Genomic DNA, 144,179 nt, shown 5'->3' on the forward strand with positions numbered 1-144,179 from the left:
CCAAGCTGTTTGCAAAGGCTGTTAAATTCGCCTGCAGCAGGCTAAGGGTTAAGGAAACGATTGATACCACCATACTTTTGGAGACGCCCTAGAATGTATAAATTTATTGAACTTGTAAATTCAGAAAATCCACGCATTGTAAAGAATTTATCTAATTATATCGAAAAAGCATTTACAACAAGATCAAATCTTTTGTATAGCCGATAAATATCCATATAGAAAAGGTCATCAAACGTTTTGGTACAATTATTGTGTAGTTATAAAATTGACAAGTTAAAGCAAAATGTAAGTGACCATTTTTATTTCTGAAATGTAGGAATGATGCAAGTGCTTGTCACTTATAGTTGTCGCTGTTATTACTACATTGTATTAATATCATTATTTGAATCAAAATTTTTTTACAAATGTGTTATTACAACGGTTTTGCCAATTTCGGCGAAGATTCCAAAAGCCGATTCTTGTAAGGCCCTTTCGCTTTCTTGCTTACAAGAACGGTCATCCGTGGAATACAAATATATCTTTAATCATGTATTCATTCATATTATAAATTATGTAGTGTATTGAAAGGAAAATGATCTTGATATTTCGTTTTCTTTTTGTTTTCAATCAAGATCATTTTACTGTTATATATATCTCAATCTAGTATAGTTACTATTAGATAGCCTTTATACGTTAATACGGAAACATTTAAATCTTTGATGAATCTCTTTGACTTGTCACATTGAAGCATAAATATACATGAACTGTTGAAGATGTTGGAATTGTTATACGAATCATTTGTTTATTGTGTTATGAATTAAATGTTCACTGCTGTCATGTATATATAGCGTACCATGTACCACATGGGTCTATGACCTTCTGGTTTAATGAAAATAAAAACTTTGAAACTTTGAAAAACTTTATTATATACGAAACCTTCAGTTTTGATAATGAATTCTGACCATAAAACATGAAAACTAAGTAAATGAAACTTTAAACGAATTGTAAGTATGGGTTTTATTGAAAACTTGACGATCCGATAAATTACATGCTGAATAATTGTTCTTTGATAAAAAAAACACAAAACAAAAAACAACTAATACTTTTCAAATCTATTTTTTAGTTTGCGGGAATAAAAAGCCTGATCGAAAGATATCGGTCAGTTTGTTTTATGAACTAGGGTCATTAGTTATTTATTACTCCTGGGTATCATGTGAAAAGTCATCTAGTGATACGGTGCTTAATAATGTTAATAGATGATTTATACGTTCGGGTACATTAAACATGGTATTTTTTGCCTCTAGCGATCTATAGCTAGTCCCCCGCATACTTCTTTATCTTTTTATCATTTTTGTTGTTGTTTTATCATTTGGGCCGCGCCATGGGAAAACCAACATAGTGGGTTTGCGACCAGCATGGATCCAGACCAGCCTGCGCATCCATGCTGTTCGCTTACGGTTTCTCTAATTGCTATAGGCTTTGAATGCGAACAGCATGGACCCTGATCAGACTGTTGATGCACAGGCTGGTCTGGATCCATGCTGGTTGCAAAGCCACTTTGTTGGTTTTCTCATGGCACAGCTCATTTAAATCCTATCGTTGTAGATTAAACACTAAACATTCCATGCTTCAATAAATACATGTGTTAACCAACATCATTGCCATTTTACAAGATTACACTTATTATGTCAATAGCCAAAGAATTAAATGTTTCGTATTGAAAAGACCGGTTCACTAACAATAGGCCGGCTGTTTATAGAAGATTATTTAACAACGGTGCCTTTTTAAATTGCAACCATCAAATAAAACTGAAATTTTATTTATGAGTTTAGATGATATTCTTTTATTACACGTTATTATTACTGTTATTATCATTATTATTACTGAGAATAGACAGTCTGGTTCTTTAACATGCGTTAACTTTCCCTACAGATGTATAGAGACAGTCATCTCTATTCCCGTGTACGTATATGTAGTCAGCTCAGTGTGTAACAAAGAACTATCTGTCTTTAAAATCACCAGATGGGAATGTGAATTTCTCCACTAGAATTGGAGTCCTTTTTAGCTTTTATGTTAGAATGCACTTAACTAATTTTTAATTTTCGTTGAAATCACTGATATTTGTAAACGCATGAGTTTGAGGAACCTAGGTAACCCATCTCTAACGTGCTGCGGCAGTCTTTGTAACATTCTTTTTTTTTCCAGCGTAATTCCATGGACCATTTATGTAGCAGTCTGAAATATATGTACACTTTGCATATAATAGTTGATACGCGTTTTATGAAACAGATGAATAGGTTTTATAGAAATTCAAACAAGCAAAAGTATAGCAAACTCTGTGTTATTATGTCTTAACTACTGTGACATAAATTTAATTTAATGTGTATGATATTTCGATGTGTATTCAAGTGTATACAAGAAAACATTAACTGCGCGAAGTCGCAAAGGGATGAGCAGAGTGTTCAAGCATTGCACTTGAACATATATATTAATTTATACTATTTATAAGTTTCTAAATGAATGGATGCAGTTTATACAATATCGACGATTTGCCTCTTATAGTTATGCAATTTGACATTGTTCTTAATTGATAAGCAAAATTACTTCAAAGTCATCCGTGGAAAAAGAGTAAAGGTCGACAGCTTTGAATCACAAAAAGATAAACACTGTGTTTGAGTTAGCCACGGTGTCGAATCCAGATCTACATTTCCGTAGTGTAGAAGTTGTGTCTCCGCAACCTGAAAGATGAAATGCAAAACAATACAACTGGAACAACATTTCACAGCCGACAAAAATAGAACAACGGCATCAATAATAATGTGAATGATGATGACGATAACATTTATAATCATTATAACTATTGACATGAAAGCCTTTCAATACGTGCTAAATTAAATGTTATCAAAAATAAGTTTTCAGATTTTTAGTTCTTAAAGGACCATCAAAATTTAGCATTACCCCCGAAGGACATTTATTATTTAATTTTTTTCACGTATTCATACGTTACTTTATGGCCGTCAGTAAAGGAAAACCTTAAACACATATTCTAAACACATGACGAAACAAAGCGCTGACAGCACAGAAAGGTTGTAACCCGCATTTGATGTGCATAAAACCACTCTTCTGTAACAGTTCAAGTCGCTTCCATGAAACAGTATAACATTCAAACCATTTGCCTTCATATTACATTATATACTAGAAATTCTGATCTGACTAAAACCATCAAGTGTCTTGAAACACACTGACGAGTCGGATAAGGCAACCCTACATCGGCTTAATTAACCCTTACCATGCTAAATTTCTATAATGGACTGGTCCATCTTTCAATTTGGGCAGTACCATTTATCATTTGAAGGGGAGTTTACTGAAAATTTACTGACTGAATAGCGAACAGTGCAGACCATGATCAGACTGCACGGATGTGCAGGCTGATCTTGGTCTGCACTGGTCGCAAAGGCAGAATCTTCTGCCGCCGGCAGGCTAAGGGTTAAAATTTACTATAATGGTACCAATGAGAAATACAGTGTCTATTTCATTAAAAACGCAAGTATTCACAAAGAGAATATAGATAGTAGAAATATTAGATATTCGAATTTAACAGTCAAAGGCACGCCCCTCCAGATCGTTCGAAAATTTTTTTAAAAAAATGCTAAAGCTATAGCTAAAAAATACTTCGATAAAAAACTGAAACATCAGATGGTTTGCAAGAAATTATTGAGCGTAGATGAAAGTCAGACTTGCATGAAATGGTGTTTAAAAGCAGCAATAATCGTTTCAACATCTACCAATATATGAATTATTGATGCGGTATGTAGCGATGTTGAAATACAAAATACTTGTGATTTAGTTGTGATCAAATGACATAAATTCTTTTAAGACGACATGGAAGAAAACATCAAAAATGAACAATATAAGCAGGTTGTTTTATTGTGATCGCATCATTTTGAACTTAATAAAAGCTAGGTCACTGTACCATCAGCTTTCAAATTCGTTAAAGGTCTGAATATAAAGTAGAAGCTTGCCATTTAAGTAAATTCCTAATTCAAATGCATTTTCATAATTTTGTTCCATACAATACATATCTTATGAAAGTTCAAATATCGTAGAATTGTGTCTAAATATTAACTACACATGTTATAGACGGCAAAAGTGAAACAAACAAAACTCCATTAAACTCAATAATTAAAAAAAAAATCTGCTTAAAATACGGATAACGCCAGGGTCATCCATTTATAAATATGCTTTAGAGTTAACTTCTTTTATAATAATTAAGAACGGTCATGCCATTGTACACTTGCAATCTTTACAGCAAGTAAATAATGAAAATATATCAAGTTACCCAGGCAATTTAACCTTTAGCCTGCTTTTGGCAAGTGATTTTGCCTTTGCGACTAGTGCAGACCAGCCGTGCAGGCTGATCATGGTCAGTGCAGACCAGCCGTGCAGGCTGATCATGGTCTGCACTGTTTGCTATTCAGTCAATAAACTTTCAGTGAACATCCCTTTCAATAAGAAGTGGTACTGTCCAAACTGAAGGACCAATCCATCTAGAAATTTAGCAGGGTAAAGGTTAACATTGTAACGACTTGATGATTGCCAAATACTATATAATTATATAAATTTTCGTATTTTTTGTTTTTATTTTAAAAGCAATTCATCATTAATTGATCTTCAAGTTTAGATTTTACATTAACATTGACATATGCTTTTGTCGCAAGATTGATAGAAACGTGCATACAGCACGCTTTACTTTAATATGTTTGTACAGCAGTAACTTTCGTATAAATGTCTTACCTGTATGCTATTGATAGGCCTATCTTCATTGTACAGAAAATGTTGTGCTAAAAGACAATATTTGTATCTACATTCTTACACGATGTATTTGTACAACGAAAAGCATTGTCTTCGGAAAAGTTGCTATGAAATTTGCAGTGGTGCGAGGTCAGGAAATATTATGCATGCATACACTGCCTGTTTATCCAGAAAATGTATGTACCATATTTTGCCGGACCATAAACATTATCTCAAAACAGCATGCCTCTTATGAATATCTTAATGTCATTTTCTAATACCCATTCTAACACAATCCGAATAATTTTCCTATTAAACATAGAAGGCTGAAAACTGTGTAATTTTACAAAAATACATTTTTCTGACGTCACGGTGATTACGTCATATCGTTAAAACGGCATGGCGGGGCGCCGGAAAAGAAATCAACAAAACATGCACTTTTTGATGGATGTCGTCAAACACGTACTTAAAAATCCTTGGTAATGTGTTAGAATCTGCGCCCTCGTGATATAATTCACTGGAATATCATGCTTGTAGATACATGTATGATACCCCACCCAGTCACATTATACTGACACCGGGCTGACCAGTCCTAGTACTATCCTCTTAATGCTAAGCGCCAAGCGAGGAAGCTACTGGTTTTACGTCTTTGGTATGACGCGGCTAGGGATCAAACCCACGACCTCCCGCACTCGAAGCGGACGTTCTACCACTAGGCTACCGAGGCGGTTAAAAAGTATTTAAATTAGCAAGAATGTGAGTATTCATGCAAAAATGTCGAATCCACCACACTGTAGTAATTGTGGGCAATACAAATCATATATAGAAGAGACGATAAAGAATTCGTCCAATTAGTGTCGTAATTATCTTTTTTATTTCATTTTATTATAAAAACTGATATTACACCCAGCTCAGATTGAAAATAAGTGTAACCATTAGTGATGAAGATACGAAAATAATGCTGGAAGTAGGAAATATAAAGTAGTTGTATTGTGAACATAAATTATGTTCTTTAGCATGTCAAAGAGTTTTGCATAAAATCAACAGAAAAAAAAAACAGCCATATAATATTTGCGTGAAAAAAATGGCATTCAGCATGGTGTCGATTTTTCTAACAAATTTTATCTAAGGTGTTCATAAAAAGAGCAGGTACATGAAAATAAAAATGTATAAATGTTTTGTGTTTCGAATGTTAAAATTTCCAGATAAAATAAAAATTCATAAAATACATAGAATTAACCAGAAAATTATATAGAGAAACAATCTGCTGGAGTTACTTCAACTGTTTAATGAGCCCGCCCGCTTAGCTCAATAGGTAGAGCGTTGGTCTACGGATCGCGGGGTCGTTCCTCGGGCGGGCGGGGCGTATGTTCTGCATGACTATTTCATGAACGACATTGTGTCTGAAATCATTAGTTCTCCACTTCTGATTCATGTAGGGGAGTTGACAGTTACTTGTGGAGAACAGGTTTGTACTGATACAGAATCCAAGAATACTGGCTAAGTTAACTGCCCGCCCTAAAAAAAACGGCGTTAAGCCAAAATAAACAAAAATCAACTGTTGATGAAGAAAGTTTATATATGAGAAATATGTCAGTCTAAAATAAGGGGAAATCCAGAATTACGCGGAAAAGGCTTGAGACTTCTCATAATTCTATCTTTATTCTGTACAATTTCCTGAAATTTTGGTAAAATATTCTTCCATTTAGTGGAGATATGCAAACTATCTAGCGGAATAAAATAGCAATTATGAAAATAGTGTTGCCATGTTGTACTCAAGTCAAAACTTAGAAATTTTGAGCAAATAAACCATTATAATGATGTCGACGATTTACCAATACGCTAGTCATAACATGCGGTACGCGATTACAAATTAGTTTTAGTTAAAATATTGACAGAAAAAATGAAAACGAAGCTACTGATACGTTTGTTGAATACGAGTAAAATATTAATCTTATGATATATTTGAGCCGCGCCATGGGAAAACCAACATAGTGGCTTTGCGACCAGCATGAATCAAGACCAGCCTGCACATCCGCGCAGTCTGGTCAGGATCCATGTTGTTCGCTTTCAAAGCCTATTGCAATTAAAGAAACCGTTAGCGAACAGCATGGATGCAGACCAGCCTGTCGCAAAGCCACTATGTTGCTTTTCCCATCGCACGGCTCATTTAATGATTTTAGTGTGAAATGCAACTGACACTGGTTTGTTGTGAAGGGATCACATGGCGACGTCGCGGACAACAAAAGAGTTCAGAAAACTGACCACAATATATCGTTGTTATACTGTTAGTGCCCGACGACACATAACTGAAACACAGTTGAAAACGGCGTTAAACCCAAAACAAAAAAAAAAAATAATTCTAAATTGAATTGGTGTAATGGCAATGCGCTCCACATACTGAAAGAAAACCTGAACATGCAAAATGGTGCAGCATGGTCGATTCCGACGCTCCAAGTCGGTTAACGTATCAATAGTTCTTTAAACAGTATCGTAACCGGTGTTACCATTTCCTAAATAACACCGTGATAGATAAGAGTATTTAATCTGAAACCTTAACATATTTTTTTATGTACAATCCGCTCTTGCATTCTGTATTATGATATTACAAACGTGTACTTTACATTTTTATGATTGTCGCGTTTAAAGTTGAAAACCAAATATAATGTCACACAGTGAAATTTGACGTGAGCCAACCTCCGTGTTACCATGGTTAAACAAATGTCATTAGATTTTAATATAATTGTACTGTAGAAGCTGTTTTTTTCTAGTTTTCGTATTGTTACATCACATAGTTACATAATTACGGAAATAAAATTTCTTACTGCAATGTTAGACGTCATTAAATTAATAATTCCGATAGCGGTATCTGTTTTCTGCTTTGTTCACCTAACTAAGTATGCCTCACTACGCGCCTGGCAGACAAACAGGCATATAGGTAATGGTATGGGTGTTGTTTTTTTTTGTCTTGTTTTGTAAAATGAATAAACTTCTGCGAGAATGCAGCAGATGTGTCTATTTTTAGCACAGATGCAGTTGTGCTAGAGTAGTACGTATAGTGTCATAATGATGGCGGAAGGTTGATGAGAATTTCAAGGTAGGCTTTCTTTTAAGAGGTATCTTTATTTATAAATAGATGTAGGAATTCTTTATGTTTAAATACAACATAAAGTCTTGATATCTGGTAAGCCGGCCGGTTACTCTGTGATTTCTTCGATATGTTTAGACACGTATATGTGTATACAATTTGATCAGACATAGGAAATGAATTTTGTATATAAACACCTACATTTGTTTTTCTTATGTGGAAGAGATTTTGTAGGATTTGAAGATTTATGTACATGATTTCGATTGTAAACATATGTATGATATACATCTAAAAATAAACCAGATGCCGGAGTCATTACAGAGGCAAGAGTGTTTGCCAACTACGTTAGTAATTTTTTTGGCTATTGCGTTCTTATTGACGTGTGTGTGTGTGTGTGTGTGTGTGGCGAGTGGGAGCGTCCTGACGAAGCACACAAATCATTTAAAACACTTCTTGTAAATTATATCGCACAAATCTGTTACGAAAAGAAATAACTTAAGTAGAAGAATATGAATATACCTTTTTGTTGTTTCTGAGCTGTAATTTGTAATACTTTTTTGTGCCTTGCTGTAAATTGTTAAAAAATGTATTTCAGTATGTAGTAATTGTCAGTAAACGGACTGTCGTTTAAGCAGTTCCAAAAATAGATATATATATCGCACAAATCACATTTTTTTTCTGTTTTGGAAGCCCGAAGCACCAGGCTTATTGCCAAATGCTAAATGACAAATAATTTAAGAACAAATGCCATTTACTTAATGCTAAATGTTAAATATCTAATGTTTTATGCCACATTCTTAATGCTTATTGCTAATTACCAAATACTATATGCGATATACTTAGTGCTAATACAAAATGATAAATGTCAAATAGCTAGTAAATTAAATGCTTTTTACCAAATGATAACCCGAACTAGTACACTTTTATAACTTTAAAGAGATTCCATAAAAAATATCGCTAATAACACATTTAAAAACATTATGGAGTAAGGTTTGCAGGCGTATTATCTTCGTTTTGTTTGTTAAACGTCGCACCGACACAATTTAAGGTTATAAGAAGTGCATTACTTCAGGCACGATCGGGCAGCTGGGTGGAACCACTGACACCAGATCAAAAGGAAATGCCATTGCTCTTCTTATAACCTTATATAATTTTGCTTAATAAATATTATACCTCAGCCAGTGATTTTCGTTCGATAAACTAATTATTTGAAGTGAAGATACGAAGAAATTTTATCTAGGGTATATAGTAATTATACGCTTCTGAACGACAAACGAAGATTTTGCTCAAAACGAAATAGCTTGAGATATAACATTTTGATTCTAACAATTTATCAAGGACTATTATCTACATCTTTTAAGATATTCACTAAATATTTGGCTGTTAAATAAATTTTTCCTTCGAGCATGCCGATATGACAATTGATCAAGATCTGCAGTTAGTATGTTTTGGTACGCACCCCTTTTAACAGTTAATGGTACTGTTAAAACTGAAAGACGGACAAGTTCATGTCAGAAAATTAGCATGATAAGGGTTAACTGTGACCTTGACATTGATTGCGCTGGCTCCACGTGCAATATTAACATCGTTAATTAGGTTAGCTTTCTTTGACCCAAGTAGCATCCCGGAAGACCCCCAGGAAGCTCACAAGCGAAATATAAAGATATGTTTTGTAGTATATGAAAAGATCTACAGATAGATACATGTATATATATTTTGAAAAGTTTGGTTTTTACTTGAGAAGAAGCAAACAAACGATTTATGTAAATGGTACGCCAATGATGACTCGAAGCTGAAGTAGCGATATCACGACAGTAAGATGGTAATGTTACAACAGCGTATTAGCTTGATGATGAAATCGAACGACAAGACAGTGATTGGGCGATAACACAAAAACGAAGTAATATCGCGAATTTGTCATTACGCTGGCGTAGCATCGCACAATCACCATTTTCCGCTATTGTGAAGTGGCGTTTACAAAAACACAAAGCCATAACAGTCATGATTGTCCTTACGGAACATTTATATTGATGTATTGGACGTTTACATATTGTTTCATTCTCAAGTAAAACCTATCATTTACATTCGCAATTACGGGACACCTGTAATATGAAACTGAAAATTGAAACTTATCTATATTTCTTGTTGCAGTTTCTGTAATGTAAAAACAGATTTTCAATCATGGCAGAAAGGTTGTCGGGCGACGAGCATGATGAATCTGGTGAGTATAAGCGAACTTGTTAAATAATAGATACTGTAAGAAAATTAATGTCGTTTTCTGTAATAAATGAAAGCTTTGGATCGCAACATTTTGTCAGCTGAAACACGAGTTTGTTGACAGGGAAAAATGCAACTCCCGTCTCTGAGACCCTGAAAGAGATAGTTCTCGTTCAGGAAAAAAAGGTTAAATACCAAATGCTGATATGATTAAAATATTTTTTACTTTAATGTAGGTCTTCATCCCTATAATGATTTTACTACTAGTCAAATGTTTTCAAAGTTTTACTTTATATATTAAGTTTTCTTAGAATATTTAATCACAACTATTGCTGATGTATCTTTCGTAGAATTTAATCGATTAATGCACAAAATCAACATTGATGACCGCACTGATATAATTACGCTATAAAGCTATGATATCGGTTTACATGGAACAACTTCTAAAGAAAACTTTGACAGAAGCGACAACTTAAACAGTAACATTGGCAACCTCTCGTTCTAAGACGGGAACACGTTTAATGAAAACAATAAAGGGGAACATAATATTTAAAGTTGATTTTACAGATCTTTTTATATGGAAACCTTTTTACTAAATCAAATGTTTTGAAGAACAGAAATTTTGTGACATTATACAATTAGTGAAAGAGTTGTTGTTTATTCGAATGTTTTCGTATGTCAACCCATGCTTTTTTAATTCTCTGAATTAGGGATATTTTGCCAAAAAATTCCATCTTCAGTTTTTCATTGTACATATTACATATACATGTTCCTGAGATACATTCAATTTACATAATCGTCAACATCGACCATGTACACATACTGATCAGATATTGAACCGTGGTATTTTATCTCTTTTGTTTCTAAAACCTTTTTTAAGGAAGAATGGTAAAATCCAGTGACATTTGCTTCGTATTGTCGTCACTTACATGCGAAAACCTTATTTAAAGGAGGCTTATGCTTCAACCTAAATAAACTCAATATAAATATTAAGATATTAATTTTTATTTCAATATTGAAATACTTTGTGACAATTTTTGGCTTATTGTGTTTCTAATCCTTTTCTTTTGCAGCACAAAGAGTGAAACAAATGGTATCCACTGGCAGTAAGTTTACATTTGTTTTATTATTAGAGATGTCAAGAAATACTTTATTCTTTTTAAATGATAGTATTGATATATGTAATTCATAATGTTAAAAAATATGGAATAAGCGGTTCGAACTCATTTGTTCTTAGACTGTTTTCAATTTTAATGTGTCATACATATGAAGATTTTAATCATTTCGTTATACGTTTTCATGCAATATACCTATTACTTATTACGCGTTATACATTCTTTAATAAATACATTTTCACAAAAATATTATTGTTAGAAGGACAAAGGGAGGGAGTGTACAATGTTTTTATTAATGTGCTCTGACAATTGTATAATCAGAACTAATATTTATTGTCTTAGCTTGAATCTTATGTGCCTTAAAGTAGCATCATGTGTTTGTTATCTTTAGTTTCAGAGAGAATAGAAGAGAAAAAAGTTAATACATTCAATACTTTAGGCTTCTTTAGCATCACTTATTCATGCCTCTCGTTGGTTAAATGTTCATATTTTGTTCAACATCCACATCACTTTGCCTAATGCTGATACGCATATATGTGCAAACAGTTTTTTTGGATGTTGTTTTTTTTTTTTACAATTACTGTTAATTGTTACATAGTTATTCAACATGCGTTCGTAAAATACAAAAGAACTAAACTTATTTTCAGGACGTGTATCTACTGTTCTCGAATTCCAAGGATCCGTTTTTACTTCGGCATAACTTAAATTCGACATTCAGATTTGACTTAATTCAGGTGTTTCTACAAAATGTTTAGCTGCAGCTATATTAACATATTAAGTGTAGACATAACATTTACATCTTATATCATAAGAGAGAACCTAAGCAATTTGTAAGACAATGTGTTTGCTAAAAGACTATTTGAAGTAAAATTTGCGCAATGCTCGAAACCAAGATAAAGCTGGGTAGTTATCACGATAATATTCAACACTTTCCAACTTAGGTTTGCATTTTTCTCAAATTATTATAGCAATGAATTAAATGCATTATCCAGGAAACTTCATTATAATAATTTTTGTAATAATCGCAGTAATATTGTCAGGAAACATTCGACTTTTTAGATAACCTTTGCTTTATCAAGATAAAATGCGGAGGTACTGTGTTAACTATCTAGCTACGGCAGAAGTACGCCTTCTTAAATGTGTCTATTGTCGTCATTTACCCTGCACACTTTTAAGATCTTTTTCTAAGTCGACAGTTATTATCGACATACTAGGATTAAAAGTCATATACGTTCGATTCTACGATATGCCCCATAACATTCCGGATCACATTAACGAACCATTTCGTAACTTGTAATATGGTATTGTGCTGAGTTTATATTTTGAAAATAAACTTAACGTTTTATTTTTAGGTGAGCTTTTGTGATCGCCCTGTGTCCGTCGTCGTCTGTGTCAACAATTTGACTCTTGGCATTCTAGAGGTCACAATTTTGGCCAAATCATATTGAAACTTGGTGAAATATTAAACTCAATAAAATCTTGGACGAGTTTGATATTTGGTCATCTGGGGTAAAACAACTAGGTCAACAGGTCAAATCAAAAGAAAAGGTGGTTAACACTCTAGAGGCCACATTTATAATAATACCTCTATGAAATTTGGTTAGAAATTTAATCATTCGGTAATTTATGATAAAACTGTCATGAAAAATACGTTTAGGAAAAAATCATGTTCTATAAAGATACGTAAATACGACCTGAACTGGTCGTTATTAACATGAAACAAAGAAGGATTTGAATTACTGACTTTCAGCCACATTTATAACTGTATCTTCATGAAACTTTGTCAGAATATTACTCTTGGTGATCTTTATGTCAAAAGATAATAGGTAAGGGTAGATTTCTCGGAAGCACAGAGCACAAAAGACACAGCCCCAGAGCCGCGCATTTACATGGTAGGCCCACAACAAAAAGAAGATGTAATGGGAAAATATTTCAGACGGGTTGCTTCAAACATCCAGCAAGTACATATTAATTTAAGCTAAATATAAATAAAGGGGAAGGAAATGGTAAGGGGCGAAATGGAATCGTGGGTGGGGGTGGAATCCGAAGGGGAAAGTTGAACAAGGAAGAATATACAAGGGAATGCCATGTTCTTTAAAACAGTCAAACTACAACGCAAACCACAATAGCGCAGACACTCGTGTACCAAAGATAAGCATACAGCGACGATCAACTTAATAAATAAGAAAAACGAACATCCAACACAAGGAAACAGTAGGGCACCGTTATAGACTCACAAGCATACAAACGCACCCACACAAGTAGGAAAAAACAATCAAGTACCGTCTAGGGATTCGGCTGCCAAAACAAAGGGGATTCACGAAAACTTACTAAAAGTAAAGAGGGAGGGGATGCAATAAGTAGCGTAAATGCAAGTTTTAATCGGGTTCATGTGGGGTCGAAAACTAGGTCACTAGGTCAAATCACAGGAAAAGATTATTAACACTAGTGACCAGATTTATGACTGTACTTCAAGAAACTTGATCAGAATATTAATCTTAATAATCTCATGGTCAAATTCATATCTGGGTCAGGTGGGGCCTAAACCTAGGTCATCTGGTCAAATCGAAGGGAAAGCTTTTTTACACTGTAGAAGCCACGTTTATGACAATATCTCTATAAAACTTAGTCAGGAAGTTAATCTTGATGATAATTAGGCAAGTTCAAATCTGGGTAAGGTAGGGCCAAAAACAAGGTCACCAGGTCAAATCAAAAGAAAAACTTGTTAACACTGTAAAGGGCACAGTTCTGACTGTATCTTTATGAAACTTGGTGAGAATATTTATTTTGATAATATGTATGTCATGTATGAATCTTAGTAATGTGTGGTCAAAAACTATGTCACCATGAAAATCAAGGAATTGATAGTTTACACTGAAGGGGCTACATTTATGACCATATCTTAATGACCATATCTTTGTCAGAATATTAATCTTGATGATCTCTAGGTCATGTTCAAATATGGGTCAGATGGGGTGAAAAACTAGGTCACCAGGTCAAATCAAAGGAAAATGTTCTTAACACTCTAGAGGTCACATTTATAGTTGTATGTTCTTTGAAATTGATCAGAATGTTAACCTTAATGATCTTTAGGTCAAACAAGAATCTGGGTCATGTGGAATGTGACCTATTGGCCTAATTACTTGCTTTTCTAAGATACAGCATTGAAACTTGCGTTAAAATATTAAAATAAAATTTCAGTGACCATGAATGTGACCTACTGACCTATTTTTTTTCTTTTTGTTAAGATACAGTCTTGAAATTTGGATGACATGTACAGTTTTGCAGGCCGATATTCTGACTTTCAGTGACCATGAATATGATCTACTGACCTACTTTCTTTTTTAAGATCATGTAGATAAGGCTTTGAAATTTGGATGACAAGTACAGTTTTGCAGACTGATCTTTAAGGTAGTTCTGCACGTTTGGATTGAAAAATTTTCTACAATGTAGAATTTGATTAAACCCTGATTTTTCAAAACTTCAGAATATACTTAGAAAACTCAGCAAATAAAAATGATAGGGTCGTGTGCTTGAATTTTTGCTAGACTGATTTGAAATATTTGGACCTCACGCATTTTTTCATAATGGGAGGCTATGGGAAGATTATATCATTCATATCATTTTCGTCAATAGAAATTTTTCTACAATGTGGATTTTAATAAAACTTCTCATAGTCGTGAATTAATATATGGTCTATAATATGGTAAAATAAAATTTATAGGTCCATGTGCTTATTTTTGAGCTATTTGACCAAACTTGAAGTGAACCGCATATTTCAAGACAATTTAAGACATTATTTTAAATTATTTAAACGTCACAGATGTTTTGATATCATATATTAACTTTAGAGAGATAGTAACAATGCCATTGAAATACATTTACTCACGGGTTGCCATTAATTCATAAAATGATTTTCATTTCCGTACGCCGAATCCTGGCTTTATTCTACGTTTTCCGGAAAAATGACGTTACGCCATCACTTCCGATTTATCAAACGTGCAGAACTACCTTAAGCTGAATTTCAGAGACCATAAATTTGACCTATTGACCTACTTTCGATGCAGCCCTGAGATATGGATGACATGTACAGTTTTGTAGACTGATCTTAAAGCTGAATTTCATTTTCAAAAATGACCTACGTATTTTATTTCAAGATACAGTCTTGATATGTGGATTACATAACGATCTTAAAACTGACTTTCAGTGTCCATGAATGTGACCTACTGAACTACTTTCTTGTTTTATTAACAACCTTTTAACTGACTTTCAGTAACCATGAATGTGATATAATGACCTACCTTTTTGTTTTTTCTAGATACAGCCATTAAATTTGGATGACTTGTGCAGTTTTGCAGATTGATTTTAAAACTGAATTTCAGTGACCATAAGTGGGACCTACTGACTTACTTTCTTAATATTTAAGTATCAGTTCGACATTTAAACTTGTAGGTGATATAACTCAGGTGAGTGATCCATGGTCATAATGACCCTCTTGTTTATACGATCGTTTTGAGAAAATGGGACGTTTAAAGTTTTCACACGTTTCGAGGTGGCAAGGTGGGGATGGGGAGGGGATGTATGTTTCTTGTGTTTCTGGCATGATCCTCATTAAAAAATTAGTCAGTTAAATGATTTGGTATGTGGCATCATCTAAAAGTCCTCTACCAAGTCTATTTAAATTATCCCATTCAGGTCAAGTATGGTCTATCCTGGGGGTCACATAGATTAATATAGAAAAAAAAAGCTTTGAAAAAATCTTTTTGTTAAAAACCACAAGGCATAGGGCTTTGATCTCATCTAGTGGTCCTCTGCTAAGATTGTTTAAATTATGCCTCTGGGGTGAAAAAAAGGCCCCGTCCCGGGGATTTTAACTTTTATATAGACATGTACAGGAAAAACACTTCCCCTACTTAGATTGTTCAAATTATCAACTAGGGTGAAAAGAGGCCCCGCCCCGGGAGTCCCAGTTTCATATTGACTTATATAGAAAAAAAAACCTTTAAAAATCTTCTTGTCTGACACCAAAAAAATATAGGCCTTTGACATTTTGTATGTATCATTGCCTTATTGTCCTCTACCAAAAATTGTTTCAATTAAAACCTTAGGATGAAAAGAAAAGGCCCCATCCAGAGGGTCCCTAGTTTTACATAGACTTTGGTAGGAACAAACTTTAAAAATGTTCTTACTTGAAACCACAAGACCTAGGCCTTTGATATTTGGTATGTAGCATTGCCTTGTAGTCCTCTACTAAGTTTGCTCATTTTTTTTTCCGTGGGTTTAAAAGACAACTCGACCCGGGGAAGCTAAGTTTTACATAGACTTTTATAGGAAAAAGCTTTTAAAAAATCATTCTTTCTGAAATTCCAAGGCCTTAACTTTTGATGCTTGGTATGTAGCATTGCCGAATGGTCCACAATAATAATTATTCAAATTATGCCCCTGAAGCGAAAACAGGCCCAGCCCAGAGGGCTCCAAGTTTTTCATAGACTTAATTAGGAAAAAATGAAAATTAAACTCTACTTGTCTGAAAGTTTAGGGCTTAATCCTTTGATATTTGGTATGTAGCATAGCCTAGTGGACTGTTCAAATTATGCCTCTGGGACGAAAAGAGGCCCTGCCCTTGGGTCACTTGTATATGAGTTACATAGGAAAATTACTTAGAAATTGTCTGATTATATTTCCTAGATTGTTTAATTATAAATGCCTTGACCCCAAGAAATTAGCTGTCACTTAACTTTGGCCTCGACCTACCGACTTAGTTTTGTATTTCTAAGATATAGCCGTGAAATTTGAATGACATGTACGGTTTTGCACACCGATCTTAATACTGACATTCAGTTACCTTGAATGTGACCTACTGACCTACATTCTGTTTTTTTTTAAGATACAGTCTTGAAATGTGGATGAAATGTACAGTATAGCACACCAATCCTAAAACTGACTTTCGGTGTCCATGAATGTGAACTACTGACCTACTTTCTTGTTTGTTTTTTAAGGTATTAGATCACAAATAGAGAACCTCCTTTTTTAAGAGTATTCAGTTCCTACCATAAACCTACCTTTACTGCAATTCTTAGGGGGTCGTAGGTTCAAGCCCTACTGGGACCAAATTTTTTCCTTATTTTCCTTTTTTTCTAATAAGTTTTTGCTTCTTTCAAGACTTATTATTGATTTCTTGTACAAAAATGGAAACAGATGACTCTTATAAGCAATTTCTTGGTGTTCAAAGTGAATTTACTACTTAAACAGAAGGGGTACAGTTACACATCTTTAAAAATATTGAGTTACACGCGGTGAAAGTTCTCTATTTTGCTTTCACTCTTAGATTATATATTGTGGAAGAAACATAGGTAGGTTTTACGTCTGTCCTAAGGTCATTTTTAAGTGGAGTAAGCCATATTCAAAACAGAATCGCAGCATTCGACCTTATTTTTTAAATGTTGAAATATGAATTCTGTCTCATTAAATCCGTTTGCTTGAGGCACCATAGAAAAAATGATATTGACATTTTTATTTTGTGTTTTATAATTGTTTACCAATAGTTTGATATTTCTTTTATTAAAATTAATGGTAAATGAGTTCTCTGCCAACGTTTTGAATAGTGGCTATCACTTTGAAATTTGTCTCTACTTGAGCTTTAGGAGATACCATAAGTTATACAAAATTTATAAACAAGAGGGCCAAGATGTCCGTAGGTCGCTTACCTGAGAAACACACCATAATAGTGTAAACATTTTTGAACTAGACTGATTTCATGGAAACAAATATTTTGGCCAATTTTCATTAATATTGGACTAAAAACGTGGTCTCTTGAGTTTAAATAAGTATTTTCTTAGATTTTACCTAGTTTTTGACCCCAGATGACCCATATTCGAACTTAACCTAGATTTTATCATGGAAACCTTTCTGACAAAATTTCATGAAGATCAATTGAAAAATACAGCATCTATCTCATACAAAAGGTTTTTCTTTGATTTGACCCAGTGACCTAGTTTTTGACCCCAGATGACCCATATTTGAACTTGATCTAGATTCTATCAAGGCAATCATTCTGACTAAATTGCATGAAGATCAATTGAAACATACAGCCTCTATCGCATATACAAGGTTTTTCTTTGATTTGACCTTGTGACCTACTTTTCGACCCCAGATGACCCATATTCAAATTGACATAGATTTTATTAAGGCAGTCATTTTGACAAAATTTTATGAAAATCAATTGAAAAATACAGTCTCTATCGCATACACAAGGTTTTTCTATAATTTGACCTAGTGACCTAGTTTTTGACCTCAGATAACCCATTTCAAACTTGACCTAGATTTCATCAAGGCATTCATTCAGACCAAATTTCATAAAGATCAATTAAAATATACAACCTCTATCGCATACACAATGTTTTTCTTTGCTTTGACCTAGTGACCTAGTTTTTTACTCCAGATAAACCATTTTGAACTTTACCTCGATATTATCAAGATAATTATTCTAACAAAATGTCATGAAGATCAGTTGAAACATACAGCCTCTAATGCATACACAAAGATTTTCTTTGCTCTAACCTAGTGACCTGGTTTTTTACTCCAGATAAACCATTTTCAGACTTGGCCTATATTTCATCAAGGCAATTATTCTGACCAAAATTCATGAAGATCAATTGAAGAATACAGCCTATATCGCATACACAAGGTTTTTCTTTGATTTGACCTAGTGACCTAGTTTTTGATCCTAGATAACCCATTTTCGAACTTGGCCTAGACTTTATCAAGGTAATCATTCTTACCAAATTTCAGGAAGATTAGTTGAAAATTACAGACTCTATCGCATACACAAGCTAAATGTTAGACAGACGACAGACAGACGACGGACGCCGGACATCAAGCGATCACAAAAACTCACGTGAGCTGAAAACGGCACGGTAAAAGTTGTTTATAAATTGCAAAATAGTGCAAAACACAGTTACCTTTCAGAATATACCAAGCAAAGGCCATTTTGTAAACATTACTATTAGTGATCTAATACCATAAGAGACAACCTTGAAATTTTGGTGACATGTGCAGTTTTGCAGACAGATCTTAAAACTGACTTTCAGTGACCATGATTATAACTTTTTTGCCTACTTTCTTGGTTTTAATGATACAGCCTTGACATTTTGATGGCATGTACGGTTTTACAAACTGATTTTAAAACTTAATTTCAATGACCATGAATATGACCTACTGACCTACCTTCTTTGTTTTTTAAGATACAGCCTTGAATTTTGTGTGATATATAAGTTTTGCATAACGATCTTAAAACTGACTTTCAGTAACCATAAATGTGATCTACTGACGTTATTTTTTCAGCATCACTTTAACCTTTGAAACATGTAGCTCATATAACTCTGGTGAGCGATCCAGGATTATCATGATCCTCTTGTATATCACTGGCCGTAGGAAAAAAAATCGTAATCATTTTCTGTGGTACAACATGCATGTTACATTCAGTTTTTAGGTGTATCTTGACCTACGACTACTTGGGAAAGATTTTAGTGTGAACTTTTTAGCTTCATGATTAAGGTTTCGATGGAGGCATTGAGAAACAAAAATCAAACAACACCAAATCATAGAAAGAAAGAGTTGTTTGACATGAAAATTGAACAGCATGTAAAACATGTATATTACTTTACGAAACAAGTGTCAGTATACTGATATAAACATTGAATTTCGGAAAAGGGCTGCCTAAAGGGGCTCCACTTCCGGACAGTTAAACGCCTTTAAAAACTCACCATTTTCAAAGAACTGTTACACATGTTCGTTTTGATGCATTTGCAATAGCGTGCGAGTGGTGAAATTTCGAATAACAAGGTGGAACACAGTTTTCAGCAATTGTTTATCTTTATTTCTTTACAAATGGCATTCATTTTCAAAGGGAGACAACTGTTCCCGATTATTTTAAGTACAAATGGCATTCATTTTCAAAGGGAAACAACTTTTTCCGATTATTTTAAGTAATCTTTGAGAAAAAGTTGTCTCCCTTTGAAAATGAATGCCATTTGTAAAGAAAAAAAGATAAACAATTGCTGAAAACTATGTTCCACCTTGTTACGTGAAATTTCACCACTCGCACGCTATTGCAAATGCATCAAAACAAACATGTGTAACAGTTCTTTGAAAATGGTGAGTTTTTAAAGGCGTTTAACTGTCCGGAAGTGGAGCCCCTTTAGGCAGCCCTTTTCCGGAATTCAATGTTTATATCAGTATACTGACACTTGTTTCGTAAAGTAATATACATGTTTTACATGCTGTTCAATTTTCATGTCAAACAACTCTTTCTTTCTATGATTTGGTGTTGTTTGATTTTTGTTTCTCAAGTCCTCCATCGAAACCTTAATTTCTCTTTATTGTTACTGTAAATAACTTATATTGCAACTTATGTTTGGCCGTATGGAAAACGAAGGACTACTTTTCTTTGGTACAACATATATGTTACTTCCAATTTTAAGTGTATTTCTAGGTATCTATACATAGTAAGGTGATTTTTTGTGGATTTTGAAATCGAAAAATAAATTTCTTGTGGACTTTTTTCCATTAGCTACTACTATTAATAGATTATTCTTGAAACTTTTTAACCTGGTTTTCTAGAACTGTATATGTCCTTGTTTGGGCTTACTGTCTACCAGACGTATACAGAATAAGTTTTACTATAGCATCTACGTCAACTTTAGTAAGTATAGTAACTTTGGGCTGGTTTTTTAACAGTTATGGCTCTTGAATTATTTAAAATTGCCCAAGTCGTAATCACATGATAGTAATTTATTTCCAAATCATGGTCTTCAAGAATTACAACACAGCCATAGAATTAAAATTCCTTTTGCAAATACAGGTGAAGTTGTACAGATGGCGTTAACCGTTGTGGCGGGGGCGGGCATATTGTATGGTATTACTGAATATCACCGAAGGTTATGCGGTAAGTTGGCTTTTACTTAAACACTCGTTTTCGCCATTAAAGTTTGTTCTAAGCCAAAAGAAAAGAAAAACAATTAAGACTTCTGGAGTTATTTTCATGAATTACCCCATTCATTCTCAATTTGTCAAATTCCACGATACGGCCATGGATTCTGCTGATATGAAAATAGGAAATAACAGATTGGTGACGATTGATGTGTTAAAAGAGCATGCAGTAGCGTTGAGGATTTCAATAAACGTAACCAATATATTACAATTAAGATTCCTCAACAGGGCTACTATCGTAAATCAATTTGGTTTTAAAATACAATAGAAATTTAAAGACACGTTTGCGAGAAGGTATATCTAAACCCGTTTTATACTGGGATGTGATTTGCAAACTTCGTAATACGTTAGGTCATGGTAATTTTCCCCTTGTATTTGGTAAAATTATTAAACGTTTAATTAAAAGGTTATTACCCAACTGTTTTGAGACACACCGCATGTTTAGTGTTCAATCCGTTTATAGTTGGACACTACGCATTCTTTGAATGTGTCTGACGAAAGAGAGAGAGAGAGGAGTCTGTGATAAGCAGTTTTTTTTAAATCCCACCAAGACTGAACTGTTTTTATTTCTGTCTTCTGGCATGTTTCGTCGGGATCTTAAGGGTTGTTTCTTTTGATGTTCTGTGTTATGCAAAGGCATCGATTACATCCAATTTAAGTTCCCAACTGCTTTCCCACTGACAGTTCTAAGGTGGTGCCCCACTGTGTTCCTTTGTTTGTTCTTTTTGTCCTAGCGTGTTTGCTTTGTATGCGAGTGTGTGTGCTGGTAGTGTGAGTTTAGTTTTTGGGAGGCTGCGGTTTTAAAACTTGGTATTCCCTGTTTGATATTTATTCTTGCTGCTTAGATTTGCGCTTAATAATACAATTGTGTCTTATTTCATGAGATATAGATTTACGTTTTCTAATGTTTAAAATAGAAAATATATCAATAATAGGGTTTTTTAAGAGATATTACCTTCTTGGTATATATTATCGTTTAATTCCAACGGAAACGGTGACTGTACTTTTTATCCATTTTAATTCTGCTATATGCTTCGAAACTAGAGGTAGAAATTTGTTGTACTGGCTTAATTGTTACCTGGTCAAAAGTGTGGTTTGAATACATCTGCGGATGTCTCTAAGTTGCTTTTTGTACTTTTAGCATGTGTAAATGTTGAGTTCTGCTCAATCCGGCTAGAGGGCGTGGAAGGTAGCATGCATTTCCACGACCGTCCATGAACAGGCTCAGTCAAACCGAGCCTGCAACGTTTTCGTTTTTGTCGTGTTGAGCGATCTATGAAGTTTCCACTTTTTCTATTTATTTTTTTTTATCTACGAAAGTGTTGGTACGTATAAAAAGGTATTAAACTAGTTCCGACTATGTATTTTGTACGAATGTTCACCGAAACGAATTTTCAGAGACTGCTCTGTTTGACCAACACACTGAATACCATAATTGGCGCGTGTCGCGTCAGTACCTTAATCATGTGGATGTCTTTTAATCAATGTCAGAATTTAGTTTTTACGTTAAAAGTTATGCCATTTAAAATGATAGTAAACCTGTGCGATATATGATTGCAACAACCACACCTCTTTTGAATTGCATTATTTTCTTGTTAATGAAACGGTACCCTCTACATCCCTATGGATAAATTATATGTTTTATTTAGCAAAATGAAGCTTTAATGGAAAAAGGCTGACAGAAGGTGTATGTCTTAATAGCGTATTATTGTCTTTAGGCAAATGTACATAAGATGCAGGGTGAAACCGAATAGGTGAAATAATTGATTTCGGAACTCAATTTATGTACTGATGTAATAATATAATGTATGTACAGTTTGTGAAAAGTGGTGTTCGGGTAGAAAAAAGTCATCAAGCTCAAATAAGTTAGTGAAAGTGTTATGGGACAATTCAACACAAAAGAAATTATGGCAAGGTTTGAAACTGTTTTATCTAAAGACAAAAACAAGGTCAAATCTTGGTAACCCTCAGAAAGTTACATCTGTATCAGATCCTTATGAAATTTTGCTTGTGTCAAAGCTTAGAATAAGTATCTTAACACCTCAGGTCTAAAACTGAGTCAGAAGGTTAAGTCTTAAAACACTTTTCAGTAATTAAGTTGCCATATTTTCAACTTAACACAGCCATAGAACTATGCATCGCAATGTATGACCACAACAGAAAAGAAGGGAGCTGTAACGGAAAATTTTATAGACGGATTGCTTAACAACATAATCACATGCAAAATACACAAAGCCGAGGGGTGGGGGTGTAATGTTTGGACAAAAGGGGCGGGTGTTGGGGAGAAGTGATAAAAAAGCAAAGATAAATATTCAACAGGGAAATCCACTTTCATTAAACACAATTAATAGCTCACAATAACTCATAATTCACTCATAGTAAAGTTCAACGGTGGATTGGGATAAAGGAGAAAAAGGAAAGAAACGCCAACAACAAATTGGACAACACAAAATACGAGACAGACGGAAACAAGTTGAAAATAGTGCCACCGCCTTCGAACGGTCAGTAACCTATATAAAGGAAACTGGGGGTTTATGCGGTGTGTCTCAAAACAGTTAGGTCATAACCTCTTTAAATAAACGTTTAATTACTTTACAAAATACAACTGGAAAATTACCTTGGCCCAAAATCGTACAAGTTTGGAAACCACATCCCTATAAAAACGGGTTTTGATATACCTTCTCTCAGAAATGTTAATAAATTGCTAAAGTATTTTAAAACCAAATAGAATTTCGCAAAGTATTTACGCATTTCATAATAACGTAGCCCTGTAGAGGACGCTAATTTGTAATATTCTGATTAGTAAACATGACATAGCTGTTCGGTGTATGTGCGTGCGTCCGTCCGGATTTGTTTGTCCGGACCATAACTTTGACATGCATGCAGCAATCTCATTCATACTTGGCATGAATGTTAACCTCAGTGAGACGGAGTGTCTTGTGCAAACCGCAGGTTCCTATCTCAAAGGTCAAAGTCACACTTGGAGGTCAAAGGTTAAATTTAATAATGACTTTGTCCGGAGCATTTCTTCTTCATGCAGGAAGGATTTTGATGTATCTTGGCACAAATATTCACAAATATGTGACGGAGTGTCATGCGCAAGAACCAGGACCCTAGGTCTAAAGTCAAGGTCACACTTAGAGGTCAAAGGTCAGATACAAGAATGACTTTGTCCGGAGCATTTCTTTTTCATGCATGGGGGATTTTGATGTGACTTGGCACAATTGTTCACCGTCCTGAGACTAAGTGTCATGTTCAAGAATCTAGAATTACTTCCTTTTGTTGTTACTATAAATAGCTTATATTGTAACTTTTTTATTATTGGTCGTAGGGAATAATTAAGACCACATTTCTGTAGTACAATATGCATGTTACATCCAATTTTGAGGTGTATATTGACCTATCTCTACTGGTAATGATTTTTGTGTGGATTTAGATTTTTTAAAGCTTTACTTCCCTTTGTTGTTAATATGAATAACTTATATTGTAACTTTTTGCAATCATTTTTATTTGGTATAAATGTCTGCCTCAATGACACAGGGTGCCATGTGCAACTCCTAGTCCTTTTGACAGCTGGCGGGCTCGACATGTTGCCCGTGGGCATTTTTTCAAACCTATCATGGCGACCAGCTATGGAAATTGGGTGCTTCAAAACAACTCTGTTAATCATTAGGACTTAGCGGAAATAGCCATGTGGACCTGTGACGTAGTTTGTAAAGTCCTTCCCTTTTTAATAAATAATATTGGCGTATGGTATGGGAATGCAGTTTCAGACAAGTGATAGATATTCCACTGGAAGAAACTGTGCAGCCCTGTCGCAGATTTATTTTTATATTGTTATGAAAGAGATTTTATGTTGGACCTTTCTCCAGATACGCACATTATTACTGCATTTAATAGAGCATCGCCCAATCTTGATGATAAACTTAATATAGACAATCCGTTTATGTTATATTATATATTTAATGTTAAATTCAGTTTCCGAATGAGTTTGTACTTTTCCTTTCAGGAATAGATCCATATGCTGCGTCTCTATTCCTGAAGGCATTACGAGACGGCACTGAACAAGATAATTACATTCGTGTGAATGTTGTTGGAAATTTTGGGCAAGGTAAAACGTCATTGGTGCGTAGATTGATTGGGGAAAAATATAACTGCGATATTATGAGTACTAATGGAATTGATGTAGTACGATATATATGCCAGAAAACAACCAGTGGTGAGATATCGTACACAGAACAAAGAGGAATAGATTCATATGAATTTGTGCGGCGAGTCGTGGGGGCAAAGATAGATGCAGACACACATAAAAGTCCAAAGGCAACACAGCATCATGTCTCCTCAATGACTGCTGAGAAGCAACGAAAAAAGAATACAGTTAAGTCAGATCTGATTCCAAAAGGACTCTCAATAAAGGACTTTGAGGTTCTGACTAAAGTAACCAGAAGTAATTTACGAAAGCAGCGTTTTGTTTCGGATTCTGAAGCAGTACATTTCGACTTGTGGGACTTTGGAGGCCAGCATATATTCTATGCGACTCATACATTATTCCACAGTAGCAGAGCTGTCTATCTTCTTGTTTTTAACCTATCTTTACCTCTTCGTGAATGCGTCCAAGATGCTCCCGAGGAAGGTTGTCTAAACACTGATGAGCATACAATGGAATACTTTCTGCGGTTTTGGGTAAACTCAATTCATTCCTTTGTGGGACATGAAGATGGGTTGAAACCACCGATTATACTAGTTGGAACACATAAGGACAAATTAGGACAAGACGAAACAGAAATAAAGAAGAAATCTGAAAAGACATTTGACAAAGTTAGAAAATTGTTTAAAGGCAAACAGTGTCTCTGTCACATCATACCTGAGGAGTTTGCAGTTGATAACACAGATCCAAAAGCTGATACTTTTTCTGAACTTCTGACAACTATCCTACGGCTAGGCCATGAGAGCACATCAGAATCTATACCAACAAAGTGGATTCAGCTAGAAAAAGCCTTGAAAGCAAGTCAGAAAAAAGGCATTGTTACACTGAGAGAAGTAAAAAAAGCCAATCAAGGAATTACATATCCTTTAGAAAATCTAGAGCAAATAAAGCTGTTTCTTAAATATCACCATGACAGGGGTACACTGTTTTATTTTGATGAAACTCCGATATCAGAATACGTGGTACTTGATCCTCAGTATTTGATAGATGCTTTCAAATGCATAATAACAGCTCCCAGATTGCGACGTAACGCTCCAGATCTTCAAACATACTGGCAACGTCTCGAAGAGGAAGCAAAACTTGAAATGGAACTGATCAACAGCCTTTGGAGCACCGAGAAGACGAAAGATTTTATGCAACACAAATTTGTCCTACTTTCATTTCTGAACAAGAATCTTATCATTTCAGAAGCTTTGGAGTACAATGAAGATACAGAAACTTCCGCAGGCCTCGGCTGGTACATCGTTCCAAGTATGCTGAGAGATCACATTTCGGCGACAGAAATAAGCAGCTTCCTCAGTGAGAAAAGTCAAACAAAAATTCGATTCATTCTGACGTTCGACAACTCCTCCATAGTTCCAGTTATTTACCATCGATTGATTGCAGCATGTGTTGGGAAATGGTCAGTTGCTTCATATAAGAACAAAAAACTTCTGTACGAAAACCTTGCAGTCGTCAGGCTGGATAAAATATATGCAGGCCTTCTAGAAATGGATGACATTATGATAGAGCTTTCTGTCATTGCACCTACCTATGGTCATCAAATAAAAAGAGAGATTGCAGACTGTTTTCGTAGATTTGTTGAATCAGTCGTTGTGCACGAATTCAGAAAACATCAAACTGCGGCAGTGCAAAAGCCTAAACCTTACACTGTGTGGTATAGATGTACTCATCCAAGTCACAAACTTCGAAAAAGCGATGTTGGCAAACCAATGTCTTATCTTGATGATGAAGATGAGGTTCTTTGTCCTGATTCAGAGTCTCATTTAATAAACGTTAAATGCGCTAAATCCGAGTGGTTTCAGGGCGACAGAGTACTGGACATTCCAGACGTAGAGCTGTCAATGCAACATCTAAGCACACTGTCTACTTGCATTGGAAGGAATTGGGAATGTATTGCACCAGATCTTCAGTTGACACAGGTGAATATTGATCATATCAAAGAAGACAACAAAGGGAATACGCATATGCAGATATACGTTATGTTACAGAATTGGAAAATGCAACAGCTAGAGGCTGCAACCATGAAAAAACTGATTCTTATACTTCGAAATCGTCCTGTTGTGAATGTTGACTGGGATAAAATCAGAACTGTTGTGGAAGAAATAAATAACAATAAATAATAATTACTATGTCAGATTGTACCATATATGATAACCTACTGGAAAAATATTTAATTGATAATAGACAGAAATGTGTAGTAACAAAAGAAACTTGTGCAATCTATAAAAAGGCGGATGCAAAATGAAATAAAAATAATGCATTATATGTGTGATTGAGCTATGCGGGCGGGCAAATGAATGTGTGATTGTTTATTTGCAGCAATAACTTTAATTACATCCTTACTTTTCTCTAACTAATTGACAATCGAAGTAGGTATTTACTTATTTACAAATATAAGACGACTTAAAACACTTAATGCTGATATATTGTGCATAAATGACACCTAAAATCTACAACTTGAATTAGAATGATTAATTTGAACTACACCAGTTGATTGTCCACATTACTTAAAACGAAGTAAAGACGCAAAAATCAATCAAACACCAGTGTAGGTAAGATGCACACTCAGCGTTTTCACAACTAGAATGAACCACGTGTACCTTAGGGTCTGAGCCATGCCAACCATATCGATTCCAGCAATTGGATTTTGGATCTTAATTCATCTTAACAGTATGTGTTTGTCTGTATTGCCAATGTTTAATAATAGTTGATAGAGATCTGGTAGAAAAAGTGGAAAAAAGAAGTGATTTAACTTAGTCGGCCTGGCTTTTCAAAGCTTCTTGAAAGATGACAAACGACAGAAATGGAATGATCCCTTCGTTTTTTTGAAAAAAGTAACAAAATAAAGTCAAGTTGTTTTTTTGACAGTTCGTCGTTGTGCTAAAAATTTGCCGTTAACTTAGTGCGGTCGTCCTTGTTAATTGCGGTTAATATGCATATTAAGAAAGAAGAACTTGTTTAAAACATGCAGTAAAATTGATGAGGAACATGCTGGAATAACTGAAGTAAATAAAGACATATCATTTATGTGTACGAAATCGATGCCCTTCGCAAACTGTCGAAAGGTGATTTAAAGCGCTTTTGGGTGCTTTACAAAATTGTCCGTAATATATTTATTTAGAAAATACCCTGGGGTAGTAGGTCACAAGGACTTGCCGTGTGAAAATTGCTTGTTATCACGAGAGTCACAATACATCCTACTGCAAAGCCGTTGAAGTGATCTCCCACCTTAAAAGATCAATAATACAATGTCTGGAAGTACTGGTATGTGATATTGATTCTATATTTGTTGTTGCGAAGGCAGAATTATTTAAAAGCGAGGTTAATTTAAACATACAAGAAAATATAACACATGTAGTACATGTCACTGGTTTTAAACCAGAAAAAAATGCCATTATATATTATACTTTATCTCTAGTATAAGAAACACTGTACTCAATGGTAAAACGTGCAAGCCCATTCCAAATACTCATTTCTCACGTAAAACACGAGGTTGGGCTAATGTGTTCTATGCATATAGAAAAATTGTTAAATTTTGTTCCATCGTAAACTTCTCACAACTTCACGATTTCTTCTTGCAAAGAAACTCCACACAGTTTTCGTCAGCGTTGGGTACTGAAAAACGTTTATTACTTTCCCTTCTGATCGTCAGGTCATCATTGCATGTATTATATAAATCTCCACATAAGGCTTTTCAGTCATCAAACCGACCAAAATATCCGAGTCAATTAACTATAGGATGAATTTAATTGAAAATTTGCTATTTTCCCGACTTTTTTCGCATTTGTTAGCTGCAGTCGAATAACATGGTTTAGCTACTTAAGAATTTGCAAATTAAGGCCCTTGTTCATATTAGAAGCTGTCAAATAGTGGAAAACGCATTCATATGATATTTTTTAAATCTAGACTTTATGGTGAATTTACTTTCTGCATACTTAAATTGGTTTAAATGAGTGTTGGAAGAATAAAATAACAAAGGCGTATAGTTTGTATACATGTAGTTTCATAGCCGCTTTCAAGAACACAGCCGTCGTCCCAACACTTGGGCAACATTTAGAAATAATTTGTTATTAAATAATAGAATTTTTACTAAGATGAAAAAATAGCAGAATATATTTGCTTTAGTCCGTTCATGAAAAAAAATGAAATGCTCAAAGCCCATCCAAGCCCCCTAGCTGATGCTTCATTGAAGACATTTTGTTCTAAAGGTTGCAGGAATTTCATAAATGTACGCATATTATGAAAACTGTTACCAAAATATGTGCGTTAGCAGTTTTGATTAGTTTATATAGTGCCATTTCCGAAAGTGGAAATCTTCAAAACTGACAAAGATATGTTTTGTTACTTTTTGACTAAACAGCTGAAATTTAGAAAAAGAAAAAAGTCAAAGAATGATTATTTATTTAAACCTTTAACGCTTCCGCTTTGTTAAACGTAATAATAGTTAAATAATTATATGGTTTATTTTTTGATGAGACAATGTTTATTTCTTCTGTTACATTGCTCAACCCCACGTCCTCACTCGAGCTTGTGGAGCAAATGTTTGCCACAGGTTTAAGAAACTTTAGAAACAGATGATCAGCTCGAAATTTAGATGAGCATTACATATTTCTTCTGGAACAGGCAGAGATCACCAGTTAGCCTTTCACTTTCAAGTTCTTCCTCATAGTTTCCAGTTGATTCAAATGAAACTTCATACAAATAATCATTATGAAATGGAGAAGTGCATTCCTTATCCACTTCTAGGAAAGCAAATGTGGAGGCATTCGACTTCCTCCCACCCCACCGAAGGGCAAAGGTCCTGCGCATTTAAGATTCTGGCTAAAATTCATTCATACTATGCGTAAAGGAGAAGAATAGAAGAATAGAGTTTGCCAGTTTGCAGTCGTTTACATGTCAATCACTTCAAACACCTGTTTGCCCTCCGTGACCTCGGTACATGTCTTTGAAGCTTACCGAAAAGTCATCGGGAATTTGTGCTTGTAAATTTCGCTATGGGCGGAGTTTATCGATAGGCATGTTACAACACTCTGGTTAGGCCTAAATCAGATTTTCTGCCGCTTAATTTGTTTTTATTTCAGTTCATTAGATATTTTTGTCTCGTATCATCCTGTCGATTTGTCTTGTTATCGCTTTAAAATTCATAAAGAGTGCCCTTAGTCTGCAAACGTTTTACGAGAAGACTGTTTCCTCAGTACAGTTTCGTAAATAATAGATGTAATAGAATCGTTTCATCGGTTGATTTTACTATTTTATGCACTAATGTATTATCATTCGCAGTCCGTTTGAGTTTGTTGGTTTCGCATACTGTAATCGTGTGTATGTCATGTATAGGAGAGATCGTGTTTGTAAACAAATTCTATTTTTAGAACTGATAAGACAGTGATCGGGTGGGCAGAAGCCGACCGTCCATGTTTTTTGTAAACAGTGATGTTTTTCTAACGGTCTAAACTTTCTTAAAACACAAATTACATAAATAATTTTTTGATCAATGGAAAGGTTATAAAACAAGCAATTTATTGATTACTTTTAATTGTTATTTCGAAATAAAATGGATTAATTATGAACGCTTAACTTAGACTGTTTTTCTAAAGGTTGTGAAAATCACTACGCCGCTTTTAAAATTATATGTCATTTAAAACGGTTATTCATTGAAAAAAGATATTTGGATACAAAAATATGAAGATTGTTAGTATTTCAAATCTTTTTGAATTTTGAAAATCCATAAATGAGCAAAAAAGTTATTAAAAATTAAAAATTCTGATTCAATACGCAAACGGTGTTAAAATCATTTGTTTTGCCAACCACCAGATAAACAGATGTTAACGCGTGACGTCACGGCGATCTCTCCTATAGGAGAGCACTTTATCGGAAACATTCGTCTTATTTTTACAATTTTACTATGTAAACGAGGAAAACATAATATGCTTTTTATATGTGTTATCGGTAATATGTCATATTTGTCCGTTTGAGTTTGTTGGTTTAGCGTCGCACCGACAAATGCATCATTCAAGCTATGTCATCACCGACAGACACCTGTGTAGAACCACCGACCTTCATGAAGTCAGCTGGATGGCTTCCTAACACGAAGATTTCAAAGCTCCGAATGAGGCTCGAGCCTATATCAGTAAATGGCTAGTGATTCGAAGTCAGGGACTTAACATTACTCGGTCACGGAGGCCCCGTAAATTTGAATGGAACAATGCGCTCTCACATACTGTAATCGTGTGTATGTCATATATAGGAGAGCACTTTATCGGAAACATTCGTCTTATAAAAGAATACTATAAATGAAGAACTTACTTCTTTTGATTATTTCATTATATCCAGCAACAGACAAAAGCTAAATTTTAATCAATAATTATTATGATCTAAATCAGGTATGTCATTTTGTGCTGTCTTGAAAAGACGACGTTAGTTGTTTTGTTTGATGATATCAGGAACAAGATATACAGCAGACAAATCGAGAGAAAAGACACTCTTAGAAATACCGACAATTTTAATCTGAGAAAATTTTACAATTTTACTATTCTACCACAAACAAGGAAAACATAATATGCTTTTTATACATGTATTTGTTATCGGTAATATGTCATTTGTTAAGGCATTGACAGAAAGGGCATCAGCATCAGATTCTTGCAAGCGTCACATACGTAGCGAAACATGTGTTATGACTGTGTTGGCTCAAAAATATATATGTGATACATTGTCTGCAATTTTTACAGTCGATTGTTTTCTTTGTAAAGGCCTTACGCACAAATATGATGTACATTAAAACTGTTGTGCACTGTCAATCGAATCGTCTCGTTCTCAAAGCCAGTTTGCATCTCGAAGTGCTTTTAAATTTGCTTAACATGTAATTAAAACTAATGCTGGGTAAACGATTGCAGAGATAAATATTGTACATAATCCGTTTTTCCGCATTCGAAATACTTGTGACAAGATTAACGCAAAGAAGGCTGACTATTGTCGAAGATTCGATTTATCATTTAATTAAACAAAAGACTACTTTTAGACTTGCGGAATATTTCATGCTTTTCCAAACAGTTTCTGCCTTATTCTTATTATTCATAAAATCATCAATATAATAAACTGTGTATTCAAAATATATCACAAAGTGGTAATTTCCACGTCGTACCCATTTAATTAGTCTGTTATATAACATATTAACAATGTATATATACCATTTCGTTATATCACATAATTCATAAAGAAGTTTTCTTTTCTTTTTATATTTTTATAAATCATTTTCAAAATGTTTTTTCTTTATAAATTTTTTAACTACTTTGGGGTCAAATACTAGGTCAGATAATAGTATAATCGTGTTAAATTTCAGAGCCCCAGTTTTCAACTTGTTCCGTCATGGTCAGTGTGTTAGTCTTTAAAAACTTAAAGTCAACTTTTAAGCTGAATTTCCAGAGTTAAGAAACCACACGGACTAATCATAGAAAACATTGTTAACACTCTAAGAGGATGTAGATCCTACTTTTTTTCATGAAACTTGGACGTTGTCAAACAGTGTGTCTTCATAAAACTATATTCAGTTTAAAACTGCCTTTTCGGAATAAAAAAAAGTATGTCATTAAGTCAAATCATAGAACAAGAGTTTAGGACTAAAGAGGTTATATTTTTTACTTGATTCAAACGAAACATTGTCAGAATTGTTTGTATACATTCTTGTGGAGGTTTTGGACAAATCTTCCGGGGTTAAAAGTCAAATCACCACGTCAAATCTATAAAAAAAAAAAAACAACAGTTAAGTCTCATTGGGCTTAATCTATTATTTGACCGATATGAAATTGTGATATTCAATTTTTATTTTGAAAACAGGTTAACAGGTCTAATAATTGAATACCATCGTAAACACCTTGATACCAGAGTTCTTTGTTAACACTTCAGAGGCCTTAATTACTATTTTTAACAACCTGTAAATGTCTCAGTGCTTAAATCCAGAACGAGCATGTTAATACCAGAGACACATAATTCTCGTATTAACCTACATGGTTAGAATGCCAATCTTTATGAGATAAAGGTAAGTTTGAATTCGTCTGGAACAAAGGAGTCCTTGATAATCCTTTTGAGTCTTATTGACTCCATATGTTCTACCTTACAGGCATCAAAACCTGGTGAGAATGTTTGTGTTTACTGATACTACGGTTAGGGTTAGAATTAGGTTTGTCACTGAATCATATGCGGTCAGCTTGGAAATAAAAATTATGTCTGTAGTTCAAATCAGAAAAAAAGCCGAATGAACACTCCAGAGGTCACACTTTCTATATAATCTTCATGAATATGACCAATTTAAAACGTCTGTCTGTTTAATATATTAGCGATTTTGGAGCGGTGTTGCCTTTGTCAAGAAACAAAACCACTTGGTTAATTCATAAAATTACATGATAAGCACATCAGAAAACACATTTGGTTGGATTTTCATGCAACATTTCATGTCCGTTCTCTCAGATGAGCGAATTAGGGTCATTCTGGTTATCTTTTGTTTTCTGTGACTCCACTATATATCAAACCTTTCAGATGACTTGAATTCATTCTGTGATAGGTGGAAATTGAAGCATTCGTATCCTCTTATACATTTAATTTATAATTTGGTTCAGGAATATAATCGCCATTAAAAGATATTTTCAGCGATGTACAAAAGATGTTTGTGACAGTTGTACATGGGAAACTCTAATGTGGTTTGGTTCAGGTAACCATGCACCCTATTATTATTTTCTCCTTCATTTTCATAACAATATATCCGTTATTTTTGTTAAAGGTTATGGTCACTTTGGCCTTTCTGAAAATGTTTTAGTTTCTTCCGAGAAAGCAATTTTTGGAGGATCTAGTTACATTAGATATTAGCTCTTGTTTTGATAGATTTAAGGTGTCTGATCCACAAATGAGCAAGTTTTGTATAACAGTGCTCCATGTATTAGAATATATCAAATATTGGTGCCTGGTTAGCTAATATAATTTTTGGTATCATTTGAAACTAATGTTTACTGAATGCATTACAAAAATATTTTTAGATTTTTTAATTGTTCTACTTTATAGTCTTCAATACTTCTTCAACAGAAATCCAGTTATTACAGTGTAAGGTTTATCATTTTGTAGTAAAAATAATGACTAGTGATTTTGCACATTATTTATGGCCATCTTATTTACTAATTGTTGTTCAGCAGACAAAACTCTTTCAAATGATACCAAATAAATATGGGGTTACCAAGCATCGAAATTTTACCTATTTGTGGATCGGATACTGTATGAAAGTTTATGTTTCATTAGCAAGTGCATGTTACTGTCTGACAAACTGGGTTCAGAACGATTATTTTAGAAAAAACTCGGTATACTTTAAAATGTACGAGCATTCAGACAAAGTAGGAATGCTTTTATAATAATTCCGCTTTTTTCCATGAAATTTTTCCACGAAAATATATTAATTAATTTTCTACTTTTATCTGTGCTTTTGCAAGATGGAACAAGGGTACCTGCAATAAATATAAAAAATAAATTATATCATATGACAAACCTATAATATATTTTGCAATCCCAGAAAAAATAAACAAATGTCTATATCCTTAGGAGGGCCGGCATGTTTTTATACAATCTCGCCAGGCATCCGTATGTTTTTAACAACACAGAAAATACCGTCAGGTCGACCTTCAGCTTTTCCCCGAAGTAAAGAAAATGAAAGTATATATAGACTAAGCTTGAAAACGAAAGTCGCATTTATATTTGTCTATAGTCAGGGTTCACGTGCAGGGGTTATCCCGTTTAAATGTATGCGAATGGTCTTTTTTTTCTTTGCTAATGGGGAGTAAATTTTCAGCATTTTCTAACAATTTGAAAATACCTGGACTTTAGCACGACATGTCAGCTTTTTATCTATGAAAACAATTTGCACTCGGAAAAAAAATACGAACCCCACAGGCTCAGTAACGGAGCAAGGGTAAATGGAGATTTTTGAAACTCAGTCTAATCGTTCAAAAGGTCCTTTTTGTTTGATGGTGTCTAAAAGTGTCAGTATATGCCTTGGAATTTAGATATTTTCGTATTTGAGAGCTGCTGACCTAAACAGTTCAGAAATATTTTCAAAATGAATTTTGTTTATTAAATGATGATTCTACGGAAGCGTGAAAGGACCATCAGAAGCTTATACGTTTTATTAAGCTACGGCTAAGGACAGGATATGAATTATTTATAGCAAAAACCTAAAACACAATTGCAATCAAAATTATTTAAAATGTATACAAATTCAGAAACATAGAGGTCGTGGTATTATCAAAAGTGGAATGGTTCAGAAAACATGTTAATTTTAACACATATAACATGTAGAAAGTAAATTTAATACTTTAATTCCAAATGTATCTTTAAAAAAATAAATGGTTGAAGGCAAATTGATTTATATTGCTTTTATATACATGAAAAGCAAACCATTCGTTTTACATGAAATTGATTATATGTAATTATTCGTTAAAAGATATGTTTGTAAAACGTTTGCTTAAGGGGTTGAGATGATAACCTAGAGCCAAGAAGTGTTGTAAATTTACGTGACATATCTAAACCCTTTTTTGCTCATACATAATGTAGTGGCCTCCGTGGACAAATGGTTACGGTCGCTGACTTCGGACCACTTGCCCCTCACCGATGTGGGTTCAAGCTCAGCCCATGACATTAAATTCTTCATGTGAGGAAGCCGTCCAGTTGGCTTAGAAAGGTTGGTAGTTCTACCTTGGTGCACGCCCGTGATGAAACAATGTACGGAGAAGCAAATGGTGTCTTCCTGCATAAGCAAATCCTGGAAATTGCCACACGACATATAATTGTGTCACAATAATTATGACGTTAAACCCCATAAATACAAAACAAAACGTAATGTAATTTTTATCTAACATTCTCGTGTAAAAAAATGAATTCTCTTGAGCTAGTACACAGCAGTGCGGTGCTTTCAAATTTTAATAAGCAAACATTGCACAGAAATTCTCTTATTCAAATAACTGTGTTTGTTGTCTTTTGCAGGAAACATTTGTCTGAAATGCGTGGCATTTTTGTCATCTTATCTCTTCTAAAGCGATATAATTTTAAATACTATATTCAATTCAACATTAACATCAAAGTCACTTTTTGTAGAATCTGTCAAAGAATGATTTCAGTTGTTCTTTCGCAATAGTGTTCATCTGACACTGATACAATTTTGACTCCATCGTAAAAGCAATATCGATAAATTCCGTGTTCCGGTATTTCTCCTTATCCGCAAGTCGAGTAGCTGTAGGCAATCTCGGTAAGGAACTTTCTGTACTGGAATGCAAAACCAGAGAAACGAACGGCGACTTCCCTAAAACAGATATTTGAACAATTTTAGATTGTATTATAGCTTTACATTTACCTCTCGTAAAGAGCACAATACAAGTCATTGGACGAAAAGGTTTCCGTATGAATCTAAATTTCAACAAACATTTGTCCTATGCTTATTTCTGAGAACATTTTATTAACATTTTTTTTCGATCACCTGGAATACAGACAGTAATGACATCAACCAGACCTTCCTTTTATTTACAAAACAATGAAAGAGCAACAGATTATTAAACATTTTCCAGTACAATACGGATACAAGTGAGGACAATATGTTTAATTTTCGGACGGGAACGTCTCCAGATACGTCCAAATATGTGTCAGTATTGAACATAAGGATAACTTAGCATTTGAAGCATTGCCCCTACTGGATAAAAGGCAAGATTTAAAACATGCATCAGCTGGACAGTCCCCATTGAGCTAAACTATGCCATCGTTTAGTTTAACTTAAGGTACAGTTACACAGTAAATATGTACATTTTCTGCTTATCGGACCCTAAAAAGTTGCCTCTAACATGAATTGTCAGTATGAATGACCTACTGCCAAAACCTTTTACTCTTATTTATAGAAAGTAAGTAGCTTAACCCTTAGATATACATATAGATCTAGCAATTTGTTTCCGATAATCTTATTTGATATAGGCCTTTCGAAAGCTGTCTTGATTTTAATGTTTATTTAATACTGTATTGGTTTTAAATTGTTTTCAGGTTTCTAAAATCTTCATGCGAATCAGAATGTAAATGAGCTAGTCATGCATGTATGATATAACACTTCTCGAATTCCTTAGACCCATTTATAAATTTTGTGTTCATTTTTAGGCTGAATTATATCCCCTTTTAAGCAGATTCTTAAGTCAATTGATAAGCAGTAAGATTTAAGTTTATTTTGTACGCATGGATATATACTGATCCGTCCAATAGGTCTAATAACTATGAAGAAGCAATGCTATTTCTATGTGATTGCACGTTAACGAGAATGCCTGTGCAAGATTCTCAAGAAAATATGACTGAAGAAATACATAGTTGTTAATTGCTTTCACATATTAATATCTGAAAAATTCAAACAAAGTTTGAGATTAAAAACAAAAAACAAGAGGGCCAAGACGGCCCTAGGTCGCTCACCTAAACACACCATAACAGTGTTAACATGTTTGACATAGTGATTTCATGGAAACAAATATTCTGATCAATTTTCATTAAGATTGGACCAAAAATGTAGTCTCTTGGAGTGTAAACAAGTATTTTCTTCAATTTAACATAATGACCTAGTTTTTAAGCCAAGGTAACCTACATTCAAACTTGGCCTAGATTTGATCAAGGCAATCATTCTGACTAAATTTCATGAACCTCAATTGAAAAATACAGCCTCTATCGCATACAAAACCTTTTTCTTTGATTTGTCCTAGCGACCTAGTTTTTGATCCCAGATGACCCGTATTCAAAATTGACCTTAATTTCATCAAGGCTATCATTCTGACCAAATTTCATGAAGATCAATTGAAAAATACAGTCTCTATCGCATACACAAGGGTTTTATTTTATTTGAACTAGTGACCTAGTTTTTAACCACACGTGACCCATATTCTAACTTGACCTAGATTTCATTAAGGCAATCATTCTGACTAAATTTTATGTATATCCAGTGTAAAATGCAGCCCCTATTGCGTACACAAGGTTTTTCTTTAATTTGACCGGGTGACCTAGTTTTTGACCCTAGATGACCCATATTCTAATTCAGTCTAGATTTCATCCAGACAAACATTCTGATCAAATTTCATGAAGATCTGGTGTAAAATGCAGCCCCTACTGCATACACAAGGTTTTTCTTTGATTTGACCTTGTGTCCTAGTTTTTGATCCCAGATGACCCATATTCGTAACTGGCCTAGATTTCATCAAGGCAATCATTCCGACCAAATTTCATGAAGATCAATTGAAAAATACAGCATCCATTGCAGACACAAGGTTTTTCTTTGATTTGACCTTGTGTCCTAGTTTTTGATCCCAGATGACCCATTTTCAAACTCAGCCTAGATTTCATCAAGGTAATCATTCTGACAAAATGTCATGAAGATCAATTGAAAAATACAGCCTCTATCGCATACACAAGGTTTTTCTTTGATTTGACCTAGTGACCTAGTTTCTGATCCCAGATGACCCATTTTCGAACTTGGCCTAGATTTCATCAAGGTAATCATTTTGATCAAAATTCATGAACCTCAATTGAAAAATACAGCTTCTATCGCATACACAAGGTTTTTCTTTGATTTGACTTAGTGACCTAGTTTTTGACCCCAGATGACCCATTTTCAAACTTGGCCTAGATTTTATCAAGGTTATCGTTCTGACCAAATTTTATGAAGATCAATTGAAAAATACAGCCTCTATCGCATACACAAGGTTTTTCTTTGATTTAACCTAGTGACCTAGTTTTTGACCCTAGATAACCCATTTTCGAACTCGGCCTAGATTTCATCAGAGTAATCATTCTGACAAAAATTCATGAACCTCAACTGAAAAATACAGCCTCTATCACATACACAAGATCTTTCTTTGATTTGACCTAGTGACCTAGTTTTTGACCCCAGATGACCCATTTTCAAACTCGGCCTAGATTTCATCAAGGTAATCATTCTGACTAAACTTCATGAAGATCAGTTGAAAAATACAGCCTCTATCGCATACACAAGCTAAATGTTGACAGACGACAGACAACAGACAGACGACGGACGCCGGACATCGAGCGATCAGAAAATCTCACCTGAGCATTGCTCAGGTGAGCTAATAAACTTTATGCGATAAACTGTATTATGAATGTGTATGTAAAGTATTTCTTGGGGAATACTGAGTAATGAAATATTTCATCATATTAAAGGTAAATATTTTTAAAGTAATGAATACTGCATATTTTTATCACATTAACCTTTTCTCTGCTAAAATTCTATAAGAGCCTTGATTGTCTATCTTTAAAATAAGACAGGACCATAAACTGCAGATCTTGATCAGGCTGCACACATGATCAACACTGGCCGCAAAGGCAGAACCAGTCCTGTCAAGCATGATAAGTGTTAACTGCATCATTATGCTAACGTAACTTGTTTATAGCCCTACCCTGTTATTTTAAAATACATTATGATACAAAATGTTTACATTAATATCAAAATTGTATTTGACACTCCAGTGTTATCTTGATTTTTTTAACGTATTGAATGTAATAAAAATGAAGCATCACAATTTTAGATGTGAGCCGCGCCATGTGAAAACCAACATAGTGGGTTTGCGACCAGCACGGATCCAGACCAGCCTGCGCATCCGCGCAGTCTGGTCAGGTTTCATGCTGTTCGCTTTCAAAGTCTGTTGCAATTAGAGAAACTGTTAGCGAACAGCATGGATCCTGACCAGACTGCGCGGATGCGCAGGCTGGTCTGGATCCATGCTGGTCGCAAAGCCACTATGCTGGTTTTCTCATGGCGCGGCTCATATACGCTTAAGTTTATAAAGATATTTTTAAATAACAGTCAACAGGGTTACAAATATATAGCTAATGCCGTTATTTACATTCTTAAATGTTGTAATACAATACAATATACAATAATTTTATTTAGCTTTAAACAATGTTACAATGTTTCTAGCTACAAAGTCGAAGAGACCATGGAATTTCCAAAAAGTAATTAGGAAACAGCAACGGAATATTGCCTTAATTGAAATTCCAGAATCAGCATAAATTGTAAATCATAAATGTAAACCGCAGTTTGGAATTAGTCACAGCTGTGGCCTTTAATGATCTCTAGGTCAAGTTTAAAACTGGGTCATGTGGGGTCAAAGACTAGATCAGTAGGCAAGGTCATAGGAGAAACTGGTGAACACTCTAGAGGCCACAGTTGTGACTCTGTCTTTATGAAACTAAGTTAGAATGTTTGTCTTAATTATCTCTAGGTCATGTTTGGATCTGTGTTATTTGGAGTAAAAAGCTAGGTCACCAAGTCAAGTCAAAGGAAACGCTAGTGAACAATCTAGAGGTCGTTGTTGTGTCTCAATCTTTATGAAACTTTGTCAGAATGTTTGTCTTGATAATTTCTAGACCAAATTTGAAACTGGGTCATATTGAGTTAAAAACTAAACCAAGCCCTATCAAAGGAAAATATTACGAACACTCTAGAGACCACGATTTAAGTCGTAAATGCATGGTTTTGATTACATCTAGGTCAAATTTTAATCTAAGTAATATAGTGTTAAAAACTAGGTCACCCGGTCAAATGAAAGGAAACGCTTGTAAATTCTCTCTAGAGGCCGCAGTTGTAACTCAATCTATATGAACCTTGGTGAGAATATTTGTGCTAATAATTTCTAGGTCAAGTTTGAAACTTGAACATATTGGGTCACAAACAAGGTCTCTATGCTAGATCAACGTGAAAATCGTGTTAACAGTCTAGAGACCACATTTAAAATTAGAAACTCATGAAAATTAGTCAGAATGCTTTTCTTGATGACTTCTAGGTTTAAATCGGCTTTATATAGGTTCAAAAACTAGGTCACCCGGTCAATTCAAAGGAAAAGCTTGTGGACCCTCCAGAGGCCATGTTTATGTCCCTATGCTCATGATCCTTCGTCAAAATGATGATCTTTAGCTAAAGTTTGAATCTGGATCATTTGGGGTCTAAAACCTAGGTCACCTGTCAAAATGAAAGAAAAACCTTGTGAAAGCAATAGAGGCCACCTGGTCAGAATGTTTGTTATTATGAAGTCTTAAATGACTTTATATATGTATTAAGTGGGGTAAAAAACTTACTATGTGACTAGGGCAAATCAAAGGAAAAGCTTGTATACACTCTGAAGGCTGCTTTTTTCTCCAATCTTTCCGAAGCTGTGTTAAAATGTTTGTTTTCATGAAATTTGTGACAAGCTAGAATCTAGGTTATGTGAAGTAAAACATTAGGGTTACTAGGTCAAATCAAAGAAAATGATTGTTTACATTCTAGAGGCCACGTTTTTGAAAATTGGTCGGATTATTTGTCTCCACGCAATCACTAGGTAAAACATGTCTACACTGTTATGGTGTGTTACGCAGGTGAGCTACCTATGACCAATTTGGCCCTCTTGTTTTATTTTTGTGTTTATCAAAGTTATTTGAGTATCCTTAATGAAGGTAAAGTTATTACATATATAGGACTGGCAGACAGACACACGGACGAGGTGCAAACCTCGAGTCACTAAAACGGGTATTCAATCGATCTTGTTATATCATGTTTCGTCAAGAACTAATCTTCAATGTTTTTCATATACCCGCAAAGTACAAAGTGCTATATTCAATTTAAAAAGAAAATCTCTTGACTGGTATCAGTTTTATGTTTTGTAATAACTTCATGCCTTATATGCAATTAAAGAAAATATCAAATTAATTGAAAGTACAGGTTTTCATTAATATTCCATCTAAAAAGGATGCAGTGAAACATTCTTTTTCTGATGAATTACTATTTAACCTTTAGCCTGCTGGTGGCAAGTGATTATGCCTTTGTGACCAGTACAGACACTGTTCGCTATTCAGTCAGATAATTTTCATTGAACACCCTTCGAATAATAAATGGTATGGCCCAAATTCAATGATGGACCTGAACATTTTTGAAATTTAGCAGGGTAAAGGTTAAACAATGCGCACGCTTCATTTTACGCCTGGCTTTATATAAACAGACTTTGAAAAACCAATAAGATACTGAACCATTCTGCTGAAATCATTTCAAACACAAACAACCATCAGACAAGCGGTCAGTGATACCTATTCGTTTGCAAGTAGAAATGCTTTTGCTTTTCATATTCAAAATGTAAAACAAACAAATAAGATAACACTTACAACTAATACCGTTCAGTGCATAATCAATGTCCGGCTCAAATCTTGAAGAAATTGGGCATACAACTACAAGTGGCAAATCTCCCCGCAGTTTTTCTAATTGGTCGCTTATTTCGCATTTGAAGGAAAGAGTCTTGCAAAGTTTGGTCAAAGCTGTCGCAAAATCGTGTGTAGTTGAGGTCTGTATTGGTAGAAATACTTGAACCTTCTTTGAACTCCAAGGAAACTCAATCCCTGAAATCGCCAGAAAATTAATGTCAATGCAAAGGCACCGGTTTTCAAGGTACAATAGACAAATGAAACCAGGTACTTTTACGTATTGCTTTATAATATAAATGCGAAACAAAATAAAGGAAGTTATGTACTATTATAACTTTTTTTTGCATGATTATAAAACCTGATTTTAAAAAGAAACTAGAATGTGTCTGTAGGACAAAGGGTGTGCCACCACTGGTACGTTTTTCACAAATAAGGGGCAATAATTCAAATGTTTGCAGTTTTAAGGGAGTATAGCCTCAACAAACATTTTATGTAAAGGATTCATTATTCTAGGCCATATATATGTTTTGAGCTATAAGCATCACAAACAAACAATTCACTATTTTGGCTATTTCGAGACCAATCTTTATGCCCCCACCACTCATGCTGGGTACAAAAAACGCATGATATAGCGGCCATTGATCTGGAAGCGAATCATTATTTCATAGGTCACAAATCGTTCCAAAGATTTCAAACTAGCATAAACTATCGTTCCAAAGATTTCAGAATAGCATAAACTATCATTCAAAAGATTTTAAACTAGCATAAACTATCGTTCCAAAGATTTCAAACTAGCAAAAACTATCGTTCTTAAGATTGCAAACTAGTTCTAAAGATTTCAAACTAGCATAAACTATTGTTCCTAAGATTTCAAACTAGCATAAACTATCGTTCAAAAGATTTCAAACTGGCATAAAATATCGTTCCAAAGAGTTCAAACAAGCATAAACTATCGTTCCAAAGGTTTATAACTAGCAAAAGTAATTGTTCTAAAGATTTCAAACTAGTTCCAAAAATTTCAAACTAGCATGAACTGTCGGTCCAAAGATTTTCAACTAGCATAAACTATCGTTCCAATGATTTCAAACTAGCGTAGACTATTGTTCCAAAACTATAAACGTGTGCATAAATTGTCTTAACAAGAAGCTGTTATGTTTAAAAATGTATTTCATGCATAGGTATAATGTCTCTCAAGTAGTTGAAGGTAGATATCAATTATTTTACTGATACTCTTTTGCTCTCCTTAGCAATTGAACAGCTTTGCAAATGACCTAGATGCAGATAAATATTCTTGCAAATGACGTAGATACAGATAAATATTCTGATACAACTACTTACAGTCCGCCCGCTTAGCTCAGTAGGTAGAGCGTCAGTCTATGGAACGCGGGGTCGTGAGTTCGATCCTCGGGTGGGGCGTGTGTTCTCCGTGACTATTTGATAAACGACATTGTGTCTGAAATCATTTGTCCTCAACCTCTGATTCATGTCGGGAAATTGGCAGTTACTTGCGGAGAACAGGTTTGTACTGAATACAAAATCCAGGAACACTGGTTAGGTTAACTGCCCGCCTTTACATGACTGAAATACTGTTGAAAAACCAACCAAACAAACAAACAAACAAATACTTACCACTGAACATGCCTGTGTCTGTTGGCTGCTTCGCATTGATTTTGATAGTGTCTAAATCCATTTTCATGTCCTGAAAGTCGTAAACAGAACGCCATAGGTTTGCTTAAATGAACTGTATCGAAACTACTTGCATTAACTTATCAACTGTACGTGTTTTTATGTTCGGATATATCGTCTTTTACAGCAATTTTTCAATCATATTTACGACAATGTTTACTTGTAACAGTGCGCACAATGCCTAACTTTATAGTGCTACCTCACTGGAATATTACGCCGTAGACATGTGACATGATAACCCATCCTATCACATAATACTGGCAACAGTCTGAGCTGTCCTAGCACTTTCCTCTTAATGCTGAGCGCCAAGCGAGGAAGCCAACTAGTACATTTTTCATGTCTGGTGTGACGCGGCCAGGGATCGAAACAACAACATCTCGCACTCGAAGCGGGCGCTTTACCACTAGGCTATCGAGGCGGTCTTTTCAACTATAGGAATATTTCATAAGTATGCACCATGCTTCTGTTACGTCAGAAATTGTATTTGGAATTGTTGCATAAAATACAAAGCTTCTTGTAACATTTTTTTTCTCCGGTTAAAGCCTAAATATCGTGTTTAAAATGTTCAGTTTACTTATTGTGAACATTTGTAAATTCTCTAAACTAATTTCTACCCAATACCGTTAGAAATCGACAATTGTATAAAAAAAAGTACATACGTATACAAGAGCAGCAAGTCTAGATCTGGCGTCGTCATTCACCACTCCATTTTCGTTCACAAGGCACAGCGTTTCAGTTCCCTTTAAAATTTATTCTTAAGCTTATTATTTTTTATACATGTACATTATTCATTATATATATATTTAATTATGTATCCGTAATCTAATCACAGGATAGTTCATCCATGTTTGGTTAATAGTTATCTGATATTTCATGCTCTCATGCTTTGCTTAATCATTTGATAGAACATTCTGCATATGTAATTTCATTCTCTAACGGATTATTTAATAAAAATTCGTTACTTAATTATCTGATATTTCAGTCTTAGCTTCGTATTATAATATTTCATACTTTTTTTGATAGTCTGCTTTTTCCTACGTTACCTTAATATCTAATTTATTAGCATTCATTACATGCTGTCAATATATATTTCAATATTTACCTGATTATTTCTAATTTGCAATGTTATACACATTTCATGGCTGTCTACAATCGGGTTATTATAACAGTAGCTTGATCTGGGATGCAGTATTCGGCTCGAGTGGATTTTGCCAGATCGGATCTCACGAGGCGCGCAAGCGCCGAGTGTGATCTGACCTTGCAAAATCCATGACAGCCGAAAACAAAGTCCCAGATCCAGCTGCTGTTATAATGATCCTTTTATTATACACCTTTACCATTTTGATTCTTGTTTTGTTCTTGAACGAAATCTTCAATGTTTATCGATATTAAATGGAACTTAGTGAAGTTTTTATGTGCGCTATTTATAGAAATGTGCCGGGTCATGCATATTAATGAAAATAGTCCGACAGCATACAATACGGAAGGTACAATACGGAATTTAAAAGGTACAATACGGAATTTTTGTCTGTCTAGTCATATTTAATTGTAAAATACAAGCCGATTTTTTTTACAGACTTTATATAGGTATATAAAAAAACTAATTATTTATTACCTGGTCATTTTCATTGCCTTGAATAATCTGAAGCATTTGATCTAAAGACGATTGCATTTTTTCGTGGACCTAAAATGACATGGAACATAAGAATTAGATGACAAATGCAATGCTTAATCTTATTTTAAAGAGCTTACCAGTTATCGAGAACATTATAATACAAAAATGTTTAAGATATAAGGTTACTAATTACGCATTTAGATGTTTATTTTTTAAAATATCTAGAAAATCTTTAAAAGCCTATACAATTTCAGACAAAAATCTGATGAGCAACTTTTAAATCTTATTATCTGGCCAAAAAGCTCAATGAATAGTAATATGTGTAACTAATCTTTATCATGTTAAATTTCTTTAATGAAATTAAAACATTTTCAATTTGGAGAGTACCATTAACTGTTAAAAGGGGTGCATTTCAAAAACATACTGACTGAATGGCAGTTTATTATCAAACTGCATGGATGTGCAAGCTGATCTAACCGCCACTGGTCGCAGAATCAATCTTGCCAAGCATGGTAAGGGTTAATCTGTCGAAAACGATTTTTAAAATTCGATGTTGACTTTAATAAGCTGCACATTTGATTATAATAAAGAATGTAGTTCACTGTTACCTTGTCAGACATGTTTCTACTGGACTTGTTTTGACTATGTAATGAGAGCACCGATGTAAGAAAATATTTCTAGCACTGAAATGGACAAAATATTTTTTTCAGTTAGAATGCTACAGATACAAGTATGGTAAAATTACTTTGCAATAGTACATTTTACTTTTATATTGCCAAGAGCCTTCTGTCATTTCCCAAGGAGGACAGTTCCAGTAAATAAAGGCAACAAAAAGTAAAGTGTATACAGCTGTGATGCAATTTTGATTTTCCCAAGAATTAAAAACACCAATAATGACGGTTTCCACAGTTTCATTTATTCGTCAGGCGGTCAGTATGCCAATATCGCTGGCCCCAGTGCATGTCTGCTGATATGGCACTCCCGGGCTAGGCGATTTGCAAAATGCAAACTTTATTATGGCATCCATGTTCAAGCACATTCTAGCCTATACTAGAATCAATTCATATCGTCGTTTCTTAATAAAATCTGAAAAGTAGATCCCTCGGAAGCACCGAAAACAGGGCAAACAGTGAAAATTGCAGACTCGGTTTGATTGAGTCTGTTCATGAGCAGTAATGCAACACTGCCCACGTCCCCTAGCGCCGGTGTAATGAAGTATTTCGACCCCCATAGAATAACGACCCCCCGGTCATTATTCTATAGAAAACGTGACTCCTTTCCTGTAAAATATTGACTCCCCTTATAAAAAACTGACTCCCTTTGAAAACTCTATAGAATAACGACCCCCCGGTCATTATTCTATAGAAAAACTGACCCCTCCAAGTAAAATACTGACTCCCTAAAGATGGCTCCCTTCGAATCTCATAGAATAACGACCCCGGCTATTATTCTATAGAAAAAGTGACTCCTTCCATGTAAAATACTCATTGCCGAAATTACTACATTCGAACTCTCATACAATATCGATTCCCGGACATTATTCTATTTAAAAAAGTTACTCATTCCGTGTAAAACACCGGCTCCTAAAAAGACTTTCGACGATAATATCTATTAAAAAGTGATCCCCACCAAACCTAACGGACAATTTTACTAGATCTACAACTCTAATACCCTCCATTGAAAATAGTGAACATTTTGATTGTACTACTGTTACTGGTGCCGCTACTTCTATTGCTATTACTACATGTACTTCTTCTTCTTCTACTACTACTACTACTACTACTACTTCTACTACAGTACTACTACTACAACTGCTACTACTGATACTGCTATACCTGCTTCCACTAATACGTCTTGTACATCTACCTCTTCTTCTCCTGCTGCTGTTGTTGCTGTCACTTATTCCTCTGCTGCTGCTGCTGCTGCTGCTACTGCAACTGCAACTGCCACTACTACTACTTTCTATTGTTGCCGCTATCGTACTTTACTGCCACTGCTAAGTATTGCAACTTCTATTAATACTAAGTTCTATGCTAGCAGTTTCTTGTGCAGTTTTCTTCTGAAGAATTACTTCATACCGAAGTTTGCACGGATGTTTGGTGTGTTTTGTGAACGTATTGTGAATTGTTATTCTCCTGAAAAAAATGTATACACCAAGATACAGCGTCTAGAAATAGAATCCCTTTTTCCGTTGCGGAATGCTCTGATTTCTGTGTCAAGTGATGGTATCTGGGGCTAATGGTCAAACGGAAGGACGGACGGACGGACAAGGGCAAATCTTTATGCCCCCCTCCCCCGAATGGGGGCATAAAATGCAGCAATTAGGCCTTAGATACATGAGTTATCACTAAATTTGACCTTGCAACGAAGCTACAGACCACCTTAGATGATGATCCATCAAATGGTTCATGAGAAAAAATCGCGTAAAGTTTTTTTTTCTATTTAAGTCTCTTGTGATCCCTAAAATCAGTCGAACGGAACTATTTGATAAAAATTATTAGGGAAATCTTGATAATCCATCGATCGGTTCATGAGAAGGAGTGGTTTTAAGTTTGTTTAATCTATACTAAGCACTCGGCCCCTCGCCGTTAATCAGGCAAGCAGAACCATTTGTAAAATCTTGTGAAAAGATCGCATAAAGATGCTAAAGCAAACGTTGACGAAGATCCATTCAGCGTTCTATAAGCAGGAATATCAAAAGACAAAATGCCCGGTGACGGTCGACGGACGATAGACAGCGTACAAAGGCCCATCGCAATAACTCAACCTGAACTCTCGGTTCAGGTGAACAGATAAAATATTTGGAATAACCATGAAACTAAAATAGAGGCTACAGATATACAAAATGTTGAAGTTTCCTATTTTCCATATAAAAGTAAACTTACCTAAAATACGTAATAACAGCACATTTTGAAGAGTCAAACGCGTTATAATTACGCGAAAAACGTTGCACTTGTCTAAGAAATAGTTCCAAGTCGTAGTAGGAATCATATTAATGTTCATAAATTTTTGTTCTCTTGTATAGAATGAAAATTTTATATATTTTCTGAAAATGTATACATAAAGTAGCTGTAAAGTAATACGTTACATCAACAATTTTTATTCTCCATGCTTCAATAATTTATGGAAAAAATATACAAAAAGCATTACATATATAATTTAAAAGGTAAACGAATATTTTCCTTTGTCGCGAAAAAAAAAAAACAAACAAAAACAAAAGGTTCATGATGACACTGGATCGCTCACCAGAGTGATATGAGCTACATGTTTCAAATGTCAAACTGATGATTTTTAGAATTTTTTTGGAAGATTTTCTGATGTACAATCAAGTAACCCCTGGGGCGGGGCCAAGTTTACCCCGGGGGTCATGAATGGAATAAAGTTTGTAGAAGTCTACTAGGCAATGTAACATATCAAATACCTAAGATCTAGGCCTACTGGTTTATTTTTAGCAAATTTATAAAGATTTCCCTATATACAATCAAGTAGTCCCTGGGGCTGGGTCAGTTTGACCTGGGGGGACAAGATTTGAACAACTTTTGTAGAGGTCCACTAGGCAATGCTACATGTCAAATATCTAAGCTATAGGCCGTCAGGTTTATATTTAGGAAATTTTGAAGATTTTTCTATGTACAATCAAGTAACCCCATGGGGCAGGGCCAATTTGACCCCGGGTGTCACGATTTTAACAAATTTTGTAGAAGTCTACTAGGCAATGCTACATGTCAAATATCTAAGATCTAGGCTTTCTGGTTTATTTTAGATTTTTTTTGAAGATTTTCCTATGTAAAATCAAGTGACCACTGGGGCGGCGTCAATTTTGATCCCGGAGGTCAAAATTTGAACAAATTTTGTAGAGGTCCACTAGGCAATGCTAAACGTGAAATATCTAAGCTGTAGGCCTTCTGGTTTATTTTTAGAAATTTTTTGAAGATTTTCCTATGTAAAATCATCCTGGGGGTCATGATTTGAACACATTTTGTAGAAGTCTACTAGGCAATGGTACATGTCAAAAATCTAAGATCTAGGCCTTCTGATTTATTTTCAGAGTTTTTTTTGAAGATTTTCCTATGTAAAATCAAGTGACCCCTAGGGCGGGGTCAATTTTTACCCCGGGTGTTATGATTTGAATAATTTTTGTAGAGGTCTACTAGGCAATGATACATGTCAAATATCTAAGCTCTAGACCTTCTGGTTTATTTTTAGAAAATGTTTGAAGATTTTCCTATGTAAAATCAAGTGACCCCTGGGGCGGGGTCATGATTTGAACAATTTTAGTAGAGGTCCTCTAGGCAATGCTACATGTCAAATATCTAAGCTCTTGGGCCTCTGGTTTTTGAGAAGAAGATGTTTTAAGATTTACCTATGTAAAATAAATTGACCCCGGGATCATGATTTGAACAAACTTGGTAGAGATCTACTATGCTTCACACCAAATATCTAAGCTCTAGAGCTTCTGGTGTTTGAGAAGAAGATTTTAAAAGTTTTTCCTTTCTGTTGCCATAGCAAACAGAGTTCTGCATGGAATTCAATTTAAAAAAAAAAATTGTAGAGCTTCACCCAAGGAACATTTCTGTGAAGTTTGGATGAAATTGGCGGTTTATGAGGAGATGTCTTTAGAAAGAAATTATCTTTACCTTGCAAATGTCCAATCTATGTATAAATACAAAATCCAGCTTTCTCTGAATTACGTTTTCACTTTCGGTTTTCGTTTGCTGTTTCCAGAAAATCTTCTAGACTCTTACATTTTTGTACTTTCCATATTCCTGGAAAATACTATGTTACAACTTTCAGTTTCGTATGTCTAGGCAACAAGCCAGTGCTTAAAACGTATTCCACACTCAAACCAGAAAATATGTGTTTGGTGTCTCTCTGTGACAAACGAATTCATGTAGGTAGGTAACAGGGTTCTTTTCTTTTTTTTTTTTGCTTGGAAGAAAGGGTAGTAGTCAGTTGTTTGATTAAATTTATGTTTTATTTTCTAAGCTGTGGTTTATCAGTGATACTGTACATGAAGTAAATGTAATATAACATGATTCAATACCCGAAGGAAACCATTTTGAAAACTCTATGAATGCATCCTTCGTTTAAGTTTACGGCAGTTTTTGTTTGTTTAATATGGCTGTTATCACAAAATTGTTAAGATCTGTTTCCGGTAAGTTGGAACAGGAAGCTAAAGCACTGTTCATTGGTGTTGAACATGTTCTATGTCCTTTTTGCTGAAATGCTTTTCTTGAGCCGCCTCATGAGAAAACCAACATAGTGGGTTTGCGACCAGCATGGATCCAGACCAGCCTGCGCATCCGCGCAGTCTGGTCAGGATCCATGCTGTTCGCTTTTAAAGCCTATTGCAATTAGGGAAACCGTTAGCGAACAGCATGGATCCTGACCAGACTGCGCGGATGCGCAGGCTGGTCTGGATCCATGCTGGTCGCAAACCCACTATGTTGGTTTTCTCATGGCACGGCTTATATGTCGTTAAAGACCTTAAGATATTCATTGAAAGTGACTTTTCCCATTCGCTTTAATAGATATTTTATGTTCAGCCCAATTTTAAGTTTCCTACCATTTTATTCTTTAGAAAGTCATGTTACACGTTTTACAGATTTTAAAAGTAGAGTAATATGCTCAGTACATCTAGAAACGCAACGCTTTATCCGCTCGGTTTGTTATGCTTTCCTTGTACATGTATATTTGAAGTTTGAGTAGTAGTATTGTAAGTAGTATAAGAAATACCGCTTTTGAGACACTTTTTTCAATTTTAATTAGCCGCCCTCTTTTTAGAAATCCAAAGCTAGCCAATTAAAAAAACCAGATTTTAACAAATTATTGTTAAAGCATTTAGTAAAATATGATTAAACGTTTATAAATTATTTTTATTGATAAAATGTACAAAGCCTCTGGTCTTTGATCTTATTTTGAATTAGTAAGTATATTATCAGGGTACACATAGTAATTAAAACTTTAATTAAGCTTTTAATTCAAAAGTTTGCTTATATCGGCACGTCCATCCGGTATAGATTCATCCGATATGTAGAATCTAATGTAACTATCCCTCATAAGTGAAAATGTTACTTCTGTAGATGTTGAATCGTTATAAGGATGAATGTCAAACATTGTCCCTTGTGTTAAATAAATTTTAATTTTTTTCTTATACATGGGATTAACATGATCAGTGTCAAAGTCCTCAGCTGCCTCAGCTGCTATTTTTAAATTATATTACTGCTAAATTTTTACCAAAAAAATTTAGATCTTTCAATACCATCCCGAAACCTTCCCATTCCACCACCAAAAATTAAAATGTGATATTGGGCTTTTAATCGGTTTATCTGGTTACCTATGGGCCTGGCCCCCGTTAATAAAATATTAATATCTATTATATAAATTCCAGTTTTTTCGGCTATAAACCCCACCCTTCAAAGTCACATTAGTCATTATTTTATATTCTTGGTTTGTGTTTTATAAATCTTTATAATCTACGATAATTCAGGTCTTAATTGAAATATATTTAAATAGCCCAGACCGCCAGATTTTATATGTTGAATATATCCAGGCCCCATGACGGTTTAAAATACTTTTTCATTTTTACATAATCAAAAAATTTTTTATTATAGTATTCAAAGAGAAACACTTCATGTTTTACTTTTTCTAGTTTTTCTTCTATTTCCTGTTTTTCTTTTTAAGTTTAAGAATTATTTCAGCTAAATATAAACTCGTTTTGTTGTGGCAACTTCAGAAGCAGATAAATTGTCAACAACACCTTTTGTTCTAGCTAATTGTGTTTCTTGTTTTAAGAAAACATTTTTTACTTTTGTAATTTTTTGGGTATTAGGGGTTTAATTTCTTCGACTTTAGCGGTTATTGTTTTAGTTTAGCAGTAATTACTTGGTATTAGCAGTGATTGATTCTCCTTGTTTTAGCTGTTTTATTTCAACTACAGAGTCCAAATCATTTGTTATTTTTTAATTTTTTCATTAATTTGATCATTAAATTTAAATTTTAATTGCTTCTTCTTGTTTAGCTGATTTTTCAATACAGAGTCCAGATCATTTATTATTTTTTTAATTTTATCATTAAATTCATTAATATCTTCTTGTAATTTTTTTGTAATATTACTTAATTCTGCTTATTTTAAATTGTGCGGTTGTCAACAATACTAACCCAAATTTTCGAATTTGTTTTTTAAAGTCATCTATTTTAGAATTAATTTCTTTTTTAAGGTTACCAAATGCTGTATCATGATCATCACCTCTTTGTGAAGCTGCTTTTCCAGTTCAGATTTATATTCTGCAAATTTATTTGAAAATGTATCGAGTAAATCTTGTTTCCCCTTTTGTCATTTCAGTATTTAGTTTATTTATTTCTGTTTGATTTCTAACTGATACATATTTTGTAACTTTTTCTCAGCTTAAAATAATCTTGTCTTTTATTTCTTCATGTTTAATCATACTATTTTTTAATTCTTAAAACTTGAGTGAATAAAATGTTTAAATTAACTCGAAATACTTTTTTTATGTTGTATCTGTCAAATAGATTTCTCTTCAAGTTCTTTATAGTTTCAGTCATAGCTTTCATTTCTTCTTAAATTTTTACCTTGTAATTGATTAATTAATAATGAATTCTGTTTAAAATCTTTTTTTAAATTCTTCAATATTCTTTACTTCTACTTAGTGTTTTTTTTATACTTTTGATGTCTTCAAGTTTATAGTCATCTATTACACTTTGAATTTTTTTATACACAAACCGTCTTGGAACTGCATCGTTGGGTTTATCTGGATTTCCTAGGTTGTTTTATTTCATTACCTCCCATATCTAATGCTCTGTTCATTGTGTTATCAAGTTCCTTTTTTCTGTGAAAGATACGATTCCTTTTCCCTTTTTAAGCTTTTTGAATTGCTTTTTAGTAGCATAATCCTTAAATCAATATCAAATTTAACTTTACTTATACTGTCAGGTTGTTTTAATTTGTTTACATCATTAAAAAACTCCCTTTATATAATTATTATATATTACCAGTCAAGTTTTTCTTAAAAACTTCCTTGGTTTTTCAAATTTTAAGAAATCATATTTTTGATTTGTTGCATTAGCAAAATTATCACGAATTATTTTTGTTCATCACAAACCCTTTTATTTTCCTTTTTACCTGGACTTTCAAGTAAAATTAATGTGAACAGTTAATTCGAATTTTTTCTTTTGGTGTTTTATAGTAAGACTGACTTAAATAAATAACACAACAGTTTTTGTGACGCCCTTGAATAAAGTATTTTGTTATTTCATTTTGAACTTTTTTATCTTCACATACAAAATCATCAAATATTACTACTTTTTGTTTTCTGATTCAAGATTCTCACAAGGTTCATTTTGGTCGGGATCGCTAAATATTCAAGTATTTCATTTGGATCTACTTTAATTTTTTTTTTGCAATTTGATTTAAGTGATTTATTAAATTTTGATATTTAGATTGTTCTAAGTTTTTAGCAACAAGTATAATTATCATAATATATAAGAGGTTTTCGAAGTATATGCATTAGTGTATTTGTTTTTCCAGATCCTGACGATCCACATATTAACATTCTAAAAACATGAATCTGGCATAAAAGGATAAAATTTTTTTAAAGTTATTGGATTTATCATTTTTTTTTTCATAATTTGGAATTTCCATTTATATAATATTACATTATTTTACAATATCTTACATTATCTTCCCTTATTTTAAAATTATTTTACATTATCTTACATTATTATATAATTGCAATCAAAACTTAATGAAATGAAAATAAGAAAAAAAAATAGTCGGACAAAAGATGAGAAATCTTAGAGAAGAAATAATGAGAGAAAAAATAAAAAAAAAGCTACAAATCGAGATATGTACACTAAAATTTTATAACCCAAATTACTGAAAAAATAGAAAGTCAAAAAGAACATTACAAGTCAGTTAAAAGCTTACCTGGAATAGAACAACAATTAGCGTTACTTCCAAAAAGTTTTGTTGATAAAATACAAGAAGTAGAACGACAACAAAAATTGACAGGGATAATGGAAGAACCACCACCTCCGGAACTACAACAACCATTACAACCATTACAACCATTACCACAAAAACTAGACGAAAAAGAGGTTGATAAAATACTGAAAGATTATAACGGAGAAAAAAAATTTCCTGAAGATCATATGGGTTTGGATGATGAAGATGATGTGTTTGAAGAATTAGAAGAAGAATTGGGAGCAAGACCGAAAGAATTTACAGTTAATTTTAATAAAGATATTGATTTAGATCTTTTAGATAAAAAAAATATAAAAACACCGCAAGAAGTGTTTAAAAAATTTTCACAGCAAATCTGAAAACCCTGTTGAAAAAATGACTAGGAAAGAAGTAGAGGATATCATAAAAAATGTATCAGATGAAATAAAAAAAATGGGTAATGAATCTGGTGCAATATCCAGAATGAAAAATCCACAGATCTTGATTAAAGCAACAGAAAACAATTAAAGCCAAGTCGGATAATTATAAACAATTATAGAAACGTAATCAAATATATTCTAGAAACAAAAATATACAGGAAAAGGAATAAAACATCATAACCATATAAATTTTCACCAAATGGAAAAATATGGTAATTTTTAATTTTTTAATTTTAAATAAACTTTATGGCAAAATAAGTTAATTGCTAAGGATGGGATAACTGGAAAAGAAGTAATTAAACACTAAAGTAGATGATGATTTAATTGATTTGATTATAAAAGATATAACAAATAAGAAAAAGCATTCAATTCATTCAATAAAATATTTAAAGAATTAACAGAAAAGTCAGGTTTCCCTATCAATAAAAGATCTATAAAATTTTAAAAAAATTTTAATTAGGGGACAAGGTTATGCGTTTGTCCATGTAATCCAAAAAAAAAAATTGGTTAATGACTTTAGAGTTAATTTGTGGTTCAATTAATGCTGGAAATAATAATGAAGAACTAAAAAAATGAAGGTATTAGAATAATTGATGAACTATTAAAAATGAATTCTTTTTTAAACCAGAACAACATAAAATGTTATATAAAAATTATTTTTCTTAAATTTTAAATTTTAATTAAAAAGTATGTTTGATAATTATATAATGGAACAAAAAATAGTATTAAGTTCTGAACAGTTAAAGATAAATTTAAAAAATTACTCCGAGTGATTTTACAATTAGATTTAGTCGTTCTTTAATTTTAGATAAAAAAAAAAACTTATGTTGTCGGTTTGGTAGTATTAACACTATGACTTATTTTTGGCATAATATTAGTGATGAATATGACAATAAAAGAATTCGTTATCATAATGGTAAGGTTTGGGGAAAAATATTATATTTACAAATGGTTCTTACAGTTACACAGATATTAATATTATATTAGGGAAAATTAATAAATAATGGGGGATTATGAATTTGATAAATCAAAAATTTTGCTCCAGCTCCAATAAGTTTGGAATTTGATTTAAGTAGTTTTAAGATTTTGATTTCAATTACAGATAATTTTAAGTTGGATTTGGAAATATCAAATTTTCATACATTGCTTGGATTTGAGAAAAAAAATTGGAAAATACTGAATGGGGAATAAAACACCAAATTTAACTAACTCTGTGGATACAATTTACATTCTTTTTGATCTTATTGATTTAATTCACTTGTTGATGGTAATTTCAGTGATATTATCTATGCTTTAAGTACTGCAGATTTAACAAGGGGCTTATCCATTTTACAAAAGAACCACAAAGAGTTGGATATTCTGAAATTAATAAATATTTTATAAATTCAATTAGAATATATATTACAGATGTATTTGGTAGATAATAATTTAATTTTAATGAGGGTTGAAACAAGTTTTACACTAATTTTAAAAGAAATTTGAAATTATAAATTTTAGTTTTATATAATGTACAAAAAAGTTTATGACAAAAATAAAGGAATTATTTATTTATGTTGATGCTCAAACGGGAGAAGAAATCATAAATGGAACAGGTATCTTTGACACTTTAACGAAATTAAATTTAATCCTCAATTAGCACAGCTGGAAAAAAAGCTTTGGAAACAGCAGGAAAAGCAGCACTTAAAGTGGAACAAAAAAGGTTGGAACAGAAGTTGGAAATTTAGCTGCAGCTAAAATTGTTGAAAAAAATTAAAAAGAAAACTGCTCCCGGGAGTTGGTAATTTAATTGCCAAGGAATTACAAGAAAAGAATAATAATAAAAATAATATTGAGGAGGATATTATATAAGAATAAATAAGAATATTGTCAGGATCTGGGACTTTAAACTCAACAAAAACGTATTTAAAGATTAATTTATAAAAAATAAAATAAAAACTAAAGTTTTAACTTTAATAAAAAATAAAATAATATATTTAAAATATACATGTTTAGAACAAAACAATATTGCGAAAAAATATGAATTAACTCCTATTCAATTAGATACAGCTTTAATATCTGTTTTGGGAAATAATGTTAAGCAACAAAAAAACGGATATCACTTTAACAATTAATGATAGAAGTCATATTTTGATTGGTTTAATGGTTATTTTGAAGTAAATTTTAAAGCAAATAAACTTGCTGATGGTAATAATTATGTGTTGGAGATCAAATTGCTTTAATTAATAATGCAGCTTCATTAATTGATCAGTTAGTGGTTAAACAAAATGGAAAATTGTATTGATTGTAATAATTTATACAAAATAATAAATTTTAAAAAATTTAGTTGAACTATCTGAAGTTATCAAAATCAACTGGAAAAAAATGAAATTTTTCTATTTAGATATAAATGATACTGCTGAGAGCAGAAAAACGAAGCTAAATATAATTCGGGGTTTGCATCAAGAAAAACATTAATCGAAGGTGGTTAAAGAGGTAAACACTAAAAAACCATTAAAATAATTATTCATTTTTTCAGGGTTTTAGAAACTAATATTTTACCTCCAAGGGCAATTCAAATAACACTGCAGTGACAGATGATGATGAATTAATTTTTAGAGCTAATGCTGCTGATGTGGTAGAGTAATTGTAACAAAAATTAATTCTATGGGTTTTCCACGTTTGGGTTTTTAATGATTTTTGGGTTTGATCTAATTGCTACTGAAAGATTTAAAAAAACAAGATGGTCATACCTTTTGGGAAATGATTGACGCAATCAACTGGGTACAAAGACAGACGGACATAACTTTTAGAATAACAGCTGGTGTAACAAAACCACAACATGTATTTGTTTATTTACAACGACCTGATAAAAGTAATAGCACAAAGACGGAATCCACATTTATTAGATAACATTTAAAGTTGATGCAGCAGTGATAAAACTTGTATTTTGAGCTTTGTCCCTCTTGAAGTGGTAATGGTGTTTTTTATCCCGAAACAGAATACACAAGTATATTCAAGAATATATGATGATGTAATTAATTATTATTATAAACAAAATAATGACTACTGGAAGTCTGCTAAAAAGATCAAATTTTCAAAGTTTGTTTGGATTTGTTCATTTTAACTTGGAATTTAAAAAGGAAGCAATAACAGAAGATCCTAAACACATTACATTAACAGCTAAATTAAATGTTCGGCCCGGGAGCACATGTCCGTGGGTTTTTGCAATTGTATTGTAGAGGGGAAAAAGTTGAAATAAATTACTATTGGTAATGAAACTTGTTATTGTTTAAATAAAATAAATATAAATTAAAATAAATATAAAGTATATAATGTCATCAAATTATATGGGAATATTAAATTAACCTTACAGATGGACAAAAGAAAATTTAGCCCCAGCCTACAACAACAAAATTCCCCATACTTTTAGATTAAAACAAGAACAATTACGTGGAAACTTCCCTTTATTTTAACAAAAAACACAAAAATTAATCAAATTAAAAAGCTGTTGCAAAAAAGAAGGGATTAGAAATTACAATTTCAAAGAAACAAATGTCCCGTCAAGGTCAAAATGGTGGATTTTTTAGGAGCTTTGGTGTTGTTAGGAAAAAAATTCTTCCAATGGCAGCAAAATAGCTCCAAAAATATTAGCCCCTCTAGGCATTGGTGCTTGTCTGGGTTAGCCAGTAATGGTGTTAGTAAAATACTTGGAAATGGTATGATTTCAGTAGCTAATGATAAGGAAAAATGATATTACCATATCTTACACCTAATCAAGAAAGCAATTGTAGGATCTGGAGTGATTAAATTAACAAAAAAAAAAACAAGACGGTGGGGTTTTTTTGGTATGTTGGCTGCTAGTCTAGGGATACCTTTGATTACATCTTTGTTAAGTGGTAAGGGACTGGTCAGGGTATACAGATTGATTCTCAGAGAAGACCTTTCAGACGAATTCCTATAGTAAAAAAAAAAATAAAATTTATAAACAACCTATTTCTAACTTTGAAATTGAAAATGGGTAAACCAATTAAAAATAAAAACTTTAGGGGTGTATTTAGTAGAAATAATTACTAAAATTAAAAAAAAGGACGAGTGGGAATTATAAATTTGGACGACTCTGTTGGTCTGGAACACATTGGGTTTGTTATTTAAATAATATGTACTTTGATTAAAAACCCGAGGTTTTTTCTGAGAAATGCTTTGTATTTCGATCCATTTGGATTCCCCCACCAAAAGAAGTAATTCAGTATATACCAAATGTAAAATACAACAAAGTTCAATATCAAGACAAAACAAGTATGCTTTGCGGATATATTGTTTTATTTTTTTATTAAAATGTTACAAGATAAAGTACCGTTGTATGATTTATGTATAAAAATACTAAAAATTAATAATCAAAGAGTAAATGAACAAAACTATTATAAATTATTTTAATAAAAAGGACATGTAAATTAAACTTATTAAAAAATGTGTTTTTATTTAACTGGAATAATTAATATAATGGGAATATTCAAAAATATAAAAGGGAAAAAATAAATTAAAATAGAAAACAAAATAGAAAGGCAATTAATAAGAAAACCTCCATTGTTTTTAACAAGTTATAAACCCCAAAATACTGATGGTGGATTATTTCAATGGAAAATGTAATGCTAGTCCTGGTTTAGTTCAAAAAGGTAATAATGTAAGAATTAATTTTAATTGCATTTTAATTTTCTTGTTGATGCAAATTTAAATTAGAAAAAAGGAGAAGTAAATTACAGCTAAAAAATAAAGAAAATGTAATTCTTCAAAATTACGATTTTAAAAAATAACAGAAAATAATGAATCTATTTCTATTATTATGCTAATAAATTTTTAAAAAAATGATGTTATTTCTATTAATTCTTTAAACGTTTAAAATATTCAGTTAACAATTTATGGTTCTATAATTTAATAAAAACTTTAAAAAAAACTTTATAAAAACTTTAATAAAAACTTTAATTAATTTAAGAATAAGCTAATGTATCAAAACCATTATCAAGAATATATTTTTATCGTCATAACATGATAAAGATGTTTTATTTATAACATTTAAATGGAAAGATTGTGTTTATCAGAACGAATAACTTTTAAAGTGTGATTACTTTGGGTTGAATTAAACAAAGTATCTTTGTAATTTTTATGAACTATTGTTTTCTTAACAAAAAGTTTTTTAATTCCTTTACATTTTTTATGGTTAACTTCGTTTTCTAATAAATAAGAATACATTTTATTCTTAATCCGACAAATTCAACAATTACTACACCGGCAGCTTCATCTTTAAATTTTCCAATTACTTTTTGTTGTAATCAAAATAAAACTTTGAATTACTATCGTAATCACTATTATCAAATAAATCTTTGTCCTTATAAAAGTCTTATACGCATCTTTGGTTTTATTTCACAACATATTTAATCAGTGTCAGTAAACAATAATTTACAATTACCCTTGTACTTTTCTTTTAAAGTAATTATAATGAAAATCATACATTAAATATTTTGATAAATCTAGAATGCACATTCAACATAAAAAGGTCTGTTAATAACAAACTTTCTTTTATTCTATGAATACCAAAAAGGTTAGAGTTAAACATCGTTGAACTAACAAATGAAGGTTTGGGTATGTATTTTAATAAAATATTTTCATCATGTGTTAAAAATTTTAAAATTAACCCTCTTGCGTAAATTCTCCATCGTTCTTACCGAATACAGAATTGTTCATTAACTTAAAAAAGTCCTTTTCAAATGAATTTTTTGCTTTAAACTTTTTTGAGTATTAAAATAATATACTTTTTTAACCAAGGCTTTTGTCAAAAGTTAATATTTTATGTATTTTTGTTACTTTTAACCCTAATTGTGTATAAGTTCAAGATTTTTATAATGAACTACATAATTTTGTTTTTTCATTAAAGTTGGAACCAACTTCTTTACATTACTTTTTCCTATTTTCAAATTCTGTTTTAATATTTTTATATAATCAGAAAGCCATTGATCTGGTATTTTTATTTTTTCAGGGGCTAAAGGATAATCGTTGTGGGTTTTTATGTAATTCTTTTGGATATTCAAGATCACATTCAACTAAAAAAGTTAGTTCGGATATAAATTTAAAGTTTCCAGAGGGCAAAGGTTTTGACACTAGCCCAAACCGTAAAGGTTATTGGCGTAAGGTACAAAATGTATTTGCTTTAAGTTTAGGATCAAATTTTCAAAATTTTTATTTTTGCTTTAGTTCTGTTTAAAATAAACTTTTTCCTTCGTCCCTTTTCAATAAAAGAAAAATATCAATTAGTTAAAAATTTAAAATTAATTCGTCATTTTTAAATTGTCCAAGCAAACCCCCGGACTCCAAAAAATGACAAGGTCTTTTTTTGTAGTACCCCCAAAATAATTTTCTAAAATTTTTGAATACTGCAAAAATTTATCGTCATTTTTTAAATTAGATCATGAATTTTCCCATTGTTTTTATTTTAAATTTATTCCAAAATTTTTTTTTCATGTTCGTATTCATTATAAAAAAATTTTATTTTAAAATTTAAAATTGAATAAAATTTCTTTTAGAAGGAAAATTTGTTTCTTTGAATTTTTTAATAAACCCATGTAATCATATGGATAAAAACCCCTTTTGCTTTAATAAATAATGTTTTCACAATCAAATTTTTGGGATAATTTTTTAAAATTTGGAATATTTTTTAAAAGTTTCCAATGATTGAGACATAAACGAAATGAATAAAGTCAAGTCAGAAATCATAATCCCATATATTTTCTATTGTTGGAATAACTTTAAATTTTTTTTTGAATTTTCCTTTTGTTGCATAAAAAAGTGCCCGTCATAACCTTTAAAATTATGAAAAAAAACGGGGAATTTTATGTGTTTTTTTAAAATTAATATTACATTTTAAAGTGAGCCTTCCCTGAATTTCCTTTATGACAAGTCACGTATGGTGGATGCGGCCCCCGGGGCGTTCCTGACATTCCCCTTCTATATATTCTTTTTACAGTATGACAAAAATTTTGTTTTTTAAATTCGCTTTCATCTTTTTTAGACTTTTAGTTCTTTGTTAAATTTCTCAAAATTTTTTCTTTCAATTTTCCCTTTCCTAAAACATTTTTTAAATAAACTTCCCAAACTGCATTAGGTCCTCTTAATCGGGGTTGGTTTAGTTTATTTTTGTCATAACAACAAAAACTTATAGCCGTAACCAAAATTATTTGATTTTGTTATGGGTTCAGTAAAATGAAGATTTAGTTGTGGTTTAAAACAGTTAAACTTTTTTAGTTATTGATTCAAAATCACAATAAATTAAAAAAAGGTTGCTAAACCTTTATGATAATTTTTTTAAAATTTTATTTACTTCCCTCTTTTGGATTTTTCACCCTTTGGGTACCTTTAAAAATTTAAAAAAATTTGGTTTGTGTTATTTAATATTCTTTCTTTTGAAAAATTCTGTAAACATGATTTAAAAAATGTTTTTTATGTTGATCTTTGGTTTTATTAAAATTTAAATTTTTAAAATTTTTTCCAAAAATAAAGTTGGACTTGGGTTTGGTGATTTAAGTCGCCGTTTTTTTTATCATTGTAATAGAAAATGTCACAGTGTTCTTCGTATTGATATTTTGATATGTAAATTGATAATACTATTTTCTTCAAACCAATATATTAATTTATATTTCATTTAAAATTCTTTTTTGGTTTTTTGATTTAATGTAAAAGGAAATTTAAATTCCCGTATAATAAAGTGTTTATTGTTTTTTATTTTGAAATCTTTTTAGGGTTTGTTACAGGAAATTTTTTTAAACTAAAAGACACCTCTAAAACATTTATTTCATCATTTTTTATATTTATTAATCCTTTCATTTGGTGTTGTTGGGTTTTGGGGAATTTAAATAACTTGAAACAGCCCAAGGATTTTACTTATATTTATTTTAAATGGATCAACTGACTTTTCTCCCGCGCTTCTTAGAATCCAATTTAAATTCTTTTATTTTTTCTTTTAAAGCTTGTGTAAGTTTTTTTTATTTCGTTAGTGTTAAAAATTTTAAAGCCTTTTTATTTAAAAAAAGTGATTTATATTTGTATCGTTTTATCCTTTTTGCAAAAGTTATTTTTAAAAAAAAATTTATTTTTTATACTTTTAAAGTTTTAAGTTCGATTTAAGTATTCATAAGAGTCGTTTATAGTTAAATATAATTGATTTTCGGATCTTGTCTATATGTAATTTTTAATTTCAAATTTTTTATAATATTGTTTTGTAAAATCTTCGTTTCCATCTATTATTATATTTAAAAAAAAAAAAATCACAAAGGGGAAAAAAGGTTTAAAAAAAAATAAAAAAATTAAAAAATTTTTAAAAATTATTTTTAAAGATGAATTAAAATATTTAAATTTATATCTTTTTCCGCTGGTTTTTTGATATTCCACTTTTAATTGGGTTTTTTCCTTTGCAGCACTTTTTATTCCCCTGAATTAAATTTTTAAGGTCTTTGGTGCTGCATAAGTGTTTTTTATTTTTTTCCCTTATTAGTTTCCAATCGGTTGAAATAAACTTTTTTGGGATTGTTCAAATATTATTTGGTCTGGGACAATCACATAATTTTTCAGCTTTTTTTCTTCAGTTAATGAAAACCACGCCCCATTAAAATAAAGTTCTTTTACGAAGAAAAAGGTCTTAGCTTTTTTGTAATTTTTAAATGACATGATTTTTTTTTCATCGAAACTTTTGTTTAAAGTTTTGTTTTAAATAACTTTTCTTCTTTTAAAAAATTTTTTTATAAATTTTTTGTTGGATTCTTTTTTTCTCCAAAAAGTGTAGATAATTTTGGTATAATTTATTTTCCTTTCTTTTAAACCCATCTTTTTTTAATATATTATGAAAAAAATCTTTAAAAACGCATAATGAAATTTTTGTTTTGGAAAAATTTTGTTTTATTTTTTATCTTTTGAAAAAGTTTTTAAAAAGTCATTTTTTCTAAATTTTTTTAAAAAATGTTAAAATTTTAATACTTCTTGAAAATTCTTTTTAACCTTTCTTCATGAAATTTTGTGAGGTTTTTAATAATTAAAAAATTTTGTTTTCTTCCGTTTGTTTCTTTTTTAAAGTTTTTTTAAAACATTTTTTGGGGGGTCGGTTTTAACATAAACAATCCTAAATTTGGGGTTTTTCCATATGGTTTTATAATATGTCATTTTAAAAAGATTGTATATGCCACCGGGGTCATTTTAAAACCCCTTGTCGTGAGTTGTTTTGTAAAAACGTTTACGTTAGTTAAATAAACTTTTAAGGCAGAAACCAAAAAATGTTTGCAGAAGATAACATTTTTTTTGACTTTTTTAAAGTTGTTAGCGAAAAAAAAAAAAAAAATTTTTGGGAAAGGGTTTCTTGAGCAGCAAGTTAAAAAAAGTTATATGAATTTTTCCGCTTGGATCCTTTTAAAATTTTCCCAATTGTGTTTTGGTTTGGAATTTTTTAAAAATTTGGGGTTTTTTTTTTTTAATATCTAAAACGTATTTTTTCCTGATGCAATTTTCCCCTTTTTGATAAAATTTTTTCTTTTTAAAAATTATAGAAAAAATCTTTATTAAATTTTTAATAAAACCTTCTTTTTTTTTTCTTTTTATACCCGTTAAGTTTAATTCCCTTTTGTGCATTTCAAGGGTGTTGAAATTTTTTTCTTTTGCTTTCAAATAGTTTTTGTAAAAATTCCTGTAACTTTATTTGGATTTCTTTATTTATTTTCCCCAATCCGTGCTTTTTTTAAAAGTTGTTTTATTTTGTGGGATGGTTTTTTTAAAAAAATTTTTTGTGTCAGTTTTGGTTGTTTTTAAATTGGGTAATTACTGAGGAACGCCCAGAAACTGCTACAAATATTGGAATGCTGGAAAAGGAAATGCAGCTGAACAAAAAAACACTGCTTAATTATAACCCCAGTCTTATTCCCAAAATTTTAATTTTTCTGTAACAGCACGTTTAGTTAAGGAAAAATTATTGATCTATTGTTTTATTCCATTATTATTGAAATTAGATTTTTTTTGCCATTTATATAATTAAACTTTTTATTTCAAAATTTAAAATTTTTTAAAGTCGCTAAACGGTACCCAATTTTAAATTTTTCTTTGAACCTTTCCATTTTACAAAAGTTGTTTTTTCTTATAGTTCGTCTAATAACTTTTTTTTTCTAAAACTTTTTGGTAGTGGGTTTTTAAAGTTTTTGTTTTAAAAGCCTTGAATTTTTCTTTTAAAATCTTTAATAGTGAAATTTCGGGTTTTGTTTTATTTTTTTTAAAATTTAAAAATTTTTCCCCTCGTCTTTTGGGTGTAATTTTTTTCAAAAGCCTTTTAAGTTTGCTTAAGCAAATCGATCCTTTTTTTAAATTTTGTTTGCTTTTTGGTATCTTTAAACCCCCATATAAATTAAAGTAAACAGTCCCTTTATTTAAGTTTTTATGTTCGGTTGGTGTATTTTTTTCTAGAAATGTTTTGTTTTTTTTAAATTTTTCAACCCTTTGCAAATTATTTTAAATAAGTATAAGTATTATTTGCTGTAAAATATTTCCCCATTTTCTTTTTTTAAATTTTTTAAATTTTTTTTACTAAGCCTTTCCTTTTAAAAGTATGGTACTATTAATCTTTTTTTTATTCAAAAATGATTCAAACTTTTTTTATAAAAATTTTTTTCCCTTTATCTTTTCCCATAAATTTTGTGGAATCCCTTTCAGTCTTCGGGGTTTTGTCCCCGTTTATTTCAGAAATTATTTTTTCAAATTTTTCAGTAACAGATTTCCCGTTTTTTTCTTTAATTTAATAAACAAGTATTTACTAAAAATTTTTAATAACGGTTAACAAGTTTTTCTCCCTTTTTTATATTTTTAAAAGTTGCATGTCAAATAAATCAGTGACCAAGTATCACAATTCATTAACTTCACTCTTCGTTTCCTAATTTTCTTTTATTGGGTTTTTTAATTCTTCGATTCATCGCTCCAATTTATTTGGGGGTTCTTACCCCCCCCCCGTTTTTTGATTTTTTCCCCCAAAACCCAAATTTGTATTCGTTTTTTTTTAGCTGGTTTTAAACTAAAGTTTTTTAATCTTTTCTCCAAATGTTTTTGATTTAGTTTTTTTTTTAATTGGGAAACTTTTTTTGTCACATTCACTTTTTTTAGTTTTTGGGATAGAAAAAAAAATGGGCCTAATCTGCATCAGTTCTTGAAGGAGGTCCCTTATTTAAAAGGGTTTCCCGGGCCCAATAATTTATCCCGGAAGTGTTAAAAACCTTTTTTAGGTAATAAAGGAACATTGCTTTGTGAATATCTAAAAATTTCCCCCGTCTTTTTAAAAAACTTTTATTTCTTTTTCCCAAGATAAAAAAGTAGCCATCATTTTCCCGTTTTTTTTTGTAACATAATGAGGATTTTATTATCAGTAATTTTTCTTTCTTTAAAAAAATATATTTTTTTTGTAAAAAATTATATCAAAAGTATTTAAATTATTTAAAGGGCTAATAAGTAGTTATTAATTTAAATAAGTCAAAGACCCGGGCTTGTATTTTTATCAAAAAAAATAATTTTATAAACGTTTAAACAATTTTACTAATGCTTTAACAATAATTTGTTAAAATTGGTTTTTTTTTAATTTGGGTAGCTTTGGATTTTTAAAAAGAGGGGGGCTAATTAAATTGAAAAAAGTGTCTCAAAAGCGGTATTTCTTTAAACTATTGTAATTGTAAAAACGTGAAAAAAACCTGACCTATCCCAAAAAAAAACCAAAAAAAATCAAAAAAGTGCAGTTTCTTGCAATTATCAGGTTTTAAATATATTGATGTATGAACAAAGGGTTTCGTTTCTAGATGTAGTCGTTTTAATTGTTTTAAAGCGATTTTAGGGGGGTTTCATGAAAAAAAAATCCCCGTTAATACCACACTCCAAACAATTTAAGACATAATGTTACTTCATCTGCTTTTTTTTACAAGAATCAAAGCAATGATTTTATAAGATGGACTAGAATTCCCGAACTGCATTTTACTACAGTAACTGCAAACAGACGTTTCAATGATATTGTATTTACACATACGCTATCTGCTGGAAAGTATGGGAGGATCTCCTTCAAGTAAGAAATTATATCATTTTGTCATTTTAGATGTGCATGATTTATCTTTTTTATATGAGAATGTATAAGAAAAATGTTCACATCTCTACATTTGTAGAATTTTGTTGAATTACTGTTACCATTTTCACATTTTATTTGTTGAATCATTTTTAACTAGTTGAATCTACCTTCTTGTCTGATACACACTTTTGGGAAATAAAGATACAGAAATTGTATAGAATTCTTGCAACTTGCAACAGCTCACCTGGTCAGAATGTTCAATGCTAGTTATTTTATCTGGTAAATTGTCCGTCCTTCGTTTTCAATTATACCGAAACATTTTCTTCGACCTTCTGCTCGACTGATTTATGGACTTCTGAAACTTTAAATAGACAATAAATCTTAAACCGTTCTTTTTCTTTTTTTTTAGTTGTTGTTTATTTTTTATTTTTGTTGTTGTTGTTTTCCTTATGAAGCGCCTAATAAATCGTTACCAACTAGGTCAGTTAGATTTATTGACTTTTTCGATCGCAGATTTAACTGAAAATATTAAATACAGTTTATGAAACATGTTTGTGTGTATGTGTATAAGATTTAATTTTGCAGGAATAACCAGTTGCATATTTGACAGTATGCCAAAATCTGAGGAAACTATGACTATAGCATTTTGTTAGCGCTCGGATATAAGTATAAAAGTTGTGCTTTGGCCCAAATAATATGAAGTGAACTAGGGATTGTCGTTTTCTAGGGTTCTCATTACGTAAAGAATGATCATTTAAAGTTTATTGTTTTGAGAATTCGTTTCTTAATGGAAGAACATTGTATGTTTTAAGAAATTACCTGATATTAATGGTTAGAATCCCACAATACCGCCAACTATTGTGATTCAGTAAAAATATGAACTCTTTTAATGAACGGTTCCATAACTATTAAAAAAAGTGTTCATAGAAGAAATAATTGTTTTGCATAAAAATTGAACAACTTATACATGACTGTACGAAACAATTGTCAATTTACTGATTTGGTCCCGGAAAAGACTGCAAGAAGTGGCTATTTTTTTCAGATAGTTCAACGCTCCGAGCTTGTGTTCTGGGGAAGAATTTGAAAGTTATCATTTTCTTTGCCAGAATTCACACGCGACCAGGATTCTAAAATGAAATAAATTCTTTGATCAATTTTGATAGGAAACTATCCAAGGTTCATTGAGGCAAAGCGTCAAAGATTGATTTAAGTGGCAATTTATAGACGGACGGACAAATTGACAATTGACCAACTGACAGACAACTTGCGATGTGCAACCATAATACCTTCGTGTTCCTGCTGAACTAAAATAAACCGTCCTAAATAATATCGATTAAGTATTTTTGAACTTTATCTTTAAAATCGTAGAACTCACAAAGAACCATAGTGTCAACTACTGTTTTTGTTTCAGCCCCTCCACCTCCTCCGCCTAAGAAACTGACAGACAGACCATGGAGGCAACCGTCAACCTGGAATGCAACGGTGAATGTCATTTAGCAAATATTTAAATACTGCAAACTATTTCAAACGAACTCTATCGGTATTTTCTCGCAACAGTACCGATTAAAAGTGTTTTAAGGATGTTTAAAAAACTAACATTATTAGAATAGTATATCTTTTATCTGACCCCCTGAGATGTTTAGATGATATTTCAAGATTTAAACATGTCGAACAGTTCTGTTTTACTGTATCCCCGATGTTAAAAAATTATAAATAAAAATAATGCTATTTCTTGAAAGGAAATAAGAAATATGCTACTTTTACACCTAATGTTTGTTTCTTCAAAAACGAAATTTTTTTTTTTCATGTTGTATTTTAAATATTTAAAATTGTGTTTACTAAATATGTACATGTACAGATTATCGTCAACGTTTGACCGCAATATGATAAACTCAACCACTGAATCCAAACAGGACATACTACATATTTTTACATTTGAATTCAATTTTTAAATGTATCTACTATGTCATATTTATGTCGTTTACTGGATGTCCTTCACTCATGAATTCACTGCATCAAAACGAGGAACATCTTTCAAGTAATCACTTCTTGATTAAACCAAGCCAAGGACAAATAGCTATGGTCTTAAACCGTTTTATTTCTTAATTTGGAAAACATAGTATTCGCATGCCAACAGACAAAATAATGTAATTTATCGGAGAAAATGTTTGTTTTCGTATTGAAATTGCAATGATATTGAAAATAAAAATGATCTAGCATTTGTCTAAATTATAGAAACTTTACCGGAATAAAATTAGTATTCATTGACAGCAGTTCAAAAATAATTCATGATAACAAAATATCACTATTACCGTTAGGTCTGTATACCGTATATACGCAAAGAGCTAAACCTACTTAAATTTTACAGGGGCTTGAGAGGTGTTGCATATTTCACTGCCTGTCATGTGCAGACTCATTCAAACCGCGTTCGATTGTTTTGCTTTGTTTGATTCTCTGTTTTCAAAAAATCTTTTGACAGATATTATTAACCAAACACAAGGACATTAGATGGAAATGGGGGCAGTAAAATAGAAATCAGTTTACCAATCTCAAAAGAATTAAGGCTTAATGTCACAGAATTAACAGAATCAACTTACAGGAAGCCCTGTCATATCAAATAACTTCAAATTCCCTGCATTTCGACAGTCTTACATAATACGGTGTTGTTACAATGCAAGTAACTCCCTGTCTCCATCTCTTTCAGCTTGAACAGTCTATTTTATCAGACATTCGCCAGTTAGATCCCCAGAAGAAACCAAATCTATTGATTCTAGGGCCGGTGGGAGCAGGAAAGTCGAGTTTTATCAATTCAATTTTAAGTATTGGTAAAGGAAGAAAATGTGCATCGGCACCAACAGGAGAATCAAGTTCCAGCTGGACACTAGATGTAAATATTCATGACCCCCTTCGAAGAAGGAAGGGTATATTGTTTTGCAGGTCGGTCTGTCTGTCTGAATGTCGGTCAGTCTGTCGGTAAGCTGCTTCCAGATGCTAACTAAAGAACTCTTGGGGGCTAGGATCGTGAAAGTTGATAGGGAGGTTGGTTATCAACAGCAGATGATCTTTAATGATTTTGAGATCAGTATGTCAAAGGTCAAGATCACAGTATCTCCGGAACATTTAACGGTTTTCGGATGATAACTCAAGAATGTTTGGACCAAGGATCATGCAAGTTGAAAGGGAGGTTGGTCATGATCAGAATATGACTCTTATTGATTTTGAGATCAGAAGGTCAAAGATCAAGGTCACATTGACAGGAAGCAATGTTCCGGACGAAATCTCAAGAATGCTGGAGCATAGGATCGTGAAAATTGATAGAGCGGTCGGTCATGACCAGCAAATGACTCCTGTTGATTTTGAGATCAGTAGGTCAGAAATCAAGGTCACAGTGACCCGGAACAGTTCAACGATTTCCGGGTGATATCTCAAGAATGCTTAAGCCGAGGATCATGAAAATTGATAGAGAGGTTGGTCTTGACCAGCAAGTTACTCTATGTATGTTTAGATATGTAGGTCGAAGGTCAAGGTCACAGTGACGAGCAACAGTAAAACAGTTTCTTGACAATAACTCGGAAACGCTTGGGTTAATAGGTCAAAGGTTAATGTCTACGAGCTGTTGTTGTATTTATATTGGCTGTATTAATGCTTATTTATATTATAAAAAAAAACCCGCGCTTCCACCGAACGAAAATAAATTTGATTAGATAGGTAGAAAATTACCGTGTAGTGAACACACGATAACACACGATAATTAGTGAGATTTACATGTATACACTTTATCAAAAAGTGCCTTTTATAAAATACTTAATACATAATGCTGCCATTCCGTTTTGAGAAGTTTGCTAAAAGACATGCATAAAAGTGCTTTTCAATTATATTTCATTTTTTAAGGTTTATGTCTGAACTTTTCTAAATGATTTTTTTTTTAATTTTAACGAATGAATGCATAACGATAAGTTGTTTTACAGCTTGACAGGTTCACTGAGCGAAGTCTACTGAAAAAGTATCGCCTATTAGACTGCATGGGTATTGAACCTACTGTAGGACACGGATTCCACCCGGAAGATATCGTTTGCTTGCTTAAAGGACATGTCAAGAAAGGATATAAAGTACGTTCGTCGTTAAATGTATTATTCCAGACATTACACGATGTAAAATTGTTACTTCTACCTAAGTCTTTTCATGTGAGGTAAAATTATACAAGCTATAACAGGAATTAAGAAAGTAGAAACGAAACAGAAGTAATCAGGAAATCATATTTTAAAATAAGTCATTAAAATATTTACCCTCCCATGTTCTTATCAAACAATGATTTATGATGTGAGGAAGCCATCTAGCTGGCTTACGGAAGGTCAGTGGTTCTACCCAGGTGCCCGTTCGTGATGAAATAATGCACGGAGGAGCACCTGGGGTCTTCCTCCACCATTAAAGTTGGAAAGTCGCCATATGACCTATCATGTGTCGGCGCGACGTTAAATCCAACAAAAAATTATGAATTTGTGCCAGTATTAAATCACAATTGTTTAAAAGGTAAGAAAACAATACAAAAATGAAATTCTGCTCAACTACATAAACGATTTTTGGCTTCATGAACTAAGTGATATATAGGCTGAAGGATGCCAGTTAAGGTTTTCAATCGTAGATGGTAAGTCTAAATTTATATCCACCTTTCAAAGTTACAAGGGAAAGAAGCACTAATTACATAATCTGGCGTAATTAAAACTCACAGGGTTCTGTCTGTTAAGATTTATATTTTCCAAATAAATGTAAATACAAGTGTATATGAAAAAAAATGTTTGAATTGGTTGAATTTGATTGTACAAGTACTATAAAACAGTGTACAAAATGACAGATAAAGGTCACATATTGAATTTTTTAGTTTAATCCTGCAAGCCCAATTACGGAGTCTAGTGAGCACTACAGACGCAATCCGGAGTTCGGAGACCAGACTCATTGTGTAATTTTCGTGGTGAATGCAAAAACGATCCATTCTGGTATACCACCGGCATATGTACAGAAAATCAGCTATCTGCAGGACAAGATAAAGCGAGAACGTAAGATATTTCTTGCGGAGTAATACAAAAACTATTTGTGTGACATTATGTTATCGATCATGTTAGCGATACGATTTCTACGCAGGTTTTGAAACTATTGAATATTAGATTAAAGTTTTTCACAATGTTTTACATACCTCTTCTTTTGTTAGACAGAGGTCTATATTTTTCTGAAAGACCTCTTTGAACAAAAGAATTCTCGTGCTGGGGACTAGTTGTTCTGACCCGGACCTGAGCACGTGAAAAGTGACGAAATGGCATCTATTAAACACATAGATGTGTTTCAATATCATGCTTTTATGGTGATTTTATCATGATTGCTCATGATTACCAAATAAAATAGTCAGTGGTAAATAAACGGATTTTCAAAATAACTTTATTAACATTTCTTCTTACATGTATGCATGATTAAAAGATAGAAAAAATCCTAATTTCCAAACAATGCCTTAAAAGATGAGAGACAAAGATATGTCTGTGAAATCAAAATCATGATTAATCAAAATTAAGATTGAATAATCGCTCTACCACTGAGGCAGACAAAAACGTTTTACAATTTACCATTTTCGAGCATATTCCAGTCAAAACATTATTTTCAGTTAAATATTAAGCAACTGAATATTTAGCAACACAGATTCTAACAAGTAAATTCAATTAATTTGTATCCCCCGCAAGATAGGTTTGTGGTGAGGAATGGCAAGAAAATATATCCGGCAAATAGTTAAACAAATAGGACATTTTGAGAAGGAATAACGGTATGTAAGTCGGATATCGACATCGGCCTTTCTCTGTAGGAAAGACCTGCGCACGGGCTTCTCGAAACACCCCGAGCGCTTCGCGCTTGCGATGTTCACACGAAGCCCGTGCGTAGTCTTTCCTACAGAGAAAGACTTCGTACTCGGTCGATATCGTATACAGATATATACAAGCAAATCGCGGGTAAATTATTCAGGCATGAAATTTATGGGCAGTCTTAGTTTTGTTGAGATTGAAGATTTAATCGATTATTTAATACACAAACTTATCATGTTATATTCATACCGAAAGGTAAATTATTAACCGTGTTTTGCATCTTTAATTACAGTGATGTGGTCTTGCAGATATTTCTAATCAAACAAATATACTTTTTAGAAAAGTTCAACAATACAATCGTCAACTTATGACCAAACGTTTTAACACCGCTTTACAATTCGCATTTTTCACAGGAGACTTCCAGTAAAATGCATGTATTTCTATATTCAACTCTTAAATGAAGAAACAAACAAATATTGCTAAAGGTCTGGTTTTGTTTTGCAGATATTCCTAGGATTCTGATCCTTACAAAAGCCGACCAACTCTGTGACGAAGTAGAAAGAGATATTACAAATATGTTTTGGAGCGTCAAGGTACAGGAAGCGGTCAAAACTGCAAGTGAGGTTTTCAGTATTGACCAGGCATCAATACATCCGGTCAAGAATTATGAAGTTGATTTCAATATAGACACTAAGACAAACATCCCACTTCTAATTGCACTGAGGCAGACAATGCAATATGCTGCAGACAGAGTGGAACGTGTGTTAGATAATGATGATGACGATAGTGATTGATAGACGTTGAGTTTATAACAGTCATACTACGAGTTCTATGTTAACATGAAATTTGTTTACATGCCTCTTCAGAGCTTTTCTGGGACAAATTACTGTAAAATCGTTTAATTTCGTGGGCATGAAATTTCGTGGTTTTGTTCAAAACCGCAATTTCGTGGGGATATGAAATCGTGGATTTCAACTTTTGAACATAAAATGAATTGGAATTTTACTTGTTTGTTGGGATTAAATTCCGTGGATTGACTCAACCACGAAATCCACGAAAATTAGTCCCCCACGAATATTAATGATTTCACAGTACTCTGTTAACATTCTCATGCATTTTCGTTGTCTTTCGCGTTTTCATTACGTAGCACGCATCAGGATATATGTCTGCATTTCTTAGATGCTGATGGTACCAGTTAATAAACTTCAGTTTTTTTACGCAACATAAGGCTTCTTTTTACAATATGTAGAGATATAATAATGTAGCGTTAATAACAGTAATATTCACTGTAAGCACTGCACTTCAGAATAGCTGTTCAGACAATAAAAATACTGAATTATGATTATACTAGTTTAGTAACATTGTAACAGTCTCCTGTGAATGCTGCTTTTAAAAGTGACTTACTGCTATATATTATTTTGAAGATAGCGTAAGTAAAGGGAACAGTTTCAGTATATGATTCGTTATGCAATATCTGAGTTTGAAAAAATATATTTATGTTTTACAACAGATACAGGCACAATCAACACGAGAGGTTTAACATTTAATACATTTAATACCTGTGACTGAAGGTACAGTCAAAATTCATGAACATAATTGTGCAGCTTCAGTTCATATCATGTTTGAAAACTCAAATCATTTTTTTTTCACACAAAATTCAGCGGACGCGTATTGTTATGCGTATATGGGTTTTCTAAATGCAGGCGTACATAATACGTCTTGAAATATAAAACATTTTATCAGCTTGTACATACTAGTGGGGGAACTGCCTGCAGGTACACAAAGTAACTAGGCACAGATATCGCCGTTTTCAATATAGTACACGCACGTTTTATGTAGATGCCAAAATTTGTACATATGGCTTGAATTGAAATCCTAATTTCAGTAATAAACTTTATTGAAGGTCCACTGTTTACTGGTAATTTGCAGATACGTTCGGTACTTTATAGCTTTCTGCCACACTGCTTCATGTGTTTGTACTTACACTGACATATCGTACTTACACCACTAACTGTTTCAGAAGTTTGATGACTAATGTGTTCAAAACATAGCTGTGCTCGCAATCATTGTAAATTTTCTGTTATTAAAAAATGGGATTATAAGCTATATTTTTGTTTTATTTTGTCTTGTTTTTAATGGGAATACTATTTTGATCTTTGTTTCATAAAGACCGAAAATTCAAAATACGCTGCATAATATGGATAGCTCGCCGTTCTGCGAAATAGGTAGATAATACGAAGCAAGAGGTCGTTTTATATTATTCATGATGACTAAAGGTAAAGGTAAGCTTTATTTAACGTCGCATATAATCCAACATACAACACGAGCTCTTGTGCAACAAACTAGGTATCCAGTAACAGATACTTAACTGTGCTTATTATACCTCCTGGAACAACCCTTTCAATGCTGTGTGCCAAGCAAGGGAGCTACCGGTACCATTTTGCACGTCTCCGGGGCCGGGGATCGAGACCCAGTCATCCCGCACTCGAAGCGGACACTCTACTACTAGGCTACTGAGTATATTGACAGATCCATACGTTAAAATTGTCAGTTTTTTTTAAGATCTGATAGATGCAGGTAAGGAATCAATGTCATTTACAAACAAAACTTGAGCACTTGGGAGAGTTACACGTGTCCGTAAGGTCACAAACTTTTCAGTCGAAGATAATGTCCGTTTGGGACAGTTCAAACCGGAAGAATCCCGGTCGAGGATAATGTGAATTCAATTAAGATATAAATCTGGTATAATATAATATATAATATTAATATTCTATTACATATCCGACCGTTCCGTTAATATAAGTGGCGAGAATGGATTTTATTCGTCAACAATTTTTAATGTGTCAAAAATGGTAATCATCGTGTTCAGTCATTATGTCATATGCCTTTACCGGGGCCAAATATTATCTGACCGATAATTGATAGGAAATTCAGAATTTTCATGTCCTGTCCCGAAACAAGCATATGTAAAATCAAGGTTAAAAAAGTTTGTTAGGTGTCCCAATATACCCGACAACACTCTATTTGCTAAATTTGATCTGTTAATTTTATCAAAAAGAATGATTAAATACTTACTGTTACAGAATATGTGCTTCATTACATTTTATCATCGTAATATATTCACCGGTCACCGGGGCCTAGAGGTTAAGGCGTCCGTCTCGGGATCGAGGGGTCAAAGGTTCGAGCCCTATGGGGAGCGTTCATCCGAGGGATGTTTGTAATACGACTCGTTCTGAAAAGGCCAGTTCGTGAGCCGCGAGCTAGTTAAATGAATGGTTACCTATTTCTATCCGCCTGGCGCCTGGCATAGTAGTAGGAGTTGGGAGGTAATTGATACGCACAATAAAGGTGTCCCATTAGCCAAATTGGCTGGCCCTTTCAACAGGGGTGACACTATAATGAACAAGACCTTTAACTTAACCTTTTAATCATATATTTTTTGTATATGATTTTCAGTCTTATACACATATTATGTCAGTGTATCTCATACATTTTCTAATAATGGGGGCAAGGGACAGTAAATTTGAAAACTCCACAACTCTGCGCTGATACCAGTGCGAAAAAAATCATAAAAAATCCAATTTCGACAAATTCAAGGCAATTGTTGAGCGAATGTCTCGCATAGACATAGCACTTCATTATGTGACATTTTCAGTCTGCCGATTCTGTTGCTTCTGTGATAAAAACGAGTAAAACGCAGGTTTCAGGACACTAAATTTTTAGACAAAAATGGCCCAAAATGCACTCCTTGCGCGACCTGAACCGTATTATCTGCAAATGACTGACCTAAAACACATGCATATTTTTAAACCATGTGACCAGACGAAAATAATGGTGGGAAGAAAAGTATCACATAACCGTTTACTTTTTCCGCAAATTTGAGCTGAAGCTGGATGGATGGAGGACCGTTTCCAATTCGTCTGACTTCCGTTACCTCAGGTAAAGTTTTAGACCCGACCGTCTACATGGAGCTAGGAAAATCGATACATGCACATATTTATTTTACACAATAATCACACGTACGCAGGAATCCTTAGTTCTATAAACATCATAAATAACCAGTTGAATATATATGCCTGTAAAGTACATATGTCTATTTTATTTAAAAAACGTACCCGGGCCAAATGCGAAACTGGCCCCTGCCACTTAAGTAATCCTTTACCTAATTACTGCCAATTTCAGAATAGTGCGCCGATTCAATGTTTGCACCATACACATGGAGTGACTGACTGATATCGATTTTCTTATCGTGAGTGGCTAATTTTGTAATAGTCATTTACATAAACTCCGCCCAAAACGCGAGACAAGTTATGTTATGTGGGGTTTTCCCGTTAATTGCCTAAACAACACATAAACTGAAAAGTCAGTCTTGCAATGTATTTACGGTTTTTAAAAACTGATGATATTGCAGTTTTTAGCCGTGTCTCAGAATCAGTTTCAAGTCAAACATTATTTACAATCTCTACTGTATCCAGAACGGTACAGAATAGACATCAACCACTCGGCCAGATTACATTATGTGTGCAAAACTTTTCCATTCGATAGCTGTTGATTAAGGTCGCATTATCTCAATTTATTTCACGTATATTTTTTTCTTTAATTGAAAAAAATTCCTTGTGACAAATTGAAAAAAAAAATATCACTCACTACAAAATGCAAATTTAGTCAGCGGGTGCATATAAGTTTAAGATCAAAAGATGTAAAGTTACACATATCCTAAACAACATGTGTATTTTTATCGCTAGGTCAGAGACTTTTCATGTTGAAAAAAAAAATTGATTTAAACATAAATGCGCTGTTTATATACGTAACTCAAGTTATAAAGGTAATAAAGTTTTATGTGTTTGAGAATCTAGTAAGCATGCGATTGAATCAACTGGAATCATTTCTTCTCGTACATCAAAGCTGGAAAGTCGCCACAATTATGGCCTATAAATGTGTCGATGCAACGTTAAACCGAAACAAAATTAAGTGCTGGACTCGGGATTCATGACTAAGTAAGTTTCCTTGCCAAGAAACTCGCTCATGACGGAAAAATCTTTTTTTCTTGGATTTAACGCCCATTTTCAACAGTTCTTCCTGTATGTCGGGTGGGCAGTTTACCTAACCATCGCTCCTGGGAAGAACCAGTACAAAGCTCCCGTCCTCCGTAAGAATCTGCCAACCGTTCTAACATAAAGAGATATGGCCGGTAGCAAGGCTCGAACCCATCCCCCACAGGTTACAGTGATTTAAAGTCAGCGGCTAACCACTCGAGTACAGGGGCGATCACATGATGGATGGTTACTACAATTCGGAATCTAGAAACCACTTGAGTACGTAGTTGCAGTAATGCCAGACTGAAGTCAATATAGAACTTCCAAATAGATTTATGTCGTTGGGTTCGACTAACAGCTTATTTTTATCTCTTATTGTTTTTGTTTGAGTAAAGTTTTCATGACATCGCATACCACATGTCTTCAGTATGCAGTAATTATTTGACGGATTTCTATGAAATAATGTATATCTTTTCATATGGAATCTTTTCTTATCGATGTTAATTCTTTGGTTTGGTATTCTACAGCTTGAGAGAAAATATCGGTAAAAATGGAAGACTGGAAGTAGTAATCAGACTCAGATGGATGTATAGTTATAATGGCCGCATCACTTTGTATTTTTTACCGACAATTGTTACGTAATTTCATACCCAGGAAAGGAAATGCGTATATGTTTAATGAAAATTGGCTGCGTGTTCCTTTAGCGATTTTTGAACGAGTCTAAAAATAAAAAGTGCTAAGACTTACTGAACTAGACTTAGTGCTATTATATTATAGTAACCTGAAAGCATATTCAGTAAAGTAATATCAGTTAAAATAGCATTTGCATCGAGTGGCGCCTGAGCAATAAACTTTTTATTACAAAATCGTGTGCATGGTCATAGATTTCCATTCTCTCTGTAACAAAAGCCAAATGTTCTACTATTTGCAACAAGCTGCAACAGAACTATGTGCCTTTTAAAACAGAAGGGCACTACACTAGTTATAGTCCAACTAATTTAAAGCGATCCTAGGAAATACTGAGATATTTTTTTCATATGGACAATATCCCCACTGGTGTCAAACACTCGAAAGACCAAAATAATTTTACAGTTTCCGATGAAATTTTTCAGCGCTGCCGACGTTTTACATGCTCTAAGTTTAAATACCAATTATTTCACAAAACTGGCCATAAATTCAAATAAAACTTACATGCATCGAAAGGGGATTCAATTCCTCATTGATTTATGTAAAAAATATCAAAGAATATCCAACATTACGAATTTTCTAGTGATTTAAACCTATGTATGTACTGTTTACCGTGCTGACACGCTAATATGCACGAACGATAAAACCAATAACTTTACATGACTGTGTTCTGTGATTTATCCTCCATTTATATTTTGGTTCTTTCAAAGTTTGACGCATAGATTGCCCGTCACAAATATAAAACAATCTGAACGTCGGAATTATTTTGACTAATACTAGGTATTACCAAACGTTCACGAGTCTAGGGAAAAAACTTCCAGTTAAATTTCGACAAGATACTACATGTAGTTTTTAATAAATAAATGGATGAATATTACCGAGTTTGTTTTCTCACAATTGAAAGCAAACTTATAGTTCAATGTGTAAAAACAGCATCGAGTATGCGATATTTTCCATGACCGACATCCGTGGACATTTTACGAAGACTGAATACATGTACATCAATTTAAAATAAATACATGAAACCTATGAGACAAAATCTGCAGTAGCAGTTGTTTTATTTCTTCGAGAGTTGCTATATAAATACATGTATACACATCAATGTTCAAATCTATAATCTACATAGATTTAAGTGTATATGCTGCACATGAATGCATTTATTATGCAGAATCAGAGCTATCTTGAAATAAATACCTGTGATATTTTGCTTTTGTAACTAACACGTAACGATCAATAGAAAAATACTTTAGGGCGGAGCAAACTACAAGCGTGATCAAATTAACCTCTCACCGATAACAAGAGTGACACCTACGTCATTTACTACTAGCGTTTGATGTAAACGCCCATTCGGCGAGCTTTTCTGAAATTGGCAGTATTTTCATTCCTTTGAATAATCTGAAGCATTTGATCGAAAGAGCACTGCATTTTTTCGTGGACCTGAAATAAAGTAATAAATACAAAGTTAATTAAAAATGCCAAACTTCATATTATTCAAAAGAGCTTTCCATAAACAGTATGCTGAGTACTTTAAACCCTTAGCCTACTAAATTTCTAAAATGGGCTGGTCCATCATTCCATTTGGACAGTACCATTTATAATACGAAGGGATGTTCACTGAAAATTTACGAACTGAATAGCGAACGTGCATGCTGATCTTAGTCTGCAATAGTCGCAAAGGCAGAATCACTTGCCATCAGCAGGCTAAAGGTTAAACGCTTAAGGTATAAGGTCGCTTGAAACGCTTCCTGAACTTGTATCTGTTATAATCTTCAAATGTATGTATTGTTATTACATTTAAAAACATATAAGACTATAGCTTTCAATTCGATAAAAAACATGAACAGCTTTTAAAATTGCTCTTGCCGAAGGGTCTCAGTGATTATAATTTGAACAAATCCATTTCATAACCGATACCATGCTGCCTTTAGAAAGCATAATATTTCAATTAATACTTTTTAGAATTAATTCATTGTTATCTTATCAGACATCTTTCTTGTAACAGCTCGTGTTTTGAAATTATGACGTCAGCACCATCTCGTGTTTTGAAATTATGACGTCAGCACCAATGCAAGGTGATAGTTCTGGCACAGAAATAGAAAATACTGTACATTAACATCAATGTAATCTTGGCAAGTCTTGAAACAGATTATGTATTCCTAAATATGCGACATTATTTCTTTTCGGTAGAATTTTTCCGCTTTTTCCTCTTTTTTATTCGTCATTCAATGGTCGACAGTTTCAATAAAAGGGGTAGGAAAAGTCAACTTAATATTTATGATCAATACGCAAATGAAAAGACATAAAAAACTGATAAGTGATACCAGCAGTCTAAGGCAAAGAATGTTATTGTGAATACATATTCTTTGTTATCCCAGTGTCCAATATAAAAATAAGAGATAACTCTGAGAAAATAAGAGATAACTCTAAAACGTATATGCCACTGCTTACAATCTTGGTCAAAATTGCTAATTGCCCGTTTACATGAGTACACACTGATGCACTTCCAATATTGCCAGCAGTTACAATAGCTAATAAATTGACTACAAGCAGTTGTAGGTAATAACTTTGGTATATAGCAGTCTGATAATGTTACGTATACGTATTTGGTGTATCTAGTTATTCTATTCCTTACAGTACTTTAGGTTCAACTATATTTTAATGCTATAGTTACTTCCCCTGATTGCCCGTCACGAAAAGGAAAGTAGGAAAATCTGCGCTTATCAAAAGACAAGGATCGGTTTTGTATTGTACTCCTGAAATAATTTATACATAAATTGAGTACACGTGTCGAGGGCAAGGCTGCTATACAAGTACAATTTGTAAGTAACGAATGATTCAGATAATGTTTGCGGCATTTATCACTTATTTTTCAGTTTGGGACACCCGGCTCCACTCAAGACATTCAATTTTTGGTCTGACCTGGAGGCCGTTGTAAAGAAGTTAGTCCTCCACAGACAGGTGTTTGAGAAGCATCCGTTGCAAAATGATAGGACGGTGTGGCCTTTGTAAAACTTATAACGATAAATAAGAGGACCTGGCGGACTATGGGGGCCATCATGATGGATATCCCGGTAAAACCCTTGTATACTGTTGAGTGGGTCTCACAATAGTTTCAAGTCTCCTTTCGGATTTTTTCCCCAAAATTGCCAGCTTGATGGAGAGCGATATGGGAATGGTTGTCAGCTCCGCCCCAGATCATGAATTTTGTGTCGGAGTGGATCACACCTGTAGAGAGTGTTGTCTTCAACCAGGCACGGGAGCCGCCATTCTGGTTAAAGTCGTATGTGGAAGGAACACGTGTGTGAGTTGTGAGGCAGGGGTGGCCCTTAAAGTTTATTGCAGCAGATAGGATGGTCCTATGTGAGGAAAGACAAGGCTGCTAATTAAGCAAGCACAAATTACTTGCAGTATTATTTATTATAACACCTTAGACGCTTATTGTAATCAAGGTAAAATACTAAACTTACAGATACATATATTAAAAAGCTTGCGGCTGATGTCCATTTTCTCCATTTCAACAAGACCTAAAGTTTCAAGATTTTATTACATTACATATGCCTCCTAGTGTAACAATAGGAGATACACAAGAGATATCCACAAGATACGTAGGGGGATAAAGTGATAGGATATGTAAATTAACAATTAAAGAGATGTAACGCTCTTTATTGAAAATTAGGAGAATAGCTGTACTTCATTACTCTTGTTTTCACATCAAATATCCATATGTAAAATTTACTAAAATGTGTCTCAGGTATGTTAACTGTTCATTGATAACTATGTAAACAATTACATATTTATCTCCCTTTGAACACTTGCTTTTTGATCAACTCTTTCATTTATTGACGCATACAACAAATTCATCATTTTCTGCATTAAGTAACACTTCATACACATAAATACGGAATATACAGAGTCTTTTATTTCATTTTACAGTGACAGTTGTGAAACAAGTTTATCTTAAAAACTTCCAATGAAATCCGGTTTCCTCTGAAATACGTTTTCACTTTCGGGTTTGTACATTTCTTATTCCTGGAAAATACAATAATACAATATATTTCACTTTCAGTTTCGTACGGCTGTTATCGCAGTGACAAACTAGTGCTTAAACTGTGTTCCATAGGCCAAAATAATACTAGATTTCTGGTCTCTTTATCAAAGAATTCAAGGAAGGTTGATATTTTTTTAACATGAAAGTTATTGAATTTGTTATAATGCCCGCCAGTATAATTGACAAATCTATGCAATTATTAATCTAACTTATTCTTTGTTAAAGAAATTGTGAAATTGCACATGAATTAGAGAATATATAGCATGGTTCAATATAAGAACTATGCCTTGTGCAAAATCAATGCACCAATTTTTCACTTGGGTTTATGATAGCAGTACACATCGTTGATTATCACTACCCGCCGCCATGTGGTGGGTTTATTGGTATACTAAAACATTTTCGCGTTTTTAGGACATGGAGCGTGTCACGTGACAGTTTTTCGATCCTGTACAGATTTGTTTCTGTTCGCACTTTATTTAAATGATCAAATATTCTATTTATATCTATATATATATTATTATAAAAAAAAACACACAAGAAAGAACTTGGCTCACGTAACACACCGTAAGTTACAACCTTCTCGGATGACCTTGACCTAATTCACACGATCCTTTTATTTATATATATAATTTCTACATTTTTCGCCTTTCATGCTGTACATTTGACTTAGATACAAGCAATTGATAATTTGGTGGTGATGTAGGATTACCACGATTATCGGAGATTTGTGGAATTATGCTTTTACTTAATATCAAATTGTAAAAATGGGTTGTGTGTGACGTTATCAATATCCGCGTACATTACATGTTAACAAATAATCAGCTCAGCTGTTCAGTGAGCTGATAATCTATGATAGAGATGAGTAAATGGAAATGTGTTTACATTACTTCTGTAAGGATTCTGGTTAGGAAATGTGGTTAGTTTGCATAAATTATAGACATTAGAGTTTTAGGATATAATTTAATATATCAAAATTGCCATGAAAAGAATATTCATTGTGACTGATCTGATATACATTTCTGGCGGCGGAAAAAAATTGACTTATAATTATAATGGTACGGTGTAAGATCAGGGAGAATGTATCTGCAAGTGATTATCCATGCAGCCATATTAATGCAAAGAAGAATATACTGTGAATGAAATACAAATCTAAGTTTGCTTAATCCAAACCCGTGTCTTAAAGATTTAAGTTACAGATACATACAAAATGTGTCAGTCTTTATATCCCTTTTTGCCAGATAGACACATCACTATAATTGCTTTGTTCTGCATTTTACAGACTGAGTATATTTTGAACTTGTGAACTGTTAAATGCAGCTAAAAAGCAGCCATCTATCGATGCTTTCTAAGGTGTTATAGTGTCAGGGATGCGTTAAATCTCCATACCAAGTTTGTTGTTTCACGTCCCAAGGCTAAGTCATCCTGTAAAGGTCAATAAATGTTCAATATGTACTTGGTTTCTATCGCTGACTGATAAAACGTTAAACATATAACGGCCTACTGAGCTTCTTAAACAAGAAATCTGGGAAGACGTTGAGCATAGGTAATGAAATAGGCAGTGACTAAAACAGAGTTCGTGCGCCCGTTGTATACAACAGACTCCGGTATATACCGGATTAACAAAATTTTAACGCAAACAATATCTTAAATGTGTATATTTTGTAACCACGGTGATACTAACCCTAACCTTTAGTCAGTATATTATGCATATTATACACTACATGCGTGTGGCTGCACCAGCTCTGTAATGAGAAACATCAAATGAAATACTGCATCATGACACATTTTGTTATCTCGCCAGCAATTAAAACTGACTTAATCAAAATAAAGGGTCAAACAGTAGATACACTAAAGAACAAAACAACAACAACAACAACCAAAAAAAATTTTTTTCAAACATACCCTGTCAAGATCAGGACAGTTTAGTGGCAGAATATGCCCGACGAGTAAATATCACGCCAAGCAATATACATCACAAACTTGAACGTCATCATGTTTGTTGTTTTAGTTCAAGGGTAAAAGTAACGCTCTTGAAACACGGACTAGCTTACTTGAACTACTTTGTACAACTGCAGAAGTTTTATTACGCGTTTAATTATATTGCATTTAGACATACGGAATCTACTGGAAAGTATGGGAGAAACTCAGTCAAGTAAGATATTTTATCTTGACCATCTATTTAAACAATTATTAATAATAATGCATATACATGTATAAATTGACATTATTGCCAACTACTCCTTCATTGTATTAATATTGTCCAGCACGGAGAACTCTTTTTCGTTATTTAAAACAAAGCGATAGATTAATCATTTTTGTTATTTAAAACCTAAAGTTCAAAAGTGATAAAGCATGAAATAATTTTAGCCAAATTTTAACTGTTTATGCAAAATACAGAAGTAGTCTGTCATGTATATACGAAGAAACATAGTTGAAAATTACCCTAAAATGTTATAAATATAAGCCAACATTATACATCATTTTCTGAACCTTAATTTGCGTTCCAATATTCTTTTTGAAAAAGATTTAAACTAAGTTCTTGATCACGTGAGTAGTTTTTAAATTCATTTATGGACAACACTGAAGTATGATCGCTTTAGATGTAAGATAGTAATAAGACAATTATCAGTACAGAGCAAAATCATAAATAAAAAAAAAAATACCGCATTAAAGACAATATTCACACCCAGTAATGATACATGCTTTCCACAAGTAAAGTGGAAACAGCATTCATTTTCATGGGTGGGTGTATTATGACATATACTGCTGTAAGTGAGGTGTACTCATTTTAGCTCACCACACGTTCAGGGTGAGCTATAAATATACTGGAATGATGATCCGGCGTCCAAATCCGTCGTCCACAATGTTAATAAACATCCTCACCTCTGGAACTACGGGGAAAGAATTAATTCAGGTGGTTCTGTCTGACACCTTTTAGGGAACACAAGTCAGAGCTAAAAATAGAAATACCTTTGAAGAGCTTCGTTTCATAAACCGCTTGATCGATTTTTATCAAACTTATCAGGTCATCTAAATAAAATAGGGACACTTGATCCCATATAGGGGTCGCTAGTGGTAAAATAGAAATGTATTTAAACGAATATTTCTCGTGGATATTCATGTTGCTCCAGACAAGCAGTTCCTGAGAAGAAATTATTTTAAGGTATTTCTTTTTTTAATTTCAACAGCTCCTAAAAGGATTAAAGTGTCTCCAATTAAACACATTTGTTAACCTTATCATGATACTACAAATCAAGTTTGATAAAGATCCATCAAGCAGTTTATATGAAGAAGTCATTTGAACGAATTTATATTTTTAACTCTAGCGACACTTTAAAGGGTCCAAGCGCCGCCCAGTTGAACAAAGTTTAATGAAGATCCATTTAAAGGTTTTTCTATTTTAACAGTTACTGTAGCAGCGCCTAAGAGGGGCCAAGTTTCGCCGATTGAACAATGTTGGTGGAGGTCTTTATAATGATTCTACATATCAAGTTTGATGAAGATCCTTCCAGCAGTTCATGAGAAGACGTCAGCAGTTCATGAGAAGAAGTCATTAAAGGGCATTTCTATTTTTTAGTTCTGGTAGCCTTTAAAAGAGGCCAATTATCCTCATTTGAACAAATTAGGAAATGACCTTATAAGGATACTACAGACCAGGTATGATCTATCAAGCGGTTAATGAGAAATAGTTCTTAAAATGTTTTCTATCTTTAGCTTTGGCGGGCCCTAGAAGGGGCCTAGGTTAACGAATTGAACAAACTTGAAACTGGTCCATGCCAGAATGCTACTGACCAAGTTTGGACTATCCATCTATATATACAAATAGCTCACCTTGAACAAAGTTCTGATTAGCTAAAATCAGCTTCGTCTGAATTATGTTTTTGGCTCCAGTTTTCGTGACTTCCTCCTTTTCTGAAAATACTATGATGCAATATTTACAATTTCAGTTTCGCGTGATTAGAGAAAAGCTGTATTACACTGCGTAAATCGAGCCATATTATTACGTTATTGAAGTACAGCCCGAACAAAACAAATTATCAAAAATACCTTGTTATACAGACATAATGTTTAGTATATTATCACTTTGATTATCAAGTTAGAAGGTAGTGTTGTTTTGTTTGTTTGTTTGTTTTAAGTTTAACGCCGTTTTTCAACAGTATGTAGTGTTGCAGATAATTAAACTAAGTAATTATGATATTAATTAAAATAAGACAATGACAAATATCTATATTACCTAAACAGTCTAACGTATCTATAAAGTTAAATTTAATTCACATTTTGAGTAGGAAACTGCTTTACATGTTTTAAAGACCGTAAGAGTGATGATTGCCGTATTATCGATATCGGGGCACATGCACGTAAATATCAGGCTCTAAACCACGTTCTACACAAATCTTAATTTGTATGTTGTTTTTGTACAAGAATTAAAGCAACGCTTTTGTGAGCCTGACTGGGATACTTCCTCTTCTGCTATTATATTTACACATAGGGTATTCGTTTGCAAGTCTTGGAGCAATTCCGACAGGTAAGAAATTTCTCATTATTTTTACCTTCTTGTCAATAAAAAGGTCACATTTATGACTTAAAATAAGAGTGTATAATGAAACACGTATACTTGTTGATTTCTTAGATTATTTTTCAACCAGTTAGATCTACTTTCATGTTTGATACCATAGCAGATATCTTTAGCGCACCTCTCGTGTGATTTCCTCAGTCCTGAAAATGCTATGATGCAATCTTTACACTTTCAGTTTCGCCTGATAAGAGCACATCTACACTACATGGCGTAAATCGATCCATATTATTCTCTTAGGCTTATTAAGTACAGTCCGAACAAAAAAATCAAACATACCTTACTATGCAGATATAATATCTAGTATTATTTGTAAGTTAGAATGTAGTGTTGTAAATAATTAAACTATGTGATTATGGTATTAATTAAAATAAGACAATAAAAAAATCTGTATTTTCTAATAGTATAACGTATCTAGATCTCTAAAGTTAAGTTTAATCCATATTTTGAGTAGGAAACTGCTTTACATGTTTTAAAGACCGTTAGTGTGATGATTGCCATATTATCGATATCGGGACACATGCAGTTAATATCACGCTTAGCCATATTCTACACCAATTTTATTTTGTATGTATTTTTGTACAAGAATTAAAGCAACGCTTATGTGAGCTTGACAGGGATACTCCCTCTTCGACTATTGTATTTACACATAGGATATTCGTTTGCAGGTCTTTTTGGATTCCCCGCAGGTAAGAAATTTCTCATTAGTTTTACCTTCTTGTAAATATAAAAGGGCACATAATGACTTAAGATAAGAGTGTATAATGAAAAATGTATACTTGTTGATTTGTTAGACTATTCTTCAACCAGTTAGATCTACTTTCAAGTTTTATACAATAACATATTTCTTTTTTTAAAAATTAAAGGTAAAAATCTTCATATAATTTTATTTAAAATCAGAAAAGAAGAAAATATCTCAATCATAATTTCCTGAGTGTTTAGCTCACTTCTAGTATTTTCTCATTCCTAAAAAATGATTTCAATTTAGCGCACAACTATATTACACTGCGTAAATCAATATTATTCTAAATTACGGCTTACGATACTGAAGTACAGCCCGAACAGAACAAATTATCAAAAATACCTTATTATGCGGATATAATATCTAGTGTATTATTTCTTGACAAAATTATTTGTAAGTTAAAATGTAGTGTTGTAGATGATTAAACTAAGAGTCTATGATATTAATTGAAATAAGACAATGACAAAAATGTATATTATCTAAACTGTCTCTTTAAAGTTAAGTTTAATTCACATTTTTAGTAGGAAACTTCTTTACATGTTTTAAAGACCGTAATAGTGATGCCTGCCATATTATCGATATCGGAACACATGCACGTAATATCACGCTCTAGGCCATATTCTACAACAATATTTCTTGGATACTCCCTCTTTTACTATTATATTTACACATAGGGTATTCGTTTGCAGGTCTTGGAAGATTTCTGGCAGGTAAGAAATTTCTCATTAGTTTTACCCTCTTGTCAATATAAAAGGTCACATTTATGACTTAAAATAAGAGTGTATAATGAAACACGTATACTTGTTGATTTCTTAGATTATTTTTCAACCAGTTAGATTTACTTCCAAGTTTGATACAATAGCAGATTTCTATTTTAGAAATTAAGTGTAAAAAAAATATCAATATTATTTTCATTTAAAAATTTAGAAAACAAGAATAGTTCTCAATCATATTTTCTTGAGTGTTTAGCTCACCTCAATTCGAATTCCGCTTGGAACGTTAATAGGAGGCTGTTCCATACATATAGCGCAAGACTGAAAGAGTAATGGTTGCCTAAATAGATATCGCGGCGGCTTCGTGGCAAATCATGCCCGTAAATACCACTCTTCAGGCAAAATAAAACGAAATTTGATTCTTTGTCGGTTGCCGTTGTACAGAAATTAAAGCAACACTTTTGTAAGCTGGACAAGCATACTCGAACTACCTAAATTACAACGTGTTGTAATGTATATGTATTGCGTTTACACATAAGATATTCGTTTGCAGATCCGTTCGTCGTAGGAATTGCGGAAGGTAAGATAATTGTCCATACTTTTCCTTGTTGCCAGTATAAAAGGGCACATTTTTATCCAAACATAAGTGTGTAAAGAAAACAAGTATACTTGTTGTATTGTTAGATTATTTTTCAACTTTCAAATTTGATACCATAGCAGTTTGTTGTGGAAAATTAAAAATACAAAACATTGATTTCGTATGATTGTTTTTTTTTTTATATTAGAAAATACAAGTTAGACTATTATAAATTGTGCTGCAAACTATATCAAAACGAAGCTGTTTAATTTACAAATTTAGATAAAGTAAATCAGTCTAATCGATAATTCGGTGGTTTTTGGCAAAACATGTCTGTAAATATCACGCTTTAGTGTGTACATGAGAAAGCAATTGATATTACTTTGTACGTTATAAAAATTAAAGCCGTACTCAGATAAGCCGGGCCGGTATACTCGAACTGCCTTATAAAATTGCAAAATAACTGTTATGTCGTGTTGTAATATATTGTGTTTAGAAACAGGGAATCGACGCCACAGAATCTTAGAAGGTAAGAAACTTTCTTCTTTTAATTATCTTGTTGTTAGTATCAAAATGAACATTAATAACTTAATCTGAGCATGTGTAAGAGAAACGTATACGTCTTGATTTGTTGGAATATTTTTCAACTAGTAAGTAATTGCCGCTAGCTGGAAACTCGTTCGTGTACATTTGTCTAATAAAGTATGAACAATTTGTAAAGTTTTGAATTGATTATTGTACCTTTTGAGTTGCTTGTTGTTCTGATAAATGAAAGTGTTATTAACACTCCATGTTTCAGAAAAGACTTACTGTAAATACAGGAAGGCAAATAATAGTTTTTGCAGTTATTGTTCTTCTTTGTGTATTCTGTGTGTTATAATAGGAGTAATTATTAGACCTTTAGTCTTACGCTTTCTTTGATTTCACTATTACAATGTTGAATCATTTTCAGTGTAGTGATTTTTTTAGCTTGTCCCTACAAATAATACCTGTTGTCTTCAAGAGGCACGGTTGTGTCACTGGCCAGATTCAAACTAGCTTATTACGGGTTCAGTGAGCGTTCATTTCATTGGACGCTGTTTTGCCATTTTGTTATACACGTCCTGATTTATCTTTTGACTTAAATGCGTCTTTAAAATATCCAGAATTTACCGATGATATTAAAAAAGGACAAAGTAGCTCTCACAACATTTTTTAACCAACGGAAGTGGACTGGGCCAGGCTTGGCAGTGAAAACGCATGAGCATGCCGGGAATCATGCTCTTTTTACCTGTCCTCGCGGATGTTGTTGTTTTCATTGCCAAACTGTATTCAGTTCACTTCCTTTTGTTAAACGAATGGCATGAGAACAAACTTGTCATTTGTTTTAATATCATCGACAAACTTCTGAATATTTCAAACAAGCGAGCATTGAACTAAGGCACCGAATCTAACCTTTATCAGAGCTATGGATGACAGACATAAGTCAGTAAGAACTGTTTCCCCTTGATACTATGTTTTCATATCAAATGTAGTGAATGAATCAGTGTATTCCGCATGCCTTATATAATAATGTTAAAATTCATTCATTTCCTTGTGCAAAACTAAAACCTAAGCCTGCTAAATGTCTAAAATTGACTGGTCCATCATTCAATTTGGGGAGTACCATTTATTATTCATAGGAGTTTTCTCTAAAAATCTACTGACTGAATAGTGAGCAGTGCAGACCATAATCAGCTTGCACCGATGTATAAGCTGATATCACTTGCTGCCAGCAGGAAAAAGGTTAAATACAATTTTATATTTTGTAAAGTCATTCCAAAATTTCCTTGAGAGGTCATTAAACATGTTCTTGAAATTATGTAAGAAAATGTCATGTTCATCTAATTTAACCCTTTGTCTTGTTCTAGTCTATACAAAATTGTTTTCTGATTTTCATTTTCAGATTTATTCCCTCGGCCACTCAAAAAATGGAGGGAGCCGTCGAACTGGGATGCAGAGGTGAATGCCATTTTAGTTTATTAGTAAATACTATAAATACAAATCATATTTTGCTCGAGAACTGTATTAATATTTACGTTAAATAAGAATTAGATGTCACATTTATGCGCCAGATATTAGAATTTCATTTTGTATCAGACACGTTTTAGTTGGTTTTCAATATTGCTATTTTGTATAAATGTAGGCGATCGTAGAATTGTACATACATTATATTGTACATACATTATGACGTATTTGATTGATATAGTATCCATTGATTTGGCAACTGAATTGGCAAAGACGTGTAGCATGGAGACAGCATTTTGTGCCCACTATATGAGTATTTCATTTAATATAATTTGTATAGCATTTTACATATTTAACACTGTCATGAATTTTTCATTATTTATAATAATCGCAATTTGCTCTAAAGTCAAAATTAATGCTTTGGATGCAGTCAAGCTTTGGATGCAGTCAAAACAGTGCATTAAAAATCGCATGTCTTCAGAAGACATAAGTCAATTATCAGATTCAGCCCATTTCCAAAAGCATATATATAGCTGAGGCAGGACATTCGTTACGTTTTAGCAGTTAAAAAGTAATGCAATTTTGCAGAGGGGCAATCTGATTACCTCTGCCTTAATGCTGCGCTATAGTGCATTACAAGGTGAATACAGAAATACCCAATGTGACACGGTTAGCAGAGAGGATGTGAAAAATGTGCCTGTCATGGTTACATTTTGCACATACGAAGTGCAACAACTTCTTGATTACATCGTTGTATTTTACTTCGATGAAATAGAAATATTGTTTTATACATGTTTATAGTGCATATTTTCTGACATGCCGGAGATATTTTTAGTACAGATTGTACCATTAAAATCAATAGCAAATTTGATGCATATCGGATTTATCCGACGGAATGAAAAGAAATCTAATGATGTAGCCGACCTAAACCCACTGATAGAATGGCCCATTCATGACCTTTCTATAAATTTCTTCGCCAGGTCAGAAAATATGCACTATATCTCTATACACTGGCTACTTTCATGTTGTGTACAACGATCTTACGTGAACACAGAGAGTGTCTATAAAGGCCTTAAATGACATATACCACGAATTTGTCAGGATGATCCACTTTATCTATAATTAGCTCGAATGAAACAGGTACAAGCAAGTTGCCAAATTTGAGTACGAGTTGACTTAGGTGCGAGTTGGACAGCATCTCATACATGTAGGTCACATCAGCATAAAGAGTACAATATTCTATACAAAACTGACATTTTTAAAGAGCTGTCAATGTAGCTAGACCCATTTCAGAGAACAAATCCTTTCCTTATTTTAAAAATTCACATTAAAACTGACATAAAATTAAGAGATAAGTAGGGGTCATATATATTCAGAAAGGTTGCTCTTGTCACATTTGCTTAAATCAGATTAAAATTACATTGCCGTGACGTAGTAGTACTATTCATACTAAAATGACTACCAGTTTACCTTTATAATAGACACTCTTTCCTCCATTAGTTTCCAACGCGTCTGAACTTTGTACAGGGTGAGATATTAGTAAAAGTGGATAATCCGTCTTTAGTCGGCCTTAGTCCATTACCCTGCGTCAAGATGTTTATGGAAAGTGCTTACTTTCATTAAACAGATATATTTACAAACTGTAGAAATAAACACATATTAAATTTTATCAATCCCGGATTGAATTTTTAGATATTCACGATTATATGATATATAGGTAAATAATGTCTGAAAAGTAGATCCCTCGGAAGCAACGAGAACAAGCCAAACAGTGAAAATTTCAATTCAAGGCAATTATTAAATGGAATTTCAAAGATGACATTCTTTGTTGTTTACTTTTTGTACCCGCCCCCCGCCCCATTTTTTGTTTAGAGTTTAGAGTTGCCCTTATCCGTTCGAATTAGTGTTGTATATATCTTAAAAAGAGTCCTTAAGCCTTACAGGATTGTGATTCAGCATCTGAAGTTGTGCACCTGGTGTTTTAACTTGGAACTCACACAGCTAGACCAGGGATATAGCCCTTGACTTCGTCAAAATGTGCATAAGATATTTGACCCATCATTATAAGACATTACAGGAAATTATGCAGCATGTTAAATTGTGCACCTGTGATTTTGTTAGAGATATCAGGCAGCCAGACGAGAGTTTTTGGCCATGACTTAGTCACGAGTATGCATAAAACGGCATAAAACTTTGTGTCGCACATATCTCAATAATGTCTGACCTAGGGTTATAGACACCAGAGGATTATTACTCATAATGTATTGTTGTGAACCTTCGACTTTGTTACGGATTTCTGTCTGACAGACCAGATTATGGCTTTTGCTTTAAATTTCAAAAACATTGATGAAGAGCATACATGCAAATGTATATGTGTCGCATGTTTCTCAAAAAGTATTTGACTTAGAAGCGTTGTGATGTTGCTATATAGCATAATTGTGAAATAGTGTACCGTTTATCTGTGTTTTGGATGTCACTCAACCAGACAAGGGTTATGACACTGACTTAGTAAACTTAATATGTGCTTAAAACCGTTTGTTGCATATTTTAAAAGTATGTCACCTAGAGTCATGAAACCATGTAGAGTATTATCTTGCATGTGACTTTGTGCACCCGAGTTTCTTCATTTCACTATACAAGACGAGAGTAATTGCCGTTGACCTTATCCAAAAAATATAAATAAATGTTCCATGTATCTCAAAATGCACTTGACTTAGAATTATAAAGCATTACAGGATTGTTAAATAGCATGTGAAGTTGTGCACCTGATGTACACTTTGGAATTTTGCTAATCTAGGCCAGAGCTAAGTTTCTTCAATTACTAAACAAGAGGGACAAGATGGCCCTAGGTCGCTCACCTGAGAAACACACCATAACAGTGTAAACATGTTTGACCTAGTGATTTCATGGAAACAAATATTCTGGCGATATTTCATTAAGATTGGACCAAAAATGTGATCTTTTGAGTTTAAACAAGTATTTTTATAGATATGACCTAATGACCTAGTTTTTGACCCCAGGTGACCCATATTCAACCTTGATCTAGCTCATATCAAGGCAATCATTCTGACCAAATTAAATGAAGATCAATTGAAAAAAAAGTCTCTATCACATGCACAAGGTTTTCCTTTGATTTGACTTAGTGACCTACTTTTTGATCCCAGATTATCGATATTCAACTTTGGCCTAGATTTTATCAAGGCAATCATTCTGACTAAATTTCATGAAGACCAATTGAAAATTACAGCCTACATCGCATATACAAAGTTTTTATTTGAATTGATCTAGTGACCTAGTTTTTGACCTCAAATGACCAATATTCAAACTTGACCTAAATTTTATCAAGGCAATCATACTGGCGTAATTCTAAGAAGATCGATTAAAAAATACAGCCTCTATCGCATACACAAGGTTTTTCGTTGATTTGAACTGGTGTGCTAGTTTTTTACCCCAGATGACCCACATTCCAACTTGACCTAGATTTTATCAGGGCAATCATTCCAACTAAATTTCATGAAGATCAATTGAAAAATACAGCCTCTATCGCATACACAAGGTTTTCCCTTAATTTGACCTAGTGACCTAGTTTCTGACCCCAAATGACCCATATTCAGATTGACCTAGATTTTATCAAGGCGATCATTCTGAAAAAAAAATTCATGAAGATCAATTGCAAAATATAGCCTTACATACACAAAGTTTTTATTTGATTTGACCTAGTGAACTAGTTTTTGACCCCAGGGGACCCATATCCAATCCCGACCTAGATTTTATCAAGGCAATAATTCTGACGAAATTTCATGAAAGTCAATTGAAAAATACAGTCTCTATCGCATACACAAGATTTTTCTTTAATTTGACCTAGTGACCTAGTTTTTTTACCTCAGATGACCCATATTCAATCTTGTCCAAGATTTCATCTAGGCAATCATTCCGACCAAATTTTATGAAGATCTATTGAAAAATCTTGCCTCTTTTCAACAGAAGGTCTTTCTAAGATTTGGCCTAGTGACCTAGTTTATGACCCCAGATAACCCACTTTCAAACTTGGCCTAGCTTTCATCAAGGTAATCATTCTGACAAAATTTCATGAAGATCAATTGAAAAATACAGCCTCTATCGCATACACAAGGTTTTTCTTTGATTTGAACTAGTGCCCTAGACGACCCATTTTCGAATTCGGTCTAGATTTCATCAAGGTTATCATTCTGACGAAAATTAATGAAGATCAATTGAAAAATACAGCCTCTATAGCATACACAAGATTTTTCTTTGAGTTGACCTAGTGACATAGTCTTTGACCCGAGATGATCCGTTTTCAAACTTGGCCTAGATGTCATCAAGGTGAATATTCTAACAAAATTTCATGAAGATCAGTTGAAAATGACAGCCTCTATCGCATACACAAGCTAAATGTTGACAGATAGAGGACAGAGAGATAGACGACAGACGCCGGACATCGAGTGATCACAAAAACTCACCTGGGCATTGCTCAGGTGCGCGAAAACACCTGATCCCTATGGTCTCACAACTAGTTTTAATCTGATGCTGTAATAATGTTTGATTTTTTTCTGTTTCCATCTGTTTTAGCTTGAACAGTCTATTTTATCAGACATTCGCGAGCTGAATCCTCAGAGGAAACCGAATTTATTGATTCTAGGGCCGGTAGGAGCAGGAAAGTCGAGTTTTATCAATTCAATTTTAAGTATTGGTAAAGGAAGAAAATGTGCATCGGCATCAACAGGGGAATCAAGTTCCAGCTGGACTCTAGAAGTAAATATTTGATTCCATATTGGCTGTTCTTCAGTTAAATGAGCATAGTAGTGCATTTAAATACCAGACTTTCTCTGTGTTGTGTTTCGTATATTCTTTATGAAAATAATTTATTATATTTTACTGCTTTGTATAATTATAAGTTATTTCAAGATTCGTATACAATAATGTTTTAACTGCAAATGAGGCTTTAAAGCCACTCATTTAAAGTTTTTATGGAAAATTTGAATCTTACACAAAGTTTGGCATGATGAATGTATCTCTTTCATTAACAGGAGTTTTGAAATGCAGTAAAAAATATAAAGTGTTTAAATAGAATTTCTGCGAAGAAAAAAAAAACAAAAAAAAATCATTCGATGGTGTCAGGGAAAGTGTTGTTTAAAAAATAAATAGAGGTTCCACCACCATCCCCGCCCCTCCCCCGCAACCCCGCCGAGCGAAATTGACATGATTGATTACCATAAATAAATAGCGGGGTCGAAGAGCGAAAACACGATGTTTAGTGAGTCCCGTAGGCTATTAAAGTCTGCCTTTTATAAAATAACTTAATAAATAAGGCAACAATTACGTATTGAGACCTTTGCTGAAAAGCACGCATAAAATGCTTGTCTAGCAAAGTTGTATTTTTTTTTCAGCTTAAAGTCTTATATTTTCATAATGATTATGTTTTATATTGATGAACGCATGCATAACGATAAGTTATTTTACAGCTTGACAGGTTCACTGAGCGAAGTTTACTGAGAAAGTTCCGATTATTAGACTGCATGGGGATTGAGCCCACTGATGGACACGGATTTCATCCGGAAGATATCATTTTCTTGCTAAAAGGACATGTCAAAAAAGGATATAAAGTACGTCTGCTGTTAAAGAATATTATTCTAGATATTACACGAAGTAAATTGTTTTGCTGTCTCAGTCTTTTGAATGGAAGTAAAGTTAACCATAAAGGTATCTAAAAACATAAGACAACATTTATACTTGCATTACCCAACCCAAATAAGGAAAACATAACACAGATAAAAAACACAAAAACGGAAGAATAAATAGAAGAAATCACAAAAAAAGTCAAAATAAGTAATTACAAAACATTACAATCCCATGTTGTTGTTAAACAAATCATGAATTTGTGCCAATATTCAATATTGTCTAGAAGGTGAGAAAACAAAACAAAAATAAAATTCTGATAGACAATATTTTCGACTTTTGGCTGCATGGGCTAATGATATATTTATAAGCCTGTTGAATACAATTAATGTGGTTTGAAAAGTTTTCCAATTAAAGTTTCAATCACGGATTTTATTTCTAAATTTATTACCTCCGAGAAACATAATTTACATAACCAGGCGTAAATTTACAGAGCCTGTCAGATTGGTTATATATTTTCTAAATAAAGTCAAATACTGTGAAATCATTAATATTCGTGGGGGACTAATTTTCGTGGATTTCGTGGTTGATTCAATCCACGAAATTTAATCCCAACGAACAAATAAAATTCCCATTCATTTTATGTTCAAAAGTTGAAATCCACGAATTCATATCCCCACGAAATTGCCGTTTTGACCAAAACCACGAAATTTCACGCCCACGAAATTTAATGATTTTACAGTATATATGAATGAGAAGGCAAATAAGTATGAATTAATTGAATTGTTACATATCGTTCGTTTTAGTTTAATCCTGCTGGCCCAATTTCGGAGTCCAGTGCCCACTTCAGACGCAATCCGGAGTTCGAAAACCAGACTCATTGTGTAATTTTCGTGATGGATGCAAAAACGATCTATTATGGTATACCACCGGCATATGTACAGAAAATCAGCTATCTGCAGGACAAGATAAAGCGAGAACGTAAGAGTTTTCTTGCATAGTAATACCAAAGTATTTGTGTGTCATCATGACTGCGATAAGATTTCTACGCAGGTTTTGAAAATATTTAATACTAGACAAAAATAGTTCACAATGACAAACAAATACTTACTTTTTGTAAATAGTGATTTTCAATTACTCTACCGCAAATTCAGGCTTGTAACTTTTATGTAACTTATCGATAACCTTTAACTTTCTTTTATTGTTGCCTACTCAATTTAAAATTTGACAAGCGAATCGCAGGTAAGTAGTTTTCACTTTGGCATGTTTTAGATTTGTTGAGAGTCAAGATTTGAACTAGTATTTAACACAAAAAGTATAATTCATACCGAAACAGCAATTACTAAACAGTGTTTTTCATCTTATATTTACATAGATGTGAACTTGCATATATTTTTAATCGCTCAATTATTGCATATTTTGAACATTTAGCCTGTGGCGGCAAGTGATTCTGTCAGACCAAGATAAGCCTGCACATCCGCGCAGCCTGCACATCCGCGCAGTCTTCACTGTTCGCTGATCAGTCAGTAAATTTTCAGTAAACACCGCCCTTTGAATAATTAATGGTATTGCCCAAACTGAATGATGGACAAGTCTATTATATAAATTTAGCAGGGTAAGGGTTAAGTTACAGAAAAGTGCAACAGCACAATCGTCAACTTACGTACAAACGTTCTTACATCGCTTGACAATTCACGTTTTTCACAGGTGACGTCCTGTGAAATGCATGTATTTCATATAACAACATGAAGTATATATAATTATAAATCTATATTCAACTTTTACAATGAAGAAACAAAATACATTGCTAAAGTTTTGGTTTTGTTTTGCAGATATTCCTATGGTTCTGATCCTTACAAAAGCCGACCAACTCTGTAACGAAGTAGAAAGAGATATTACAAAGATGTTTTGGAGCGGCAAGGTACAGGAAGCGGTCAAAACTGCAAGTGAAGTCTTTAGCATTGACCAGGAATCGATACATCCGGTCAAAAATTATGAAGTTGATTTCAACATAGAAACTAAGACGAACATCCCACTTCTAATTGCGCTGAGGCAGATAATGCAATATGCTGCAAACAGAGTGGAACGTGTGTAAGATGATGACGATAGTTACTGACGCCGAGTTTATAACAATCATACTACGACATTTATGTTATCATAGAATTCCTTTACATTATAGAGCTTTTCTGGGTCAAAAAAACTCGGTTAACATTAACATACGTTTTATAATCATTAAGTAGCACGCACCAGTATGTATGTCTGCATTTCTTATCTATTATAATATCTACTCAGACAATATAAGTGCTGTGTAACACCTCAAAATGGTAGCAACGCATTTTGATAGTTACTACCAAAATTCGGCCGAGTTTTGGTAGCGACAAATGCGTTGCAAAGGTACATATGATGTGTTAAGGATCATGGAATGGAACGTATTTTGGTAGCTTTTTCTACATCAGGGACTGTGCTAATTTTTACATTACGCAAAAAAAGAGAAACAGATAAAAGGAGGGAATGTCTTCTCTTACAATGGTGGGGGGAGAGGGTTTAGAGTTCCACTCCCGAGATAGTGTTTTCGTATAAAAACAACCAAAATGTAGATTCCTGAGCGTTTAAAAAGGGCCTCAAACGACGCTTCCTATGCAATAACATTGTATTGTATTTTTCGGAAGGATAGTCTACCGAGATTTTTTAAAGCGCGAAAATGTTGGTTTCTGTAAAACAAAGGATGATTGTGAAGATGGCACGTGGGTCCTTCACCTAGATATTTTTAAAACATCCCAAAATAAACATAGATGGTGAATTTTGTGTGTGTTTTAGTTGTCATAGATAAATATTTCCGGCTAAAAAGATTTTTGTCTCTTTAAAGGTGATGTGTTTCGACAGTCCACCACAAATATCTTTGAAACACAAGTAAAAGAATCATGGGTTTACTCGAATAATTTTCCAAAAACTAAATTCTTCGTCGTTACATTTACATTTTTATTTTGGTGTATACATGTGAGTGGTGTACTGGGGTCATCCCCCGACAACGCATGGAAAGGTGGATTCTGGTGTTTAGGTGGGTAAGAAATATATCATTTACTCAGAAATGAAGCTCCCTCCGCAATAAGGTATACAATGTCATGCATCTTATTATTTATCTACATATATAATGCGAATGATTTTCTCTAAATATTTATCGCGGATTTTGGCTTTTTTCTTCATTTGTTTACGACGCGTATTATGAGAACTCCTGCGGGGGCGGGGTCTGCGGGGTTTGGGGCGGCTCCAAAACTTGTTCGCTATCTAATGTGAGCAGTTCTTATCCAATGTTCATTCACCAAACTTGGTCGAAATATTGACATCTCGGGCAGGTTCGATAATCAGACGGAATGTCCCAGTATTCTGGAATTACGCCCCTTTAATTGCTCAAAACTGCAAGTATTGACAGCGTCAGCTCTTCATCTTCAGCAGTTCTTATCCAATATCCATCAAACTTTGTCAATATGCTGATTTGCATGATATCTCGGCCAAGATCGATAACCAGTCAGATCCTCTCAGTAGCTCTTGAGTTATGCCTCTCGAATAATAACTCAAAATTGCGAATGTTGACAGTATTCGCTCTCTTGCTTGAGATGGTTTTTTTTGTTCAATGTTCACCAAACCTGGTAAAACTATCTATGGGCATAATTTCTCGCGCAAGTGTGATGACCAGCAGCAAAAGATACTTCTGTTTAGCTTTTGAATGGTTTAAATGTAAATTTATGATTCTTCCTGCATTACGGGCGTATTTTGTGACGGTTTCGCACTCTTGTTTGATTCTGTGAAAATTGAAAAGTCTGTTTTACTGAGTAAATTGTGGTGAACAGTTGTGCCAACATCCTTCAATATCTCTCAATATATGTTAGAGTTGCATTGTGTTTCAATGATGATGTTTGACTGAATCTAGTGCCGTAAAATTTTCAAGGTCAAAAGGCCAAGGTCATATGAGCGGCTAAGTTCAATCATGACTCTCTTTGAAATAATATTGTACATTCGTCACAAAAAATTCTTTATGTAAATCATAAGATTATTATTAATACCGTTTTGCGCTTGATGTGTCCATATCCAACGTATTTTCGTAATATATTTTTTGTATTTAAAAGTACCAAATTGCGTTCAGTGTAACGCATTTTAGTTTTGACTACCAAAACTCGGCCGAATTTTGGTAGTTACCAAAATGCGTTGCTACCATTTTGAGGTGCAACAGTGCTGAATTACGATATTAGGTTGTTATACGGTAACATGATAATAACGTATTTTAAGAATACTGCTAAAAAGACATTTGATTTAGTAAAACGAAATTTTGACAGCTGAAATTGAATCTGATGATAGAATAACGAAAATATAATTCATATATAATACATTTGATTCGATACGCTACATCCAAGATTTCTGAATGTATTGATCTTCTACAACAGATAGATACAAGATCAAAACGAGAGTTTTTACATGGAACTACTGCGCTGCTGTAGTAACTACTAATAGAATTTCATTCCTTCTGACTCCTGATAATTAAGCAATAAACCAATTATTAATAGGCAGCTTCTATTTCTATCATCCATGAAAATTGTATAGATCTGAAACAGGGCGCACACATATGTGTTTTCTACATACAGGCGTACTTTGTCTGTCTCTCTGTTAGCTTCCATGTACATACTAGTAGGAAAAGGACTGCTGGTTAACAAAGTAAACATGCAAAGATATCATTTCATAAGTTTCGTTAAGACCTAAAAATTCATTATCCTCTGCAGGAAATGGATAGGTCGCCCATTCTACGAAATAGAAAGATAATATGAAGCAGGAGGTCGTATTTTCTTCTCCTGATCGTGTTGTATATTATCCGTGTTGATTGGCTGATCATGTTTAGTTCTTGAATTATCATAAATCTGAATCTGTGACTGCAACCATCCTCCACTAAATTTGTTTACAAACAATTCTACAACATTCTTGTTTTATCTATTTCTATTTTAGCAGCATTTTGTATATTTTCATACCTGTGTTAATAATGAGAGGAACCCTATAACGCTTTTTATATACTATGTATTGCCACCAGCAATGCCTCCTTCGTTCAATTTAAGGCAGTGGACACTCGGTATTTTCCATGTGATTGCACAGTCTTCCTAGACTATTCAATATTCTTCTGAGTCCGATGTAAATATAGTTCACCACTCACGCGGGTTTCCTTAAAAGTCGGAGAATTATGAAATCGCATACGAATTTTGTGTAATTCATCAATTATCCGCACCTAGACGTGTCGGAAATCTGTTTGTCGCATTGAACTACGAAGCGGTCAGAATTGCTGTCATGGGCGTTTGGAATCCAGCTAAGGAATTCTTTGAAATTCGAAATTATATATGGTTGTCTTTGTGCTAGATCCTGTGCATTTCTTTAAAAATCTAGAGGCTGGACTATTGGAAATTTAATTGGAAGATGAGCCATTACATATAAGATGGACATCGTAGTAAACATGCTCCAACATTCGGAGTGAACCAACCGACATCCTGAGACAAACCTATTGACGTCCAGAGTTTAAAACTTTAAATTCTAAAACTGAAGACATTCATTTGGGAGGTCAACATGATATCTTTCGAGAACATTTCATATGGAACGCCACAGCTGTCTTATGTCGGGACATTTGATGTTAACTTGTCAAAACAGTGTCTTATTATGTTTAAAAGCTATGTTATTATGTCAAGATGTGGTGTTAACTTGTCAAAACAGTGTCTTATTATGTTAAAACGCTATGTTATTTTGTTATAGTGTCGTGTTATCTTGTCTACTGAGCGTGCTATTATGTTTAAAAGCTATGTTATTATGTCAAAGTGCGGTGTTAACTTGTCAAAACAGTGTCTTATTATGTCAAAATGCTATGTTTATATGTCAAAGTGTGGTGTTAACTTGTCGAAACAGTATCTTATTATGTCAAACAGCTATGTTATTATCTCAAAGTGTGGTGTTAACTTGTCGAAACAGTGTCTTATTATGTCAAAAAGCTATGTTATTATGTCAAAGTGTGGTGTTAACTTGTCGGAACAGTGTCTTATTATGTTAAAACGCTATGTTATTTTGTCAAAGTGTGGTGTAAACTTGTCGAAACATTGTCTTATTATGTCAAAAAGCTATGTTATTATGTCGAAGTGCGGTGTTAACTTGTCGAAACAGTGTCTTTTATGTTGAAAAGCTATGTTATCATGTCCAAAGTATGATCTTGTTTTGCAGAGCGTGTTACTATGTTAAAAGCTATGATATCTTGTTAAAGTATCGTGTGATTTTGTCTACCGAGCGTGCATTATGTAAAAAGCTATGCTTTTTGTCAAAGTGTTGTGGGGAACTTGTCAAAACAGTGTCTTATTATTTTAAAAATGTTATGTTATCATGTCAAAGTGCGATGTTATCATGTCAAAATGTGGTGTTAACTGTCGAAATTGGTGTCTTATTATGTTAAGTGCTATGTATTATGTCAAACCCACCATGTGATTTTGTCTACAGAGCGTGTTATTATGTTAAAAACGTTCTGTTCCCATGTCAAAGTACCGTGCGATCTTGTTACCGAGCGTGTATTATGTTAAAAAGCTAGTTATCTTGTCCAAGTGTGGTTAACTTGTCAAAACATTGTTTTATTATGTTAATACGTTATATTATTATGTCAAAGTGCGATGTTAACTTGTCCAGATAGTGTCTTTATTTATGTTAACTAGGCATGTTATCTTGTGTTGTGTTAAACTTGTCAAAAACGTGTCTTTTTATTTTAAAATGCTATGTTATTATGTCAATTACCATGTGATCTTGTCTAACCAGCGTGCTATTATGTTAAAAAGCTATGTTATCTTGTCAAAATGTGGTTTTAAAATTTGTCAAAACTGTGTCTTATTGTGTTAATATGCTATGTTTTCATGTCAAAGAGTGATGTTAACTTGTCCAAATGGTATCTATTATGTTAACTAGTCGTGTTATTATGTCAAAATGTGGTGTTAACTTGTCAAAACATGTCGTTTATGTCACAAGCTATGTTATCTTCTTAAAGTTTTCATTTAATCTTGTCTAGTTTTTTTAAAGATAATAATCCCGCTCTATAGACAAAATCGCACTGTACTTTGACATATTAACATAGCTTGTTTGACATAATAAGAGCTATTTGGACAAGTCAACCCCATATTTTGACATAATAACATGCTTTTTGAAATAATAAGACACTTTTTTCGACAAGTTAACACCACACTTTGAAAATTTTAAAACATAGCTTTTTGACATAATAAGACACTGTTTTGGCAAGTTAACACAATACTTTGACATGATAACATAGTTATTTAACATAATATGAAATAAGGCACTGCCTCAATCGGGAATCGATCAGACCTCAACTCATCCCTTTAACATTTAAAAAAAACTGTCTACTAGGGTGTTTAATAACAAGCAAAACTGTTGAGAAGCACAATGACAGACTTAAGGTGATCACAACAGCTCACACTGTGCTCAGGTGACTAAAAATCATACAAACTGAAAAGTTATAGATTGCAACTCACTGTTAACAAGACTTAACAGAAGCCCACACATCAACAATGTATTTCCCACCACGGCAGGTTAAGAGCTCAGTCTAGGACTATTAGCCTTCTTGTGCAGGTTTGGGGTTTTTCTATTTGTGTTAATTGTAATTCTGAAATTACTGGTAAAACAAATCCTAATTTTGTTTTATATACACATCAAAAAGATTGCTTTACACTTTATTTATTGAATAAACTGCTCACATGTTTAAGTTTTATCTGTATACACATTTATAATGATCACAGATCACACAACTTGTTTTATCCATACATGAAATATAGCTGAACTGTGAATAACAACTTTAATTTAACAGTACTGGATGCTTTTGTCAGGCTTTGAAATAAGTATTGTCAAAATAAAGAAAATGTGATTGCTGTAATCTTGTTTCTAAAAGGGTACAATTTCTCTTACAACAAGAACAAATAAACAAGAGGGGCCATGATGGCCCTGTATCGCTCACTGACATTTTGACATAAAGATCATCAAGTTCAACATTCTGACCAAGTTACATTAAGATATGATCATAAATGTAGACTCTAAAGAGTTAACTAGCTTTTCCTTTGTTTTTTGACTTGGGGGACCTAGTTTTTGACCCACATGTCCCAGATTCAAACTTGACTGAAAGATCACAAGATTAACATTTTGGTGAAGTTTCATGAAGATGCAGTCATAAATGTGGCCTTGGAGTTTAACGAGCTGTTCCTTTGATTTGACCTGTGACCTAATTTTTAATCCCACCTGAAATAGATTTAACTTGGCCTATAGATCATCAAGATTAAAATTCTGACAAAGTTCATTAAGATTAAGATAGGGTCATAAATTTGGCTTCTGGAGTGTAAACTAGTTTTTCCTTTGATTTGACCTAGTGACCTAATTTTTGACCCTACATAACCAGATTCAAACTGGACCTTGAGATCATAAAGTTTAAACATTCTGACCAGTTTCATGAAGATATAGCCTTTAATGTGACCTCTACGGTGTTAACAAGCTTTTCCTTTGATTTGACTTGGTGACCTAGTTTTTGATCCAAGTTTAACCCAATATCAAATGTGTCCAAGATTTTATTGGGGGTACATTCTGACCAAGTTTCATAAAGATTAGGTCAAAATTGTGCCCTCTAGAGTGTTAACAGTCAAATTGTTGACGACGGACGGAAAAAGGGCGATCAAAAAGCTCACCTTGAGCACTTTGTGCTCAGGTGAGCCTAAACGTAGATTTGGGTCACAGGAGTGACGAATATACTCTACAATATGGCCCTTTTATTCACAGAACTAAGCCAATATCAAAGCAGCATTTTCTTGAGCTATGACCTAATGACCCTCAAATTCAATCTCTATAGTTTCATGATCCTCCGCCAAAGTTTTCTCAAGTTGTTGTATGGAAAAGGTTTAAATTTTCCGGGTCATCCTGACCTTTGGAACTTTAAATCAATACAGGAAATTTCTGCTGGTCAAAACCAACTTTGTACTAAATTTTGTGTTTCTCATCCAAAGCATCCTGAAGTTTTTGTCCAAAACCCATTTTAAAGAACAGTTATTTATTTTGTTGAACTTAACATCACACCGACACAGGATAGGTCATATGGCGACTTTCCGTTTTAATGGTGGAGGAAGACCCCATGTTGCCCCTCCTTTGCATCCGTTTTAAAGAACCGGGTCAGTGTGACCTTGACCTGTGACCTCAACTCATTGGGGGGTCACCTGCTGGTCATAATAACCTCCCTAACAATTTTCATGATTCCTAGGCACAAGCATTCTAAAGGTTATAATCTGAAAAACATTTCACTGTTTTGCCTTATTGTGACCTTGACCTATGACCTCAAAATAAAACTTGACCTGTATTTCATGATGTGACCCCTGTGTACCAAACTTTATCATCCTGGGCTCAAGGTCTCAAGTTATCATTCGAACGGCTAAACTGTTCAAGGTCACTGTGACCTTGACCTTTGACTATTGCCCTCAATTCAAAACAACCTGTATTTTATCATGTTACACCTGTGTTACAAAAGCTATGATCCCGGGCCAAAGCGTTTGCAAGTTATCTTGACCTTTGACCTACTGACCTTGAAGTCGAACTTGACCTGTAACTATGTACAAAAAATATTTAAAGCGGTCAAGTTTTTCATGAGTTATCACCTGGAAGCCATGAAAACCTACTGACTAAAAAAGACAAACAAGCTTACTACAGGGGGGGTAAAACAGAACATTCTCTTTAAAATCTCATGAAAAATATAAAGAACTAGATACCCACGGGAAATATGTCAAGCCCGCCAGCTGTAAAAAGGACTGGGAGTTGTGCATGACACTCCTTGTCTCATTGAGGCAAACATTTATGCCAAATAAAAGAGATTGCAAAAAGTTACAATATAAGTTATTTACAGTAACAACAAAGGAACGTAAAATTTTAAAAAAAATTAAAAAAAAAAATTAAAAAAAATTTTTAAGTCCACACAAAAATCCGCACCAGCAGAGTAGGTCAAAATACCCCTAAAAATTGGATGTAACATGCATGTTGTACTGCAAAAAAGTAGTCTTGATTTTTCCCTACGACCAGTAATAAAAAAGTTACAAATGTAACTATTTATAGTAACAACAAAGGGAAGTAATTCAAAGGATCTTTTGCATGACATTCCGTCGCATGATGATGAACAATTGTGCCAAGTTAAATCAAAATCCCTCTATGCATCAAAAAGAAATGCTCCAGACAGTCATTTTTGTATCTGAATTTTGACCTCTAAGTGTGCCCTTTGACCTTAGCCCTAGGGATCCTGGTTCTTCCGTATGACACTCCTCTCATGGTGGTGAACATTTGTGCCAAGTTACATCAAAGTCCATCCATGCATGAAGAAAAAAATGCTCCAGACAAAGTTGTCATTCTTGTACCCTTTGACTCTAAGTGTGCCCTTGACCTTAGACCTAGGGACCTGGTTCTTGCGCAATACCTCCATCTCATGTGGTGAACAATTGTGCCAAGTTACATCAAAACCCTTTAAATGCATGAAGAAAAAATGCTCCGGACAGTCATTTCTGAATTTGACCTTTGACCTGTAAGTGTGATCTTGACCTTTGAGATAGGAACCTGGGGCTTGCGCATGACACTCCGTCTCACTGGGTTTTAAATTCATCTACTATAAACAAGATTACTCCATGCATGCCCAAATTATGGTCCGGACAAACAAATCCGGATGGACGGACGCACATATCCCAAAATTTAGACATTTGGACAACTATGTCTTCGCTTCCACAAGCGGGCTCGCAATAAAAAAACCCAATGTGATGATACATTATCTCTTAAAGTAACAGAGCGCTTTGTCAAACACTGCTCTTCTCAAAATAAATTTAGTTTCTAATAAATCCTGAATTCCTATCCTTAAAAGTTTTTTTTTTAAAGTTCCCTTGTTCTTCTGTCTTTTTATATTTTCTGGTGTTTCTTTCTTGCTTTTCAAGTATAGGATTTGTTTGACCTTCCATTTTGTAGCTGCCTGCTCTCAAGAAGTGAACCTGTAAAACAGAAATAAAATATTGTAAATTGATAAAAAGAGACCCTAACCAACTTTCATAAAGACCCCATGAAAAATGTGACCTATAGAGTGGTCAAAAGAAAAAGTTTATCGAAGCACGGACAGACGACGGACGCCGCGCTATCACAAAAGCTCACCTTGGTCACTTTGTGACAGGGGAGCTAAAAAAACAATTCTGAGAACCCCTTTCCCCCTGTCACAAATTTAAACCATTTGTTGATGTGATTTTGGGAAATGTTACCTTTCATTTTTGGGGGGTTGGGAAAAAAATGCAATATTTTTGGATTGGGAAGTGGCCGAATACAGGCCTCTGTCATATAGGATGAAAAGCCCTGCCAGCTAACAATTTCGACAGAAATCATTTTTAAAGTTTTCTTTCCGGTCAGTTCTATATGGGAAATTAAAATTCTTTGGGTATTTTTGAAAGAGGACCACCCAAAGTCATTCTGTGAAGTTTGGTGGGAAATCTGCCCAGAGGTTCTGAACAAGATTTTTTTTCAAATTTTTGGCACATGGACGGACATAAAATCATGTTGTCACCTGTGAAGGTGATTGAGCTAATAATTGTTTAAATTTGCATACATGTTAATTTTTATGGTTTTGTCCAGAAATGCTTTATTTATCAAGAAAATGAAATGGAGTCTTTACTTAAGTCTAAAAAAAATTTGTTTCCAGTAAATGCTAAAATAAATTAGGGTAGGTCGGTCGGAAAAACTTTTTTTTCGGATTTTTTTAAATTATTTTAGGGAGACTTTTTGGAAATTATTTTTGTGTCAAAAATGAATACAAATAGGGGGGGGGGGGGGTTTTTGCCCCTAGAGCATCAGTAAGTTGATTTATAACATCACTGTCCAGTTTAAAGCATAAAAAATGCAGTTTTGCAACTTTTTATCAAAAGTTGAAAAAAATGTTCTCAAAGACAAAGGCGGCGGACCGTCCATTTAGGGTCGGGCCCAAAAATTTATGGTAGGTCAGGATAAAAGGAAACAGACAATTTTTTTATGCCTAATGTTCCTTGGGATTTGATTCTATGCATGACTCAATTGCAAAAATCTGTTCACACAAATACTAATTTGTATACAGTATATCATACTTTTTGAATGATTGAAACTGCTTCCCACAGCTGCAACTACATAATAAAAAAACAGAATGATAGAAATACCTTTTGAGCCGCAAGCAAGTGGTTTCAGTCTGTCAACAAGCACTTTTGGGGCAGTACAACAATACTCTGTATAATAGACCAAATGCCTGAAAATAGTGAAAAGGGAGGCAAATTAAGAAAACTGGACAACCAGCTGTTTTGAAATTTCAAAGGTCTAAGAGCTAAAATCCGTTTCGCAGTTTTTTCAATTTTCATGCAATAAAAATGACCCCAATTATATCATTGGCATGGCGGGAGGGAAAATTTTTTAAAGTGGGAAATTATGGACATTTTTCAAGTAAAATCTGGCTGAAATAAATGTGTGTGTAAACTGGGTGTAGAAATTATAGCTTTTAACCCAATATACTAAACTATTTTGTTACCTGTACGAAATAATAACTTCCAAATATGACTTTTCTTAAATTTGGACTGGGGGGGTCATTTTAAAAAAAGTCGAACTGCACGAAAGAGTTGCTTCCTTCAACTTCAGAATTTTTACCTATAGGTAAGGGAGATACTTGTAGAAGATGAAGAAAAAAACTATTATTTTATTAGTCCATTTCTTTATTTCTAAAGCATCAAATTTTAAATGCTTATGCGGGGATCATCGTTTATTTAACACATTTTATGTACAGTAACCGAAATTGGTTTATAGAACATTCGCCCAAAACACACTATGTGCAGTAAGATGCGCATAATAACACTTTAAATAAAACTTTTTTTAATGAAATAAAACAGTAGCAAATTTTGTCAAAATGTATAATGAAACGAAGTAAATGCGGTTAAAAATTTCAGTTTTGAAAAAAGAAAAGCACTGTATGAGTAGGTTTGTTTACACGACTGACCGCCCGAACAGCCAAACATTACTTTAACCCAGTGAAATTTCCCGGTTTCCTTTCTGACTTGGTGGTCTATGGGCCTTCACTTTGCTCGGTATCATTAAAAGGCCAAAAACAGACTGGTAATCAGCTAGAAGAATCTGTTCTGCCTTCCCCAGTTTTAGTATGAACACAGGAGCTGACAAAATGCTACAATTGTTTATTGGTATTGATGGTCATGATTCATAAACGTATAACTTTAAACGTATTTTAGTATGTGTGCAGTGTACAAAATTTCAGATTTCAACTAACCCTGCTGGCCAACCAGATAGAAAATTTTCCAAGCCTGACACCAATTTCCATGCCCGAACTTAAAACTGAATTTTGAACCATAAAAAAACTGGTCTAGCTCTTTCCCTCAAAACTTCATCATATTGTTTGGGGACATGCTCGACTGGGGATTCCTAGGAGAACAGGAACTGAATGCATCGGACCAAAAAGTATGTGAGCGGCTTAGTTTAACTTTTTTGACCAACATAAAAATTGTAGCATGTAGCTTTTTTTTTTTGTTGCTTAGTCTGAAATCTATTTGCAAATTTAGACTTTCAATTAGAATTAGAATATCCTAAAAAATCATGCTAGAACTTCAATATTGTTTGCACGGTTTTCCTTGGCGTACAATTTTGTTCGTTATAACTCAAAATAACCTTCAAAGTAATTCGGAACGCATTCATTGATGGCGTAACTTAACTATGGCTGAAACTACGGCAAGGCAAATTTTCGTACCCAATATTATAAATAGCTATTAACTGTATACATGTACGAATTAGTAAGATAGCCTGCATTCTAGATTTAATTATAAGATTTGACCTCTACCTTTCTTCATAATCAGTAATCCATTCAATAAAAAATGGCTAACCAAAAAAAGATGTGTTTTCTGTTATCCTCAAATGATAAACGAATCTACAAACATTAACAAAAACCGAACAATTTTGACTAAATTATTTGTATTTGCAAAATAAATTGTGTGAAATTTGATTTTAACTTGCATTCCATGAAATTGACTTGCATTTAGCGATCCAAAATTTGAGCCCTGTGATTTGTGAAGTAATTACATCTTCTGCATGATTATGGTTCTGACAAATCTTAAACTCTGCATTTATGGAACAGTTTGAAATTTGATTCCTTCATAATTCTGACCAACTAATCGAGCATGCTTCAGAACTCCAGATTAAGGGCGTAGTTTTTGTAATTACAATCTTGTTAGGATCAGATATTTACTTTATTTTTAAAAAATGGATGTATCAATAAAAATTTATTTTAAAATTGTGGTTGTATCAGTAGGGACATGTAAACAGTATTACATATATTCCAAAGAAAGATCGAGCCGAATTGCATGTCTGCGCCCAAATTGCGCTTATCAACGCTATCCTGACTGTTGACAAATTTTCACGGTGTCAAATAAGTGTGGAATAAATGAAACAAACGCCAATAGCATAATGTAATGCATTAACACATAATTTTTTTGGACTTCAAAAATTATGCGTCATAAAAATCTGAAAAGGGGAAATAATTCTACCAAACTGAAGGCAACCCAAATTATTTTTATTTCAATTTGTGTCATATGAACAGATGAACCAAGTTTGAAAGAAATATCTTTACTATTTTTCAAAAAATGTTAGTTTTTATGTCGAAAAATCCGATCGGGCAATGTTTCCAGCCTGTTTAAAATCTAATTTTTTTTCTATAAGCCCATCCGATTCCCTATATTCAGGCCGAGCACAGCTTATCGGGAGAATCATAAGCTCAACTTAATCACTGTGTCAGTGTTCGAAATTCGCGGTAGTCTGACAGCCTGTGGTACCAAATTTCAAATCGGGGTACCCATTTTTCCCCAGGTACAAGCCCCACCAGGCTACGAAATTTTCCTATAAATTTGTTTTAAAAATCATGCTAATTAAAACAAATCGTACAGCATGGTGATTTCATAATCTCCATTAATAAACACTAAGAAGGCATCACGCATTGTCCAGACTGAGGAATGCTTATTGAATTGTTTTTGTTTTTTTTTTTTGCTCTCTCACGTGTTGACAATCAAACACGAAGTGTCAAAGATGTAACCACAGCGCTAATTGGCGAATACAATCACCTTCACAAGTACCTGCAGTAGGCAGAGCTTAAATTATGCTATCAGTGTGTGTGTAAATGTGTATTCAGCATCGTTATTATATCTTGCAAATTGTCAAAAGTCCGAGTAGCAGTAATTGTCAAGTGCCGATTTCCCAAAAAAAACGGGCGTTATAGTTTACAAAATGTTATATGGTGCAAAAAAATTTAAATATTTTATATTTTAAGGTGTTAAAGTTCGGGGTAGTGAAATTAGTGTCAGGCTAGTCCAAATAATTGTACTCGAGAGTTGAATATCGTTATATTTTTTGACTTGTCGATATCCGCCTCCTCTAGGTAGACAACATATAATATCAAAATGTAATATCGGTTACTCGAGGTCTTATTTAGACTAAGTGTCGGGCTTGAAAATTCCTATTGGTAGCCCAAATGGTCTAGTGGATTCAAAACTGAATTTCGACACTGCTGTGTATACATGCCCGTGATCGGCCTTAAGAAATAATAATCTAAAAGGCCCATTTCAAATTGATGAATAAATAAAAATGTAAAAAATAAGGAATTTCTATGCTATTTATGGGTGGGGTGTTTGTTTACATTATTATTATACAATGGAAAGTTAGTTACTCACGTTTCTAAAATTGTCAACAGGCCAACCATGCACATGCTGTACTGGAGTGGGCCCTCCATAATTTTATATAAAAGTAAAATAATTCCATTAATCAGTCATGCCTGCAAGTAAAATCACGGATTTCTTAATTTTAAAAATTCAATTTAGGCTTAGTAACAGAGAAGTTCAAAGAAATTAAAGTACTGGGGAAAGGAATTAAAATACGATCTGAAAAGCGACACAAAGGTGAATCTATTCTCTCATTCCCCGAGCTGAAGAACTCGTTGGAGAATGTTTTTGTTTCCTCAAATTTTCAAAATGTCGGCGCCAGTGTAACGTGTATCCACTCTCACTCTAAATATGAGCCGTTCTATGAGAAAACCAACATAGTGGGTTTGCGACCAGCATGGATCCAGACCAGCCTGCGCATCCCCGCAGTCTGGTCAGGCTCCATGCTGTTCACTTTTAAAGCCTATTGGAATTGGAGAAACTGTTAGTGAACAGCATGGAGCCTGACCAGACTGCGCGGATGCGCAGGCTGGTCTGGATCCATGCTGGTCGCAAACCCACTATGTTGGTTTTCTCATGGCACGGCTCATATAAAAAAGTTCAAAATGTCGCCGTTTCAAAATGCTGCTCAGTATGGAATAAAGCATGTTTGTATCTCAAATTATATCAGTGTAGTCACGTTACCGGCTGATTAGCTTCTGACGCAACAAAATTAACAGCTTACTTTGAATATTCTTTCGGGTCGCAGACATGTTATTGTGCGGATATTGCGATTCGCCTACTGATCTGACGGACGCTTATTAACATTAACGAAGACCGTGATATCCCGAATTTCATCGGGGTCGTCGCACGCCCATGGTCTAAACCGGAACTCCATATTTTTTTATTTGGATAGTATGTGTTGTTTGGATACCCTCGTATGTTACCGTAGTGGGATTCGATCCCGATTTTCGTCGCTTCGCGACGAAAATCGGTAAGATCGATTCCCTAATAAGACACTGTTTTGATAAGTTAAGACCACACTTTGACATGATAACATGAAATGTCCCGACATAAGACAGCTGCGGCGTTCCATAATTTCACATACAGTCGCTATAAAAACATTGTATATACATATTGGTCTTTAACAGGACTCGGTCCTCAGTATCACTGTGTCGCCGAACCTAGGTCCAAGCTATGGAACATCATCGCTTATCTTATCAAATTAATTTTTCGTGTATGAATATAAGTCGTTTGTCACCAATTTGCTGTTTAAATAAACATACTTAATTCTTTTATGTTTATGTTTATTCTTCTCGAGTAGATTTATAGTCATTATATAAGGCATTTGGCCTGGTAATGACGTATTGTCCTACTAAGCTTCCAGAGACCAGAGAAATACAGTCATTTGAAGCTTGTCTTCACAAAGAGACAAGAGACTAAGATGGGTGACAACTCTTCGAGACATGCTGTTATTCGGCCTCGAGTAAGTGACAATATTAATAACTAGTCCGTTAAATGAAATGATTGTTGTGTAATATATCTTTGAGATTTACAGGAATCCAACATTGTTTTCGTTTTGAAAAAGGATCCCCCTACCCACCCCCACTCCCACCCCCCTACGAAAAGAAACGAAAAACAAAAAAACTAATAAAGAGGCATTTTATAACATTTCTGAGACAGTTACTGGAGCATTTCGAAATGTAATGTTTTTCAAATAACCTCCCTAGTTAAGAATCAGGTTTGACATTTCAGTTGACGTAAGAACAAAATGCTGTTACTTATGAAAATCTTTCTGACAGCACTAAATATGGGCTGTATATTTTTTTAGTTTATTACATGAATAATAATAGCTGTATAACATTCAAATGCATTTGTTTAACTTCAGCATTACATTCCGAGAACTACTAGAAAGTGCTCTTGATGCAGCTGCACTTTTGATTCAAACCCAAGTATTTTGAAGGTTAGATTTTAATAAGATTGATAAGGGAATTCACTTTGCTGGGATACATGTGTATTTTGCAATAGGAAGAAGAAACGAGCCGTGCCATGAGAAAACCAACGTAGTGGGTTTGCAACCAGTATGGATCTAGTCATAGCCTCTATGCCGTCTAAACAGCTGATCGCATGTATTGACATGCTGCCGTTTGACGACATAGGCCACTCCTGTCAAAAAATGTCAATATAAGAAGGAGAATTTAGAATGTGCAATGCAACTCCATGCAAGGATTTCGGAAAATTTTGTATAGAAATAAATAAACATAAATTGTCCTTTTTTATGTTGAATACCATTTGAATCAGTGTAGATGCTTCTAATTTGCAAGAAAAACGTTTTCTTCACCGCTGTGATTCTGTCATGTTTTCAAACAGCGGCCGCCATATTAGGAATTTCTCTACATTGTAATGACGTCACAAATATTGCAAATCACTGGGGTCAAACGTGCGGTTTCCCAGGGTTTCTTTGAAATTGTGATGGGAAATGCCTGTCTGTTGTAGACATAAAACCGAAAACTTTATTTCTAAAGATAATCAGAAATAGTGATGAATGTTTTTTTTTTAATCTGTTGTGTTACTATCCAGGTATGGTAAAAGTGGCTGCTCTTAATTCTTGATTGACTATAAATCAAAATGCCAGGGTCATATTATGCGTGTTAAAGAAAATGAGGCACTTAACGGGTTTATTGTTTACGATACGCATTCTTACCAGTACCGTAAATTTATAAACAACTGAGGGAAAGCATGTAATTGATTTTTTTTTTCATAATATACTAAGGTGTTAGTTAAAACAAATTGATTTGAGCTCGATTGTGATAAAAGCTTCAAGTTTATGATTTGCCCAACTCTCGAGTCCGCTTCCTGAAAAGCAAGTCGACTAGTGTCATATATGGAAGATGCGGTCGTGACCTCCGTGGGGCTTAAAAACTATGAACTGCGACCGGCACCTTAAACCCACTAGACCAGCGCTCCCCTTACGAAGATGTTGACATCAAGTTGTTTTCCATCAGGAGTTTGAGTAACATGATAAGGGCAGGGGCAAGCGCTGTGTGCTCAAACTTCATAACCATTGACTTTTCGAGATCGATGTCTGCGGTTAGAAATATTATATAAATTATTTATAAAGTAAATACAGAAATTGACATATTAACTCACCCCTACCAATTTATATCAAAAACGTAAAATTTGTTTCACCATTCACTTGTCTTAATGGCAGTCAGATACGGTCTTGAGGCCCGGATCCAGCTCGTGCTCCCCCCTCCCCCAACCTCGTTGACTGCATGAGAAGTGACTTATACTCATTATATTAACTCAAAATGCACCAAAGGCCACCATTTCATGATTGTATTTCAAAACTTCCCAGGGGAAGAGTCCCCTGATCCCCCTATAATGAGGGGGATGTCTCACCAGTCTGTATTAAAAAAATATCCAGGCGAGAGATCCCCTAACCCCAAGCCCCTTATATGGGCAGAGGTCCCCTTCAATACCTACCGGCTGTCGGCGCTATGCGCCTCGACGGTGATGTCTTCGTTATAGACTGGTGCGTAATTAATTGTAAATTGTGTTTACGACACAGGAACGCTAATTTAAAGCATATTCGTCTGAGAGAAGCCGATTGTTTTTGAATAGATCTACTTCATCCAATACCAGAATAAGAGTAAAATTAAAACACATGTTTCCGTGTGTTAACATCTGCAGAATGTCTCACGGACTCGGACATAAACAATCCCTCGTGAAATTGCAAATAATTTTATATGTAATATTTATTAGAATAAACTTGCACTATCTCTATGGAAATTTCGTTCTCTTAAAGTCATACTTGTATACTAACATTTTCAAATTAGGACGGGGAAAAACACATTTTATTTAAAATTAAATAAGCAGGCGGTCATTAACGAAGGGGTCACATGGAAGACACGTACAGATTTGTCGCCAAAATTTTGAGATACCAAAAAGCCTAAAACGGTTTCTAAGAATTACATGTCTCTCCCCATTCTATGAGCAAGACCATGTTGATCGTCACGGAAATCATTACGCCCCACCGGGACTCGAACTCCGACCCCGAGATTCTTGCCTCAAAGACGCAGAACTTTGAGGGAAAGTGAGGGGCCGGGCGTGTATATGGTGTGTGGGGTGGGGAGGGGGAGGGGAGTAGTCGTTAATATCACTGACTTAAGTGACTTCTGTTCAACATGAAAATAAGTTCAGCTGTACAATAATTATTTTTTATCGTTTCATTCTTAATAACCAATCGATGTTTACTCGTCCCTAAATTTTCATATTTTCATTTTTTAAACCTTACTGACTCATAATTTATTATACTATGCACATATGTGTAATATGAAATATTACGAGTCGAAAATTAAGAAAAGGTATGATAACGCATAAAAAATTGTTTCCGGTATCCCGACCTTCCCTAAATTTTTGGTCCGACCCTAAATGTTTTGATGGCCTTGGAGAATGCACTTTTTATGTTTAAACATGGTCAGTGTGATGTAGAAATCAATTTACTGATGCTGATACTCTAGCGGCATAACCCCATTATTGTATTCATTTTTTGAAAAAAAATAATTTCCGAAAAATCTCCCTAATAAAAAAAATCCAAAAACAAAAATCCGACCTAGATCTACCTACCCTAATATTTTTAGCATGTTACCGGAAACAAATATTTTTCTTAAGGCCAAACTATAAAATACAATTTCTTTATCAAGATGGACTGCTTCTTCACGGAACTCGCCTCCTCTATCAAAAAGTGAGTTGTAATATATTTCTAGACAATTACGTAACATGTCTATGTTACAAATAAACTGTCCGGATAAAGAGCCCTGCAAAATTGACAGTCTATTGCATAAGTTCAGTATACTGAGTACAGTATACCCGAATGCGCCTCATGTAAATTTGCATGAAGCTCTCGGCCTTCTTACGTCATTTGTCTCATACGTCACCGGTTTCGGAGAAGTGAAACAGTATTTTTTTTTAAACAAGGACGCGAACATAGAGAATAACCGTATTCTATTTATTTATTTAAAACTGTTGGAAAAATGATTGCTAAAGGAACTGGAAATAATTCAATCAGGATACTAAACTACAGGTTATCTTTGAACCATGCTTTTGGAAATGATGTTGAATTCAACCAATCATCGTTTCAAGAGCATGGTGCGATCGGTGCCTGGATTTCATCGAGATGATCGACGAAGTCAGACTTATGATGTCGTCGAGGAGACAGACAATTAAAATGAAATTTGTTAGTGAATTGTAAATTTTGGAGGTATCACAACTTTGAAGGATTAACAGTGAGTCAGTTTACCTTATAAATGTTCATATTCCTTTTTAAAATAACTTTTTATTTAGAACAGGAAAATTTTGCAACTATCAAAATTAGTTTCGAGCCGCTCGTGAGACGTGGAATTTGATTCATTTCCCGTAATTATCCCGCGACAATGTAATTACTAACAGTTTCATTGACCTACCTAATCTGCATATTTCCCATGATGCCTTGTGGTCAAATTCAACATGGCGTCCCGCATCGATTTGGATGCGCGATTGATACGGAAAAAACACAACTAAAAGTAGTCATCCGAACATTGCGGAAAGAGTCGACTTCATAGAAATGTAGAAAAAGTGGCAATCAGTTAGCGAAGTAAACACATTTTTGGCAAAATGCGTATATAGAACATACATTAGCTGAAACCTTATATTGCATATTTTTGAATGGAAGGGAATAGAGCTCTGACTGAGGCCCGATATGGGTAGCCGAATTCAGAGCTCTATGTATAGATCTAGTATGGATCCAGACCAGCCTGCGCATCCGCGCAGTCTGGCCAGGATCCATGCTGTTCTCTTTTAACGCCTATTGGAATTGGAGAAACTGTTAGCGAACAGCATGGATTCTGACCAGACTGCGCGGATGCGCAGGCTGGTCTGGATCCATGCTGGTCGCAAACCCACTATGTTGGTTTTCTCATGGCGCGGTTCATTTATGTGTAATATAATTATCTTCATGGTCTTCAGTGCTGTAATACTTTGCTGTATCTAAATTTGAAGTTGCCGGTTAGAACTATTCTCATACTGTTTAATTGTATTCGATGCATTGAACATAAAGCATACATTATAAGATTTCTGATTACAAACTAAGTGAACCAGGTTACTGATACTGTTGGTTCATGAAAGAAGTAATGCAGAAGTTTCCAAATAGTTACTTTCTGATGGCATAAACTATTCAAAACAACCCTCCATTATTTCGATGTCTGTTAGATGCCAAAATGTAGAATGATGCAACAAGCTTATCTATTCCAATCATTCAGAACAACATGGCAGCTAAGAATGTCGGTGTTAATGTATATATATTAGCGACCTTTCCGAGACTACTTTCTGATGGCATAATCTATTCAAAACAATTCAAGTTTCTAGGATCGTCGTAGAGAGAAATTCTTATCTTCAGCTACTATGTGTAGATAAACTTAAACGTAAACACAAGTGTCCAATGCCAATATACTCAATGGTAAAGAAGAGTAATCTTGCCAAAGTATTTTGCATTTAAACTCAAGCGTTACCTCCCTTGAACGAATTAAAAAATTTATCTAGACTTTCTCAGGCTTAGTAAGTATTGTTTCTGGAATCGATATCTCCAACCTCGAATTTTCATCTGTTTTAGGTTTCTATTCACAAAGTATTTTATTGATCTTCTTCGTAATTACTAATTACCTAATCTATAGATGTCTCACTTTTACAAAGGGAAACAACTAGTGTTTGAATTGTTATTAGAATTTTGCTTCTGTCTCCCTTGAGTAGCATGCCAATATAATGTATACCCTCAGTGTCCATCAGTTCGGCTAAGAGAATTCACTCATGCGTCACAAATACACAACCTTTTCAGGGCTATCAAATCTTTAGAGACCATAGGTCTATAAAAGATTGGCAGTAAAAGGAAAACTTCTAACTGATAGAGTATCTAGTCTCTTTTGACGTGCGGCATTCGGAAATACCCATATTGCTTTTTTATAATACACATAATGCCCTTGCATTCGGTTTTGTTATCAGGCAAGTCGGCAAGTTCACAAGAATGTTTAACATGTAATAAACATCGATTAAAGTTTTCAATTCACATAAAAATATGCAAAATAAGGACTGAGAGGTTCAAATGTCCACTATTTGGGACTGTTTGGGTTCAAAAGGCAGTTTTTGACCGAAAAAAATGACTCCGTATTCCTACACTACGGGGAAGCATATTTTTGACCTTAGTGCTTAAATTGGTACCTGCATTTCTTGAAATAGAGCAAAAAAGGTCAGAGATAATTTCTGTCGGATATTTCTATTAAAAGCTGCACATTTGTATGTTTAGAATTTTTGAACAAGTTTTAAATAAATTGTAGTTGCAGTATTCTGTATGTTTGTTTACTTGAATTTTCTATAATGAGATACCCGCCAGATCTTGAAAAAGGACGCGTTCAGGAGCATTTTTACCTTGCCCAAAATATTGAATACACTGAATAACTTTTCTAACTTCAAAGTTTAACGTGTTTTGCGTTTTTCTTTGCAAAGTGTAAACAGATTTGAAAGAAAATTATACACAATATTTAAAACATATTACATTATAATGAAACGTAAGAGCGATTACAGTCGGAAGTAAGCTAAAACTAATTTTGCCGTAACGGGTACAGTCAAGTAACCCTTATATCAAATGTCACATAATCAGTATCCCTAATATGAGCAGTACTCTATTGATTAGTTTGTTATATCCGTTTTGTGAGAGCATCTGTCAATATTTTCAATATAAACGTGTGAATCTGGCATACTTGAAGATCAATAACTACAGAACAATTTGAACACGAACCTTGAAACTTCTTAGAAAGACAGGGCATATAAAGTAGACGATCCCTATTGTTTTTGGGACACTCCATCAAAGGTCAAGGTCACAGGGGCCTAATCACGAAAAATAGTTTCCGATCAATAACTTGAGAACTTCTAGATCCAGAATATTGAAACTGCATAAGATGACTGAACATGTGGAGTAGATGACCCCTAATTTTTGAGGATATTATATCAAGGTCAAGGTCACAAGGCCCTAAACATTAAAAACCGTTTCCGATCAATAACACGAGAACCATTTGATGGAGAACCTTCAAAATTCATAGGGTGATAAGACATACAGAGTAAAAGACCTGTATTCGTTTTCGGGTCACTCCATCATATGTCAAGGTCACAAGGTCTGAACATGGAAACCCGTTTCTAATCAATAACTTGAGAACCACTTGACCTAGAATGTCGACATTTCATAAGATAATTGGACGTACCAAGTAGAAGACCTATATTGATTTTTTGTGGTGGCTTTATCTTAGGTCAAGGTCACAGGGGTCTGGACATGGAAAACCGTTTCTAATCAATAACTTGAGAACCACTAGAACCAGAATGTTGACACTTCATAGGATGATTGGACATACAGAGTAGAAGACCCATATCGATTTTTGGGGTCTCCCGATTTAAGATCAAGGTCACAGGGGCCAGAAGAAGAAGAGCGGTTTCGAATATATAACTTGAAAACAACATGACCGAGAACATTGAAACTTCGTAGGATGACTGGACATGCTGAGTAGATGATTGTATTTCAATTACTAAACCAATCATCAGCGTCTCTTTGATTATCACTTCTGTCCCCGATTGACTTCTTGTCTATTACTAAAATGCTTTTGGGAGACATGCACATTTCTACACAACATCTTCTAGTTTCAATGTTTTATCATAATGATTACAATGTTGTTTTTATGGAGACTGCACTGGGTAAGATAAAAGTATATGAAAGGGTTACCACTCATTGATTTAAAACTTTAAACTAATACCTGAAATCAAATAATTGTTGTATAAAGTAAAATAATTAGAATCCTATTATGGGGTTTAGATTTCGAGTTATACATTACTGCGAGAGTTAGATTTTCAAATTACATTCCTTTTATTTTATGCTAACTAATGAAATACTGTATTCTATCAGTTAAATATTTTTTATATCTCATCACTCACATTTTTCACACTGTGAGAGATATAGCCCCGATCTACTTGTACATTGTGTATGAATTTTATAACATTTGCTTAAAACATGATGAAAATTGTAGTCGCACTTTGTTTATTGTATTATATTTCTCGATTCAAATTATTTCACTAGATGAGAATTTCATAACGTTATGCAGCAAAAGCTAAAATAAAATGGAACTTTATGTTGTGTGCGTCTTTCTAACGTCACAACACGTCTGACGTCATGTCTGTTTACGCGCGCCTGTATCCCGCGCTGAAATTAAAATTAGTTGCAAAATGCACATCTCAACGTAATTAAGCATTAAATAAAAGGGAAATTTGTTTGTTTTTCGTGAATATGGATTATATCTCACCTGGAAGTGAGAAAATTACAAATATTTTCATGAGCGCCTAGCTATAATCCATATTGCCAAAATGTTTTATATTTGCTATTGAAAAGTATTTCTTTCATTTTGCTGGGATACATTTGCGTGTTTAATGTTGCATAAAAATGCAAGAAATAAATGCTAAACATTGCTGAATTGCAACAATATTTGAAGGAATGTTATGTATTGATCGTGGCTGTCAATATCACGTATTACAATCAATTTTTCAAGGCCAGTGTTATGTTAAATAAAATCTGAAAAGTAGATCCCTCGGAAGCACCGAGAACAATGCAAACTGTGAAAATTGCAGACTCGGTTTGATTGAGTCTGTTCATGAGCAGTAATGGAAAATGCAACACTTCTCACGCCCCCTAGCACCGGCTTAAGCAGTATTCAATCTTCAAATCTAAATGAGTTGAAATCAATGATCCCGAAGGACCAGAAAATATAACAACACTGAGATGAAGTCGGGGCGACTTTTTACGGCCGCCACACAGCAATTAACACCCGCTGTTGTGAAGTAAATAAAATCTGAAAAGTAGATCCCTCGGAAGATAAATAAAGCCATATTTATGTTGCAAATTCTAATTAGGATAATTTGGTATCTCGAAAAGCTCTCGAAATATATAATTGAGTGTCAGGTGGCCTGTCAGGAATTTAACTCAGTTAAGTTGTTTTAGAGATTGTTGGTCGTTGTAAACGGTTGGTCCTTGTAAACGTGTGGTCCTTGTAAACGGATGATCCTTGTAAACGAGTGGTATTTGACAAATTCAACATCAAAATTTAAGGTACATCCTATATATTTATTAATGCTTTCATATAATACATTTTGTAACCATCTAAGTTTATACCGGATACTTGCATACAAAACTATAAACGAAGATGTATAAGCATGATAGCAATGTGTAAAAAATGGTATACCGATGAGGAAAAGTGAAAAAGCGTTATGGAAATTGTGAAATGGTAGACAAAACTGGTGGTCATTGTCGGCAGATGATGAAAACGCATGAAGGAAATATATCAATATGTATAAGTAAAGTTTGTTGTGTTACATGAAATGTATTTTGAATATGACGCTATAACTCATACTCACCGTCCGTTTGATGTATATAAACCCATAATACAGAAGGCTTCTATCATTTAACATGATACTACTAAGTCTGCGTGATACAAGTAAGCTTACACGAAACCACTTCCATTTTTGTAGTTAAAGGAAGACAACAACATTTTTAAATCTCCGATTTTCTAAAACGTTCACTGTATAAGTAATTTATGTAATGAACTTATCTACTAACAAAAAAAAACCTACAATTGTAAATATGGACAGAACTATAAACAACATCGATCGACAGTTCATCCGTTCGTACATTATTTCAAAGACAATGTGTATTCTTGTTCTCCTGGATTTCCAATAACAAAAATGCGTCTTTGTCTGACATCATCAGGCATCCAAACAATGCCAATACACGCCGTTCCCTTGTGCACCTTCTTTTTCGTCCGTCCATGTTGTCTGCCAACTCTGTTGAGTGCTGTCTCCTACAGACCATAGCAATAACATGTTTTAGTAAACATTTTTAAAGATAACATCACCCCTTATATGACTACGCGTAGCAAATAAATAAAAGATGTGTAGCTAAAGTGAAGTAGATAGAAAAGGTTGATTTTGTGTATTAAAGGTTATATTACATGCAAATCTTGTTTAAGATAACATGAGCACAAATTGCTCGGCGTAAGCCATTGTTATCATATACCGTCAGTCGTACATACGTGTATCCGCCGTCGCCCATTACAGTTTTCTTTCAAAAAAATTTTTTTCAGAATCAGTTTGGAGGCCTTTGATGAAATTTGACTAGGACGGTAAATGGATTGCCTTCTATCATACATGCTCAAAGATTTTCACTCCATACAAATATCTGGCTGCCCAAAATATTTAGATTGGACATACAATTTTACTGGCAGTGAGCGTCTTACATTTCCCTATATGTGACCCTTCAAACTATAGCTTCTCCTAAATCACTGGTTTGACCTTAGAATAAGTCATTGGGTGAACGTTTACCACGATTGACCATATAGTCCAGTTAGTTTAAAACGTAGCTAGAGAATGTAGTCACGTTTCATATAGCTATACAGTGGCAACATTAAAACAAAGAAGAGTCCCTGAAGGAAAATTTCTGAGATTTCTTAACATGGATTTCAGAAAAAAAGACTTTTTAATTTTACACTATAAACACAAAGAGTAAAGGTTTTTATTTTTTGGTAGACCTTATACTAAGACCTTTCAAATTATTATGATTTGAACAAAAGATGGCGTACGATCTTAAAGAGGAAAAAGAATCCAATGGCATCCTATAAAATGTTTGATTTTCAAATGAAAGATGATTTTACGTAAGTGTTTTGTGGATAGAATTTAACTACAGCTTTGAAAATCCTTCCCGATTTATCAAAAGTGAAAATTATATAGCTGCCATGGGCATATAATATTCTCTACATGGCTTTATGGAGACTGACCGATATAGTATCATGACCCTCGTTTTTTTAAGAGAGCAAATGTGTCTATTCTCACAGAGTTAGTTAGCTACTGGTATGAATGGTATATTTAACGCTGAAATATGTTGCAAAGGCTAGAAATGTTTTCTTTCGAACCACCTTAGCACAATGTTTGGCACAGTACAAAATAAGTGACAAAACATATCAACGTGTACTTTAGAAATGCTTAAGACAAATAAACATTTCACAACAGTTCAAACGCATTTTGATTTGCTTTTGTGACTAACTATATCATTTCCTAATTTCAGACATACATATTATATTAAAATATGTTTAAATAAGATATGTAAAAGAAATCAACCGAAATGTGAGGGTAAATCTTAATCTTCATTCCTAAACACGTGAAACATTTAGAGTTTACCTTGTATATATAGATTTCGTGACCGCAAATAACCCCCATCTTTCTTCCAATGAAAAGTTTGCTTAAAAAAACAGATAGCAGTTTACAGATTTTGCTGAAATGTGGGATATGTAAGTTTAAGTAATATACACATACAACGTTTACAACAAAACTAAGCGCACTTTAACATGCATCAATATTACACAGCAGAAGCAATAATTGATATATGCGTCTCTTCCTTTATTTCTATCATATCATTAATCGAATGATTTTATATTGGCTTTGTTATTTGTAATGGGGTGGTAAATTTACCGAAAGCTGAAGACCGATGGTCAATAACAACTGCCAGAGGAAAAATTATACGGTCAGAACGAAATCAGTTAATTTATGAAAATAACTGGGTTTGAACTCCGTATCGAGCCTTCCTATATAACCAAACAAAATTTTAGTTACCCTATTTGACCCTGTTTTTTTTTTTGCATTTAGGCACTTCTTTTTTTCTCATCTTTCATACTGGCCCAAGTTTTATCAATTTGGCTCAGTGTGACTCTATGTGTTTCATATGTATGATACGTCCATTTGTTTAATATTATGTCAAATAATGCATAGCTGAATAACAAGATATAATACCTTGAAAAGATTTGTCTTTGGAAAGTTGCCTTGTCTTCTTTAGTCATATTTCGAGAAGTGTGCACCTTAGCATAATATTCAGGAACGCATGCTCTTTGCGCAAACACCACCCTTATTGGCTTGACCTGCAATGTACATATCTGACTTAAACTACCGCAAAATTTTTCTGATGGAAGTAAAGATAAGATACTATTTATGCTGCTCTTATTTCGCAGTCTAAAATACTGATGCCTTTCATGCGTTTTACAGAAATCACTTCCTGTATCCCTTTAAATTCAAATGCTAAAGTACATCTACCACTTCAAGAAACTTTTCCCAATTTTGAAATTTTTCCAAAAGCGAGATACCTTTCAAGCTAAAGGTGGGATTCCCTTGTCCATATCTTAATGGTTGTGGTGGTAAATTCATTGTCTCTATGATTCCGTGCAATGCTTTTTCATAACAAACAAATTGTTCACCGGCTAGACATTGGCTTCTTTAATTAAATATTACCAGTAGGCTGGGATCGAGACTAGCAAAGTGGGATAAAAGTGTCTGAAACTTTTTTCGAAAATACGTTCTCTCAGACTTTTGGTGGGAAAAATCATTTACGACGAAGTATTCTAAGGATAAAAATATTATATTAAACCACTATAATTGCCAAATTTTACAATAGATTGATCAAAATGAAATAATGAGGTAGCAGAACTATAACTGTTTGACATTTTCTTATTCTTTACTACATTTCGTATTAGTTTTATTTGTTTTTCTTTAAAATACAGTAACAAAGAAAATAGTAAATTACATGTAGATCCATGGTTGATTTATGAATTGTGTCATAAATGCTATATATGTCCCATATGTCCATGAAAAAAAAGTAATTATAAATTTTCTAACGTATCACTTGAATATTTCGTACATGTATGAATGGAAATAAACAAATTGTAAACATACGGTAACAAAAATGTAGTAAATCAGAATCATGTTTAATACAATAAAATATGTCGAAAATGTTACATAAGAAAATTAAGCTTTTATGCGCATGAAATATAAACACAAGAAATAATAAATTTGCTAATATATAACATGGTTATATGCTACATATATGCATGGGAATAAACAAATGATACTGAAATAAATATAATACATTTGAGTATACAGGTATGTCTCATATAAGCATGAAAATAAACTAAACATAATACATTTTCTAATATATAATTTAGCTGTATATTGCATAATGTGCATTAAAATAAAAAAAAATGTGATAATAGATTTGCTGTACTTTGTTGATTTTATGTAATAACTTTTATTTGGCTTGTTCAACAAATCACTAAGTCTTTTATTCTTTATAAATTATTTGGAAATATCTATAAACATTTTTACCTTTTATACGTCTACATAAATCCTTTGGCATTATCTAGAAACCATTTAAGCCGATACATTACCCTTTATGCCTTACTGCCAAATAGATTAATTCCAAACATAAAAACAACACTAAACATTCCGTTTTAAAATAAACCGCAAAATTTATTTCATGCTCAGTGAAAACTACGTCTTCTGAAATTGTTTTTCTTTATTTCAAGCGAAGAATTCATTCACATAGAAAACATAGTATTTCTTTCTTTTGTTTGTTGCAAGTGCTAGCTATAGACTGAAGTAAATTCAGTAGGTAAAGTCCTCTACTCCTCAGTTCATTGAATCGCATTAATTTTCTAGCTATGTGCTCGATTATTTGGGACTACTCAAATAAATATATAAACTTTACAACGCAATTTATCCTGTTGGACAAAGTCGTCTACTTTCTTCAACTTGTTTGAATTTTCCGATTTTGACGATGTTCAGTCTTAGTTGAATAGCAAATCGTCTTTTGGACATAATGTCCTAAACCAAGCTGAATAAATGTAGCAACAATAAATGTATTTAGTACAACGGAGCGGCTAAAATGTGCTGAATGAATAATACTAGTGTTCATTTAAAAATGTTTGAAATGAAAAAAAAAATATAATCAATTTGTTTTATAACATATATAGAGAAATATTTACACACGAACATTTTTTTTGTATAGTTTCTAAATAAAAACGTGTACACAAGAATTAAAAATAATAGCAATGTGTGTGTGCGTGCGTTCGTACGTGTGTGTGTGTTTGTGTGTTAAAATTTGCGTTGAATTCTGTTACTGTTATCTGATTCATTGACATACAATATAAGTGTAAGTACGTTGTTTTGTTGATAATAATTAATTATAATAATCATTTTATTCCGAACAGTAAAACTCTTAAAACTGTCATCCTACATTGTTTTATCATTTTTTAAGTTTTTTGAGCTCCAGTATAACTTCAAATACACTTCCGATCAATTTATACACAAAAGTATTTTACACAAGTTAAGCTCTTACCTTTGGTTTATTTAACATTAGTGGACACTCTATAGGAACTATTGTTCAAAGCAAAATCTGAAAACGCTATGTCGAATGGCAATACAAGTGTGGCAATGGTCCAACGCATTATACTCAATATAATCCGGATTTACCAACAAAGTTTGTTATAAATAGCGCGTCTTGTGATCATGAGTAAAAGTAACTCACTTCAGTTAAAAAATGTAAATGTCAGATGACTTTATTTCATGTTCTGTGTCCCGTTTAAGAGCAAAGCTATACTTACAAACATGAATTTGCATCACTGAATAAAGTTTAAAGCTCTGAGCATACAATCCGGATAGTTAAGGTCGTTGGTTTCAAATTACTTGCCCTTCATCATTATTGGTTCAAGCCTCGGGATGTTGAATTGATATGAGGATTGCATCCAGATTGCGTACAGAAGGTCGGGGATTCTACCTCGGTGCCCGCCCGTTATGAAATAATGCACTACATGGGGTCTCTCTCAATCACAAGCTGAAAATCGTCATATCAGATGACCTGTAATTGTGTCGGTGCGACATTAAATCCAACAAAAAACGAGAGCATATAAAATATAATTTCAGCTTTTCGAACAATATATGTTATGCTGCTGCAGAAGTAGTGACAGAATATGTATAAAGGTCTTCAGTGAAAAAAGAAACAACAACTATATATCAAGTTCAACCAGTGGAAGTGATTTGAAATAGAAATAGTGTAAAACGAATATAAATTATATTATAGTTCTACCAAATACAGTCAATTAAAATGAAAGTAAATTTAGTTATCATGGAAAAGAGATTTTTATAAATATGATAAGTGTATACCTATTATTTGTCCTTCATTTTACAACAAACTAAAGGGTATCATTTGCTCTTTCTGAAAATCTGAATTTGTTGTTAGTGAGTGCATCATTTTCATGACTAGGGCAGTTTTTCATACATTAAGTTTTATGTTCTGTTTACTTGTATTACATTCTTGATGTAGAGGAAATGAAATCGTTTTTGGTGAAGGCATGTGGTACGTGGAATGAAAATATTATCATAGTTTTATGAAAAACATTCGTTCATTTAAGAGGAGATTCCCATCACATAAATTATGATTCAAATCCTGTTCACATACGTGTGGTTTCGCTCAGGTGCAATGAAATTTAAACCCATTTAGATATTCAACAGCTAATTTTTCTTAAGATACTAAAAGGCACTGGCCTCTAGATTTTGGCTAAAATAAACGTTTTCTTTTCTTATTGAAGTTTGGTTATCTAATGAGCATTAGAATATTAGGTTTTGTTTCTAAACTGTTTAAAAAATGCCAAATAAAGAAAAAAAGATGGCCGCGTCGGGAATCGAACCAGGAACGCCGCGGCAATAAAGAAATTTTCCGCTGTTGGCGATCAGTGCGCGTAAAATATACATATTCATAATCGAGGCAGCCCATCTCGAGTAAAGCGTTACAAACGCTTTTCTTTCAGTTTTCATCGTAAATATTAGTAAAAAACAATTAATTATCAGGTGTTTTCCTAACATACAGTCTGTCAGTTTCAAAGCATTCTTAAGAAATATAGCATTAATTTCCAAATATATAACAAACAAAATATGTTGCTGATCGATCTGGAGGCCAGTGCTTTTAAAATGCCATTAAATTGCAAGTTTGATAGTGTGGTTTTGCGATCATTATTGACATATTCTAAAATAACACTACAAATTCAAATATATTTTAATTACATTTCAGTAAATTTTAATATTTAATTCATTGATAGTCATTTCTGTGTGTGTGTGTGTGTGTGTGTGTGTGTGTGTATGTGTGTGTGTGTGTGTGTGCTCGCGCGTGTGCGTGTGCGTGCGTGTGTGTGTGTTTTAAAGCGACAAACAAACATCGTGGTGTCAGATTTTCAAAAAATCAAACTTTTGCTATATTTACCTATATGCTGCACATTCGATGTTCTTACAATTTATTTTTCATCAAATTCCTTTGAAAATCGTTGTTTTCCTAATAAATTTAAGATAAAAACTTTCGTCTACAATTTCTGATAAGGGTTTCTCGGTTTATAAAAAAACGGAATTCTCTTCAGCAAACATCACGTGACTATTAATAGAGCGCATACGTATAGGTATTGCACACTGTTATGATGTTTTGAACTAAAAGAAACAAAACAGTAACATAAAATAAAGTCAGTACACTTATTAAGTTTACGATGCAGTCAGTGATTTCTCGTTGGCCTAGTGCGGTTACGTTATACTCTTTCGACACAAGTTCGATTCCTAGACCAGTTAAATTTTGTCTTTAATTTTTCTTCGCTACAATTCAATGAAGACAAAACGAGTTAGTAAATCTTGTTCTTGCATGTTCACTAAACTTATATGTCACAAATGACACGTAATTAGGTCTAAATACACTTCAACTTTAATATTATCTAATTTAAAGTTTTTTAAGCTTTCCTGTGATATCTTTAAACCTGTACGGGTTAGTTTTATAAGTTTTATAATCGTCTTACATTTCACTTTAATAAAAGCATTGCCCGGCCATAATTTTGGGATTGATTGATTTATAGATACTATCAATTTTATACAAAAATAAGAAACAAAGCAATAAATTAGAAACCAGAGAAAAACAAACCTACACAAAGTATGTAATGCAAACTGAAATAAAATTGGGGATCGAACTCCCGACGGAAAGGTATAATACAAATACCATAACCACTCGGCCAACGAGGAATTACTGACTAAATCTTAAACTTAGTGTATTGACTTAATTCTATGTTATTGTTGTATTTTACTTCTAAACGCCATAATACTGTGCGCTACCTATACAATGTAGATCGGTTTTGCGGTGAGCGATGTTTGTGTACTTTTAATAATGAAACGGTCCGTTATTTAAGTGCTGTTCGGTACGATAGTGGTTCTTACTTAAATAAGGCAAGGTAAATCATGCTGACTTCCCTAATCGGTAGACGAGTATATTAATCGACCCATCAAACTACATGCGCACTTTTGGTTTGCTACCCGCGTGATGATACGCGTCTCGTAACGTTTTACTCCTGACACGTCGTCAAACGTAGATGGCAGGCACGTTACTAATCGGCCAATGATTCCGTTGAAGATACTTGAAATAGAGACGTGAAAAATGTCCTGAGCCAAGAAATACGTACAAAACCATTGTAGTTGGGAGGGGTCTCTGTGGCTGTCCTGACTTCCAATCACTTGCCCCTTATCCATGTTGGTTCGAAACTTCGTTGGGAAGTAGAATAAGTCATTCGAAAGGAACCATCTATTTGCATCACGGAAGGTCGTTGGTTCTGATGATGAAAATAAAGCACCAAGTACGCGTCTTCCTCAACCTGCAAAAGCGGGATACTGTAAAATCTGGTAAATAAGCGTATAAGCTTATTATAATTTTAGTGACACTTTTATGCGCCTATTTTTTATATGCGCTTATACTTAAGCCAAACTTATATTTGATATGCGCTTATAGACAAGCCGTGTGCGCCTTTTTTTTTTGATACATTAGAAAAATTGACAGTGCTTACCTTGGTTGAGAAAACGAAAATGAAACATTGTTATGGACGTGCGCAATGAACTACTTCCTTTTATTGCATACAGTATTTATACATAATGAAAGCATAATTGATCAAACATAATTTGCAAATAATGTTCAATCATTGTTCAACACTAAGATTGTAACATTTTATCCATATTGTTTTCACAGACTTACAAAACAATGACAAACTGTTCTGACAACGTAAACAACTTTTCTTGTATTCAAACTTACTTTCATTTAAGGAAAACATTTTCTATTCAAAAAGCATGATTATCGTAAGCAATTATCATTTTATCAGATAATAAAATCTTAACACCCATCGGCCATTCAACAGGTAAGAACACTAACTTGTCAACTGTATTGATGATAAACAATGATCAGGGTATAATGCCGTAATTACGTCTTTTTGCTGCATCTGTTGTTTGTTTACCAATAATCGGATATACGCCTGCTTTCGAGACAAAATTATGGTAAGGGCATGACACGCGCTTATTATCCCATACGGAACAACGGTAAGGCCGTATGCGCTTACTTTTGATATGCGCTTATATTCGAATATGCGCTTATTTATCAGATTCAACAGTATGTCGCCATATGCTATATATTGTTTGGTAACACTTTAAACCAGTCAAAAATATCGGTATGAGCAGCCTAAACTGACAAATTGCACTTATGTCCGCCCTTCGTTAAGGCTTCAATACAAAAACGACGTTTGTGAAGTGATTTAAAATTCTCAAATTGTATCAAAATAAAACATGACGGATATAAACGTGTACAAGTACGAACGCTATAAACGGGTAATATTTCAAATTTTAAGGTTCTATTTAAGATCCTTATATTCCACAGGGAAAACAAGAAACCAGAAATATGTATTTTTATAGGTAGCAATTTAGATATTGGGAAGGGAGTTTATTAATAGACGTTGTAATAATAAATTATAGTAAACATGTATTTACATAATGTTTGTTGTTATGCCCCAAGCCGAGGGGTGATATGTCATACAAAGTATTTTATGGTAGCTCTGTACGTTTGGATCGAAATGTTTTCTACAATGTAGAATTTAATTAAACTCTGATTTTTCAGAACTTCAGAATATACCTAGAAATTTCAGCAAATAAAATGATAGGGTCGTGTGCTTGATTTCTTGCTACTAGTAGACTGATTTGAAAAATATGGACCTCATGCAATATTCCATAATGAGAGTTTATGGCAAAATCAAAACTTTCATAACATTTTCGCAAACAGAATTTTTTCTACAATGTAGATTTTGATGAAGTTGTGAATAAAGACATGGCCTATAATTTGATGAAATAAAATGTATAGGTCTGTGTGCTTTTTTTTAAGATATTTGATCACGATTAAAGTGAACCGGACATTTCACGCCGCTAATTTTAAGACATTCTTCTGATTTATTGAACTTGTCATATGTTTTAATAGATTGTAGGACATTTGCCCCCCAGGACATTTGCCCCCCAATGAAAAAATGTATTACCGGACATTTGCCCCCCAGTTGAAATGGCAGATAGGACATTTGCCCCCCACTTCTTATTTTTAGAATTGATATTTGCCCCCCAATAGTTTTGTCCTATGTGCCAGTAGATATACTGTGTTTTATGTTGTTTTATTATCAAAATTACTCTAAAAGGCAATTTTCAGTAAAAACAACTATTTTATTGATAAAAATTTGATGAATATGTTAATTATATTTAGGTGTTAAGGTAAATAATAGCCTATTATTGTGTTATAAAAGTGCTCATAACAGTGTTATAATTTCTTAATTAGTGCAATGTTTTTAACACTCAAACTTGTTAATTTGGCAATTATCTACTACAAAATTATATAAAACAAAGACATTGTCCCCTAAAATATAATAAATGTCTTGTACCAAGTTCCTAAAAAATCACTGGGGGACAAAAATATTGGGGGGCAAATGTCCGTTTCAGAAATAAGCACTGGGGGGCAAATGTCCTATCTACCATTTCAACTGGGGGGGGGGGGGGGGCAAATGTCCAGCAGTCCACTTTTTCATGGGGGGGGGGGGCAAATGTCCTGGGGGCAAATGTCCGAATCCCGTTTTAATACCATATTTCGACTTTAGAAATAAAGCAACAGTGCCATTGTAATAAATCTATTCACTCGTTGCGGTTGATTCATAACATTTTTTTCATTTCCGTTCACCGAATCAAGGCTTTATTCTACGTTTTCCGGATAAATGACGTTACGCCATCACTTCCGGTTTATAAAACGTGCAGAACTATAAACGTGCATAACTACCTTAAGCGCTATACACATACTCAAGATTCGCCCTGTGTAAAATTTGAAATTTGCGCCTACACTAATGCTAACGTTTTGTTCCAGGCGTGTGTTTTACGACATTTGAACCAAAAATAAGAATCTATCCCGCGCATTTGAATTTATCTTAGGAATGATCTTTAAGGCATTGTTTTAAAACATTTATAGAAGGGAACTTGAGACATTTTATGCTGATAGTTTTTCTAACTAATTCTGATTATACTTTTAAAGTCTAACTTTATATGTAGGACATGTTGGTGTTGTGAAAATGATCAGTGGTACAAACTTTGGCAAGGTATCCTGCAGAAGGGAGTAAACCGCTTTAACGCTATTAAAATTATGGAGAAAATTATCATTTCCTTGATTTTTCTTTTACCAGTATGTACTATTACACGTATCGAACAGTATCTACTATTATTATTGCATTCTATGCATGTATGAAATTTACATATTGAAACATTTCACTCTATCTGTGAACGACTAGCTTTAACTATTATAGCTAGTACGCACAGAAAAGTGCACAAAAACCGACGTTAAAGTGCATTTGTTTCCATGAAATTTTATAGCATGAATTCATTTATTGAAACATGACTTGAAACAGGTACAATTTTTATAAAGTATTCAGCACGTTCGCATTTAATTACCCATATTGATTAAAGCATGATGAAAGTTGAGCAGCTTTTATTTTTATTATTTTACATAATAGTCATTAACGTCGTTTCATACAGAAGGAATATTAAAAAAAATAATAAAAAGATGTTATTTTCAAGATAGTTTCTTCTTCGCATACAGGAGCGTTTAGTGATTTTTTTAAGTTTCCTGAGTGTATCCTTCTGTCCACTAGTGCAACATCGAGTGAACCTCACTTAACTGTTTATAACACCAGTAAGTGTATGTCCGGTACATTCAGATTACAAAAAGTAAGTTAATTGTCTCAGGAAATATGCTGTTTACCAGGATTTGTTAAACGTCGCTAAAAGCGGACTAAATCAATACATAAAAAAATCAGCCCTATGTACTGTAATAATCGTAAGTTGAAAACGCATTCTGATAATGAACATATAAATGATGGTATTTAATACATCTGATGCTAATAAAACCTAACATAATGATTGCACTTTTCAAGGTTTCGAATTTATTTTCCGTGAATCTGTAAACTATTGTGCTTCCAATGCAAATTTTCTTACTGATAAAATCACGGCGTACAACATATCTTTCCACAACCCATTGACCATTCTTAATATCGCTTTATAAATATCTATTGAATTACCAGAACGAGGCTAAACTGATGTTATGTAAACAAATACGCATATTCTACACGTGCTCTTTTCTCCATTAGTAAGATATCTCCTACTTGACCCTGTTGCTAAACCAAATCTCTCGTATATCAAAGTTGTGTTTCACACCTCCAATATGATATCTGTATAAAGGTAGTTTTTTAACCAAATTAATAAACGTGTTATTTTGTATTTAATCACAACACAGAACTAAGACATAAACATCCATACTGGAAAAAAACAAGAATTGGAGGTAAATAGTACCATAGTAAATAGACACGATATTCTTTCCTTCCGATAACCGGGAGTGATTTTTGTACGCAATACCTAGAAATATTAATTGCTATGTATTAATCATATCTGTGTGAGTAACTGTTACAAATGAACACATATTGCCTGACTAAACCAGAGTGGTTGTACTTTGTTTTTTCTCAAATTGTTTTAATAATTGGCTCAAACGTGACTACATTGATTTTTATGCTGTTACTCATAAATGAAAGAAAGAAAAAAATGCCCTGATTGATATAACTTGAAACAGAGATAGAGATTGTATATAATTTATTAGAAGATCATTTGGATCATTTGGAAGCATAGAATGCAACTCGGAAAAAATGCAGACTCGACATTTTTGAGTCTGTTCTTGCGAGGTAGTGGTAAGTGCATCATACCGTACACGCCCCCACCCCTACAAAAACATTGAATTCAATTCAAGTAAAGGCCGCTACACGTCATCACACGTCATATGATGATTGTTTATGTGCTAATCCGCCCGCTTAGCTCAATAGGGAGAGCGTCGGCCTACGGATCGAGGGGTTGCGAGTTCGATCCTCGGGCGGGTCGTATGTTCTCCGTGACGATTTGGTAAAAGACATTGCGTCTGAAATCATTCGACCTCCACCTCTGATTCATGTGGGGAAGTTGGCAGTTACTTGCGGAGAACAGGTTTGTACTGGTACAGAATCCAGGAACACTGGCTAGGTTAACTGCCCGCCGTTACATGACTGAAATACTGTTGAAAAACGGCGTTAAACCCAAAACAAACAAATAAACAAACTTAGTAGTCATTAAAATATACAAAATGATCCGTGGAAGTAATATAACATTACTGTCTCATTCCAGTAATAATGTTTTCTGCTAATGCCAACTGTATTTAAACGAATATATGCACGTTTTCGTATAGGGATTTATCTTCTTAGAATGAATTCAAATTCTACAGTATACATTTACAATCTAAAAGGTAAGAGTTGCTTTGAAATTTTAATCACCAATGTAGATTCCACCAGAAACAGATTTGTTTTAAAAGCATTAAATTAATCGTTTGCTTTCTAAAGACGACATAACAATATAGGCGATGTTTGGCTTTTTCATTTCTCGAAACTTATAGTAACACGTGTTTAATATTACACCCTACACAAAGATCATTACGAATGCACGAACATTTTATTAAATGATAAAACCTGACACCTTCTGAGTGTGAAACATATTACGCTATTGTCAAGTCACAACGTTTGTTGTTTTGTATAACGTTTCAGTGGATCCAATACCACGTAGTTGCAAAATGATTGGAAAATGTCATCAATCCGAAAAAGATATGAAAGAACTATATACAATTGAAGTAAATACACAATACATTTATTTCGTGCTCACACACAATATAAACTTTTACACAAAATAATGATAATAAAAGCCAAATAATGGAATAAAAGATAGAAGGATAAACATTTAAAACTTTTTTTTGCTTTGCACTTCATGCAAAGTTTATGTTATCAAATGATGTTCCTCAGTCAGTACGGCAGATTGTGCTTGCGTAAATATGTAATTGTAGCTTTGGGATGTTGTGGATATATCATTGACCTTTTGTATCAACTTTTTTGCAGCAAAATCAACGTTGCCACAAACAAGTTATATGCACAGAGGATTGCAAATGACAGGTACATTGAAAGAAGACAGTGCTTAAGAAGAATGAAGTCATGACTGTATAGTTCTGTAAAAGGTAAGAATGGATTGTTTATCAACATAAACGGCAAAACCAGAGTTTCTTAATTTGCCTTCTTTAAAGCATTCCAGTCAGGCAATTATGGTTACCGTAACATTTGAACCTGCTCTGCTAGGATCAGTTCTGAGACTTTTCAGATCTCCCTTCAAAAGTGTAATGATTCCAAATTTCTGTTGTGTTTTGTCACAATAATAAAGACCAATGGAAGCCTTGACATTAAGGAACATTGGTATTGAAAGTTTTCAAGGAAAGACAAAAGTAACACACCAAACTAACAAATTCAGAAAAGTTTTAATGTGGAACATAGGCAGTTTTCACAACAGAAAATCAGATGATAAAAGTCAGCAAAACAACAGAAGTAAATTGGACGTTTATCACTAAAGAAGAAGGGTTTGCAGCCATAAAATATGAAGAGGATATAATAAATAGAATAAACCTTGTCCATGTGGATGATAGGGGAAATGGATCACATTGATTGCTGCTACAAAATGACTGTAAAGTTTAAATTCAAGATGAAGTCGTACATTTCGATCACCTGGAATAAAATGTCCCATTAGAAGCATCTTACTTAAGGAGAACAAACTGAGCACTTAAATTGAATCAGGACATTTATTGTTAGTCTAGATTTTATCCAGCTTTCCGTTGCTGCCAAAGAAATGTGTTAAAAACAATATATACGTCAATCAAGACGTATGAAATTATGTGAAAGATAGAATTGACCTGATTTCTTCATATATTTTATATCTATAAACTTTTCTACAATATCTAAACATTTTTGAACCATGACTTAACAATGGGACCACGAAAATTTGTTAACATACAAACAACTGTCCACAACTGATTTTCGGAGCCTGTCAACGATAAAGGAATAGGAACATCGAATAAATGGTACTCATTTACTCTACGATTGACACGTTCAGTGTGTATTCGTAGTTTTGCAATTTGCTCTGTCAGTTGTATTTCTGATTTCATAAATTTCGTTTTTGAATGCAAAAATGGTGGTATGTTTAGAGTAACCCCTTTATCAGAGAGAACGTTGCAAAGCGAAAATCCTTTGTCCGCCATGACACTATCATTGGGTTCATACAAATCAAGAATGTCTGATAACTTAAAGTGATTTCAACGTCAGATATACATCCTGTAAACAGTAAAGAAATAGCTCCGTGAGGCGTAATACCAAGGAGACATTTAAATGTATATGCACCTTTGTACTTTGAATAGAGTTGAGATCGTAAAACTAGAGATGAGGGCTGCTGTGTTTTTATCTCTGTACATCAATAATGACCCTTGTTTTAGGATACAGTGTTTTGAAGCATTCTGGCATCAACTCATCAATAATGTGCCTAGGAAGCCATATTGGAATTTGTCCAAGAATTATGTAAAGAAAATTTACCCAAGTCAAAATTTTTCTACTGACTGTGGCTAATGAACAATTGAATCGCACTGCTAGATCTTGTTCTAAAAATCCAACTTTAAGCCGACAGAGAAACATGAAAAACTCGTCTATCAGCAACATGTTTCTCCGTCTGCCGGCAAGACTTATTGTTTCTACACTTTCATAGTACTTGCTCTGTTGTTTGCTGTTGGCTCTATAAACTCAAAGAAAGACAGTAACAATGTATATGAATTAAATCCAGTATAAAACTGAATCATCTTGTCGTCAGTGCAAAATCTGTTCACGAAAAACTTTTCCATTGCTGTTTGTTTAGCCTGTGAATTTCTTCGTTTTTGTGTTGTAATTCTTCCCTCAGTTCAAGGATTTCTTGTTCATAAGCTGTGTTTAGAGGCGCATTTGACGATATCTCTCCTGTTCTGACTCTAGCTACTAGATGCTTATCTCCTGAATGTTTATGTCTGAAATTAAATGAAATTAGACTGTTTAAAGATAGTGCCTTTTTATTTTTTGAGGCCCAGATGGTAACCCCGTTTATTATCCCCGTATAATGGTATAATAGGGATCGGAGAGCCATCCACCTATTAATTTAATGTTTATTTATTTATTTAATTTTACTGCATTTAATACACTGATAAGAAAAAAGTTTTCATTAGAAATTTTGTTGGATCGAATGATTAAAATGTACTGAAAAAAATATATCTAATGTAGTGGAAGGAATGAATACGAATGGCTGTCATAAAACTCCGAAGCTAAGTAAATATTGTCTGTTGATATGTATTTGTTAAAAAAACATACCAAGTGCATCACGATTTTATAGTAATTAAAAACTACATTTGAATGTTATGTGTTTGTGAAGCAGTATTTTTGTTCTGCAATGTGTGAAAATGTTGCTGACGGTTAAAGTCGACACCCTTCCGCGTACAGGAGCTACAGTTGAAACTCAATATCTTAAATTCAACATGACCCAGCATTTTACTTCAAGATACTTGAAATTTAATTTTGAAATGATACTTGTTGCATTTATTTTACGAAAAATGTGTGTTCCTTACCTCAAGAACATGTATTTTTCATATGACAATTACTTTTTACACACATTTAGAGATCAAAAAGCAATTTATATGCAGCCATTTATCTACGTTTTATTTGCTACGCAGTATCACGCCTTTGTCTTTGGAACACATTTTTACATGCTTATAGACACACCGAGCCGTAAACACATAAGCGTTTGACAAAAATGTCTTCGACGACCAAAATCATAGTTATGTAAATTGAGTAACAAATAAGCATTGTATACGCCAAGAAAATAAAAGGCTAAAATCCAGCAGGAAAAAACATTCACAGAACACAGTTGCCCATACATCAGTTAACTTGGAAACAGGGGTATAGGTAAATGTATATATTTGAACACTGGGTGAGCATATATAAAAATAAACAAAAAGTACTGAACTGGAGAAGCACTGACTTTCAATAATGTAGTCAAACCTTTTGGTGCTCTCTTCCATATCTGATATAATGACCTTCCGTTTTATTGTCGGTTTTATGATCTTGTTTTCTGTCACTTCGAAAATACTGGGGACTGCATTAATTTTTTCATCGTCTCCTTACTGGTCCCCAACCCGTGTAGTTTTCTTTCATGAAATGTTTAGAACAAACAACGGAAGATTTCTAAAAAAATCAATTTAAAAATTATCTTATCATGTACTGAAAGGTGTTGATATGTTGACATCATGATAAATAGTTAACATGGTCAATAGTTATTCATTTACTGATTTAAAATGAAATAAATTTTACACCAAAATACCTACTTACATGCAAAAGAAGACCTCATCCTTTCCACATCATCTTTATAATCTCGTCTTTTTTAATATAATGTAAACTAAGACTACTTACGTGAAACAGAAATCCGGCAACCTTTCTGAACATTAAAATCCACTTTGCTTTCTAAAACTACAGTTGTAGAATATGCTGGAATCTTACACTACTTACATGAGACAGGGAATCGTCACCATTTTCCTTCTTTAAAATCCAGTTTGCCATCAATCATCTAAATATGGTGGAGTACTTACACAGAACAGAGGACCGTTATCCTCTCCAGTATTTAAAACCCAATTTGCCTTCAATAATGAATATGATGGAAGCTTAGGCTACTTACATAAACAGAGGACTGGCATACCTTTCGATCATTACAATCTGCGTTCAATAACACTTGGAATATGTTGAAAGCTTTGACTGCTTATATGAAACAGAGGACCGACATCTCTTCCAGTTATTAAAACATCCACATAATCTCCAAGACCATAGGATACATACATGAAAAAGAGGATCGGCATCCCGTCCAGTCATTAAAATCCATTTTTCTTTCAGAAACTCATCTTTTGGAATATGATGAAAGCTTAGACTCAGATCCAATCTTCCGTTTGATTTGCAGTGCGGAACACAGCAATAGTAACTAGATTTTTTATTGAGTTTTGTTACAATACTAGAAGATTTAACTACGAATGCCATATCACAGAATGCTGCATTGGCCTATCTGAGCTACGTTTTAGAGTTTAAACGTGCAGTATGCATACAATTTGAGAAAGGACAATGATTGAAAATGAATAATGACATTACATTTTATTACATGCTATTAAAATGTTCCAGCCAATAAATTTAATTCATGTCTAGACGCTGCGCTTTGAAATGTGTTTACCCTTAACCGATTTTCAATGTACTTTTAATAGACCCTCTTAAACGATCTTATGATATACGATAAATTAACAAAGAGTACAAATTTTCTTTTTTTAAATGTGACTTTTAAAACAATATGCTTTAATGACATAAGAAAATGTCATCATTATAATAATGACAACTTATATGATAGAGTTTATTTATTTACAAATCTCATAAGTATGGTGGCTGATTTCTGCCATCTCGTTCTGGCGTGTTGGCGCGTTTGCAGAGCGCCAAGACGCCAACACGCCAGGACGACACTTATACGCGCCAAGACGACAAAATCCATATTTGTCGTTTTGGCGCGTTCATTTGTCGTCTTGGTATGGTGGCTGATTTCTGCCATCTCGTTCTGGCGTGTTGGCGCGTTTGCAGGCCGCCAAGACGCCAACACGCCAGGACGACAATTATACGCGCCAAGACGACAAAATCCATATTTGTCGTTTTGGCGCGATCATTTGTCGTCTTGGCGTGTTGGCGCGTTGGCGTTTGCAGGGCGCCAAGACGCCAACACGCCAGGACGACAATTATATGCGCCAAGACGACAAAATCCATATTTGTCGTTTTGGCGCGTTCATTTGTCGTCTTGGCGTGTTGGCGTGTTGGCGCCCCCGCCCCCGCCAACGCGCCAAGACGACAAATGAACGCGCCAAAACGACAAATATGGATTTTGTCGTCTTGGCGCGTTCATCTGTCGTCTTGGCGTGTTGGCGTCTTGGCGCCCCCGCCAACGCGCCAACACGCCAAGACGACAAATGAACGCGCCAACGTGTCGGCGCGTATAATTGTCGTCCTGGCGTGTTGGCGTGTTGGCGCCCTGCAAACGCGCCAAGACGCCAGAACGCCAGAACGACAACTTCCCAATTTAGCGTGTTGGCGCCCCCGCCAGAACGACAAATGCCTTGTTTGTCGTCTTGGCGCGTATAATTGTCGTCCTGGCGTCCTGGCGTACTGGCGCCCTGCAAACGCGCCAACACGCCAGAACGAGATGGCAGAAATCAGCCACCATAGCTAAATGATAAATTGATAATTCGATTTCTAGTGTGCCGTACAAAGCATGTATTAAAAAATAATGATGGCCGAGAGTGTAGCCGGTTTACGAGTTACATTATTACTATTTGAAGAATTAATAGCTATAGTACATTAAAATTTAAATTTCATAAAAAAATCTCTGCTTCATATTCGCACAGTGTCATATGTAGACTGTATTAATAGAGCGTTTTAAATGAACTGTACATTTGGTAGATTAACATGTAATTCATGGGTTGTTTTGAACTAATTCAATTATCAAAACTCGTCAGTGAAGTATGTGCTTCGACTTTTGTCTTGCAACTGTCTCTAAACAGGTTCAACCATTTAAAAAAATAAGATTTATGATATATTTGTGCAATTTGTGCTCACGAAATCTTGACATTAACATTTTAAACAAAACAATAAAATTTATATTAAATTTATTTATTCGAATCCCAAGGTACAACACATAAGTTTAATGTACCAAAATCATGTACCACATATGTGCTTTTCTGAAATATTAAAGCTAGACAAGCGAAACATATTTGTTGCAAGTACGTTTGCACTTTAACTATGTACCTTTCATAATCGAGTATTACGTTTTAGCTAGCATGAGCATGAATTGCTCTAAGTGAGCTTTTAGGATCGTTCAAGGTGTGTCATTCGTTCTTAGTTCGTTTACAATATATCCGAAAAACATCTTCTCCTATACTATCAAACCCTTTCTACAAAACATCACAGTAGTGTTCTTTGAGTGGTCTCCTTTCAAATTCCTTCAAATTTTAGTTAGCCATGCAGATTTATGAGTGCCATCCTCTTCCGATGGCCCAAATTTGAAATAACTTTATAGCAATGTTCTTTTGTGACAATCACTTAAGTTTTGTCCAATCTGTTTCATTAAAATACATGGCCACCAGGAGGGCAAGGCTTGTTATTCATATATGGATATGGAAAACTGAAAATCTAAAAAATCTTCTCACCTGAAACCGCTATAACTTAATAGTCATATGTTTTACGTGACTCTCTACCAAAGTCCTTCAAACCTTTCCTTTTCGTTATAACACAAAGCTGTTAGGAGGCAATGCTTTCTACATAACGCTATATGCGATAAAATCTTTTAAATCTAAATAATTTCACACAGATATTCTTTGTATGACACCCCTACAAAATTCCTTCAGTAAAACACCCATATTATCCCCAACCTCCAACAGCCCTATTCGCCACACACACACACACGCACACGCACACGCACACGCACGCACACCCACACACACACACATCATTATCTAAACTGCTCATATTGTCAGCCTTTCGAACCCCAGGCTATCTTTTAAAAATAACATTGTGTTAAGACGACAACACCTTTAGTTTTTTTTTTACAATGACATTTTCTCAAAATTTAATGATTAATTTTTCTATCACATAGATTGAAAGTTTTGGCTAACAAAAATGGTTTAACAAAGACTGTTTATCTCAGAATATCACCTTTCCTCTCTACAAAACATTATAATAAGCCTGTTAAACAGAAATAGATGGTAACAATAAATAAAAAAGTGATAACGGTACATTAGGACGACTTAAGAATCCTGCAAGCGGTTTTACTAGGTATACATAAACACGGTGGGGATGCGTACACCGGATATTGCTATTTAGTGATAA

The 144,179-nt window shown here is 33.6% G+C and overlaps 4 protein-coding genes and 2 long non-coding RNA genes across 8 annotated transcripts; 3 read left to right on the top strand and 3 right to left on the bottom strand.

The window, feature by feature from the left end:
• Positions 1-999: 999 nt before the first annotated feature.
• LOC123538445 (uncharacterized) lies at positions 1,000-7,676 on the bottom strand. The gene is made up of 3 exons (XR_006683721.2): positions 7,596-7,676; positions 2,584-2,717; positions 1,000-2,214 (listed from the first exon to the last, which is right to left on the bottom strand). It is a non-coding gene; the product is annotated as an uncharacterized LOC123538445 (long non-coding RNA).
• Positions 7,677-7,724: 48 nt separating this feature from the next.
• Positions 7,725-28,417, top strand: LOC123538444 (uncharacterized). The gene is made up of 5 exons (XM_045322551.2): positions 7,725-7,867; positions 10,010-10,079; positions 11,149-11,181; positions 21,053-21,136; positions 25,190-28,417. The coding sequence occupies exons 2-5, from the start codon at positions 10,040-10,042 to the stop codon at positions 27,508-27,510; spliced, it is 2,478 nt and encodes an 825-aa protein (XP_045178486.2). The 5' UTR covers positions 7,725-7,867; positions 10,010-10,039; the 3' UTR covers positions 27,511-28,417.
• A 7,838-nt stretch (positions 28,418-36,255) lies between these two features.
• Positions 36,256-50,669, bottom strand: LOC123539184 (uncharacterized). 3 transcript variants are annotated; one of them, XM_053530001.1, is made up of 7 exons: positions 50,558-50,669; positions 46,529-46,603; positions 45,921-45,989; positions 44,965-45,054; positions 44,249-44,318; positions 42,584-42,823; positions 36,256-36,719 (listed from the first exon to the last, which is right to left on the bottom strand). In XM_053530001.1, the coding sequence occupies exons 2-7, from the start codon at positions 46,538-46,540 to the stop codon at positions 36,502-36,504; spliced, it is 699 nt and encodes a 232-aa protein (XP_053385976.1). In that variant the 5' UTR covers positions 46,541-46,603; positions 50,558-50,669; the 3' UTR covers positions 36,256-36,501. The 3 variants fall into 3 exon arrangements, with proteins under 3 accessions (XP_053385976.1, XP_053385977.1, XP_045179631.1); XM_053530002.1 differs by having other exon boundaries at positions 44,965-45,045; positions 50,558-50,667; XM_045323696.2 differs by having other exon boundaries at positions 42,584-42,814; positions 50,558-50,666.
• A 16,665-nt stretch (positions 50,670-67,334) lies between these two features.
• On the top strand, positions 67,335-75,367 carry LOC123539183 (interferon-induced protein 44-like). The gene is made up of 6 exons (XM_045323694.2): positions 67,335-67,419; positions 68,831-68,901; positions 70,124-70,306; positions 71,388-71,528; positions 72,299-72,473; positions 73,767-75,367. The coding sequence occupies exons 1-6, from the start codon at positions 67,362-67,364 to the stop codon at positions 74,054-74,056; spliced, it is 918 nt and encodes a 305-aa protein (XP_045179629.2). The 5' UTR covers positions 67,335-67,361; the 3' UTR covers positions 74,057-75,367.
• A 12,104-nt stretch (positions 75,368-87,471) lies between these two features.
• On the top strand, positions 87,472-102,751 carry LOC123539181 (interferon-induced protein 44-like). The gene is made up of 10 exons (XM_053530003.1): positions 87,472-87,558; positions 88,275-88,295; positions 89,038-89,058; positions 89,615-89,641; positions 90,135-90,167; positions 91,563-91,618; positions 96,215-96,397; positions 97,108-97,248; positions 98,068-98,242; positions 99,094-102,751. Exons 8-10 carry the CDS (start codon positions 97,162-97,164, stop codon positions 99,354-99,356), a joined length of 525 nt encoding a protein of 174 aa, XP_053385978.1. The 5' UTR covers positions 87,472-87,558; positions 88,275-88,295; positions 89,038-89,058; positions 89,615-89,641; positions 90,135-90,167; positions 91,563-91,618; positions 96,215-96,397; positions 97,108-97,161; the 3' UTR covers positions 99,357-102,751.
• A 36,068-nt stretch (positions 102,752-138,819) lies between these two features.
• Positions 138,820-141,346, bottom strand: LOC128550724 (uncharacterized). The gene is made up of 3 exons (XR_008368397.1): positions 141,108-141,346; positions 140,280-140,462; positions 138,820-139,255 (listed from the first exon to the last, which is right to left on the bottom strand). It is a non-coding gene; the product is annotated as an uncharacterized LOC128550724 (long non-coding RNA).
• Between the last annotated feature and the right edge of the window lie 2,833 nt (positions 141,347-144,179).

The sequence above is a fragment of the Mercenaria mercenaria genome, chromosome 18 (genome assembly GCF_021730395.1).
Source record: "Mercenaria mercenaria strain notata chromosome 18, MADL_Memer_1, whole genome shotgun sequence".
Lineage (NCBI taxonomy): Eukaryota > Metazoa > Mollusca > Bivalvia > Venerida > Veneridae > Mercenaria > Mercenaria mercenaria.

Bases quoted from the DNA above. Each gene is read 5' to 3' on its own strand.
- LOC123538444 (XM_045322551.2), top strand. From the start codon at position 10,040: ATGGCAGAAAGGTTGTCGGGCGACGAGCATGATGAATCTG. The intron at 10,080-11,148 runs GTGAGTATAAGC...TTTCTTTTGCAG, and splicing joins CGACGAGCATGATGAATCTG to CACAAAGAGTGAAACAAATG. The intron at 11,182-21,052 runs GTAAGTTTACAT...TTGCAAATACAG, and splicing joins ACAAATGGTATCCACTGGCA to GTGAAGTTGTACAGATGGCG.
- LOC123539184 (XM_053530001.1), bottom strand. The intron at 45,055-45,920 runs GTAATAAATAAT...GCTTAAGAATAA, and splicing joins AAGGCAATGAAAATGACCAG to ATTTTAAAGGGAACTGAAAC. The intron at 36,720-42,583 runs GTAAGTGTTATC...TATCTGTTTTAG, and splicing joins TGCACTGAACGGTATTAGTT to GGAAGTCGCCGTTCGTTTCT.
- LOC123539183 (XM_045323694.2), top strand. From the start codon at position 67,362: ATGATATTGTATTTACACATACGCTATCTGCTGGAAAGTATGGGAGGA. The intron at 70,307-71,387 runs GTAAATATTCAT...GTTGTTTTACAG, and splicing joins GTTCCAGCTGGACACTAGAT to CTTGACAGGTTCACTGAGCG. The intron at 72,474-73,766 runs GTAAGATATTTC...TTTGTTTTGCAG, and splicing joins GGACAAGATAAAGCGAGAAC to ATATTCCTAGGATTCTGATC.
- LOC123539181 (XM_053530003.1), top strand. From the start codon at position 97,162: ATGGGGATTGAGCCCACTGATGGACACGGATTTCATCCGGAAGATATC. The intron at 97,249-98,067 runs GTACGTCTGCTG...CGTTCGTTTTAG, and splicing joins ATGTCAAAAAAGGATATAAA to TTTAATCCTGCTGGCCCAAT. The intron at 98,243-99,093 runs GTAAGAGTTTTC...TTTGTTTTGCAG, and splicing joins GGACAAGATAAAGCGAGAAC to ATATTCCTATGGTTCTGATC.